This window comes from Simochromis diagramma, unplaced genomic scaffold, assembly GCF_900408965.1.
Source record: "Simochromis diagramma unplaced genomic scaffold, fSimDia1.1 OVJJ01000325.1, whole genome shotgun sequence".
Classification (NCBI taxonomy): domain Eukaryota; kingdom Metazoa; phylum Chordata; class Actinopteri; order Cichliformes; family Cichlidae; genus Simochromis; species Simochromis diagramma.
Window position 1 is genome coordinate 1,841,573 of NW_024387291.1, and position 143,097 is coordinate 1,984,669.

At 40.3% G+C, this 143,097-nt stretch overlaps 7 protein-coding genes and 1 non-coding gene across 12 annotated transcripts in view; 1 reads left to right on the forward strand and 7 right to left on the reverse strand.

Annotated features, from left to right (window-relative positions):
• Positions 1 to 7,255: 7,255 nt before the first annotated feature.
• Positions 7,256 to 43,878, reverse strand: ncf4 (neutrophil cytosolic factor 4). Its single transcript, XM_040003929.1, has 10 exons — positions 43,175 to 43,878; positions 42,780 to 42,864; positions 42,508 to 42,667; positions 34,657 to 34,727; positions 33,861 to 33,988; positions 27,843 to 27,894; positions 17,688 to 17,786; positions 11,428 to 11,579; positions 10,585 to 10,650; positions 7,256 to 7,644 (listed from the first exon to the last, which is right to left on the reverse strand). Exons 1-10 carry the CDS (start codon positions 43,450 to 43,452, stop codon positions 7,437 to 7,439), a joined length of 1,299 nt encoding a protein of 432 aa, XP_039859863.1. The 5' UTR covers positions 43,453 to 43,878; the 3' UTR covers positions 7,256 to 7,436.
• On the forward strand, positions 17,827 to 64,670 carry pvalb7 (parvalbumin 7). Of its 3 annotated transcripts, XM_040003932.1 has the most exons (6): positions 58,960 to 59,108; positions 61,701 to 61,797; positions 62,557 to 62,625; positions 62,790 to 62,919; positions 63,063 to 63,172; positions 64,016 to 64,670. In XM_040003932.1, exons 3-6 carry the CDS (start codon positions 62,565 to 62,567, stop codon positions 64,039 to 64,041), a joined length of 327 nt encoding a protein of 108 aa, XP_039859866.1. In that variant the 5' UTR covers positions 58,960 to 59,108; positions 61,701 to 61,797; positions 62,557 to 62,564; the 3' UTR covers positions 64,042 to 64,670. The 3 variants fall into 3 exon arrangements, with proteins under 3 accessions (XP_039859865.1, XP_039859866.1, XP_039859864.1); XM_040003931.1 differs by lacking the exons at positions 58,960 to 59,108; positions 61,701 to 61,797 and adding an exon at positions 17,827 to 17,922; XM_040003930.1 differs by lacking the exon at positions 61,701 to 61,797 and having other exon boundaries at positions 58,962 to 59,108.
• A 3,321-nt stretch (positions 64,671 to 67,991) lies between these two features.
• baiap2l2b (BAR/IMD domain containing adaptor protein 2 like 2b) lies at positions 67,992 to 77,884 on the reverse strand. Its single transcript, XM_040003975.1, has 14 exons — positions 76,612 to 77,884; positions 76,322 to 76,397; positions 75,482 to 75,568; positions 74,743 to 74,804; positions 74,095 to 74,166; positions 73,355 to 73,444; positions 73,041 to 73,172; positions 71,074 to 71,178; positions 70,354 to 70,456; positions 69,945 to 70,152; positions 69,250 to 69,315; positions 68,672 to 69,008; positions 68,513 to 68,556; positions 67,992 to 68,100 (listed from the first exon to the last, which is right to left on the reverse strand). Exons 1-14 carry the CDS (start codon positions 76,663 to 76,665, stop codon positions 68,025 to 68,027), a joined length of 1,512 nt encoding a protein of 503 aa, XP_039859909.1. The 5' UTR covers positions 76,666 to 77,884; the 3' UTR covers positions 67,992 to 68,024.
• A 167-nt stretch (positions 77,885 to 78,051) lies between these two features.
• On the reverse strand, positions 78,052 to 114,403 carry LOC120716428 (extracellular serine/threonine protein kinase FAM20C-like). Of its 3 annotated transcripts, none has more exons than XM_040003973.1 (11): positions 113,474 to 114,403; positions 112,739 to 113,188; positions 110,831 to 111,006; positions 107,204 to 107,282; positions 106,856 to 106,948; positions 106,519 to 106,634; positions 106,160 to 106,340; positions 104,553 to 104,662; positions 79,442 to 79,523; positions 79,280 to 79,339; positions 78,052 to 78,790 (listed from the first exon to the last, which is right to left on the reverse strand). In XM_040003973.1, exons 2-11 carry the CDS (start codon positions 113,185 to 113,187, stop codon positions 78,517 to 78,519), a joined length of 1,620 nt encoding a protein of 539 aa, XP_039859907.1. In that variant the 5' UTR covers position 113,188; positions 113,474 to 114,403; the 3' UTR covers positions 78,052 to 78,516. The 3 variants fall into 3 exon arrangements, with proteins under 3 accessions (XP_039859907.1, XP_039859906.1, XP_039859908.1); XM_040003972.1 differs by having other exon boundaries at positions 112,739 to 113,191; positions 113,474 to 114,401; XM_040003974.1 differs by lacking the exons at positions 78,052 to 78,790; positions 79,280 to 79,339; positions 79,442 to 79,523 and adding exons at positions 103,161 to 103,269; positions 103,987 to 104,063 and having other exon boundaries at positions 112,739 to 113,191; positions 113,474 to 114,401.
• Positions 79,817 to 103,213, reverse strand: LOC120716427 (dynein heavy chain domain-containing protein 1). Its single transcript, XM_040003971.1, has 43 exons — positions 102,818 to 103,213; positions 102,421 to 102,618; positions 102,111 to 102,314; positions 101,895 to 102,005; positions 101,658 to 101,814; positions 101,309 to 101,560; positions 100,904 to 101,047; positions 99,218 to 99,323; positions 98,864 to 99,072; positions 98,507 to 98,750; positions 98,104 to 98,261; positions 97,488 to 97,613; positions 97,080 to 97,356; positions 96,835 to 96,962; positions 95,996 to 96,194; positions 95,815 to 95,906; positions 95,463 to 95,670; positions 95,211 to 95,336; positions 94,995 to 95,092; positions 91,798 to 94,891; positions 91,602 to 91,707; positions 91,311 to 91,470; positions 90,933 to 91,215; positions 89,429 to 90,827; positions 89,028 to 89,133; positions 88,750 to 88,864; positions 88,467 to 88,653; positions 88,041 to 88,143; positions 87,614 to 87,742; positions 87,235 to 87,426; positions 86,609 to 87,028; positions 86,081 to 86,504; positions 84,930 to 85,028; positions 84,672 to 84,848; positions 84,298 to 84,476; positions 82,924 to 83,916; positions 82,671 to 82,845; positions 82,492 to 82,566; positions 81,772 to 81,988; positions 81,561 to 81,652; positions 81,335 to 81,484; positions 80,478 to 81,100; positions 79,817 to 80,379 (listed from the first exon to the last, which is right to left on the reverse strand). The coding sequence occupies exons 1-43, from the start codon at positions 103,186 to 103,188 to the stop codon at positions 79,951 to 79,953; spliced, it is 13,335 nt and encodes a 4,444-aa protein (XP_039859905.1). The 5' UTR covers positions 103,189 to 103,213; the 3' UTR covers positions 79,817 to 79,950.
• A 14,080-nt stretch (positions 114,404 to 128,483) lies between the features above and the next one.
• LOC120716440 (dynein light chain 4, axonemal) lies at positions 128,484 to 131,698 on the reverse strand. Its single transcript, XM_040003985.1, has 4 exons — positions 131,523 to 131,698; positions 131,071 to 131,150; positions 129,695 to 129,778; positions 128,484 to 129,561 (listed from the first exon to the last, which is right to left on the reverse strand). Exons 2-4 carry the CDS (start codon positions 131,140 to 131,142, stop codon positions 129,397 to 129,399), a joined length of 321 nt encoding a protein of 106 aa, XP_039859919.1. The 5' UTR covers positions 131,143 to 131,150; positions 131,523 to 131,698; the 3' UTR covers positions 128,484 to 129,396.
• Positions 131,699 to 136,806: 5,108 nt separating this feature from the next.
• Positions 136,807 to 136,878, reverse strand: trnap-cgg. The gene has a single exon. It is a non-coding gene; the product is annotated as a tRNA-Pro (tRNA).
• Positions 136,879 to 139,019: 2,141 nt separating this feature from the next.
• nptxrb (neuronal pentraxin receptor b) overlaps positions 139,020 to 143,097 on the reverse strand; it is a 10,016-nt gene continuing 5,938 nt past the window's right edge. The window contains exons 4-6 of the mRNA XM_040003939.1: positions 142,618 to 142,859; positions 141,501 to 141,680; positions 139,020 to 140,758 (exon numbers count right to left, since the gene is read on the reverse strand). Coding sequence (XP_039859873.1) covers positions 140,513 to 140,758; positions 141,501 to 141,680; positions 142,618 to 142,859 — 668 coding nt within the window. The 3' untranslated portion in view covers positions 139,020 to 140,512. The remainder of the gene's footprint in view (positions 140,759 to 141,500; positions 141,681 to 142,617; positions 142,860 to 143,097) is intronic.

The following is a 143,097-nucleotide window of genomic DNA, read 5'->3' on the forward strand; positions in this document are numbered from 1 at the left end:
GTCAGGGTGAAGACATTTTATGTGTCACAATGTTAATCTCTTGTTTCAATTTGACAAGGCTTCAATAAATAAATATTAAACCTTGAGCATCAGTGCAGCTCATCACCTTTCAGCTGATGTCCACATGTCCACCCTATCTGCTGAGAAACCTTGTTGTGTTTCTGTACACCTCACCACATGAACCCCACATTGCATTGACTGTTTATGGCTAATTTGCAGGCTGACAGGCCCAAAAGACATTAATTACGAGCTTAATTAGATGTACCACAGACTAGCATGACATTATAAAAGAGAGCTGATAATTAAATTCTAGGCTAAGGTTGGATGGAGATCATATTACTTAGCTGCTGTCACCCACTTTCTGGCAAAACTACATTATGATATGCTGTGACAGGGTACGCCCTTTCTGTCGTACAAACAAAAGGCTCACGTTGACATAAAGAGATCTTGAATGTAAATGTTTTCCAACTGGTAGTGGAGCTCCCCAGCTAGCACTTTTAGTCTGAAAACACTCAACTGTGAAAGTTTCACTCAAACAAGAAAGTCTTTTCTACTTCAGAGAAAATAACAACTCTGATTGTCTGTCCTTGGACAAGCTCTTTCTCCACACCCACCCACTCTGTGTCAAGTTGCCCAGGATGAGAGCAGCAGCCGAAGCTGAAGACCACAGTGGCATCAGAGGGCTTGTCACTTTAACACTTAAAACACTAAAAACATGGCACTGACTGAAAGTAGTCACCAAGGATGCAGTGCAAAGGGTTTTTGCTCCTGACGCTATTGCTCCCTTTTGAATTGCGTTACTCAGTAGTAACAAGTTTATTTCAGTCCAGCTTTGTCAAGGTCAAATTGTTCTTCTAAGTCACTGAAAAGGAGGTAAACGTTCTATCACTTTAGAAATGAAAAAACAGATTTTTGTAGCAGAGGGGCCGATGGCGCGATATGGCAGCCTCGCTTCTGTCAGTCTGCCCCAGGGCAGCTGTGGCTACAACTGTAGCTGCCTCCACCAGTGTGTGAATGTGAGAGTGAATGAATAGTGGAATTGTAAAGCGCTTTGAGGGCCCCGAAAAGCGCTATATAAATGCAATCCATTATCAATGCAATCCATTATAATCCAAAAAGAGCCTGATGCACACAGCACAAAACAAACAAACAGATAAACTTCAATATCAACGACATGTTCTGTACTTTGATTTCAACTCAAAAAACCCAGAAACATTCAAGAGATTTTTTTTTTTCAAGAGGGTTTGCTCGTGTCTCTCTCAGTTTGTTTTGCATGGTCAGTTTTAAATGCTTTCAGCACAGTAACATTAATAGAAGCACACACATCTTCTTTTTTTTGCACACAACTCATCAACATAAGAGAGTGAATTAGAGCCCTATGCATTTATATCAGAGCTTTGCAGGTCAGTGTACTGTGCCTCAGTGGAACATATCCTCACAAAAACACCCATTAACACTTGAACAGTCACAATTTACACTTCCATGTGTCCAGAGATCACAACTGTATTTTTGGATAGAGAGTTAACAGCATTTTAGAAGTAAAAAAAAATAACAAGACCTAGTTTTTTATAGTAGTATATAAAAAAATAATCCATTCATCCACCCATTTTCTAATACTTATGCTGGTCCTGGGTGTGAGAGCAGCAGTCCTAAGCATCTCTGCTTAGGAGTATCCATCCATTAGCCCAACCTCAGATTTAGGGGGTGCAGTGTGATTTTCAACCTGGCCGTGGAACAGTGGACAAAGTCAAGTGGTTAAAATGTGATAAATAAAATAGTAATAAAGGAGTATAAAACTGAAAAGGCAGTTTTAAAAAAGAGTAGATATATAAATAAAATAAATCAAAAGTGAAAATGGCCAAAAAAGGAGTGGTAGAGCACATTTACTGTGCACTTGCCCAAACTATGAGGCAACTAAGATCTGATTAAAAGCATTGAGAATTGGTATGTCTGAGTTTTTCAGTCAGGAGGGCACGCTGAGGAAAGTTCTTGAGACCATGACATCAGTGACCTGGAAGCAAAATACATGGTTAAAAGATCGGCCATATATTGTGAAACTGATCAATGAAGGCCTTAAAAATAAGCAATAACATTTTAAAATCAATTTTAAATTCCACAGGCAGCCAGTATAGCTATAACAAGAATGATATACTGTCTTTAGTGTTGGGGTCTTACTCAAAAAGAGCAGCGCATTATTCATTATTCATTATTCATTACTTTGTTTAGAAGTAATGTAGTATGTTATTTAATTACGTGCCAGAGAAAGTAATTCATTACACTCCATAAAGTGACAAAGTTAAAAACCAGCCCAAAGAAAGTTCAAAGCGACCACCACAGTGATTCTCTGTAGAAATACAAACAGGTACTAACCCTCATAACCACCTTTTTTAAACTTCTCTTGAAGTTTGGGGTCTAGCTAAGGTCAGCAAACACTCAGTTTTCTTATCACTTAATGTAAGCTGAGGATGACAAACAGTTTCTTATATGGACAGCTTCTATATTTCAGACATGAAGAACAGGTGCAAAACTAGACCGTGGCTCAGGGGGTTGGGAATCGCATCTGTAACCGGAAGGTCGCCGGTTTGATCCCTGGGCTCTCTGTTCTGGTCGTTGTGTCCTTGGGCAAGACACTTTACCCTACTTGCCTGCTGGTGTTGGCCAGAGGGGCCGATGGCGCGATATGGCAGCCTCGCTTCTGTCAGTCTGCCCCAGGGCAGCTGTGGCTACAACTGTAGCTGCCTCCACCAGTGTATGAATGTGAGAGTGAATGAATAGTGGTATTGTAAAAGCGCTTTGGGTGCCTTGAAAAGCGCTATATAAATCCAATCCATTATTATTATTATAGACCCAGCAGTCCAACTTTATGCTCTATAGCAGCGGTCCCCAACCTTTTTTGCGCCATGGACCGGTTTATGCCCGACAATATTTTCACGGACCAGCCTTTAAGGTGTAGCGGATAAATACAACAAAATAAAACTAGTACCAAAAACAAGATTTATTCATAACACACGTGAAAAGACCCAGGAAAACCGAGTTAACGATAAAAATGATAACAAAATAACGCTGAAAACTGATAGAAACCCTGAATTTCACACCTGACCCTCAACTCTCGCGGCCTGGTACCAAACGACTCACGGACCGGTACCAGTCCGAGGCCCGGGGGTTGGGGACCGCTGCTCTATAGGACAAAACCAGGAACTGTTCAGAAATCTTGGAGTGGTAAGGTAATTTGGGGTGTATCATTAATAAGGACATTAGACTCAAGGTTATGTTTCTTTAGGAGCGGCTGCGTGACCGTATTTATAACACATGAAGAAATGACTCCATTTGCTAAACAGTGATTATAGACAGAAGACCTGGGGAACACAAAGTTGTTATGGACTGAATTTTTTAGCTGCAACCAAAGGGGCTCTCAGACAGTCTTGTTCCAGCTCTTCTGGCCACACTGAGCAGCAGCCTGATATGAGAATTAGAATCTAGTCCATTGTTATTAGAAAGAAGCAGTGCCCACTCGGCATTTGGGATCATTTTCTCCACAAGGAGTTTAAGTGTATTGTGGTGCTGTTCATGAGTGATGGAAAAGTGAAGTGGGAGACTGATAGACAGATTGCTAGAACATTTACAGCAATGTTGTAAAGCTCTGTTAAAAAGCCATGTTGTTACCCTTACTGTACCAATGGTCACAAGCAGAAATGAGCTTCCTCCAAAGAGTGTCTAGGCTCAGCCTTAGAGGTAGGATGAGGAACTTGGTCATCTGAGCGAGCCTCAGAGGAGACTTGCTGTTTCTCCACACTGAAAGATGTTTATGTCCCACATCCAGCTTGAGAGTCTTGCCTCTCCACAAGAGCTAGAGAAAGCAACTGAGGAGATCTGGTAAGGAGGATTTATTGCCCTGAAAAATCTTTTCTAAGTATTAAAAAAGAAGAGAAAGTCAAATTTACTATCATAGAATTGAACTGCACGCATGTTTCCCTATAAATTGATTATTTTCCTAATGATGCTAATGAGTTTCTTGCAGAAAAACAAACAAAGAAACTAAATAACAATGTATACTACTGAATAGTTAAAAGGGTGTTTATGCTTAAATATGGGAAAGTGTCAGTGGCCTCCAGTGTGATAAGCAACTTTTAAAGATGAATAATTTCAACAGTGCCTGAAAGAGGTTGTTAAAAAGAATATGATGGGAATAACTTTGCATTCAAGATGAGGTAAAAGTGCCTCTGCCAGCAAAGGCAATATCTGGATTTCCTGAGGCGAGTATGAATGAAATGCAGACACATGAGCGAAATATGAATGCTGGGTGTGAATGAAATAAAGCCGTGGAAGATACAGTTGTGCCTTTTGAAGCAAACATAAACAAAAGTGAAAACCTGAAATCCTTCATTACCACGTAAAGGTGCAGCTAAAACTTCAAAATAAAGAGTTTTGATTTTAAAGTTTTAAATGCAGTGAATAGCCAAGTCTTTGCAAAGATTCAGAACATGGATACATGTTATGAAACATGCATGTAGACCAGGGGTAGGCAACGCCAGGCCTCGAGTGCCGGTGTCCTGCAGGTTTTAGATCGCACCCTGTGTCAACACACCTGAATCAAATGATTTGTTCATTACCAGCCCCCTGGAAAACTTCAAGACATGTTGAGGAGGTCATTTAGCCATTTGAATCAGCTGTGTTTGATCAAGGACACATCTAAAACCTGCAGGACACCGGCACTCAAGGCCTGGAGTTGCCTACCCCTGATGTAGACAAAATAATCAGAAAGACAGCATGTCTTGGGTTTGAATGCAGATGACTGTGTGCGTAATCCTCATGAAGATTTAATCATATAGATTTAATAAGAACACAATAAGGAACACAATGTTTTTATAAAAGATGTTATTTAAACTCTAGTTAAAGATGAGGAGAAGCTTTTGGGTTTCACAAGATTAAAAGTTTGAGTAACAGTATTGATCCGTAACCCTGGGGGCAGATATGTTTGGGATTTGTATTAAACTCAATATAAATTTAAAGTTATTTCAACAGCTTTCAAACTTTTTCCCACAGCTTTCTCCTAAAGGTTGATAACCTTTACTACTGAGGGGAAAAAAATCCCTGTGGAGCTTTATAATGAATTGCTATTTGGTACTTTGCATTACAATAACACAAAGTTTTTGTTGCAATTTTGAAATTAGCTCAAAACAAGCTCAGGTCCTCTGCCAGAGGCCTGTGAGTTTGAGGGTTCTTCCCAGTATCTTAGCTGTTCCTGGAGTCCTCTCTACCTGGAATCTTCAGGTTTTGGGGTTATAGCTCCTAATTCTCCTATTACCAGTGTAAACAAATTTGAAATTTATCTTCTACATGTGCTCCAGTTGTTCCTTCAGCCCCTGGTCTTTCTCTCCGTGCTCCTCCTTCCCTATGTTGCTGTCCACTGAGATCGACACATCTATCACGCCTGCAGTCTTCTGCGCTTGTCAACCACCACTATGTCTGGTTGGTTGAACAACAAATGTCTGGAACTTGAAGTCCCAGAGGATCATAGCTCCGTTATTTCCAACCACCTTTCATGCTTGAAAATAACGACTTATTGTTATCGATGTACAAGAGGCGGCTGATAGTCTCACCACTCCTGAATTCATATATGCTCTTAGTAATAAGCTGCCTTAGGTGGTTAAGCCCCATACAGAATAGTAGTGGGGACACCTTGGTCTATTCCGCACTTTGGCGTTGTCCTCCATTGTTGTCTTCCACAGGACCATTGAGTTTCTCATGAATGTTATTAATGTGCTGCTGGCCTTCTACAGTGCCAAGCACTCAAGTGTTGTAGGCAGTGTCGGGAAGGTTACTTTTAAAATGTGTTCCACTACAGATTACAGACTACATGCCTCCAAAATGTATTTTGTAACGTATTCCATTACGTTACTCAATGAGAGTAACGTATTCTGAATACTTTGGATTACTTAATATATTATCATGCTTTTTTACAACTACACGAATGTGCTATTGCTGTGTGATTTATTACTGTTACTGAAGGTTTCTTGCTTTACCAACACCAACTAGATTTTAAAATCTTAATATAATTGAGTAACAGTAGGTGGACATTAGGTAAGGCTGCACTTTTTGCAGCAGTCTCGTATATAAAACAGGTCCGCGGCTCCGAACCGTAGTAAAGGGACCTGTGGCTAATACCTCGGGTTCTTGTTGGGCTCGTAGCCAAAAACTAGCTTTACTTTGTTGTCTGGGTCAACTTTGCTAGCGAGAGACAGAGAGAGGAGTTGAAAGGCTGCTCCAACAGAACTTATTGTTTCGGAGGTAAAGACAAACACAGTGTACAGTCAAGTCTTAATAGCTTACTTACAACTGGGCTACACTGCCCGTGAGGCTACATTCTTTAGGGCTATGCTTGTCACACTCTGCCTATTGCCATCATATTAAATAATTATTTGAACAATAATTTTTAAAAATATTTTGTCACGTCATTATGTGGGCCACAAGTAGATGTGACATGGGCCGTGAGATTGAGACGCAGGCATTAGAGCCTCTCAGTGTGTGTTTTGTTCCAGCGTGGAATTACAAAAAATAGAGAGGGAACAGCCTAACATATGAAACAGGAAGACTGCTGTGTAATCCCTTCATTTCAACAAAGTAACTGTATTCTGAATACCACCTTTTTAAACGGTAACTGTAACAGAATACAGTTACTCATATTTTGTATTTTAAATACCAGTGTTACTGCCCAACACTGGTTGTAGGCTTTCTTGTAGTGCAGGCGGTTTCTCTGGTCGTAAGAGTCCTGGTGTGCTGCTTTGTCAGCCAGGAGCTTGAGTTTGGCCTTTGGTGTTTCCAAAACATTTATTGGCAGTGGTCATGTACTGAACCCACTTAGCTTTGCTACTATGATGGCTGACCAAGCGTCCATGGAGTGCTGTTGCGTCTTTAGCCATTAAGCATGGCTCACGTTGGGTCCTGTTGCTGTCCAGCTCTTGATTCTGTCGACATACTGATGGATGAACAACAACAACACCCTACTTTCTAGCATTAAAAAAAAAGCTTGAGGAAATGCCCTGCCCTAATTCCCATCACTGCTGGGACTTCATTCTGCTGTGATGGGGGACCAGAGTCTAATTGTCAAATAACAGAACTGAATTCTGTATATCAACAACTCCTGTTCAATTCCTTCTAATCTCTCCTTACTGAACTACTAACTAGACTGTAGCACATCTAACGGTTGAAAAGCCTCTAAGCAAGCAGAAAAAAATTTAAGCACGCAAAATGTAAATATGGTATTAAGTTATTTTATTAAGTGAAATGACTGGAACATTTATTGAAACAGACTTAGAATGAATGTAAAAGGCAAACTACACAGAGTTCAAATCAGCAACTATACACTTGGTTAAATTCATTTTCTTATATGACACAACTAAATATTTTATATTTATTTTTCTTCTCTTCAACTTCTCTCAAGCCTCTGTATTGTAAACAGAAAGGTCAGAGGTCGTGGTCACATGCAGTTCCCATGGAAACTGATTAACAGGTCTCTTGACTTTGTCCTGTTGACGTCTGCCCTCCTTGATCATCAGCTGGACATCTTCATCGTCCAGGATACGAATAAGGTCGCCATCAGGGTCGCGGTAGTTCAGGGCAATATCATCCACCTTGAAAACATTCCTGGAAGAGACGAGAAAACACTTCAATAATCAGTGTGTTTTTTTAGAGTATAAAAAATATTAAGCATATTCTACAGAAATAGAAAAACTATTTGTGGGTGTTGTTAGTTCTTGTTGGCAGAAATTCTGAGAGATCAGCGATTGAGATTGTCTCAAAGCCAGTTAATTGCCTGCCTCATAACCTGTTATACATTCAACTGGCAAATCTCATAAGGACCACCCTATTCAAGCTGCAGCTGCACCCTGTATTGTCATCACTCATCTGCAAGCTACTTTGCAACCCACTACCACCCTAGCTCCTCCCAGCTATACTCCATATTCCAAGTATATGGATGGAAGTGTGAAAAAATCCCAGAACAGAGCCATATCACCAAATATAAATGACTGCAGTTGGACTAACAACCACATTTTGTTATGATTCAGTGTTATCAGTGTTTGTGTTTTATGTGTGTGACTCCTCCCACCAGAGGATGGCTGTGGGTTTTTCCTTTTCTCTCTTAGGGGGTGGACACCTGGGAGTGGCTGCTGAGTTGTTGGGTGGAGTTTGTTCCTGTCCTAGGATTGGATAATTGGATGATCACCCCCCCAGTAATTAACCACCAGATGACAGCCCCCTGGCCCCCTCCCTCCTAGCCTCCACCATCCTCCACCACCAGCCTGTGTTTTCCAGTTGTTGATACTTAGAGTGCCTTTGCAAACTGATTCGCAAGTTTAACCTCATTTGTGTGTCTGGCGTTAGAGCCTTGATCTTGTAAATCGTTGTAAATAGATTTGTATATATTGTATATTGTGTATATATTGTTCCCTGCAGCAGCCTGGTAGGTGTGAGAAGCCATTTTTGCTGACTCAGTTTTCTCCTGGTTTTCTTTTAGAATGTTAGGTAAGTGAACTGTCTTTTGGTTGGATTTCTTTTGTATAGGGAAGCATAGGGACCTTTTTAGGGAGTTTTGTTTATTATTTTGGCATTGCTCACTGCTGAAGCAAATAAATGGCTGCTTAGCACTTTAAAAGGTACTATTGTTTTTGCGCTTTCTTGGGTGGTGCATGAGTGGGGGCCAATTTCTTGCTGTGTTCAATGTAGTCTTGAGATACCTTAGGAGGCCCATTTTCTGAGCTTCCTTGTTGTACAGCGCTGGCATCTGTCTTTTCTTTTCCTACTTCCTGTCTTCTCGTATGTAACCAACACCCTTTCCTCCCTATCCTTATTCTCCCCCTCCCTTTTATCAGTGCTAAGCCATATTAAAACTCAAGACCAGGGTCTCATCCATCCTACTCCAGGGCACAATAGGCCTGAACACAGAAAAACAATAATGAGCAGATAAGAGGCGGAAATGAACTGATTATGAATGGGGAGGGCTAATAATCATAGCGTTCACATATCTAAATTACCAGATAATGAGAAATAGAGGGAGAGGGAGAATGAAAGAGAAAAAGACAGATAGCGTAATGAGCACATGCATCCGGTGATGTTGCTGAGGGAAAGATTGCAAGAGGGGGGACTTGGAGGTCCCACAGGAACTAATTTGATGAGTGGTGAGGATTGGCAACTGGCAATTTGCAGGTTTGCAGTGCACAATGACTAAATATGTTCCTCCTCAGGGCAGGTCGGTGAATTAATGGATTCATACCCATTGCTGTTTGTTGTGGAATTTCATTTTAACTCACAAAAAATGAAATGCTGAAAACGTGCTCACAAAGGTCAGCAATCAGCATAGTTCATCAGTACACGCTGGAAGAAACATCAGATATGGAAATCTGCTCAATTTTGCGTGGACAAAAGCTTAGATTTGTAATGTAAATTTAACATCTAATTGCTCATGTAGAAATAACCAAAACAAGTGGTGTTTTTTTTAATTCAGAAAAGAATTTGGAAGAATATTTGATATAAGAATATTTATGTGAATGCATGTACAGTATGGTTCATGTTTCTGTGCAAAGAGAGTTTACTGAAACTGTTTATGAATAAAAGCAGTCCAGAATTTTAATGGAATAAAAAGCAGTTGGATCTGGGATCACATTCATACAATCTTTAGTAAACATCATGAAAACATTTAATAAACTGCAACATATAAACTATGACTATGTGAGAGAGAACCAGAAGTAAATTGCTGTTAGATCCTAATCAATCATTTTCTAATGTCTGTCATAGTTAATGAAGTCCGTGCTGTTGTGCCACGTGTGTAAAGGAGTGCAATCCTCCTGCTGTGGATAGTTTCTGTTGCAATTTCTTGCCGCTGGTATGCAATAAACTCAGAAGAAAAACAGAATCAGATTATAGTCATTGATGCTGAATCCCTTTAATTTCATCTTTCACAATTTTCACTGGAGTAATAGTAAAGCTGAATTAAATTTCCCAGTTCAATTCAATTTTATATATGTGCGTGTGTGTGTGTGTGCGTGTGTGTGTGTCTGTGTGTGTGTGTATTACATTGTAAAGTAAAGCTCCTAAAAATCTGTTTAGACTTTTCTCTAACAATCAGATCTTGTTAGAGATCCTTGGCCAGCACTTGGTGATACTGGAGAAGAAGAACTCCCTTTTAACAGGAAGAGACGTCCACCAGAACCAAACTTAGCTTCTGTAATATTCCAGACCAACATTGAATATAAATATATAGACGTATTTAGGAGTTATAAGATGCGCACATGATGCACCAATAGACCAGTAAGACCTCAGTGCAAATGTAAACAGCTGAAAACAGCATGAATGTCTCCTTTAACAGTATTCACAAGCTTTAACCAAGTAAATCATTATCACATTTTAGATGGTGTGGTAATTTGCTTACATGTGTGAAGTCGCTCACAGTAATTTCTCCCTCAGCGCCGATGCTAATCTTTCCCATATAGGTGTAAATGCAATAAGAGTGTGGCTTTTTTATAACCTAAAATCCAGCGCTACTACAAGACTGAGAGCAGATGACTGAGGAACTGAGGATAGTTTTACCTCATGCGAGACAGCAGGTCCTTGTATGATGGCTGGATGCTGAGGTCCTCTTGTACACACACATCTCTGTTAAAGAAGGAACACACAATTCTCTGATTAAAGCATTTAGAAAACTGAAGGCCTAAAAATCAATATACACAATGCTAATAGGAGAGATTCACTTTTACATTATGTCACCTGCAACAATAAATTCAACAAATTCACAGTAACAAATTCAATCCAAGGTTTTTTGTTGGATTTTGTTACATCTGAAATCTGACTGAAGGGGATTCAAATCCCTCCACAAAGCTGAAGTGAGAAATGCAGTATTCATTTTCTTTAAACTTCAAGAACAAATGTGCAGGATTTAAGGGATGTAATTGTACAAATAGAAGATAGTGCTATATATTAGTGTACGATCACCTGTAATGACTAACTGTAATGTTTTCATTACCTGATGGCTGAGGCTAACATTTGATGTTAGTCATCTGAAGCCATTAAAGCCTCAAAGTATAAAATTAAAGGGGACCTATTAATGTTTTTAATTTTTTTTTTTTTAAAGGATTATACTCAAGCAGCTTTGCATGATTCACAGTTTGAAATAATCCTTATTTATCTTATCCTGAGCCTCGGTGTATCCCTCAGTTCATCCACTGTCTGAAACAAGCTGCTTATCTACCTTTAAGCCAATATTCTTGTGATTCATTTGAACCGTAATTTGCATATATCTGTGGTGATCATATGAAGGATCTCTTCTCACTGGCATGATACTGTTTCAAGAGTAACATATAAATAAACAATGCGTTTAAAACCTGAAATCTAATCGCACACGATATCGTCTTAGCTCACTAAAGTCAGACAGACCTGGTGTCGACTCCAGAAGGGGTGAGCAGGAAGCAGCGGAGACAGCTGTATGTGTGGCCTCCACTTTCACCTTCAGAGTCACTCTCAGGGAGGGGTTTAATAATCTTCACAAAGGTTTCTGGGAAGATACCGGTCTGATTGTTTACCGTACCCTGAAGGAGAAAAAAAAAGAAGAAGAGGAAGAAGCGCATAAAGAAGAGGAAGCAAATGATCAAAAGATGAGCGAACAAATGAATTATGTCTCAGAGGATGGAGTGATAGGGGACTGATGATTAGACAAGGTGATGATTTAAAGGAGAGAAAGAGAAGAAAGCAGCATGGAAGTGTATCTGGAGAGACGTTTTCCCGACTAATTAGCGTGTTCATAATATGCTGCTGATGTTGGAAGCACTAAACACAATCATACAGCCTTTTTACTACACCCCTGGTGTCTCACTGTGTTACTCTGCAGAAACACATACAGAAGCTGTTTCAAAAAGCATCCAGCACTTTCACACATTTATTGTAGAACAAGGAAGCAGTATTATGTGAAAAAAAAGCCTTTCATTGTAACGCGCCGAAATCACAACTTTGGATCAAGTACAATGATGATAACACCCAGTCTGTCCTGAAAAGTTGTATATTCAAACCTCTTTAGTCAGCTGACTTGTATGTTATCTAATGGGTGTGAATTTAATAAAAATGGAGCATTTGTAGTATCTTGTGTTGCAACTTTAAAGCAATTGATAAAAGTTAAGTTAAAAAAAATTAGGATCTGAAGACAGCACATCCAGATAATCATTTTGTTTCTATCACAACTTCACGTGCTTCTGAGGTCCGTGGAAAAGGGCAAAAGTCTAGAGAGCTTGAAAGAGGTTGTAGTTGTAGAACTTTGCTGCTTGATCATTGTGGTTCATCCTGCAGCCTGCACCTGGATTACCAAATCATTACTTTGGAGGAGGCTGTAAAACTTTATGCCCTGGCTTCATTTCAGGAAATTACATAATAATCAACGAACATTTATGGGCAGAACATTTTTTCCAAGACACCCCAAATACTGACTGTACCTTTAATTTGATCTTTATACTATGGGTGTGGATGGAGCTTCAGCCTCTTCCAATTCAGAGCAATGAATCTATGTAATCATTAGCCATTGTTTTTTTTATGAGGATTAAAAGAGGCTAGAAAGGAAAACGGCATGTGCTTTATTTCTACATTCAGTAAAAACAGAACACCATTCAAGAAATACATATATCCTTATATACTCACTTGATAATCTTATTGCAAGTTAATGTGCTTAAATAGTTGAGCTTAGTCTTTCTTAAATTGTAGTAACAGTACTCTAAGTACTATGAAGTACTACAAGAGGTACTTTTACTTTATTGTGACCTTTTGAAGTCTTTATTGAAAAAAATGACAGAACTGGTTGGTTACTTGGCTGGTTGGTTAGTTGGTTAGCAGGAATAAGGTTAAAAAACATGGACAAAAAGTCACTGATATGAAATCATGTGAAAAGAAAGTTCACACAGAAGTTGTTTGGCACTTTACTGCTGCTGAGCAGTCAGATGTGTGTTTACTCAATGTGAAGAAGGAAAAACATCATATCTTTAGGCAGGAAATTATGGGACCCATCAGTCTGAGAAGAATTACTGTATGAGGCCATTTACAAATTATTTGAGGTTTATAAATTTACAGGGAGAAAGATCTTTCACAAATTAAAAATATTCAGGACAGCTGCCAATCTGCCCAAGGGTGGACAACCCCCAAAGATTTGCTCTTTTTTTATTTTAGCAAAAATATTCTTCAATTTTGAGGGATTCTTGGCTCTTCAATACATTGAAAGTGGTAAGATTAATCAAAAAAATCTGATTACCACTAATTGGATTACAAACCCATCTAAGATGATATTGTCCCTAGAATAGATCATGTTGAAACAAACCTGGATCCTGCTTTGTGTCATTTTCTACAGACTCTGTAGACGTACTCTCTGTTGTAAGTCACTCGATAGAAGTCACTGGTCACTGCAGTCATGGGCTGAGTATGTTCTACTACCAGCGTACTTCCAGTTCTCCTTAAAGTCAAAGCTGACGACCAGTCCAAGCCTGCAGGCTTCTTTCTCTGCATCAACACTTCACAGCTGCTCGCTTCTATCACTCTCCTTTCATTTGGCCGCTGAGCAGCACTGTCGCAGCAGCTAGTGATGAAGTCTGTTTCTCATTGGCAGCTTTGCATCCGCTGGATTTGTCGGTTTCCAAAACTGTGGTTTCACTCTGGTGTGTTTGAAATGTTTACCTTGACGCACCAGTATGCCAGTTGGATTTGTCACGTTTTCCACCCACATCCACTCTGTCCACTGACTAACTCTACGCACTCAGTCAACTTTTCACAAGTTGTAAGTGTTGCATTAACCTCACCCCCATCAAAAAAAACCCAAAAAACAAAAGACATACTACTAGTGTGGATAACAGCGTTGCCAAAAAAGAACAAAGCCTCAGAATTTTGCAGTGTTGCATAAGGACAAATAGATTATGTTTTCTGTTACTTTTTTTCTATCTCTTTAGAAAGCCGGGGGCAGGTTAAGTTCATCCTCCTCCTCCTCTGTGGTGATTCTCTTCCCTCTCCCATCAGGGCAGCTTCCACCTCCTTTCTCTCTCCCACTCACCCAGCGTCGTTCTCACATCTCGACACCTCACACAGTTTTATCAAGCATGTTTCTTTACCATTTTTTTCTTGACCTTTTTTTAAGTACTCACAAAGTGAGTGATGAAGAAGAATTACTATGACATCTATTTGCCAGCAGCCATATTCCAGCATTGCATTTTTTATAAAAAATGCAGAGTATTAGATAAAAATATCCACTTGTGCACGACTCATACATACAAACAGTGAAAACTAGAGCAGAGCTTCTCCAATCACACCAGGGAAGGCACTCTGTGGTCACCGTAGTAGGCTGATTCTGAGTAGGTTGTTGTCAATCTTTTTTTTAAATGATTGTTTTCATTATAGTTTAACTGACTGGACTACTCGACTCTGATTTGCCACAGAGTTGGCTCTTTATCCTCTGCAGTTAAAAAAGGCCTAGTGAAAACATTTTAAAAATATGTAAAAGACAAATAAATCAAACCAAATCAAAAGATTATTGTAAAGCAGCAGGTCCGTTGCTCATAGTTGTTATTCTAGATCTCAGATTGGGCTGAACTCTTTGTGGATACTAGTGGATACATATTACAAACCTGGCACATCATTTCTTTATCATTTCAGATTTCGACATACTCAGACCAAATAATAAAGGAATAAATAAATCGACAAATAGGCAGATGTGCATGTCTTTCAATCATGACAGTCTGCAAACATGGACACTGTCATGGCTTGCCATGTTCGCAGTTTTTCTCTGTTTTCTGTTTTTTGTTTACATTTACACATCTCCTGTCACACATGTCTAGAGACCAGTGGCAATCCTCAAAACTGTGTACACGCTGGAAGCTATTTGAAGCGACGGGGCAACAAGAGACAAGAGAAAGTGAGTGACATTTGATCATTTAAGTGACTGCAGGTGGAAAAAGTGCCGGTGAGGAGAAGTTGGTGGGACCCACGATAAACTCTTCGCAACTTCCAGGTGAATAACTGAAGCAACTACCAATGACAATGAAGAATAATTGACATATGAAAGGCTGATGTCCTGCAGGTTTTAGATTTCACCCTGAAACCACACATGAATCAAATGATTAGTTCATTACCAGGCTTCTGGAGAACTTCAAGACATGTTGAGGAGGAGGTCATTTAATCATTTAAATCAGCTGTGTTGGATCAGGGACACATCTAAAACTTGAGACCTGGAGTTCCCCCACCCCTGTGTTAAAGGGTCACCTATGAAACAAAAACCCAGAATAGCTGCAAGCAAACAGCTGTTAGCTTCAAAGCAATGTGTTACCAGCAAATCACTTCCAAAGTGTACGAGGGTCTAACAGTATCTGTACGACAGAAGAACATGTGAATCCCGTGACGGTTTCACGATTGCTTCCTAGAGCAGGGGTGGGCAACTCCAGGCTTCGAGGGCCGGTGGCCTGCAGGCTTTTGATATCACCCTGGGTCAACACATCTGAATCACATAATTAGTTCATTACCAAGCCTCTGGAGAACTTCAGGACATGTTGAGGAGGTCATTTAGCCATTTGAATCAGCTGTGTTGGATCAAGGAAACATCTAAGACCTGCAGGACACCGGCCCTCAAGGCCTGGAGTTGCCCACCCCTGTCCTAGAGCTTACTGGCTGTCGTTAGGTGAAATCCACTGCAAGGAGTCTTTTGCACCAAAAACATCCACACGACTGCTTTGGTCACAAGCGGATGGCAGGGATTGCCTATCGTTTACAAGGAAAACACAGAGCTGTCTGCAAACACTGTTTACTATTCGAGTGTGTTTCCTTGTGTCACTCATACTGCAGGATTTATCTTACTTTGTCTATGGACTTCAATGTTGTACTTTTATTACCAATAAAGTTGTGCTTTTTGTTTATTCCACCTGCCTCCTGAGTTTGCATTTGGGTCCTCAACCTGCAAACTGTAACAGCCTTTAAAGTAAAAGTTGTGCCTTCCTCCTTAAACCAATAAGTTTCAAAGGACACTTTTACTTTTACACTGAAGGTGAATGTTGAGGTTTCAGCGACACTCCTCACAGCTGCATCTTCCATAAAAACTACAGGTGACCGCAGCGATCAGTTACTGAAGTGTTTGTAAGGAGGTACAGTGGTTTGAAAACAAGTTTGCCCCGTTCCTGTTTTTTTGTATGTTTGTTACACTTAAATGTTTCAGATCATCAAACAAGTTTAAATATTAGACAAAGATAACACAAGTCAAACTAAATCCAGTTCATAAATGAAAGTGCTTGTAATTATATAACGGGGAAAAAATCCAAACCTACGTGACCCTTCGTTAAAAAGTGATTGCCCCCTAAACCTAATAACTGGGCCATCCATAGCAATGAAGTATTTGCAATAACTGGCAATGAATCTTTTACAGTGCTGTGGAGGAATTTTGGCCCACTCATGTTTGCAGAATTGTTGTAATTAAGCCAAAGTTGAGGGTTTTCGAGCATGAACCACCTTTTTAAGGTCATGCCACATCATCTCAATCAGATTCTGGTCAGGACTTTGACAAAGCACTCCAAAATCATTGTCCTGCTGCAGAATCCTCCAGTACACTTCAGCTTGAGGTCACAAACAGATGACTGTTTGTAAACAGCAGAATTCATGGTTCAGTTATTACAAGTCTTCCAGGTCTTGAGGGAACAAAACAGCCCCAGACCATCACAGCACCATATTTTACTGTTGGTATGATGCTCCTTTTTGTTGTTTAAGGGTCTTTTGTGACCTCTTGGATGACATCATTGCATAACCTGTTTACCAATTACATTAGGGCAATTACATTACCAATTACATTCCTTTTTGCCCTCAAAACAAATCAAGCTGACTCTCAGTCAGCTTGATTTGAGTGAATTCAGCTTTGAGAGCAGAGCTGCCTGTAAGCGCATGATTCTACTGCAACGCTCGCCAAGCAGGCACTCGCATCTACAATGGCTTCTTTGTGCATCTAGCTGCTGAGTTCTACGCGCGGGTTATTGATTTTGAGGAATTTGACTGCACAAGTGCCAAAATATAATTCCATATAAATATACATGTTCGGATATTTACTGGAATATATCCGTGCACACAGTCCGGGCAAACATTAGAACAGTCTGCGGGACTCAGATGTGTGTAAAACTAAAATATCTCAGTCTTTTGTCCATCAGTTTTGTCCATCTTTTGGAAGAGGTGCTGGACAACTGGAAAGTGGATGTGTGTGCATTTATTTAGGCTGCAGTCTCTCTCTGTTCTCCTTACTTTCTTATCCTGCCTATTTTTTATCTACTAAGCTAAAAGCAGACAACCATCACATAACCATTACTTTTTTTCTCTTCTTCACTCTTCTTCATTTCCCTAATTCCATCTCTCTTCATTGCTCCACTCTGATCTTTAGCTCTTCTATTTTTATTCCTCACTTTTCCCAATATACTCCCAATGAAGACACCACCTCTTTCAACGTAAAAAAAAAATCTCCTCTTCTTTTCTTCCATCTCATCTCCACCTCCACCTCTTCTTTATTTTCCCACCCCTCCCTCTCACTCTCCATCCAGCTTTCTCAGGCTTCCACTCTCCCACTCTTTCGCTGCCTCTCTCCTTCTCCACCTTTCTCTCTTTCTCTCGTCCCTCTCATATTCTCGCCCTCTTTCTCTCTCCGTTCTTACCTCCAGCCAGTCGACATTGACTCGTCGCAGCAGGAAGATCACCTCTCCCTTCTTCAGGTTCAACTCCGCCTTGCCGTTGCCGCGAAAGTCAAACATCGCCTGAGAAACACACACACGCACACATACACACCACAAAAGAGAGAGTACACACGCACGCACACAGAAAGTCAGTGAGAGAAAAGAGGAGCGATTTAAAAGAGCATACGGATTCAACACAAAGAAGGAACAATGACGGGTAAGACACTTTTTGCATGTGTATAATTAAGAGAGGAGAGAGCGAGAGAAAGAAGGGACGCTAGAACAAAAATTAGCCTGAAGATGATAATATTTTTGAGCAGAAAAGATATGTGATAGAAAGAAAGTGAAGTTGTGAGTCTAAAAAGAGTTTTAAGGTATGTTTGTGTAAGAGAGAAATAAAGCACAGGAATGAGGAAAGGAGGGCTGCTAAAGTAGCAGTGTTTTTGCTGATACTGGTAAATATGTGTAAGCCTGTCAAACTCTACATGTGTGTGTGCGTGAGCTAACGCTGCAGCTGAGGATCAGTTCCAGTAACAACTATTATATATTTATGGAATTTTGAGAATCAGAAATAAAAGTGTGACAAACGCTTGCATCCAAGGTTAACCATTTTTATAGATGCCTATTTTTTCTAATCTAGAAAACATTTATGTACTATAGCTGCATGTGGCTTTACATAACATATGATATACAGTGTCTGTAGTCACTTCTACAAGCGTGAGTGTGTGTAGGATGAAGTCAAAAGCTGGTACGAGGACATTGGAAAACTCAAAAGTTATACAGCCTGAGGAGGCGCCACACTGCAATGTAAAGGTGTGTGTGTGTGTGTGTGTGTGTGCATGTGTGTGTATGAAGGGGTGGCTAGATACTCGACTGTCCTAGTCTGCATCAGTGCGTATGGAATAAAAGCCTCCCAAAGTTGAATTTGCATTTTAAGTAGAACTCAGTAGAGTCATTACCGGGGCTCTACACCTATTCCCATCCTTTTGCTAAGAGACTCCTCAAACACACAGATGACAAACAGCCTATTACACACACGCACATTGTGTAATACACAACGACAAACATGCACACACTCAAACTACAATAATCTTTTACTAATACTTGTTCTGTATTAATCTGGAGTGCGCATTCAAATACACAACATTCTTGTTGGTGTACCGCGCACTCCCATTAGCATTCACGCCCCACACGAGCGTGAATGCTAATGGGGAAGGGGATGAGGGAGCTAGTGTGGTGGTGGGGTTAGAGTGAGAGACAATGGGAGGAAAGCCATTACATGAGGGAGTGAAAAATAACAAATACAATTTGGAGAATCAGAGAGGTTGGGAGCGAATGAAAAAAGAATGCAGAGCGGTTACATCAGTGGGAGGGAGGTGAAGATGAGGAGGAGGAAGAGGTGGAAAAAGAGGAGGAGATAAGAAAAGTTAAAGTTAAGCAGAGGCACGGTGCTGGGGGAGGCAGTGAGTGAGTGATGGAGTGAGACAGCGAGTGAGCAGGGAATCTCTGTTTTTTCATACTTCATGATTTGACAGGACGTGAGAACTAGGCTGCTGAGGGATGTAAGATTGAGCACATGTGTGGACAACAGAGGTAACGCTCTTGTAAATTCACAGTGATGTGTCACATGTGCTGCCTCCTGCACACCATCCGTGCAGCTCTCTGACATAAGGAAATGGAGGATTTCCAGTTATGTGTTCAACCTGATCCTCCTCACACACTGAGAGAGGTTCATGTCTGTCATGTTTGGTTTTTAAATTTGGTGCTTTGCAAGTAACATCACCAATTCCAGCTAATCTGTGATCTTTTTCTAGGCATTTTGGCCGTTTCTCCACACGTAAACTATGATTTAGGTCATTGAAAATGGAGATGTTATGAATCCCTTTCATGTAGTGGAAACAGAAACTTTTGTCTTGCAACATCAAAGGTGCCTTTATGTTCTTTTTGACACCAGTTCATTATGTTTCGAAGCATATGATTGGCCAAGATTTCTGTTCAGTTAGATTTATATTTGTTGGCCTGCTCTTAATATTGTTTGTTTGTTTTTGGATTTTTGCATTTTCATGAGGCCATTTTTTCCAAACGAAAGCTGAAAATCCCCGTTTTAAAAAATACCTGAGTGAATGGAGCTTTAATCAAGAATCACAATAAATGCTAACGCTATGTTGTCTACTGGATGTGTAAAAGCAGCTGTTTACCAACATGCTAGCTTTGACATGTTCGCATGGCGTGCGCGACACTCCTGCCAGAGACACAAACCCCCTTTGGGGCCATCCTGGTCAAAAAGCTGTGTTGAACCCTTGTGACAAGGGAGCAGCTGAAATGAGCTTCTTCTTTATGGTCTGTATGGAGTATGCATGTTGTTGCACTCCCCCAAGTGGCCAAAAATATTACTGCAGGTTCAAGACGTTTTGAACTGGTTCCTGTGGTAAGTACATAGTATACTTGAATATTCCAGTATTCCTTTTTAAACAGCAAGAAACCAATCAACTTGAGTTAACCACATACAGAGATGGTAATATGAATAGTGACTGTAAATAAATACATGCTGTAAGCTGTAATCAAAAACAACAGAAAGTGCAGAATGCACCACCTAAATTTAAATTCAGGTGGTGTTTTTGTAATTTCCTTCATGGATGTCACTCCTGCGATGTTTGGAAATCCCATTTTGACCACTTGCAGGCACATCTGCAGAGCAAAGTGGATCTCCTTAAACCACATTAAAAGTGAGCGTTTAACTCAAATTGCACTGAACGTACTAGCTCACGACCTCAGGGAGTAAGAGTACAGCACGCTCGTAGCAGTCTGACCTGGCAGGGCAAGTTCTGTTTCACAACGCAGCAAGCATATCCGTGCATGCTTTTGGTCACGCTGCTGACCTGATGCACCACCTTCTGGTTTGGGTGATGTGGGTGTGAAAATAATAGCCACAGATCTAACTTTTGTCACCATTCAATCCTGTCTGTGCAAATCCATAGAGAAACAGAACAAAACAGGAGTGATCTAAAAACCAGTGCGAGCACCAGAAGCTATGAGCTATCCACAAGTAGACTACACTGAAGTGTTAACAGACACAATCACTCAGCCTTTTGGTCGCACCTGATATAGCCTGCATTAGAAACTTGGTGTGTAAATCCTGAATTTTACTTTCTGTGTCTGTGTCCAAATCTGAGTGTGAGTGTGAGTGAGTGCACGTGTGTGCTGCATGTGTGTCCACAGAAAATGAGACGCAGACTGGTGGCAGATTAATGAAGCTGGGGAGAGAGGGAGCTGGCTGGATTAACAATCCAGATGAGATTACCCTGACCCTGAGGACACGTGCGCTTTGAATTTGGGGCTGCTATTTTTAATGCATTATTCCAGACGCTGTTTTTATTACAGCGTTGACCTGCCGCTGCCTGTAATTTATAGATGATGGGACAATGTGTTGGAGATGATAAGCTGGTATCTGTAGCACAAACACAAAATATGATGTGACAAAGCAATTCCCCATCTTTCTGCACCTCTTTTCTCTCTCTCCAATGCAGCGCCAGCTTTATTCCGCCTCTTTCTCCTTTTACTTCTACTTGTCATTTTCCCTTTATCTCTGTTTCAGCCTGTTTCATCCAGAGACTCCTTTCTGTTTTTAAACTATGTCCCTCTGCGTCTCCATTAATAATTTAGCCTTCTAATCAAGTCGTTAGCTTGATGAGTGTAAACTACGAGTTCTCATTGTTGGTAAGATTGGGCTGTGCATAGACATATGACTAAGTGTTAGATGCAATAAACGTTATGATGGTGATGTTGGTCGTTGTTAACATTTATGGGAGCTGGGTGGGAAGAATTTGTCCTCAATGTTATCCTGAGAGGCACACAGGAGGAAATCAAAAGGGGTTCAGTTCAAGCCCCCAGCAATCATTAGCAGAGCTGAGCTTTGAGGTGATTTTAGTGATGACACTATGATCATGTGATGCCAAATGACCCAAAAAGATTGTCTGCCATACAACACTGTAACAAAATGACCACCGGACTCTTTATCTGGCCAGTACAGTGAATTTTAGAAAGACTGTAAGCCTTAAGGAAGTAAGCTTTCATACATTTATAAACATGTAGTTTTTTCTTCTATTAGCCCATTGTCTTATTCCAGCATTCATTTAAGATGAAATTCCTCACAAAAAGAAAAGGAATCAGCTCCTCCCCCCAGCAGTGACATCAATAGAGGCAAAACTGAAAGCATCTGTCCCTTAAAATCTGTCTTTCCTAATGTATCACAAGACACATTAGTGGTGAAAAAAAGACTTCCTGATGTCCTTCTCTGTGTCATTTCTTGTTGTTCAACAGCCGTGCAAAGCAAACTATACGACCGTAGAGTCTCGTGTTTGTCTACACACACGCTACTTTCATTATCATACGCCGATGGTTGGTGTTGGTACACTGCACAGCGAAAAGCCGGTCTCTAATAGTAGTCACACAGCCCTTGGGTTCAGAAAGCCACAGGGGCAATCATCCAGTACAATTAGTCTTTCACTGACCCCGCCTTAATGAGCTTGTTAAACCCTCAGCTCGTTAGTGTGGCAATAGGGAGGATGATGCTTAATGGAAGTGTCTTTTTTAAATGGATGCCCCATTTCCTAGAAGGCCTGGGGTGAAGGATTATAGTAGAAAACATGTCTTTTTATACATATAAGAATGGACACAGGTTGCAGAGGTTGAGTGTGTGTATAGTACTGTGAAAAAGTTGACACCCCTCATTTCTTTATATTTTGCTTCCAATGAGACAGACTCTGTTTTTGGTGTTGAGCGATAGTTCTCGAGGGTCTCTAACGGTCTTTCAAAGTGTCTCTTTGGACATTGGCTGCTTTTTCATCCATGTTTCAGTCCAGTCATTGTACCTAACTATTCTCAGAGGAAAGTTCTCTTTTTTATTAATTTGTTAAGTATAACAAAACACTGCAACTCAACAGAAGAACCAGTGTTCACAGCAAACTTAGCAAAGAACTAGTTAGAAATTGATTCTTTAGGTACTTTGTTATTAGCAACAAGTCACAAATATTTTTTTCCCCCATTTCTGAAGTTGATTCTATGGAAAATGCCAAAGACAGCACAGTCTGACTGGCATAAAATAATGTATTTGAACTAATAAGGTGGAAGCTATACTTAAACTTGGCATTTCTAAAGGAAGGAGCGAGACAACACTCTTATGGAGTGATAAATCCATATTTGAAATGCTCTGGAGAACTATTCTTGAAGCCTATTTGGACAAATTATAAAAACATTTGCTGAGGAGAGTTCAGGCTGCATTAAAGAATAAAGGAGGTCACACCAAAAATTGACCTTTAAGCTTGTTAGTAATGCACAAACTCCCATTTTAGTCATTTTTTTCTCTGTTTCTCAAATAATCAACACATTCATAAGTTAAAGACAATGTTTTCACTTGCTAGAGAGCAAGACCTTGAATCTCAAAGCGTAGATTGTTTTTTGACTTTCAACAGATTTCCTCTGATGCAAAACTAGATTGATGCGAGTGATGGTGACAATGAGCGAGGTAATGGTTTCTGAACTGCTAGAACTTTGATTTTCATACTGTGACTCACCGTTAACATGTGGCTCACAGTCAACTAACTGTTCAACGTATTGTTTACAGTATCTAATATGGCCAACATCTAACAGGCAGAAACACAATGTTGCTGACACATACTGTATCTGTACATAAACATTTGTGCACAGGCACACTGATAAAACCTGCTCTATGACACTAGTGTCTGGAACCAAGTCTCATAAATTCTTGGTTACTTTAACACATTTGTCACATTTTTGCCAGTGAAGATAAGCACTAACACTTCCTAATCAGTTTTTCATCTAAAATTGTAATTTCTGCCTTAACCGCCTTATCCCTCGATAAGTACCTCTTTGATTATTCATTTTTTTTGGTTTTATTGATATTTTTCCCACCCTTTGTGATTCTTTAATATATCTTTTTGCCTTTTTTATATCGTTTATCTATCTTTATTTCTTTCCCTAACTCAATTTTCAGATCAGCCAAATCATGCCACCAGCGTCTGCCTCGTTAAAGTCCTCCTAACCACGAGCAGCCTGTCCCGTTGACCTTGTCTGAAGCTCATAGTACTACAGCTGACAATTACTCATAGCAGTGTTTGGGGGCTAAGCCTGAGCTAATACTAAGTGGAGTGGAAAGAAGTGCTGCAGCGTAAACGCTAACACTTGTACCGGCTCTGCTGTGACAAATGCTGCGCTCTGCTCTTATCCATCAGGCTCAGGCTGGCCATTGATCATTGTTTGGACAGCCACTTTGGTGTGCTGGGAAACACACAGCAGGACACACACCAACACACACTAACGCACAGAGGAAGGATAAGCTTTTCAGCTAGAAAAGGAGAGAAAGCTAAAATAAATGTTGAGTAGGCTGGCAGCTTCATGAGTAGAGTACACCAGTGTTTTACTTTTGTGTGGGAGAGAGGGGAGAGAGAGAGAAGAGGAGAGAGTAAAATGGAGCTGCTTCTTTTAGTTTGGAAATAAAAGACCACTGGAGTGTGCAGAGAGAAATGCAATGTGTGTGCCTGCATCCTTTTTTCTGTGTCGAGCATGGTTAGTAAAGTTAAATGCTTTTGAAAGGCGATATAGCACACAGAGTTCAAGAACTGAAACACACTTTGCCTGAGGACATGTACTCACATTACAGACTCCATACTGTGCAGACATAGCCGCTTACACAACCGAGCAAAGGTGTCTCTCTCTACAAAGTATTACAAATGATTGCTTCATCAAATTAGCTGACAGTGGATCGATTCAGCTATTAGTCAGTGCTGCTATTGTGTCAGCTGTGAATATTTCAATCTATCCCTAAACAACTTTAACTTGCTTCAACAGCTTCAGAGAAATTAATGGAACAATGGTGCGATATAGCCAAAGGGAGACACTTCAGGTGGACACAGGTAAAAATAAATAAATAAAGCCGCACATGATCTGTTTTCTTAACTGCTTATCCAGTCCTATAGGTGTGGTACACTCTGGACAGGTGACCAGTGATTTTCACAAAATATTGACGCAAGATGGAAAAAGGAAACGGTCATTCTATGGCGATGATTTTAGAAAAGAATCTGCTCTGTAAATTAGACAGTAAATGAAATGTGAACAAACACAGAAATAATGTTTTTGATTATCTTTCATTTTGCTGTAAATGCTGCTGCTGAGTATGAGATGAAACTGATTTGAAGAAAAAAGCCTTTAACAATATTTGCTGAAAAAAAAAAATGTTTTTAAACATTATTTTTTGACTTTTTAACTAACTTGCAACATCACCATTTGATTTCCTACATTATTACATTATACTGACATTTATTTTGTGCTGAAAGTTGGAGGTACTTCAATAAAAATATACTTCAATATCGCAGTAATCTCCTTAAAAATGCACTACTTGGCATACATATCCAAAGCACAAAGTTTAAAAAAACAGATATATACATGTGTTTTACATGTGTAATACATGTGTATTCTGGACAACAACTCTTCCATCCATCCATTCTCTTCTGCTTGTACTTATCAAGGTCACAGTGGGGGGGCTGGAGCCTATCCCGTAGGGTGAGAGGCGGGGTACACCCTGGAGAGGTCACCAGTCTATCGCAGGGCTACAAACTGATGTAACTGATGTGTTATAGTCTTATTACTATTTTTTCATGAAGCTCCACTTCAGTGTGTGGCCACCATTTTCTGAAAATGCTTATTTCCATTGTTTTTCTTGGACGCTACTAAAGTAAATCAACCTTATTAACAGTTCAACAGTTCTGAAACAAACGGCTTTAAAGCTCATTTCCCTTTCAGGCAACTTTTTTTCCCGATTGTTTGCCCCTCAGAAGTAAAAAAGCAGGAGATTGATGCTTCTGTGCAAAATGGGGTTGTCACTATTTTCAAACCCGATACCAAAATCGAGGAAAATATGTGAGTCTCTCAAGATCCTTTCAATAGTGTGGAGCAAAAAGGAAAAATTATGAGGCTGATAAAAAATGTAAACAATACTGATGAGATACTGCGATAATGCAAACGTATTCAGCCACACCCCCTTTTATTTCCTGTTTTCCTGCTCCTAGTGACTTGACTCCATATTTTTGTTCCTGATCAGTTGTTAAGATGCTGCTGTTTCTGTATAGCTTCTGATAGACTTTTCCCAGCTTCAATTTGTGACTGTAAGAAAACTATAGCATGTTTTAAACACAAATAATTGTATTATCCTGTTATACTAACACTGAGGTTATAGACAGGAAGGACTGATACCATTTGCTTTCTAGCTCTAATCTAAACATTGTCACTTATTAATCAGTCACTAGCCACTAACATGGCTAACATTAACGTGTGCAGTCAGGTTCACATTTATAATAACTCTTTAAAACTTTAATGTTGTTGAAACCAGTGTTTTAATGACTTTGTGAAATTCCTCATAAAAACTAGGTTGACATTATTTTAGATACTTCTCCAAGTTTGATCTGCAGCTGTTCACGTGTTCAGCTGGTAGTGAGGGGAGGGGCTGTGTACCTGCCTGTCTGCAGCATGCTGTGTGAAGTTGTGTGCTAGCTGTAGGACGCAAAGATGGAATTTTATCAATACTGTTGCAAATCACTACCTAATCCATTAATCAATTTTAGTACTGATTAGTATTTGACTATACATTTTTTGACAAAATCTACTGCCTGTGGTAGGCTTCAAACTGCACTAATAAAGGAGTACTTGTGCATTTTTACTAATAGTAGAATTTTGTTATTTAGAGGTATTATAACTATTGGTTCTGGTCTCCTTTAACATGCTGGTAAATTAAGTAACTTTTAGGATTAGATGACAAACAAAAATTACCTCATGAGAATAACATTTCTGCTGTGCAAATTTGCACAAACCAACAATACACATACAAGAGATGAGATATTTTTACACAATGTAATGCAACCAGATGACAGAAGGGCTGTCCTCCATCAGTCTGACTGTACTATCAACATTTCTATTCCCACGCAAACAATATTAAGGCTCAACTGATTAACTGATTTTTTAAAATAGCCATTTAGACTCGCTGCTAAGCATTGGCATATCTGTGTCCCGCTACATTTTTGTGAGGATCATTCTGAATTGTAAGTCTTGAAAGTGAGGCCTCTCGTCACTTTTTGAAGGTTTTAATGGTTTGGAGGGATAAATATTATTTAAAAAAAACACAGTAGGAGTAAGATTAGATTTGGGATCTGGTGATCTTGGTTAAAGGGAATGAGTCAAACCAATATGAGCTCTCTTAGCGTAGAAGCCTGCATGTGCGTTCAAAATTCAGCCCAAGATTGTGCTGACCGTATAAAGAATAAAAGCTCTTTTTTTTTACCCTCATGGAGAGTTTAATTGGCAGGTCATAACTGCTTCATCCTCTGACCTGACCTCATGCCCAAATCTGCACACCAGCACCTGAACCACAAGCGCTCCACAACCTCCAAATCACACAGCTCCTAGAAAAACGACTTTAGAATATAAATGGGTTTCTCTTTCCATCATCAGCATCAGGGAGGAAGGTGTGAACAGAATGGAAATGAGAGGATGTGAAAGAGAGAAGGGGGGAGAGAGGGACGAGAGATGGTTGCAACCTTGGAAAGAGAAAGACAAAGGGAGGGGTGAGGAAAAGGACAAAAGTTAAGGGATGCTTAAGGGGAGAGGTGTGGAAGGGAGGAGAAGAGAGTGTGGGAACGGGAGGTTAATACGAAAAGAGAAACGGATACAGAAATTAAAAAAGGAAGTGAAGCGAAGCAGGAACTTTTGATGAGGTCAACAGCGTCAAGGGAGAATGGAAGGACAAAAGGCGCAGCACATTTGACAAAAGACGCCGTAATTATTGATTTGTCACATCAGATGGCACACTTATGTATGGGATCTGTTTTTTAGGGTTTATTTATGCACTTAGTTTGTGACTTTCACCAAATACTGGTTTCTGTGGCCACGGCTGTATAAAGTCATGTGTGTTTGTGTGTGTGTGTGCCATGAAAAGCAGTCATGCTGATGGTGCTTATAGGATCACATTGTGCTTCTCGGGGTGATGCGGTGCATTCTGCGTGGTTGTTTGACTACAAAGGTCGTTACTCCGTGGGTTGCAACAGCACAAAAAATAGTAATTACACCAACCTCAGCCCTGGGGGAGGAGAAGAGGTCCATCTTTTGTGACTTCACTTGTTTCCTAGAAGACACAGATGGATAGAGACAAGCCATATAAGGGAACACTGTCTGCATACAAGTAATTCCTCGAAGTGACCTCAAAGTTTAACGCTCTGATGAATCCGCAAGAGATATTTCAGCAGTCATATTTCAGAGATATTTCCTGTAACATCAAGAAACTGGGAAGCTGTTTCCCTTTTCGAAAGCTCAGTCTGCTCTCTCTGGTCAGCTCCACAAGGCCTGAATGATAAAGCACAGTAAGCTTTAGAGTAAGCTTAAATGTAATTGACAAGACAGAGAAAAGCCTGCTGCAGTTATGATAACTGTTTTTCTATCTAACGTGATTAATTTGAACCCATAACCATTTTAAAGAAAATGAGAAATAATTAAATTTGACTCTTCATCTTACTGGAGCGACTACATGTTTAAAACACTCACTCTGGGAAACAATGTGTCAATAAATGCTGGAAAACACTTATGTCATTTTCAGGGCCATAAACCCTTTCACATTATTTAAGCACACAGATGTATTGATTCCACATAAAAGGTTAATATGTGGTCAACAGACACTATTATTATTATTATTATTATTATTATTATTAATAATAATAATAATAATAATAATAATAATAATAATAATAATAATGTATTAATATTAGACATTATTAAACAAATATACATTTTAACTCACGCAGCCCTTAAACTTTTCATTCAGCACTTTCAAAATTTCAATTTGTCCAACACTTGTTGGACAAATTGGTTTCCTTGATTACATTTGCCATGCTATCATGCTAAACTAAGAATGCTAAGGATATTAAAATTGTCACTATGAGCGTGGTGGGTATGGTCACATTTAGGTCAAAGCACTGTTATGCTGCACTGCTTCACAGAGTTACAATGCACAAGCACAAAGAAAGTCTTTTGTATTAAACATGTCTGAAAATAAAATACCTGAAACACCTAGCATTTTTTTCTTTTGGATATAGTGGCAGAGATTCATTGAAATATTCAAACAAACAGAAATGCCTTATAAAAATTCTAATGAGTCTAATAGTCAATATTTGGTTTGACCGCTTTTATTCGTCAACAGATCCTGAACTCTGTCTCTTTCTTGTCATTTCAGGAATAGTTCTCCAGGCTTCTGTACGGATATGCTTTTACTGCACTGATAGTATGTTTGGGATCATTACAATGTATAAAAATGAGGGAGTTGTCAGTAATATGCTTTCCAGGTCGTACTGCACGCTGGATCAAAATCTGATGGTATTTTTCTGCGTTCAGTATTGCATCAATTTTGACAAGATTTCCATCACCACCGAGTGACATGCAGCCCAAACCATGACTGAGCCTCCACCGTGTTTCACAGATGGCTGTAAATAACTACTGTGCCTCTCTCCTGACCTCTTATGTACACATTAATGATGATTTAAACCAATCACCAATCACTCCATAAGGCCTGTTATTTTCAGTGCAGTTTTTGAGGCCTGCCACTTCTTCTTTCTACTTCCTCAATATTGTTAAGGACACACTGCACACTAAAGCTCATAACTCTTTGAGAGTGCAAAAGTACAATTTCTATGTCGGACAAACTGTATTACCTGTGACATTTCTTATAGATTAAACTAAAGAAATGAAAACGAATTTTGGGCTCCTAATAGCAAAGCGCTGAAGTTTTCTGTTATTTGTAGACACAACACTGATTCATACTTTGAGTTAGGCTTCTTTTTTACACTTGAATGACTCATAGGCTACTGTTTTGTCAAGTGGCTAAAGAACCAAAAGCAAAAATCAAAGATTATTTTAAAAATGGTCATGTACAAGGACTTGACTGGAAGTAAAAAGCAAGAAGTCCAAAAAAAACCCAACAACTTTGAAACCCTACTGGTTAAAAACCCTTTACAAAATTACAAGAAAATGTCAATCTTTGGAAGCAAAATCAAAATAAACGAGAAAGCTTGCTTGAGACTGTTGCACAGTACCATCCTTTCAGAAAGGTACTGTATTTACTGCAGAATACTGAAGCAACATAGGTACTGGCAGTGAAAGACCATGTAAAAATCACATATGTAGCAATTCTTCAGGAAGGAAGTAACAGTTTCTTCAAATGTTCCAACAGACAAATCAACCAAAAGGCCATACAAACCGAGACAGGCGATCTAAGAGCAGAAGAAGCAATGAAAGTCTGCTTTTGCATAAGGTTCCTGTTGAGAGATTCTGCTTTTACCACATCTTCTGTTGATGTAATCCAGCCACAGGGAAAGGGACCAATCAAAAGTCTAAAAGGCCATTATAAATGACGAAGTAGAACATGAAAAGGATAAAAAGCCTTTATAGATAGAGATATCCTCCTAGGTCTGGCGTCCACATATGTGGACATCACATTTTGGGTTGTCTAGACCAAAATACTAAATTTTGCTCTACAAGGGCCTGATATGCACTTACGGGGACATTATACTCCCACTGTTCTATCAAAATTTAAAGCAACTGTCCTCTTATGTGGATCTCTTTTTTCTCCGAAACAAAAATCAAGTCAAAAAAAAAAAAAAAAATCAGGTCATTCTTTGTTTTTACATTCATCAGTTCCCAATCAGTCTAAATAGCAAAGAAAAACTGAAAATGCATGCCATGAAAGAGTTCAGGTCTCAGGAGGTTAATGCCAAATTAAGGTGCCCTTGCCTCAGCTGAGACGTCATCAGGTCACCCTTCTTTGATTTGACATCAAATATTTATGTTTTTTTTTGAGCGACAGCACCTGTCCTCTGATTAACAATATCAATACACTGCTGTTTCTTACACTCAAACTCATCCATAACAAACTGACCCCTACTTTTTAAGGACTCCTTGAGTCTTTGAATAATAAAAAACAATACTGTATTTTACAAATCTTCAGTAAATCAATACAGATTTATTGAACAGATCAAGTTTTTACTACGTCTACATGATCAGTCATATCAGCCTGTCTCTCAGCCACTGATGCTGTCATTTCTCACATGTGTACAGTAGTTTTAAGAATCATATACTATAAATATATCTAAACTATAAAAGCAAAAGCACATTGTGTGCGATAAAAGACTCACGTTGCGTTGGGGGAAATAGTTCAGGCAGGGAGCTGAAGTTGTTCTTGCAATAAATGACTGAAGTTAGAAGGACACGAGTGAATCACTCATCAGCTGTTTGGCTACCAGCTGACTCCTAGGTATCCAATTATATTCATGCAAAGCTGCATGGTGGCCATCACAAGTGAACTCTCTAAGCTTATTGCTCAACTGATTTACTTCATACCTGCAGTTTTTTGCAGAAGCGCTCGCCATCATCCTGACCTTAGCCATGTTATTTATGACAATATAATTTGCAGTTATGAGAAGAAATTCATTTTAAAAGCAGACTGCTTGCAGCTGGGAGCCAAGCCTTTTAATTCCACATCTAAATGGACAGCCATTATCATATCATAAAGTATTAAGTTAATTCATCCTCTGGAAGGCTTTTTGCTTCATATTTCCTGATAAGAACATAGTAAAGCCATAAATACAAAGGATTTTGAATGCTGTCTTAGTCATGACCTGAAAAAAAAGGTCCATTATGCATTAAGATGATGCAGACCTTCCCTATATGACCAACCCAAGACTAAGCCTCATGTGGAAGCTTGAAGAGTTTCCATGTGATTTATGATGACCAAGACAACTGGGTGTTGAATGCAGCAGCATTTCAGTTTTTCTCCGTATGCTCAGTGAGATCTAAGCTGTTATTCAACCCTCAGTGAATTCATTTTGAATTTGTGTGTGGGCTAAACGCCTATTAATGTATTGTTATGGAGGAAGTAAAAGCTTATATAAGCAAAACACATGTTGTGGGTATATGTGGTCAACTGACCCTGAATTCATAGATGCACAAAATGTTTATACCTTTAAATTAAAAGTGGAGCGCTTAAGCCAAGTTTCAGGTGAAGAGCAGCATCACATGTTTTTAGCACTGATTCACTGCCAGCATTGTTATCTCCTTGTGTACATCACCAAAAGCCAAACTGCAAGACTTAAATTGAAATACAAAGTTTCATCTCTCTCTGCTTTCATTTCTGTGCAATTAAATTTGCAGTCTAAATGACCTTCAGTATTGACTGAGTACTCAAAGTTAACAGCAGCTATCGAATTAAAAAAGTTTTGTGATGAACATTCATGAAAATGTTTTCCCTTTCATCCTCCACGAGGAGTTACATAAGTCAAGTCTAAGGACCATGAGACATTCAAAGATTGCAGGAGTTACTCATAAAGTAGAACACAAGTTTATGAGATTAGCTGTATCATAAAATGAACCTAGGTTTGCCTGAACCTGTGCATCTCATCTGGGGGGAATTGACACTGAAGTGCTAATAGCTTCAAGCAAGAAAAACCAGTTTAAATATTTATGGAAATCTGCACTCCTGGGTTTACGCTTTTGGGGGAAATGTATTCTCTTCTCTCTCCATCTTCAGAGAGGTAAATGATGTTGCTGGAGCTTCATCTTGCCTGCTCATATAATTCATACAAGACCTGCATCCAGTCTGCTGTAATTATTTTAATTTCAAAGCACAGTTATTTGAGATGAGGAAACATGTTCCTTAAGAGAACAAATTGCACTAGATTGATCTTAATTATATTCATCTAAAAAGATTTTTTTCAAAGCTAAATGAGGCATTTTTCTTTTCGAAGAGTCAAAATGCTTCTGAAATTTCACAGATTAAAGCCACATTTTAACCTTCCAGTTTTTTCAGAGGTATTTATGCCTTGAAAGCAACCCCTTCAAAGCCAGCAATTACCCTCCTTTGTCATTATTTGCAGATGCATCAACTTTAAACCTGATTCACTCTGGCTACACCTTTTGCACAGTTAAATACTTTGTACTTAGAGAAATGTTCAAAAGTCTCAGGCTGCCCCACATTTCTTTATATTTTGACAGGAGAACACTTGAGTGAGACAGCAAGGCCTTAACGTTCTTCGAAATTATTATTTTTTTGGTCAATCAAGTCCATGTACCGGACCATTTATCTGAAAGTCAAATCAAGCAATGACCCATCTTGATCACCCAGTTGATCAGTTGCTGTTCCCCAAAGCCTCATCAGAAATGATCTCAGTGGACGAGAGGCCGTCAAGAATTAAATTTCTAAGAAAGGGAAATGGGAAGGAAAGACCAAAGTAGTCCAAATTACACAAGAAGTGGATTGAAAATCGATGGTCAAGAAGTCTTATGGAGTCATGAATCCAGATTTGAAAATTGTTGTTCAAATTGCTGTCAATATGAATGTAAAAGGTCCAGACAGGGGTATAACAGTGAGTGTCAAACAGCCATCTCTAAAACAGGATGAAGGCTCTCTCATGGTTTGGGGCTGCATTTCACGGAGTAGTGTTGGGGATCCCATCAAAACTAATAGATTTATGAATGCAGAAAAGCTTGATCCACCATGCAATACCATCGGGAAAGCATTTGATTGGCAGCAGCTTCATTTCTTAGTGTTATCCCAAACACAATGCCTGTGCAGTAAAAGCATACCTGGAAAACTCACACTGGAACACCATCAGTCATATGCTGGCCTCCCCAGAGCCAGGACCTCAACATTACTGAAGCAGTGTGGGATCAGAAACACGAAAAAAAAAGCACACAGAAACACAAAAGAAAGAAAAAGAAAAAGGCAGCCAAAATCCAAAGGAGAGCTTTGAATGTTCTTTAAGAAGCCCGGAGAACTATTCCTGAAGATTGCTTAAAGAAATGACGAGAAAGGTTGCCTAAGAGAGCTCAGGCTGTGTTGAAGAATAAAGTTGGTCGAACAAAGTACTGACTTTGTGTGTTTAAGTCGCTGAACTTCTTTCCCATTTACCTAGCAAAATACTAGTAAAAACGTTTGTAACTGGTGTCTCCTTTGATATAAAACTAATTTCTTTATAGTGACGTCTGACTTGGTGTTAAAGGAGTCAATCTGTGTTTTGGCTTGTTACCATGGGGAACTGTGGGACTTACACTTTGCGGGTATTCGGGCGGAGACGCCTCAGGGCTCGCGGCTGATGCTCAGAGTCCTGTTCCGTCTGGTAGAAAAACATCCTGAGAGCCTCGTCTAGCAACACCCATGTTGGCAAACCCAGCAACCTCTTGATATAAGAGAGAGAGAGAGACGTGGAATGAGGGAAGAGTGAAGTAAAAAAAAAAATGGATGAACGATAAGGACATGCAAGAAAGATGGAGATGAGGACTGGTGTAAAAAGAGGAAAATCAGGGTGGATGAATTGAGACGTCAACAGAGACAAAAGGGGTGTAAAGAGAGTGGGAGTTTGATGGAAGAGGAGAAGGAGATGCAGGGTGGTGGGAGAGAAGGAGTGGAGATGAAACGAGAAGTGTAAGGCGAGTGAAGGCGAGAGAGTGTGGCAAAGAGGGAGCGATGTAGGTTGCGGGAAAAAAGAGAGTAGAGCAGAAAAGAGAAGTGAGTGAGTAGGAGAAAGAGAACCTGATCGTGTTTTTAGCGATGGTGCAACACTGAAACATGTCAAAAGTCCCACAACTACAGTCAGTCAGACGTGATGTGGGCACAGGGCAGAGCAAAGAGAAGAGAGCAGCAACGCCTACATGTTGAGCTCGATCTGCAAACTACAGCTGAAATATCCGAGTCAGTGCTTATCCACCTACAGCATCGTTCAGCCCACTGCGTTGTAGGCTACCGCACTGCACGCTGCAGAAGATGGCAAACATGCCAACAATTCTTTCCTCTGTTGGAAATTTTTAAAAAGGCACCACATCGTGCATAAAAATGAAATGTGATTACCTTCATGTACGTGTTGAGTTCAGGGATTCTGCTCTCTGCAATCTCCTTTTTGTTTCCGAGGAAGATTTTTCCTAAAGAAAGCACATTTAAAAAGTGATTGCACATGTGAGATTACACTCTAGAACAGGGCCATTAAAATGCATTCACATAGAGGACATGCATACGTATGTTTACAATACAGCTGTTTTTTGTAAACAAAGCAAGCATGTAAACATGCTCCAATACTGTTGATGCTCTAGTACACTTAAACACCAAGAGCCTGTAAATGTCAATTATTAATTTTAGCTTGATGATTGTGTTCAGTTTTTAACACCAAAAACCAGGGAAATGCGTGCAGGTACTATATGAAACCCAGGTACGTATAATCTAGGTAATTTATATTTACTAGCATATATTGTTGTGCCTTACTGCTTATGTCCTTAGCAGTGAGTGCAAACACTCAAAAAACACAAAAAAGGATTGGGATTCAAAATAAGTCAAACATATACGGTTTATAAATGCTGATTGTGTGACAATGTTTGTGCAAAGTTTCATTCAGATAGGTCAACCGACTGACAAGGTGATAAGGTACATATATGAAGATTATGTGGTAACATTAGCTCCTTACTTGCTCGAACTCACACAGACTGAAAGTGTTTAGATGCACGTGTGTCGCAAGTATAAGTTTTAAGTTCAGGGTTTTTTTTATGTTACACAACTTGGTTTAGCATGTTAGCATGCTAGCAATGGTAAATTTTTGCAATCACAAACACAACTTCAAGTTAAGTTAAGCTAATGTATTTGGGAGAAAATGTCCCAAATACACAGTTTTAAAGTAGCGTGTTAGCAAATTGCTAGTAAAACTCGCTCTGTAACTTTAGGTGACCTGCCGCTTCATTGCCGAGTTGCCGTGATTCCCAAACTCATTCATTTAGCAATAACACTACGTACAGCTGGGCAAATGTTCATGCAGGCAGACTGCATCGCTAGGCGCTTGATTTTATACTTATTTTATCTGTGGGACTGAAAATACCTTAATTCAACGATTAAGGGTGTAGCCCAACTCATATGTCAATGTGTTAGACAGCTAACACATTTATCGTGTCCTAAACAAGGCAAATACTCCTTACTTCAAAAGATTGTGAAAATAGCATATTATTCTTCCTAATATCACATTACGTCCAGTCAAAAAAATTATGAGGCACAGCACAGACTCCTAACAGTCTAAATCGGGCCCCACCAATTCATCCAAGGCCATCTAACCCTGCTGTTAAATCAAATTTAGCACAGTCTTAATGACCCTCAGCCCTCTCTCTTCACTCAATTTCCCTTGTCTCATTCACTGTGGAGCACGATAACTCACTCAATCACTCGCAGACACAAGTTCATTCATTTACTCACTCACTGATGAATCAGTCACCCATCCACTCACCTAAATGCTCCTTTGACCTTGAATTTATAGCTGTCACGTATGACTCAGAAATCAACATTTAAGATAGAAAAGCATAACATAGCACCAAGCTCACAAGAAAGAAACAAAGAAACGCACACATGATACTGAAACATTATTTGCGTCTCCTTAATGAGAATAGCTTCATTTGAAAAGACAGACCTCGATCCTTTTCTGCTGTCTTTTTTTTTTTCTGCCCTCAAAATCATCACCCATCCTCGCCTGTCTCCCTTCACTCTCTCCCCTGTCTTTCTTATTCCCTTCCCATCCTGATGAGATCTGGCACTGCAATTAAACCCATCAGATCTAATATTATCCAACAGACTCCTCAGTGGCAGACGTTAAATCAGAGTTTGTAGAAAAGTAGAACTTTCCCGATATAGCAGCTGGCATTGCGAGATATGGCCGTACATGTTACAACAAATTGTAAAATCATAAAATCTTTACTATAGAGTGTTTTTAGTAAAAGCCTTCTTGCTTTTTAATAAGAAATCAAACATATGACTTAAGCAGCTGTAATTTGGTAGGTTGATCATAGTGATTTATAATGATTTATAATGACCTTGACATTAGCTGAGGGAACAGGAAAGCATTCTGAACGATGCCCAAAAAGGTTAAGAAAGAAAGAACAAGAAAGAAACCCTTTAAGCAGGACACACAGGAGAATTAAGAAATCAGAGAGTAAGAGCCTGGTTTTAATGGATTGCATAGGATTTGGCTCTAGTTATAAGACAGCACCTCTAAAATACACAAGATCAGTAAAAGTTTCCACTGGTTCCTAATGTGTAGCTAATGAAGGCTTTTTTCCCCTAATATTTAAAAGCCAGTAAAGTTACACTTTAAAAATATTTGTAAATAATAATTGAAATAATAATAATTTTACAAACCAGCTAAAATACTGCAGTAGACACAGCTTATACCCCTTTTAAAGATGGCTTGTGTTGGAGGAAAAAAAATATTTTTTTCCTCACATCATGAGGGGTCAAGCTCAGTAAACGTTTACGTGGTTTATTTAGATTTGACCGTAGGCTCTAGATAGGCAGTTTTTTTATGTTCCAGTAAATACTGAAAGTGTAGTTATGGCTCCTTCAGCCCTCTTTCTTTGTCCTGTTAAATAATTGTCTGGGGCATTTGAGTGGTGAATCTGGCCTATAAAGGATATGATGCAGTTTCAGTGATACTTCAGTAGTTTATGGGGACATTTTAGAAACATTAATGGCATCCCCATCAACATGAAATATGCTTTCAGTTTTGTAGTAATCAGCAAAGCTAGCAAAATAACACAAAAATAGCTAAAATGATAATGATGGAAAACACTGCACCCGCTGAACATGAGCATTTTAGCATTGCAACTATGAGTATGTTAGCATGCTAGCATGGCAACATTAGCGCTTTGTACATAGCTAAACACAGAATCAAAGAAGAGCTGAAGTGACAGTAGGGGTGACCAAATTCATAGGCTGCATCCTCCTGAGGGCCCGTCCTTCGCGGTCTGACAATGATTTGCTGGGAGTTTCCCGGCTAGCTATCGAGCTGGTGGGTAACGGACGTCTCCGAAAACGTCGGAGCACTTTTGCAAATATGTGATATCTTGATAAACTGAGCAGATATTTGAAGTTTACACATGTTTTTATGTTAAAAGTGTATTTTGGGACCCAGAAAGAGTAATAAGAGTAATATTAAAACTTAGTAGCTGCTGCTATTGTTGAAAACCGGAATTGGCTGGGCTGCGCTATGAATTCTGGGATATGGTAGGCCACGAAGGATACACCTGACCCATCCTTCAAATTTGGGGAAAAGGAGGATGCATTTGTCGGCTGCATTCGGAGGAGTCTACGAATTTGGACAGCCTTCGTCACTTCGCTGTGACGTAATCAGCCTACAAATGCGGCCTCAAGAGGATGCAGCCCATGAATTTGGACACCCCCACTATGTCTCAACCTGAGGCAAATGGTCACCAAAGTGTATTTGATCAACTTTTTCCCCTGACTTTAATTTACTGTAGTGTCCCACTTCAATACCAACAACATCCCACCACCATGTACGGTATTCATTTTGGGTTGTTTTTTTTTTAAGTGCCATTAACCAGTTGTCCAGTACCCATCTCAACTTGTGTTTCCCTACATGCAGACTTTTTAGTTTTTGTGCAGGTCCTCAATGGCTCACTTTTATAGGCTAGTTTAAATGCATTTTTACTTTCGTTTTGTATTTTAAATTGAATCAAATGAAAACTGCAACTATAATGTGACTAGTAGTTCTAATGATGAGACAGAGCCATTTTGCCAAGTAAATATAATGTTTAATAATGACAATGACAAGTTAATAACCAAGCTAAAGCCTGTGAATCCACAGAAATAAATCTGTAATCTATTTGTAATCTACACACAAAACAATCACCTCTGTCTGTCCTCATCCTTCTTAAATCAATGCTCCGAGCCGCCCATTCAAAGCCCTCAGGCTTTTATTGGTGCACATGTTGGTTTCCAGCCACTGATAATCAATACAGACACTGACGCCGCCTCCCAGACAGACAGACTTATGGGGAAACAATGAGCTGAATAAAGCCAAAGCCACAGAGCAGATGAGGACAGACACAGCCACACAGCAGCACAAACAGTGACTGAGACCTGAATATACTTTGGCTTTCACATTACAATATTTTATCTCAATTCTCTGTGCTTTTGATTATTTTATCTTACATCCATCATCAAGGTGAATAGCAGTGCAGAGTGTGATTGCTTTGGCATGTTTGTCTGTCTCTTAGCAGGACTACAGAAAAACTACCGAGCCAGCTTTTCAATGAAATTTGTTAGGTGGGATTGGAAAGAAGAACCTATTAATTCTAATTTTGGTGTAGATCCTGATAAAGGGCTGGATTGTGGATATTTCTTTATGACACAGTCACACCAGATTGAACAAGATGGGCTCCCAGCTCTTAAAGATCTCAGAGACAATTTGAAATTACATCTGCTGGGCTGCAGTCCCCATGTCAGCTAGTCTTTTGATTGGTCAGTATGCTTTCATCTGATCAAATTCTCCCTAAAGTGCAACATTTATAACCTTTCTGGACTAATCCATTAATATTGGCAATTTTGGAAGACTACTTGTTCAAAATGGGTGTTTTAAAGTTACCAAAGAATCACCAGATCTCCTGTCACGGGCCTTGATGCATGCTCAATCATCTAGGTAAGTAAATCCCAAAAGTGGGAGAAACGTTTCGTCGCTCATCCAAGTGGCTTCTTCAGTCACGAAGGCTGAGTGACGAAACGTGACGAAACATGACGAAACGTGACGAAACGTTTCTCTCAATGAACATTTGGCTGTGAGATCAATGAACTGATCTCACAGCCCAATGTTCATTCAGTGGGCTAGTTCCAGTCATTGGTTGGGGAAACCTGCAGTCAGCTGATACGGAGGAAATCACTTGGATGAGTGACGAAACACTCCTCCCACTGAAAACACTACATCCAGATAAACAGATCAACCTTTTGGGACTACTGTAACGAGGTTAGCTAGGTCTAACTAAATGTTTTTGTTGACTAAATGTTAACTTGGAGCTGGCAGCAGTGTAACTGACACTATGCTAAAGAACGATCTGTGTTGCTGCATTTTGGACCAAAGAGTCAAATGTAAACTTGGCAGCTAACAGATATCATCCAAAAATGGCAGGCTTACTTGGTGTTAGAATGATCAAACAGTGCTTGTGATAAAGGCTTGAGGCCCTGGATTCCAGCCACAGCTACAGCCAGCTCCAGCACCTGCCAGCAGCAGCAGCTACATGAGTTGGAGGCGATGGGTGTGCTCTCATGTAAAGAAGAAAATTACACCACAGTGGGAACTCTGAAGCCTGTTAGCTTACTGCTCAATAATTCTTGTGTTCGGACCACTAGATGATGTATTTACGGAATTATATGAATATGGGCAGGTGAACGCTAGAGTAGGAACTTAATTAACCAATCTTTTACATTATTTTTTAACAAATGACTATCAGACTGTTGGGTTTTAGTAGAGATCTGAGTGCCCTGCTAGTATAACGCTGTCTTTTCATCAATGCTGTCAAAATTGATCAAATTAAAACCTTCATTAACTACTGTATATTAAAAACTAGGTGGGTTAGAAACGGGATTCACATACCTCCGTCTTCTCTGCCTGTCACTGAGCTCTAAAAAGCACTTCAGTGGTTGACTCATTATCACACTTACCGACTTTATCTAATTTAAAGTTTTTGTTTCATTGTGGCCAGTACACGCATTTCAGCGTGTACTGGCTTAATCTTCTTCGACAGCAGCTCATTTGCAGTGGAAAGTGACTTTTCTTCCAGATTGTTAACTGTCTAGATGCACTCTGTTGGTTGAACTTCTTTCTTATTTCTACTTATATGATTAAGCCTCCCTTCAAAAGTAAAGTTCTGTTCACAGACACTTAAGTACCCAGCAAGAAGCGACTCAATATAAAACTCTAGGCATAAGGTATGGATGTTTCAAAATACTTTTACAGTTGTAGTCTTTATAAGGTCTCTTTAAGATAGTAGTTTTCATTTTGACAGCATTTAAGAAGTGAAGTAACAGTGATAATACTCCAGTTAAGTGAAGCCATGATAGGAGTTTTCAAGAACTTCAGTGATAACATAAGAAATGCACCATCTTAGCCATCATAGCAAAGAGCCCATTAACCTTGAGTACAAACTAGCATGTATAGTTTAAGCACAAGCTAGCAGAATGTTTGGCTGTACTTTTAATTTCAGTAATGGTAGGGATGCAATGCTTGTTTAAAATGGCTGTTTTAAAGTCACCAAATCATGATGAAATCAGTCAAGTCAGTATATTCCATCAGTAAGAAAAACCTCGGTGTCAACCTGCAGCTAACTAGCATGCTAAAGTGAGTCGATGTCCTGCTCTGCTGAGTTTAGATTTGTTCCCGGCACGATTTACACAGATAATCCAGGGACAAAAGTGGTCACGATGGAGCAATTGTATCCCCCAGCTGGTGCTTCAGCATACAAGTCACTGATTACTACAAAAAGGGTGCTTGGGTTTCTCTGCTCTGTCGGCTGCTACATACCTGAAGCCCCTGGAAATGGATGAATGAATAAATCACCCTCTTCCTACTGCCTCTCAAAATCTTCCCCTTCAATTTTGCTCTTCTTTCCCTTCTCTCTTCAAGTTAGTCTCTGTATTTTGCCCGTGGCATTCATCTGCCCTTCTTTCCATATGCTCTTTCGTGACTAATCTGAATGTCAATCGTTGTGGATTAAAGGAATTACTGTCCTCTGATGTATGGTTTGGTTTAAACTGACCTTGTAGGGGCACTATGATACCTGCTGGCTTGTAATGCTGGATTTTTGACATTTAGCCACATAACATGACAGTAAATGCTTCAAGTGTGTCTAAAGATGCGAGCGTGAATAAAAGAAAAAGCACAATAAGGTTCACTGGGTTTGGTAGAATATAAACTTCATTCTAAACCCATTTTACTTCAGCTGAACAAAAGTAGATCTCAATCTTCTTTCTGCGGATGTCTCGGTGGAGAAAGAGGATTGTAAATGCAGCATTTGGAGCACTCATGCTTCACATTATTATGCAGCAATGGGTGCCTAAAGTGTGCTATAACTAAGCTCTTGTGGCTTAAATAGAATCGGATTTGAATAGAAGTGAGCTCCCACCAAACTTAATCAAATCTTTAAGGGACGCAACAGTTTTTATTCTTTATAATATCAATATTAATTCACTAAAGGCATCCAATTATGTCTCAATCTCCCCCTGAATACATGAGAAAAACCAAATCAAAACAACAAAATTTAAGCACAGCAACAAACACAGCAGCCATATGCTTATGAAAGAGTATTCAGAGGGGTTTCAGTTCTTCCAGCGACAGAGAGGAAATTCAGTCAGGTGTCTCTGTGAACCTGCTCTCCTATGCATGGAGGAGAATAAGCATGCAAGCATGTAAGGTTATGGAGCGACAATACAGGAAGGATCCAGTAGGAGTTCCCTTTGTGTAACTTTGACACAGCTAAACTGTGAAACTAACCATTACAGTAGATACCATTTTCCCACACTCATTACAATATTTCACACTAGACCAAACAATTGTTTGACTTTTAGGGAACATATTCAAATTCAGTCTGTTTGCCTTGAGTTAGGTGAACCCACCAGCTCTTATGTGGGCCATTTCTGCCATGCTGGAAATCACAGCACATACCATGCAATTCAGAAAAGCAATTTAGCAAGACTGAAAATCAGAAGCTGTGACTGTTGACATAGTCCGAGTACGAGGCATGCCTGAAAAGATTTAGATAAGCTTCAGAGGGCATAACAACCAATCTGCCAGCAGCCGGACACTAACAAGCGCATATTTGAGCGACATGAAATCTTGCACCGTGCATGCCACTGACGATCAACAGTGCACACCCACACACACACCTGGAAGAGGAGGCAAGATGCAGGTGTTTGGGCCCAGTTTGGCCAGGTTTTCTGAAGAGTACCTGGCCTCGAGGATCTGGTGGAGGTTGAAAAATTCCCGGTACCTCCTGTAGATTAGGTACTTACTCTCTCCTTTAGTCTTCACCTCAATCACGAACCTCTGAGAGAGAAACGGAGGCATGAATGAAAGAGAAAAAGAAACAGCTGAGCCTGGTATTCTGAGCCGGTCTCAGTGAAAAACATCTCAGCCCTTTAGTTTTTTTAATGCTTACAAAGTAGTCGATGAAGCCTTTAATCTCCTCGATATCAGCAATGGTGGCGCTGATTGGGATGTTGAGAGGGAGCTGATCAAAGTCACTAAAGCAACAAGACCAGATCATTTAAGACAAAAATGACACAAAGAAAAACTTACACACACACACACACACAAGCAAACAATGAAAAACATAATCTACAATTAAAAAGGTTTTGTTTTTAACATGATGACAGCTGTGCTGTATGAGTAAAACAACCATAAAACATGCTGATCTTGATTTAGTTTGGTCTTTTTAGATCAAATTAGATATGTTAAAATTATTCACCAGCAATCAGAAATGAACTTCGCAGCCAGTCTGTGAGCAAAACATCGGCTCACCGACTCTAACCTGTCACCTGTAGACAGACTCACCTTTGGTCGCGTAACTGCTGCGGCAGAGACATGATGATGAACGCAGAAGAAACTTTAAAGCTGCTAGTGAACAAAGCACTTTTCACACACACCACAGGCTGACTGACTTTCAAACTGACAAGCGCAATAGTGCGGAGAAAAGCAACAGGAAGCGAAAGTTCCTTAAAAAAAAGATCAGCAGACGGGTGCGCGCGTTTGGCCACACAGATGTGTGGGGAAGTCTCACTGCACACACACAGACAACACGCACAGGCGCGCGTCATCAGCTGACAATCCATGTGGTAAAAGCGTAAATTTCACTGGAAACAAAAACGCATAAGGATAAAAACTCAAACACTCAAGCAGAAAATAACCGTATGCGGACTTAGATGTGATTTAGTGAGCGTTTAGATATCTGTGGTGTACAGCCTTTTGTACTGGATTTTTCGGTCCTTCAAAGCCATCGTAAATGTGCTCCATCTGTTTGATCGCACTGTGCGTGTGTTTACATACTTTACAAGCAAGTACTCCATGAACCCAGCATGTGTGACACACTTCACGCTTCTTTGCACTGGCAGGGCATCGCGCACGTTGCGAGAGCTGATCTCGGTTTCTTTTTTACTTTCTTTCTTTTTCAATATAAGTTGTAAATTGGAAGCCGAATTATTAATCAGCAGGTTTCGAATTTCTATAGTTTCTGAATGTGCGCCAGGGGCGATTCTAGGATCCAATCCTTTGGGGGGGGGGGGGGGGGGGGTATAAACAGTATATAGTGCAATATACTGTTTGCAAATGTTTTTTGCTTCATGGCTCAAACCTCAAGAAAACTGTTTTTCTTTCAAAAGGATAAGGTGGAGGTTAAGGACAACGACTAAAATAACAAAGGACATCAGATCCTTGGCTGGCAGCTGGCAATGTGTCGGCACTACCAATTTATGTTTTTGATGCTATGTAATGTGTGTGTGTGTGTGTGTGTGTGTGTGTGTGCACTGTAACATCCTGGAGGCAGTTGAAGCTTTCTTGATGTTGTGACGTTACAATGCTCAGAAAATCATACTAAAATGCAATATGATTGCTACTAGCTGAACGAATTTTGTGTCCTTGAGCACCCCTCAAAAGACTCTCACCAGTAACCAGTGTTGGTCAAGTTACTTGAAAAAAGTAATCAGAAACTAATTACTGATTACTTCCCCAAAAAAGTAATCCCGTTACTTTACTGATTACTTATTTCAAAAGTAATTAATTACTTAGTTACTTAGTTACTTTTTAAAAACATGATTTACAACCTGAAGAGGTGATAAAGCGATAGATCTTTCAGCCCAATTCTACTTTTTCTACATAATCCATCATACAAAATGTAATCAAATGGAAAAGTCTCTTTTTAAAACTTGTTTTATTAGTTTTAATCTTTTAACTTTATGCATCAAGCAAAAATTTTATTATATGCAACATTCTCTGACTTGAATAAATTAGTTTAACATTTAAACCTATTTTCTGCACATTCCAGCACATAAAATAAAATATTTTTTTGTGTTTACACTCACTCTTTCAAATAGATGCAAGTAAAACACAGCAGAAAATAAATAAAGTCAAAGACTCAGCGGTCCTGTTGCTCTATTTTCACCTGTAAAGCAGGACTGTAGTAGGCGGAGGTTTACCCTGGTGCAGGTGTGCCGCGGTCAGTTGAAGAATCCGTTGTGAGTTTCCCATTATGTCGTTGCGCACTCGGTGCTTGCTTGGAAGTTTAGGGGTTTTTTTCGCTGTAAAAAGAAGTTTTCTTCCCACGCACGATGGACAGTAATGTTTTTGTCACTTTTTATGGAATCAAACTCAAAGTAAGGTCAGTACTTCCACGCTTTAAACGCTGCATGCTCATACTCTCTCCCACAATCGATATGTGATCCATTGTTGATCTGCACACAGCTGTTGTCACTAACGGCGCACTCGCTTACGTCACTGTCATGAGACATTCTCGCAAAAAAACCACGGTTTTAGTAACACAGTAACGCAGCGTTCCTACGGGAAAGTAACGGTAATCTAATTACCGTTTTTGCAATAGTAATCCCTTACTTTACTCGTTACTTGAAAAAAGTAATCAGATTACAGTAACGCGTTACGCGTTACTGCCCATCTCTGCCAGTAACATGCACTGAATAATATACATTATATATATGTTATGTATATATATTTTCAGCTATAAATAAGTTTCATTTTGTGTGTGTGTTTGAGTTTTAAGGTGCCGCTCCCCTTCTGTAAACCAGTTTCGGTGGCAGATTTTAAAATAGAACTGTGTGGTTTACATGAAGCACTGGGACTCCCCAAGCATTTCTCAGGATTTTGTCCCTTTCATGGTTTATTTTTGAAACACTTCCTCAGAGTGTATGTACAACCAGCCACATCCACCACCAGGAAGTTAAAATTACAATAAATAAGTTGAACTGATTAGCAAGATTCCTGTGACCAAGTAAGAGGCCTCTTCAGTAGTGATAGCCTTGTTGGACACACTGCACCGCATCTGTGCAAACTAAATAGGTCCGATTTCCGCTGCCATCCTGTATGTCTATAGTTAACTGCAAATGCTGACCACTGAATACAATTTTCAGTTGTGTATAACCATGAAACATCGAGTAAACTTATTTTTGACCTAATATAATGGATAAAGGATTTGTTTACAAATATTCCTGTAGTTCAACACTCTTTAAATCAGTGTTGAAATAGAAATAAACAGCACACATCTCTATATAACCTAAGCTGAATAAGACATCTGAAAACGTGTGACTGTACTCTGATACTCAGTGAACATGCCATAAGTTTACCTGCCCTGTCAGGTCTGCTCCACCAGACCTTTGCATCTGCTATATCTCAGTTTAAGCCCAGAGTCACAGTTAAGTACAAGTGATCAATAATCATTGAACTGCCAGCATGTTTAACTGTAACCACACGTATTATTTTCTCTGTTATTTAAAATTAAAAAAACAGGAAGTTTTGAGGCAAAGGCCAAACATGGGTTAACATTTAATACCCGAGGTACACAGAAGGCAGATTACAGGGTACACAGATGGTCTCCGAGCAGGACCCCCCTCACTTTTGTCATTTAGCTCAGAATAATATAATACCTGCAGTACAGAGGCACAAGGAGGAAATTACAACTGCCACTGGTGTCAGTGTGTATTAGATGGCATTTTTATGCTTGATGGTTCTGTAGAACAATCTGTAAACCCAGCACTGGCATATTATAATTCCATAAAGCTGTCATAATGTGGTAATTAGCTATTTTCAAATGGAACAGACTCAATAAAGCTGAATATCCATTCTCATTTTACCTCGGAGAGAAATATCTGGCTCTTTAGCTACTAAAAGAACTACATCATAATGGCGTCTCACAGATATGCAGAAGATATCTTTAGATGTGCAATGATCTCACTTCCAACTTGTCATCATTATTATTATTATACAAATGCAAGTAAAGGACTTTTTTAAGATAAAGTGTTTTCTTAAACCTAGCCAGTGAATCCAAAGTTTAAAAAAGCAAGTGAAAATAAAACTACGTAATGACTGAAAACGTGAAATAAAAACCTGAGAAATCTCCATCCATCCAACCATTTATTCATTTTCTTCTGCCGCTTCAGTTCAGGGTGCCGGAAAGGAGAGCTGGCTGCTGTCAGAGGACGAGAGGTGGGATAAACCCCGAGCAGGTCGTCAGTCTATCAACGAGCTAACACAGAGAGACGGACAACCATTCATGCTCACATGCACACCTCATTTATACTCCAACAGGTTAACCAGGGATGTTGGACTGTAGGAGAAAGCTGAAGTAGCATGTCTCTGTGTTTCATCAATTACTGTTGTAACCATTGCATTATGGCGTCAAAACAAAAGGAGAAAAACCAAAACAACGACCTGAAAAATGCCAAATTCCTCCAACTTTTCTCAGAGCAGCACCTTTCAAATAACAGTGTCATTTATCCGGCCTTTCATACTGTGTAAAACCCTGATACAGGGAACTTTGATTTTTGAGAGACACCGTTTAAATTTAGCTGACATAAATTAGACAGAAAAAAAAGAAAAATTAAAAAATCTTTAAGTGACGTGCATGACTGGTCATTTTTGCTGACCGCATTTTGCCATCAGATAATAAATTAGGATGTCAAACAGAGATTTTTACATGTACAGTAAAGTGTTTTAACTGAGAACAAATGCCTACCAGAATGAGCTATTTACAGTAATAACGACTGCATGTGTACACAGTGCATGTGTACACAGTGCATGTGTACACAGTGCATGTGTACAAAGCCTCTTACGAAGGCTCTTATTGGCTTTTGACTGAGAAGCATAATGGTGAGATCAGAACAGTCATTGTTGTTTAAGGCGTGTTCAGGACACAAGCTTTCTCCACCACCTATTTAGTCAGTTTTTCTTTCACATCTTATCTCATGCACACACACTTTGACACTAGCCTGCCTTCATTCAGCGCTCACCTGTCGGGTGTCTCTCGTTACTGACATTCATAAGTCAATAAAGGCAGCAGCTAGTGACGCTGACATTCCAATGAAGGGACATAATTGTGCAATAAAATGTTTTGAACAGTTCAAACATTAATAATGGGGTTATTAAAGCTTCAAACACTAGATGTCAGTGCAGTTGTTAATGTGTGGGAGTTGGATAGAAACAAAAAACGAACTGATTTACCGTCCAGTCTAAAATGGTTTTCTAAGTGCTCAAGATGCCACGAAAGTTATTGACTAACTGATGACTTTCACATACTCGTTACTTTTTTTACAGTTATATCCAAGCTCAGCACTTGTCTATAGCTGGACAGCTGCACACAAAGAAACAACATCTGCTTTAAGCCAGCACAGTCAATCACAAGAATTGTAACTAAATCAGCAGATTAGTGGCAAATCTACATGCTCAGATTGACAAAAGAGATTGGAGCAGTTGCAGTCATGTGATTCAGTTACACTCAGATTATTAGTGTGCAAACAGCAAAATACTCAACTACAAGAAAGAACAATCGGGAGAGTGAGAGAAAATGGAAAAAAATGATGATTTGTTCAAGAAATTGAGTGTAATACAGTGACCTTGCGCGCATGAGAGAAAAAGATGGTGCACAGATGGATGTGTGTGTGCATGTGTGTGTGTGTGAGTGCAACACATATTGACTCCATATCTATTTTCACGCAGCCCGAGATGGATCCTTTGAAACGCTGCTCGTATAACACACCACCGCCAGCCATGAATTGCAGAAGCATTTTTCAAGGGTGTATTTATCTTCAAGGTCAGGCCAGCTGCTGGAGTCTGTTCTGCGCATTTGAGTGTACGTGTGTCCGGGTGAATTTGCTGTTGGGAATGCTTATACATGTCAGTGGAGGAGTTTCCCTATGTGTGTGTGCGCTTGTAAAAGAGGGTACTGTAACAGTGTTTGTATATAGTTTATTTCATGCTGGCCTTGGACTATATCTTTGAAACACAAGCACGCTGTAAAAAAGTGTCGATGAAATCTAATAAGCCATTAAGTTGACAGGTACCAGTGCACACATATACACACAGAGAAACAGAAGAAGGGGGACTGACAGAAAGTCTCAGCACCCAGATTGTGTTTGACATGTCGACAGCTGGTTGCCGTGGTAACATCATTAGGAAAGCAGAAAGAGGAAGAGGTGAAGCTGGGCAGTAACCTAAATGCTGAGTCTTTGTTTTGTGTGATGAAAACTCTGAGCCGAAATCTAAAATCTACCTCTGGAATGCCACACAAGCACGATGATGGCACGCTATAAACCTCAGATGGTTGTGTTGGGAAAATACCAGTGCACCAGCAATTTCTCAAATACTCAGACAACAACCACACCAAGTTTCAAATCACTCAAATCACCTTTCTTCCCCATTCTGATGCTAGGTGTACATTCAAAATATTGGATATCCACACCATCACCAGCAACACTGAAACCACCTTCCTAATAATCTGCAGATCTCCACCACGTTGTCAGAACAGACCTGTCGGTGCATGAACACAAGACCTCTGGTGGCACCAGTATGTAGACCAGTACAGCCTCAGTGGAGCAGGCTTGTGTATGCTTATGTATGTTGCTCATGTTGTATGTGGGGACTTCAGTCAAGACGACATCATAGGCTCATGTTTGTTTTGTGTTTTTGAGGCAGCTCTGAGCAGGTTCTGCGACATTGCAGGGGTCATTGTCTGCTTGGGGAGGCTGCTACTGTTGGTGAGTGCCGGTGCCACAGGGAGTGCAAATGGTCTGCAGAAGCTGGAAAAGAAGGCGACTGGACTTCTCTAAGTTTCATGAAGATGTTTTATCTCTCATCCAAGAGGCTTCTTCAGATTTAACCCTTGTGTGGTGTTCATATTTTTGTTACTCAGCCAGTGTTCATGGGTCTGGTGGACCCGCTAGAGTTTTGGCTTTCCAAATTAACACTATCAAATAATTTTATATTAAATTACTCAACAGATGTTTACTTCATCCCAATTACAAGCCATATGAACAGCAAACATGGTTAATTTTTTCCCTTTACCTTTGTTAGATCACATTTATGAATTAATGTGCTTCTTGTTTTTTGGGTTTTTTTTATAAAATGTTATAAAAAATCAGTTCTAATCAAGTGGAGTGAGTGGAAAGACAACACATTTACACGTGAAGCAATATGTTTCCCAACTAAATGGGATCAGCTGCTCATCAATAGTGACATTAGTCCCAGGGTTGTAAAACAGGGGAAGGTGGTGCACACACTTATCCCACACTGTCCTGATGGCAGCTAGCTTGTCTCTCTGCCGTCGAGCTGGTCTGTCGTCTCGGTTATCAAAACGGATAATCCTGGAAATTTTGTGGAAGTTTTCCAGAGACATTGATGCACGGAAAGGTTCTTGCCGGTTTCTGCATCCCACAGGGATTCTGTGGATTCCCCTTTGGACCTGAAAAGTCCTGCAAGGATAAGAACCCCAAAGTAGGCCTTTGGGGTTCTTAGATAAATTTGGTCCATCTCCTTCCACCTCTCTCCAAAAAAAACACCTTCCTTCTAGATTACTGCAATCCAGAATAATTTTCTGGATGGAATCTGGGATGAAAAGCTCAAATGAAGACTTGATGTCCTGCACATGAGTAACTGTCAGCCGTGTTGGCCCTGGCTTATCACAGTAGCAGCTCTGCAGGGTGGCTCATTTCTTGGCAAGAAGACCATTCAATTTCACCAGTTATTGACATCCATATTTCTTCACTTGCTGTCTGGTGGGCTTGTTCTGGTCCTGGAGCTGGCTGCTGATGGGGTACTCGTCTTTGTTTTGTTACTAATTGGTGCTCAATCGCATCCTCTTCTTCAAAGTCACTGTCAGACTCAGAAATGTGAAATATTCTGAAACCTCTTTGTCAACATCATCATCCGAAGCCCCTCTCTCTTCCAAAATCAATTGGATGGCTCTCGCAGCAGATAATCTTTTGCCATCTTGATCAGTTGTGATAAAGAACCACACTGGCAAAGTCTTATTTATAGTATTATACCCCTAATTTGCAGGTGGGACAGGGTATGAGAAAATAAAATTTGGATCCCTCAAGAAAGAGGGTAAAATGTGTGGGAATGTAAGAGCAGACGGTGTTGATAGTTGAATTTTCAACAATGTTGCAACTTTGTGCGGGAGCGGGAGGGGAAGAAAACACTATCAGCAGCACCAGAAAGGAGGAAGACAGAGTGTGGGAACACAGGACCCACACTTTCAACACTTTTATTAGACCTGGGTCCAGTGGACCCGAACACCTTGTATGTAATGTAAATGCCTGGGGGGAGGTACAGTATGAGGTCATTGAAAATTAGTTCGGATTTATGTTCTTCACAGAAAATAAGCCAAAGCCAATGAATTTCAGGTTGAAAAAATAATTAATTGTTTAATTTTTCTTTTGAAAAAAACTGAAAACGGGTCTCACAGACCCGAACACCATACAAGGGTTAAAACCTAAAGGTGGAGAGTCCCAGGTATTTAAACCCTAACCGCCTAGGTCCTTAAATTAACATGACCTGGATGACTGAGAACCAACACAGACACAGGCTCTGCAGTGATGTTAGGTGGGTGGTGTGAACGCAATGTCTGCATGAATGCCAGGATCAAAGTTTTCTCAGTGGTGCACTGCATGATAACAGGATGATCAATGTTTTTCACTTCAGATCTAATTCAATGGCCACTTGTTAACACTTGTTTTGAATAACATAAAATGACGCATATTTGTAATTACTGTACTCAGCTAATGTCAGATTAGTAAGACACACAGTTTTCAGCAACAGTAAGTATTAAAAAAGGAGATGTGAGGATTAGGTTTAGCTCTTTTTTAGAGTTCCAGTGTTGTAATTATAGACACAAAGCTAGTCACCCACCGTCCCTAAACATAGCACGTAATAAGCAATGAGCATGACTAACTGGAATCTTTCAGATAATGGAAAAATTTGGTTTCTCATTATTTAACAGGTTGGCTGAGTAACAGGCTAACCTCCCAAGAACTTGGTGCATTCCTTTAAAAACTCACCATCTCCCACACACTCCCACACACGCCGGCCCTAATATTAGAACTAAATATACCACAAAAACCGGTGCCTGTGGTGCACATTTGGAAAACTGCGGGCCTTCCTTCTCCCACTCTGCTGTCCATTTTGGCCTGAGCTGAACTGACAAGGTTTCGAGCATCGCTGCAGTTAAGCACAAACAAGTGGACACGAAGATCTGCAAACCTCACAGGTCAAAAATGAGTCAGTTTCCATGTCAAGTTTTATATATTTGAGACGGAGTCTGAGAAATCTGCTTGAGCTTGAAGCAGTTTACATCACATTAAAAGCAGTTTCATATAATCAATGTTATCGACCTGATGGACACTCAGCCGGTGAAGCAGATAAGCTGTGATACCGTTATCTATACCCCAAGAGTTGCTATTCACTGGCTGGGCCCACATCCTCATTTTAGGTTTGACAGCGTTTTAGTAAGTAAAGGTGAACGCTTGGACATGAAATGAGCTGCGGTTTGGGGAGGGCCTCGAAGGCGACTGGCGACGACTCCCGGGCCTGGCAGATCCCCATGAACTAAATAGAAGTGAAGACGTTAAAGAACAGAAAAGGGGAGGGAGGATGGAGAACTGGGGGAACCTATAAAGATGAGAACCGGAAGGAGCGTGTTTGGAGGCGTGGTCCTGCTCCTGAAATTCCAATACTTAATCTCACGGAGGAACACTAACATTAACTAAACATTAGAGTTTTGCTCCTCTCAAGAAAATGTATTACAGTGCAGTACTAACCAACTCCTGGCAAAATCGATTGTTCAGTAAGTTCATTGGTTAGTCACTTATTTTGCCAGCAATATTCTTGTGAAAGCAGTGTAGCAGTTCACTAAAACTACTGGTGCTGCTTAATGAGAGTGATGAGAGAGAAGAAACAGATTCAATGGTGCTCTTTTCTGCTGAGAGGAACTGCAGAGTCAGGTATTCGTTATCTGTTACTTCTTGTGATTCTTACATGGATGAAATTATCTGATCCATTAATACGGAGTTACTCGGCACAGCAGCTTTAATTTTGTTGGGGTTTCATTTGTGAATCCAGGGAGTAAATGAACAAATATCACCCCCAAACGCATCTATTCTTCTAGCAGTTGTGTTAAAAGACATGCTTCCACACTCTGCAAGTGAGTAAGATGCTATTTCTTCTTGAGCGAACGAGGCCTTTGAGTCCCGACTGTACAAGTGAAACGTCCAATATTCTCCAGCTCCACCCCTGATCAGTAAGCACACCGGGTTCCCCTGTGTTTATTTTTAGGGCCAATATCTGCTAATCTTTGGTTAAGTAGACAAGGGATGCCCCACTGATATCAATACCACTCATACACACTTATTCACATAGACAGCTGTGGCTTGTAGCTACCCCTGCCACGATGTCATAGGCCACCTGTTGCTGAATAGCAAGTTGGTGATTAAAAACAAATTTAATTCCTCTTACTCCCTGTGTCTGTCTGTCACTGTCTTTCTCACATTCTCTCTATTTTCAGTTTGATGTGTGTCTACATCATTTATCTATTTCTGAATCTACTTTCTTGTATAGCAGTCACCCTGTTTTTTTTCCATTGCCTATTTTCACTTCAGTGTTAAGCTGTCTTGGCCAATTAAATAGTTTATAATCACGAGTGTCTCTTCAGCCTACACTGTATTTATGTAACTCTCTCTGGCAGTAATCACACTCCATTATAACCCCAATTTGTGCCTTCAAACTCTTGGTCTTCATTTCTTGCACTTTCATTTAATTTGGGGATAATCTAAAATCCCAAACACAATAAAGAAGCCATCAGTTAGCGTACATATAACACATAATTACACATAAATAAATAAATAAAATAAATAGCATTTTATTTATATAGCACCTTTCTAGACAGAGTCACAAAGTGCTGTACATAAGATTAAAAAGCCACAAAAAGGTAAAACAGACAATATAAAACAGGCAAAAATTAACCAGAAGCAGTTTAAAAAGGTGAGTTTTTAGTTGTTTTTGAAACAACTACTGAGTCCACAGTCTTACGGTTTGGGGGAAAGAGTTCCACAGTCTCGGGGCCACAGTGGCAAAAGCTCTATCACCAGTTCTCATCTTAGTCTGTTTTATAATAAGTAAGCCCTGATCAGATGACCTCAGGGACCTGCTAGGGACATAGGGCTGTAGCATATCAGAGATGTAGGCTGGTGCCAGTCCATGCAAAGCTCTATTAGTCAAGACCAGGATCTTAAAATGGACTCTGAATTCAACAGGAAGCCAGTGTAGCCCAGATAGCAACGGTGTCACATGTGAATACTTAGAGGATTTTGTCAAAAGCCTAGCTGCAGCGTTTTGCACATCCTGCAGACGATCCAGAGAACCTTTTGCTTAGACACATAACCAGTGAGTTACAATAGTCCAAGCATGAGGAAATAAATGCATGTATAGCAATCTCCAGTTCAGAGCGAGACATGGACATCACAAATGAAAAATATGGTGCATATTTGGGATCATTGGCCTGTTGAAACATCCAATTGTGTCCACGTTTCAACCGTCTAACTGCCGATTTGAGGTGAAGTTGAAACATTTGGAGATACTTCTCCTTCTTCATTACTCCATCCACTTTATGCAATGTACCAGTACTGGCAGCAAAACAGTCCTAGAGCATGACGCTACTACCAGCATGCTTGACAGCTAGTACAATGTTATTATTATTTATATTATATCTTTTGTCATCATGACAGAATAGTTCAGTCTCTCTTTCAACCTTTCTCTAGAAGGCATTTGACTTGTCCGATGGGTCAGCCTCAAATTTCAGTCGAGCGTGAAACTATCAATTTTGGAGCCGGGGCTTTTTTCTTGGTGGGCAACCTTTCAGTCTATGCTGATGTGAAACTTACTTTAATGTCAACAGTAATGCTGGTGTGGCAGCAGTTTCTAGTGCATGACAGGCCTGAGCCTTAGTGGTTAAAGGGTTGTTCCTGAATCTGAATCAACTTGTACTTAAAGTACAATTGTTTGAACTGATGAACTGATGATCCAGGAATCTGGAGTTGTAAAGAAACGGTTCCAAGAGACTTCGCCAACATGTGAAAATCTACAGTTCTGCTTCTTGGATCTTAGATCCTTGGACTTTCCCATTGTTCTGTGTACTGGTCAATCCAATGAGTGCTCTCAAACAAATCATTTTTATGCTGACAAAGAGAAAGTACCAGTTGTATTCAATCATCATCACTAATGAGATGTTACTAAGCCTTTGTCTGGCCCAGTTTAAAGACATTGTAGAATCTTTTGACCCTGTGTATTACAGAAAACCCAAAATAAATTCAAACTTGTGCACCTAGTTCATGTTTTTTTAAGTCATTACAGAGTCAACATTCATGCCCATACTGTATGTAAATTTCTGACCACAACTGTAAATAAAACTGAATTGAACTAATTGGGAAAGTGGGTCCATAAAGAGACTACCTACTGAGGAAAGTCAGCCAAATTCAAATTAGGTATGGATGTGAAATAAAAAGCCGTATCAGCAATAAATAAATGAATAAATAAAAAGCATATTTTTGCAGACCCCTGTAGGCCATTCAAAGAGAGCAGTAGAAGTAGTTGGACTCATGTACAGCGGTCACTCGCTATAACGTAGCTCAACTTTCGCAGCTTGTCTGTTTCACTGGTTTTTTTTGTGCAATTTTGCATGGTTTTTTGTTTGTTTGTTTGGGGTTTTGTTGTCTTTTACAGCGCATTGTGTTCTGCATCCTGACTGGCTGTAGACCATTGTCAATCGATCTCGTGCCGTGTCTCCTGTACAGTACAGAATTCGTTCAGCTTTTCAAATTTACATGAATCTTCAATTGCTAGCAGTGTGACTCCGAAGTGCTGTACTGTATGTTTGTAGGTTTCCCCCCAACAAAACACAACAATTTTGACGAAACATTTTACACCGTCAAAAGCAACCGCGGGTGCCTTTGGTTTCATTCTATAATACTGTACCTATTTTTCTATGAAGGTTTGAACTTGTTTAAACAAGAAAGAAAAGTGTGGAAATGTTCATGCCTGTCTGAGAAAAGTGTGTAAAGTGTGTAGTGAGGGGTTTTACAGCCTTAAAACATCTATACTAATTGTAAAAAATTAAGTTGGCTACTTCGTGGATTTCACCTATCGTGAGTTATTTTTAGAATGTAACTCCCGCGATAAACAAGGGACCACTGTAGTCCAAAAAGTAGGTTAATTCTATCTTAATCATCTTTGTTATTAGCTACAGACTTTTCTTTACTAAGTTGTAAACACTGTGAAGCCATATTTCTATCAAGGATGTTTTGGTTGACACTGTCAAAAACCTTTGACAAGTCTAATAATAAACCAAGACTGTAGAGATCTCATGAACAAGCTGCAAATTCTTCTTTGTGTATCTCAGTGTCTTTCTCTATCCTCCCTTCCTGACCGTTCTCCACCCCCACCAACTACAAATCCTTCCAGCATGTTGTCCTCACCAACTCACTCCTCCCTTTCCCATTCTTCTACAATGCTGGAAAGTGCTGACGAGAGGGTAACTCAATAGAGAGGCGAAATCTAAGAGTGTCTCAGGACAGAACAGAGGGTCAGCGCAGGACATGAAGGAACAGAGAGTCGCATTTTATTTTCCCTTTTTATGCTTGGTAGTCTTTTAAATTTAAAATGTTTACATTTTTTGTTGCTATTTTTTGTTCTTTAATTAGTAACGGGTTTTTTAACAATACTATTAGTCACAGTGTCAGCTGCAGTTGAATATGTCATAACATTACTACATTTTGTGCCTGAATTTTACACTGGAAACCATGGCAGACATTACTATCACTAACAGCCAACAGTAAAATCTAACCATGGAGGTGTTCGATTATTAAAACCTGTAATTAGCAAGTCATTATTAAGGCTTAAAATGTGCTGTAATTTCCAGCTTTCTCTTCCACACAAAATTTGCAGAGAATGAATATTTGATGTTGAAAGCCTAATACCTTGGCAGTGTGGTATAATCAACCATGAACTCCCAGGGATGAAATCTCATTTAATGCTCATAATGAAAATCTCTGCAGTAAAAAACAAACAAAAAAACCCTTCGTATCTTTAACTGGCTGCCGTTTTATTACAACTAAAGTATCTTACTGACTTTTATTTTCTTTCATAGATGCACTACTACAAATAAATTTCTCTGTTGGCCTTGACTAACTGGGTGCAAGGTGGTACTAAATCACTCAGCAAAAGATAAGCGAACCAAAGGGAGAAAAAGGGAGAACAAAAAAGGCACAAAGTTAACAACCTATACAGACAGAGACTGATAAGCACAGATGTATGGTGTAGGAAGATATGGACAGAGAAATTAGATATAAAAATAGGAAGATGTTAAGATGAAAGGACAGATAGGGAGAGAAAAAGTTGAGGGGAAAGTTTCTCTTGGATAAAAGATGGAAAGAAGAACAGACTTCTTCAGCATAACTTTGCCTTGGATGAGTTAGAAATCCTAGCAAATAAAAAAAAAATTAAATGCATTTCTTTGGCACAATTCATACAGTGGAATTCATTTGAATGCATTCATAAAATGCAAGAATAAGTTATGAATCCAATATAAAGCAATTTAGGAAGATGTTGGGACACCTCGTGCTGCCAGCACAGCCATAGTGTTCCTTGGTGTTGATCATTATTTTAAGCAGCTTTTACTTATAAAAACTGAATTTTAGTGTCTGCTCTTAATCACTCTGAATTACATTAGGCAGTGAGTACTGCAAAGCTCTGTATAACAAAGGTATCTTGTACACTGAACTTATACTGTGCTATTTAAAAATCTTGAGCCACCAATCTATCCTTTATATTTTCCTTCCAAAGAGCCAGACTCAGAGTTGCATCTACAGATAACAGAGAACTTAGCAAAAGACAGTTAAAGAAAGTGTATCTTAAGGCAGCAGTCCCCAACCTTTTTTGCGCCACGGACTGTTTTATGTCTGACAATATTTTCACAGACAAAGGATAAATACAACAAAATAAAACCTGACCGGTACCAAAAAAAGAAGATTTATTCATAACACACAGGAAAAGACCCAGGGAAACTGAGTTAACGATAAAAAACGATGCAAAATAACGATAAAAACCAATAAAAACCCTGAAAACTATAAATGTCATGCCCGAGCCTCAACTCTCGTGGCCCGGTACCAAACGACTCACGGACCAGTCCAGGGGTTGGGGACTGCTGTCTTAAGGCTCTCTGTTATTGGTAGCATGTTCCAAAAGTACATAATTTGCTCTCAAATTATGCTCTCTTCTGTTTTTTTCTGAATATACCAAATAGCCAAGAATTGAACAAGTGATGGACAAAGAAGACGTGGCAGTCTTAAAAAATAATCTACAGCAGATAAACACCATCTGAAAGCCATGTCCTTAAGAAAAAGGTAAAAATCCAATCCAAAAATCTGGCTTTTAAGCAGATCCATCTGTGGTTCACTGAAACGTAATCAAAAATTGTCTCAATCAAAGAGTCAAGAAGTCGTTCTCAAGAAAGGGAACGGGGAGAAAGGGCTGAGGTATGCCAAACTGAAAATCAGTGCCAACAGGTCTGATGGACCACTGCATCTGAATTTGACCTTTCTGGTTCAAATCTTTATTAATATGCATATGAAGATGTGAGGTAAGAAGTGAAGTACAACAGAGACCATGTGCAGCTATCTGTAAAACACGGTGGTTTTGGTTTTGGGTTGAGCGTTGGACATCTTGTCAACACTGTGTGTAATGATGAACACAGAAAAGTATCAGAGTTGGATCCCCCATGAAATACATCTGTCTGATTGGTTGTAGCATCATTTATTTGCCTGACATACTGTATTCCCATATATGTTTCCTTGATTTTCAACAAACAGCTACACCTACTCCCCATTTTCCTAACAAAATATAAAGAAACTGGACTTCACACAGTGCTACATGTGCAACTCCTTGATGGCATTTTCTAAAAGTAGTTGTAACTACAGCCTCTCATAACATGGCCAAGCCAGCGCTATTAGTTATACTGAGTGTGAGAGACAGGACCAAATGTATTGACAGACGCACAGATCAAGACAGAAGATGTGGGTAAGGTCCAAAGAAGACAGATAAAGTGGTATTATTACCAGTCCCGTGTGTGATATGGTAGTGCTGCACAGAAAACAGAAAACGATCACACTCTCAGGCCAACAGTGCTTGCGTCATATCTTGACACCCCCCCCTCCTCCTCCCCTCTGAAAATAGAGTATAATGAGAGGTGGGCATGTTGGGTGTATGGGGTAAGTGTGTATGTGTTTGGAAGCAGCTATAAAAGTCATATTGTGTCGTCCCCCCCTTCATCTTGCTCATCTTACCTCCATCTCCTGCCCTTCTGTCTTCTCTCTGCTCCAATTCCTCTCCATCACCTTTTGTTTTGCCTTATTTCTCAGCTGCAATCATCCACCCCTTTATTCAGGTAAGACAGAAAATAAATAAACACACACACAAACATTTACAGGTGCAAGAGGCCACACATAGGACACTGGAAGCTGAAGATTTAACTGCAATTTTTTTCGGGGATTATCTGTGACAAGCAGAGAGACTTCAGCTAAGTGAAATAGTTGTAAATTACCAAGATATGAATGACACATGGGGATAAACTGTTTGTAGCTGCAGGATGTGCATCGGGGGTGTGTTTGTGTAAGCCTGAGGGCGAACGCTCCGCTAGAAACTCGACTAAGAAAATCAATCAGGAGCACCATTGATTCAGGATTTGCGAGGCCTATGAAAGACAACTTGATAAAGTGAAAAGGTCCAGTCAATAAAGTCATACAGTATTAGAAGAATAACAAGCTATGTAAATATATCTTTTTGAAATCAATTCACAAATTGTTAAATATGGGGATGTTTGGTGGTTTCAGTTTGGTTTTCGCTCCTCTGCAGTAGCTTGTTTGAAATAAAAGGTAATGTTAGCAGCAGGTGTTGGTCTCGTGGGTGTTTCCTTGCTCAGGTTTCACCAAGAACAGGTGTCAGTGGCACAGCAGCTGTGTGCTTAAGTAACTTTAAGTACAGTAGCTAATGTCTGCTGTAGATGATTTTAGGTGTTGTTGGTATTCTGAAAAGAGGACTTAAATAAGACACGCTTCACTGAACAATACACTTTTCTGTGCCATGACTCAGAACTTTAACTGGCAGATATTTATATGTGCTTTAGGGTATTATGCTGATTTGCTTTTCAAATCATTAACGCCACCAGAAAAACATAAAAATAAAAAAGTTAAGTTGCTGGTTAGAACTGTATCCACTTTTCTAAAGAAACACGACTTATTTATAGCACACTCGCAGGCAAGAGTGGCTTTCAATCCTCAGTGAAGGTCTGTTATGTTATGATACTAAAATATAACCCTGCATATCCATCACAGCATGCACATCCTTCACTGCAAGTTAAATAAAGTCACCGAGTGTAATTCATAATATGTGAGCAGAAACGTTGTCACTCTGCGCACTGAAATAAGTGGGCGCGCACAATTACCCACCCCATAAGGAAACCCAGTTACCTCGGGCTCTGTATGTGTACTTTTTTGTATCACCGTTCAGCCTATCAGAATGTTATCCAATATATTATACAACTATTATAACTCAGCTAAAATCCTTCATGTTATTTTGAGCATTTTTGTTCTTGTTCTTTTAGAGACATACACATAATATCTGAAATGAAATTATTATGATTATCACAACTACTACAACTATTATTATTGATGAAAAATGTGTGTTTAAACTTTAAAAGATAGCCAGGCCTTCTTCGTTTGTCTCTTTGTGTCGGATTTGAGAGTGAAACAGTTCATACATGTGGTTTAAACACAGATTTATGCGACTGAGGCCCAGTTTGTCTGCATTACAAGTGACATTACATTTGAGGGCACAGTCATGGAAAAAGAAAGCGCACATGCTCGTGAACACTTGTTGCAAAGTTCATGAACAGTGGGACAAAACCTGTGAATTTTACGATGGGCTGAAAGAACGTCAGTTATGTCATCTGAATGTTTAGTTTTGTGTTTTACAAAATACAAAACACAAAATCTGACAAGATCCACAACAACTAACTGGAACCGTATGACTGCTGATATAGGTAATAAAAACAACTGTAGCACGTTCCCAAAAGCAAAAATGTTATCCCTGAGATGGCTTCATTTCATCAACGCTTTCTATTCGCATCATCTTACTGACAGGAAAAAAAATCTGCACATCTCAAGACATTTCACAAACCACAAACAGATGCTCACTAATTGGTTTTTGCTGCCAAAAACAGACACATAACAGGTGTGGTGACAGTTGAGAAGCTGATTGGACGGAAAGCAAGAGGATGACAATGAATTTTTACTTTTATCATTCTGTCCTTTGGACAGGAAGGCCTGGGATTTTCCAGGGGTCAGGATAGTGCAATCTGCACAGGGACTACTGACATGACCCCGGTGGGGCTTTGCAAGTCTCTCAGCACATGTATCCTGACTGTGAGACATATACTCTTACATACTCAGGAGCTTGCATCTCTTAAAGACACAAAACCCACTCATCAAACATCTATCTTGACAACTCAGCACTTGATCCCAGAGCTCTGAAATGACAGGACTCTGGGATCAGCTCAGGTGTGACACCTACAGGCTAAAGTGATGTACTGCAACTAAGAGCACACTGATCACAAAATAGAACCGAGCAAGCGGATGAGACATGAAACACAACAGGTTACACATTTGTACTGAGCACACGCAGCTCTACAGCACACTTTGTGTTATTCAGCTATAAAGTGGTGTGTATTTCACAATGACTGGACAGGTTTCTTAGGTTTAATAAAGTTATTTTACAAACTAATGGAATTTTCTTTATATGTCAAAGCAAGGAATCAAAATCATTTCACACTGTGGGCCACATATCGGATCTTAAACTCCCCTTTTAGTCAGTATAAAGAATTTTAACTACATATAAATAAGTGCAATTTCATGATAAGCTGCTGGGCTTAAAATGTAAGAACTAAATGTTTTAAAATTATCGACTGTCATGTGATTATAAGACAGAGATTGGAGTCACTGGCAGGCCACTTCTGGTCCCTGGGCCTTGTGTTTGACACTGCTGGATTAAAGTGTGGAAAACATCTGCATCAACTGAGGGTAACTAGTTGCACTGTGACTCTGTGACACATGACACAGAGAACAGAAGACATTTCAATTAATAACATACAATTTAATGCCTAATTCTGAATTAAAAAAGGCTCTTCTCACACCATAAATTCCATCAGAGTTTATCCTGCAATGACTACTTTAACTGTAAAATATACCATGTACTTTAACTGATGTCAAAGTACTGTTTGACAAACTCAGCTTCGCTGTTTCACACGTTCTATTTGTCAAAATTGTAGTCAAAGGAAAAAATTGCAGGAAAGTCTCTCCTCAGAAGTGCTTAAATCCCTCCGACAGAGTGATACTTTTAAGATAACGGAGAATCCAGAGCAATTCTGGGTGCTTATTTCAGTGTACAAAGCTTGTCTCTCTCCATGGGCGTTTGCCGGATTGTATTTATGTCTCTGTCTTAAATTCTAACGTATGTCCTTCAATTAACCTCTTGTTGTGCCAAGTTCCACAGAGGCCATCTCTCGAATGCCTTAAAGATATTCCTACCAGGCCAGTCAGGGTTGAAATTCTCCTTGGGTTTGTTGGCATGGATCATCTTCTCTTAATTTACTGTTCTGTAAAATGCAACATCTGTCTAACTAAAAATACATTTCCAAACACATGTGCACATAACGAGTTAGATTTTACTTTCAGCTTTCGTATCACATCAGCTCAGCTGCAGAGCTGCTGCTCACTCACCTCTTTGAAATGCAATATCAAACTTTGTGCCTTTCATGTCCTCTCTGTCTCTCTCTCCAGGAAACAAAATGGTTATGACAGATCTGCTAAAACCTGAGGAGATCAAGAAAGCTCTTGATGCCTTCGCAGGTCAGTAACTGTTGTAGAGGCTCTGTGTTATTCTCAGCAGCGCTGCAAAGTGCCAAAAGTTGGCCTTAAATTTTTTGCTGACCCATAAAAAATCTATTTAAAAAAAATCTGTGCACATGGAGTTGATGTAATAAAATCTTTTATCTTTGCCTTGTCTTTTGTAGCAGAAACATTTGACCCTAAAAAGTTCTTTGAAATGGTGGGAATGAAGGCCATGTCGGCTGAAAACGTCAAGAAGGTCTTTCAGGTTCTGGATGTGGATGGTAGCGGATTTATAGAAGAAGAAGAGCTAAAGTAAGAAACCCAAACAGATGCAAAAACACGCTAAAAGCAGACATGATGAAAGATACAGCTCTGCAATATAACGCTGATGTCACATGTTCCTTAAAGCTGCCCTACAGTGACCCACTTTCTGCATCAACCTGCACTTTTCTCAGGTTTGTACTGAAGGGCTTTTCCAAGGATGGCAGAGATCTGACTGACGCTGAGACTAAAGCATTTCTCACAGCTGCAGACAAAGATGGAGATGGCAAGATCGGCATTGATGGTAAGAGAAAGGTGTCAAAATGTTTTCAGTTTATTCTTCAAAAAGATACAAAGAGGCGATGAGAGTAGGATGAGGACGGGGTGGGAGGAGAGCTAGCAAGTAGGCTTTCTGCACTTCCACAAATGCTGTATGTTGTGTGGGATTTTTCAGATTTTACCAAAATGTTTCTAATACTTGATTCTTATGGTTCACATCTAGTGAAAAACTGAATATGACCGAAGCAAATTTGCAAGTTTGCAAGAAAAGATACACTTAGAAAAAAATGTAATGTCACCTTTGCGAGCTAACACCAACTTTTAAATATCTAATTTGTTTACTGGAATAAACATGCCATAAACTAAATCTGCCAATTAATCTTTGGTTTTTTTTAACATAATCATAAAAACACAATATCTGAAATGTTAGCTATGGTAACACCATTCAGCGACTTCAAGGGATGACAGGTGGAATGAATGCTTGTGCTTGGTGTATAAGGAATCCCATAAAATACACCAAAGTGTGGCTGGGCCAGATAGTGAACCTCCTGATGTGTACATTAGCGTGTGAATGTTAAATAGAAAGCAACTGGGCATAAAAAAGTGCAAGAATGAATGGGTGAGTGAGAAATGTTGGATAACTTGCTTTGCAGAAAACCGGAGCAACAGTGTGGCCTGTTGATGTATTAAAGGTGAAAGATTTGTTTTATGATATAGAAGCTTTGGTCCAGAGGAAAAACGCAGTTCAAGTTTCCAGACACCATGAAATACTTGGATCAGTTTCTTGTTGGTGTTTAACTGAATATGGTGACAATGTTTCACTCATTTGTGCGCATTTACATTTTTGTTTTGCTCTCTTTTTTTCCAGAGTTTGAAGCCTTAGTGCATGAGTAGGGGAAAGCTGAACTCCCCTCTTGTTCTTCCTGCTCCTCTTTGTCCCTGCATCCACATTTTGTAACTGCGACCTTCAAACTCTTCCTCCCTTTCCTCGCTCTGGACCCCTCACACGGAGTCAGACCAGGCCTGCTCTCTGCAAAACACTACCAAAAACAGGCCAACAGGGAGTCCACCTGAGGAGGAACATACAGGCATAACAGGCACCAGTTTCACTTTTCATTTTTCTTTTTATATATATAGATAGATATATATATATTTAACCACACATGCTGTATGGATTTCAGAAGCATTCTTAATGATTTCGCGAGGATAGTCTGTGGTCAAAAAAGGTGGTACTAGTGTTGTAGATGGTGTAGATGTTCTCAAGACTCCTTAAATCTTAATTTCCTTCCTGCATTGTGTCTTGACTGGTTTTATTTCTAGATGTTCACATGTCAGTGCACTTTCCTCCCACTCCTCCTCTTTATCCACCTTCATTCACCTCCCTCACCTCAACCACCTCCTCCTTCTACACCTCCTCCACCCCCTGCCTCTGATCAGATCATGTAGTAAATAAAATCATATAAGGAGAGCTGTGAAGAGAGAAAAGATCTCAGTATGAAATGATAATAAAAAAGAAAACTTGACGTGAGGTGTCTCTTTACTTATTGTTACTCGCAGTGAACACACAACATTGAACTCACACAAATACAACACACTGAACATCGCAAAACAGGTCAATCACTGGGACGGTGGAGAGCTTAAGCTTAACATTTTGGGAAACATGCCTTCTTTCTCAGGTTGCTTGCTCACACACACATATAAATATTTTACCAACAGCCAGGTTTCATAGTAAAGAGACTGAAAACGAAGTGCTGACACATGAATAAGATGCTGTAGAAAACAGCGCAGCGTCAGTGTTTTCTTCAAATTTCTGGCAACAAGCATACTTCCAAAAATGTTTAAATATTCTCTGAATATTTTTACCAACAGACTCAAACAAATATTAACATACAAACTCAAATTGCTGTACAAAGGTTTGTTAAAATAACCATTTTAGTTTAGTTCAGTCAGGGAGGATGGCTGATTTGGACATTGTAGCAATTTATATTTGGCGTCACATCACTATGGAGCAACAGGATCCTGGTACAGAACAGAGTGAACATTAATAACAAGAGATACAGACAGAAAGAAGGCCATGGGGTGGAGGCGGGTTGCAAAGTGGCTTGCAAGCCTGCAGCAAAACTCTTCTGGTCCTTTGTAGGTTTTAACATAAAATAAGTACAGTTCGTCATGTGTAACAAAACATGACATATTACACCTTTCTATTATTTATGTAACAAAAACTAAACCAAAATACTGAAGCAGTGTCTGAAAACCAAGCACATCACATGATTCCATAGAACCACCTTTAGCAGCGTGAAGTAATTGTGTGACATTATCAGCCAACATTGTTGTGGAGGAACTTTGATCCACTCTTCTTTGTAACGCTGCCTGAGTTTATTGAGATTTGTGAGCTTTAATTTATGCATAGTTCTCTGAAGGTCCGATCGCAGAATTTCGGGTTGAGGTCTGTGCTTTGACTGAGGAGTTCAAGGTTGACTTTAAGGTTTCCAGGTCCTGTGGCTGCAAAACAAGCCCAAAGCATCACTCCGTCACCACTGTGCCGTTGGTAGGAGGGTTTTGTGTCGATATGCTGTTTGGTTTTCTCCAAACATACTGCTGTGCATTATGGTCAACCACCTCCACTCGTTGTTCCCAAAGTCTTGAGTCTTGTGCAGATGTAACTTTGCATATCTAAGTTCTGCTGCAATATTTTATTTTTAGAGAGAAGAGGCTTTCTTCTGGCAACCCTTCTATATAAGCCATATCTGTCCAGTCTTTTTCTAATTGTACTGTCAAGAACTTTACAATTTAGCATGCTAACTGAGGCTTGTAGATGTAGCTCTGTGCTTTTTGGTAATTGTGTGAGCTCTGCAAAGTCTGACTTTGGGGTGACTTTCCTGCACTGAAAAAAAGGCCATGTTGGATTTACTTGATTCAATAGTGGACATTGGTTGCACACAAATGTTTTGCTTTGGCAGAAACTTAAACAATTGAGTTAAATCAACACAACTTTTTCATATGTAATAAACATGTGCATTTTGTGTTCATAAAACACGATTGAAACATGTTTAGATGAAGTATGTTGAGCTCTTGGAATATTTTAATCCTTCACAATTTTGTAATTTTATTTCAACACTATTCAATAACTTTTACCCCAGCACTACTTGGTCACTTAAATACTACATGCTGTCTTCATATTACATAATGTTCAAAGTCTAGAGTCTGGTTACCATAACGATTGAATGGATCTACAATAGCTACCATCCTCCTAACCTTAATTCTGGTGCAGGGAAATAACCCTGAAGTGATAGGTTACAAGGCAGGACAACTCACAAGTCTATCACAAACCACCATTTGCACTTACATTCACAGGTAATTTAGAATCACCAATTAACCTAACTCTAACAACTGCTTGACTTTTAACTGTGGGAAGAAACCAGAATACCCAGAGAGAACCCAGTGCAAACTAGCCAGATTGTGGATTTGAACCCAGGACCTTCTTAATGTGAAGCAATGGCGCTAACCACCATGCCACCAATCCAGACTTAACAAAAGCAGGAAAACTATGATTTCAAGGCTTGATGCAGAATTCTTTTGTACATTTTTGTCCTTGACAGGTTAAACCACAATAAATAGCAATAGCATACATGTCGTGTGTGTGTAGTTGTCTGCCTCTTATAACTCCAGTGATTTTCCTGCAGTTTGACATCTCGTGCGATCTTGTGAATTTCATGAGTTCAGCAACTAACCACTCTTACTAGATTGTATCAGGTCGTCTCAACAAGAACAAATTAAGTTGTTGAATTTCGTACAGATTCTTCATGATTTAATTACATTCATAGAAACATGAAATTATTGTGTTTAAATTACAAGTTAGACTTTTTTAATGCAACAACCACCCAATTTACTTAGAGGCAGTTGCTTGATTTGACTGAGATGGATGCCTTCCTGAAACCACGATCCAAAGCGTGCGAGACTGAAATCCCGTGCGGTGTCGCAGTAAATTATTGACTTACTTCACTCGAACATGATATGAACAATTTAATCTAGCCTCTCTGCATATCATGTAGTTTCTACACTATATAGTTACACTTAACTTTAAAGCATGAGGCACTTACGTTAAATACACGCAAGATGCTTACGTAAATCCAAGAGTTGGCTAATCCCCTTTTTTCAGTGTGGGGCATCCCCTCCTAAGAGGTTTGTAGCATTGTGTTCTGCTTATATAGTGGTGGTAACACCAGCTGATGATTAGTTAATCAAGTCAATCTGACCAGCAGCGACTAGCTGCTACATACTCTCTTAATTAAAGTACCTGTGTGCTTAGTTTTTCACATTTTTCTGTAGCTTTGCTTAATTTTTGTTAAAGAAATTATGACACAGAGTAATATGTCATGTTTTGTAGTTCAACTGGCCTGCATTTAGCTAGTTTTAAAACCTAGAAAGGTCCAGATTAGTTTTACTCTGTCCTGATATATAAAACCTTACAATTTACCATAACTGTGGATTGATAAGTTCATAGTAGGAAGTTTTTACAACTAAAAATTAGTCACTCAAAGGTTAATCAGTGTTCCTTATATAAAATTATGAAAGGGATGTCGATGAGCTAATGTGGGCTGAGACTGCTCAGCTCAGCTTGTCTTTGTGGCCTGTCTGAATTAATGCTATGATCAACTCAATGGTTTTAATATTTGATTAATCGATGTGTATTACAGTATCTTCTTTGGTATGGGAGATACGTTATCTTAAAACGGTACAAACCTTCTGGCCATTTCACTCAGAGCATTCACATTTCAGACATGTCACGTCATTCACTAACAAAAATGTATGTCCTGCCTCCACAACCTGATCTCACAGCATCAGTAACAAACCCTGCATGCACGAGTGCCGATGGATTAATGGATCTGAGGAGCAGATCTGTCATTGGTCGTCGTGGGACGAAGCTTTACCGTGGCGAATGGGTTTGTGCCTCTGAAATGAGAGGATGATGGAAAATGATATACAACACCACATGCACTCAACTGCTTTCTGCCAATACCAATAAACCACTCAGACAGAGGTGCACACACTCTAGGTTTAGACACTAACATCACACCACAGCCTGAGGGTGGTACATTTTGACAGTGTGCAATGAGCACTCTGTGGAGGTCTTTGTTTCAAGTAAACTTTGATCGGGGTTTATTGTTTGCAGTGGGAATTGGGATTCAAAAAGATGTTCCTTGCAGATTCTCAAGTGTAATCTAGTTTTCTGGGAAGACAATTCATAGGATTCATACATATTGGATCATGGTATATTGGCAAAGCAGTGCTGCACTGGCATTTTTTTCCCAGAACAATACATAACAATAATCCATAAATGCATACATAATCCATGTCTAATTACCTGGGAAACAGTGGGTTTTCAGGGGGTCCATGTGGTGATAATGCCTACAAAAAATACAAATAAATAAATAAATGAATACAAATCCACACTTAGCACTGAAGTGTTGCGTATTTTTCTGTGTTAAAGAGACAATTTTCATTAAAGTTAAACATGTAGCACCTGGACGTCAGATGCTGATCCACCCTTTCTGTCAGGTAGGGGAGAAATGGGCCGAAAATCTCCTGAACTCCTCCTTGCACTCTGAATTGGTGGAGGGGGAGGCGGTGGGGGAGGAAGTGGATGTTCATTGTAGCTCCTTGTTTGACTCGGCTTTGTCTCCAACGCCTCTTCTCCCTTCTTCTCAGGGAGTGGAGAGATAGGCCTGAAGTCCACGGAGGCTCTACGATTGGGTGTGGCCGGGGGTGGGACGTCTCCGTAACTCTTGCTCTCTGACTGGTCGGCGTAGGTGTCACTGTCATTCAGATTGTTCATACTGTGACTTCTTAGAGAACTGCCACTGTTGGGGCAAAAGGAGCAGAATCTTTTAAGTGATTCATAGTGGGACAAATATCTGGAATATTTTACTAAAGGATAATAAAATAATAACATCTTCTCCCAGAGCAGCAACCTAAATATTCACATATCATACAGATTAGATCCTGTGGTTTGCCCCAATATCTTTTTTTCTTGGTGTCCAGTGTCATGCCAGAGAAAGAACATTTTGGCATACAGATTTGAGATTAGTATCTGTCTCCTACCTTGTTGCTAAATTATTGGAGAAATCCTCAATAGGGGCCACGTACGCAGCAGGGAACCAGCCCTGACTGGAGGAGAAAAGACAGAAAGTTAAACATCATGTGTCTTCCTGTCTTTACATAAAGCAAAAAGCTAATTCCAGCAACAGACTCTGTAATTCTCAGTCTTGTGTTTTTTTCAGCGCTCGTGTAGTCTGTCAACCAAACACAAGAGCAATCCTTTAAATCACAGGTTCTCAACCTTTTCCCACATAATAATCTTTTCCCTCATAATCCTAACACTGATGGTTAGATGGTTCGGGCTTAGCATCGCACGATGATGCGAACTAACCCAAAGCTGATAATCTGGGGAACCCTGAGGGAGATTTCATGAGAGACGGATGTGATGTGCCACAATCACATCAGAGTTTCTGTTTGTTTTACTGGTTTCTGGTCTTTTGAGTTACTATTATTTAGTTTTACAGTAATAATTGTATTTTTTTTTTAAATAGTATCATGAGCAAAACAAATTTGTGACTTGATCTAGGAGCTCAAAGTGGTAAAAGGTTGACATCTTTACCCCTTTACTGGAAAAACTCTGTGAGAGACTTTTTTTTTATAAGGCCATCAATTTTAAGATTGGGTGCAGATGATAACTGAACACTGTAAAGATGGAGCATTTCAAAAATGGTGCATGCACGTAAATGTGTATTTCCCACCGCAGGCTGCTGTCAGTGCGCCCATACAGCCACCCGTTGCGTGGCTCCTGGACCAGGACGATGACAGTCTCGCCCCTGTTGAAAGGCAGGAGCTTTGGGTTGGATGAGGAGGGATGAGAAACCAGCGCTCTCATGACTCTCCCTCCTCCCAGGCCTAAAGATTCCCCCACTGAACTGGAGCGAGAGCGGCTGGGGAGGGGAGACGGTGCTGGAGGGAGAGGAAAGATGAAGGAGAAACAGAGAGGGGAAAAAGATTAAAAGAATATTAATAGGAATATTTTAGGCATGCATGAATGAATGCATATAAACAAGCAAAAATTAATACTTCTAATCTTCTCTGGCATCAAAGGTTATCAAATAATCACATATTAATATACAGCTCTTATAATTAGAACAGCACACCTCCCACCTCTAGAAGGGACTCTGCCCAGTGCCTGCTGCTCCCGCCTGGCCCAGGACATATCCTCATCTCTGGCTACCGTCTGCAGCAGGGAGCTCACTGAACCTCGCAGCTGAGCAGACACAGAATACAGATCCCACTGATCGGATTTTTTTATTTGAAGTCTGGCATAGCAAGGTTTGCTTTCAGCAGGAATATTACGATTATAAATAAATAATCTGGTGCTGGTGCTCGATTTAGTGTCAAGATTTCTAAAGAACCACAGAGACTAATGCTGGAAAAACTAAACACCATGTTGTACAAATAAACCAAGCAAATATGTGTTTACACTCGCTGTGAAGCACTTCAGCTGTAGATGATGGATTAAGCAACCTTTACAGCACAAATAGTACATTATTAGCAGAGAACAGACACATGAGAATACAAATACAGCTGCTGAACTACACTGGGGATGCTAGTAAACATAACAGATGCCACTTATTAAGTGAATTTAACATAAATTATTTTAAATAGACTTTGGTTTATTTATTGAACTATAAGAAAAATAAGACGGTGAGACTTGACTTGGTTTCTGTTCCTATGTTTCCACAAATTCAAACGCAGCAGAGTGTGCAGTGTTTCGCTGAGAAACCACAGCCACTGTACCTTGTTTTATAGTGCGTTGCATACTCATGTGTAATGTTCCTACTGGCTAAAAAAAAATGAGTAAACCTGATAAAGTGCTGGTACCTGTGCCTCTTGGTCTGAATGGGTGGGTGTTCGAGATCTGGAGACTCTGGTGTCATTCACTTTCTCCTTCCATCCGTCTGCCTTCTGCTGAAGAGATGCACCAGTCTGAAAATGGATTAGAGGTGAGCGCCTCATTCCATCTCAGTTTGATCATTCAGCAACATGACTAGGCAAGGCAAGTTTATTTGTGTAGCACAATTCAACAACAAGGTGATTCAAAGTGCTTTACAGAGACATTAGAAACAAAAACAAATAAAAAGCATGATTTAAAATTGATTAAAAACAAACTAACTAACAAACAAACAAACAAACAAACAAAACAGTATATAAGATCAAAAATCAAAACAGATAAAATCAGAACAGTAGATAAAATCAGTAGTTAAAATGTAAGTTTTGAAATTTAAGCTTAAAAGTGTGGATTTGGTGCTTTATTCAAATGCAGCTGAGAACAGGTGAGTCTTCAACCTGGATTTAAATAAACTGAGTGTTTCAGCTGATCTGAGGCTTTCTGGGAGTTTGTTCCAGATATAAGGAGCATAAAAGCTGAATGCAGCTTCTCCGTGTCTGGTTCTGACTCTGGGAACTGATAAAAGACCGGATCCAGATGACCTGAGGGATCTGGAAGGTTCATACTGGGTCAGGAGGTCACTGATGTATTTTGGTCCTAAACCATTCAGAGCTTTATAGACCAGCATCAGGACTTTAAAGTCTATCCTCTGACGGACAGGCAGCCAGTGTAAAGACCTCAGAGCTGGACTGATGTGGTCCACTTTTTTGGTCTTAGTGAGGACTCGAGCAGCAGAGTTCTGAATGAGCTGTAGTTGTCTGACTGATTTTTTTAGGTAGACCTGTAAAGATGCTGTTACAGTAATCAAGCCTGCTAAAGATGAATGCATGGACTAGTTTTTCCAGGTCCTGTTGAGACATCAGATCTTTTATCCTTGAAATATTCTTGAGGTGATAGTAAGCTGATTTTGTTATTGTCTTAATGTGTTTTTCTAAGTTTAGACCTAAGACATATTGCTTCAGTAAATAAGACACATGACACTGAGAAGTGAGTTTCATCAGATGAACAAGATATTGGCAAGGTCCCACATGACTGGGATAAAAAGGCTGGGCAGTTCAGTGTCTTGGTGGAAAAAGCACTCCAAGCTCATGGCTGATGGCTGCAGTCGGCCTTCCCTTCACAACATGATGGATTGCAGCTGATGTAGCTGATACACAGAATACTAAGCTCCATCTACTACCATGAAGTGGGAAATGCAGCTTATCAGTCAGGACAGTAATTATATATTCATAATGTTACAAAAACTAGTTATTGTTCAGTGTACCGGCTATATTGAAGGCTGCAAAAGTTTTCTTTCAAAGGAAACTTGTATTACATAATAATACATTCATCAGCTTTTTTCTGATGAATGTAAAAGAAAATATAAATTAAGCAAAATTTTGTATTTCTGTATTATATCTAACATGTTTTTTGTTCCTTGTTTTGCAGGGCAGATTGTAGTGAGTATTTCTTTTAAAAGTATGTAATGTGCCTTTCAGCAGGTTACAAGGTTACTGGTGACTAAACTGACCCATCATCATGTCACCTAAAAATAAAAGATTTAAGGCCTTTACATACTGAACACGTAAAATTTGTGAAAATATTTCATATGTTAAACATTTTTTTGGGGACCCACCTATTAATGGAGCTTTTCACACCGACACACACTCCCAGGACAGATTTACAACATTTATTTTTCCTGCTTAAACTTGATTTTTCTGATTTCATTGCATTTGAATCAACAGATCTGACCAGTTACACCATTACATTTAGCAACAAGTGCACTTGTAGCTCAAAGAGCGCACTAGTACTGAATAAATTATGGCAAAAGTAAAATAATACCATTTTACCTCAATCTCACACAGATGCTGCTCAGGGTTAATCAACTCTACTGTGTAGGTTGGCCAGTGTGTATGAATACCTTGTTAATTAGGAACAGCAGTGACTGAGTGAGGCCACAGTGTTTCTCTGCCAAGAAGCGATACCTCCTCTCCTCCTCCTTTAAGATCTCCTGATGGCTCTGCCGCAGGTAAAGCATGTACTCACTGTTCTCCTAAAACCGCACACACAGGGAACAATGAACATGAGGGCATGCACCTACAATGATACACTCACAAGGTGTATTACTGGACTGTGTGTGTGTGTGTGTGTGTGTGTGTGTGTTTGTGTGTGCATTAATATGAATGTGCATAATGTCAACACATAATATTTTTCTGTGTATGTTTGTGTAACTACCAGAGAGTCTCTGTAGGTTCCCCGTCTGAGCTGCTTCTCCAAAGCCTCCGCTTGGTTTCTTACTTCCAGCTCGTACACTCTGCGACTGCCCTGCGGCACAAAGAAAGTTTATTTGCAAACTATACAAAAATTGTAAGAGGCTTAGCAGGTCATGTTTATCCTAGTGCTGGTCAACCGCTCTCCATCTTTGTCCTCTCACCTGCTTGTGCTGCTGGCGATGCAGCACCCCTCTGTTTCTTATTCTAATTAAGTCCAAAGACGAAATTGCTGACAAAAGAACCAGAAGCTCCATTTTCACTCAAAGAATTACGTGGAGTGATTTTTAAAGATAAGATAAGAGAACCTTATTAGTCCCACACATAGGAAATTTGTTAAAAGTAAATCTTGAGAAGAATATGGCCTGTTCCTGTCACAGATTACAGGGTTTGTTTAAAACTTTATTCATCTGTGTTTTTAACCCGTTCCAACTTTAAGACAGTTTTAGGGTAACTACTAATTATTGATGATTTCAAGCTGATCTGACTTGAAACAAAGCTTGGAAGCTTAAAATGTACTTTGTTAATTAAAAAATAAAAAATAAATGAACGATTCCAATAGTATTTTGAAAATAATACAGCCGCACTGTGGGATTGTTAAAGTTTGGTTTATTTACCATAAACCAAAAAACCTAAAATAGTCCAGTAAGTTTTCTTAATTTCACAGGCAGAAAAACGTAAGCTTTCCCAATGCATTACACTCACATCAATATACTCCTCGTCCAACTTGATATTCTTCTCCATTGCTTGCAACACTTCTATCTGGAACCATCGAAACTGCAGCAGAAAGAAAGAAATCAACTGGAACAGTGATGAACCATCTGTCCTCTTGTTTAAACACAGGCTTTAATTATCAGGTTCATTGTGCTGTTTGACTAAATCTAAATGCAAATGTGCTCCTTCCTCAGGCCAGCTTTGTAATCAGAGGCCATGCTTTGATTATTCATACCACAATTAGGCACAGGGGTTTTAGTGTCAAAAGAAAAATAACATACAGGGACAAACTAGTGTCCTCGAGGCTTTATGTAGCTAACTTCGATGAAGCAGTTTGTAAGAAGTGAAATCTGTTTTTACCATCCTATAAATGCTGAACTCACAAATTCAAAGATCTGGGGACAAACTGGGGAAATTACATTGAAGTAAAATACTAATTGTAGCTGTTTTTACTCATCATTTGACAAATAATGTATAGCGGTTATTATTCTGTCAAATATAGCTTAATACCCACCAAGCATTATTTTCAGTTTGGTAAAAACTTTCAAGCAAACAAAATTAAATTCACAGAAGTAGAACTGCTGTATGTAGTATTTTAAAGACTGCAGGGATCAGCATTTACTGAGGAAATGTACCAACCACTCCCTCCATCTCTGCAGTGAGCCTCCTCTGTGTTTCTGAAATCTGGATCAGGACATCCCCTGTTCAAAGCAAAAAAAAACAATTCTGTACGGAAAAATATTTGAAGAAAGCGAAATCTTATTGGGAATGTCAGTAATTTGATCTAAAACTTTAACACAGTGTAAAACCACTTGAGCCATGAACGAGTCCGATTGCTACGATGGTGGAAAGTTAGCCAAGCCTATATACTGTGGGCGCCTCCGGCCTCGTCTATTGTCATGGATTGCGGTTGAGCTAATAAACTGAGTGGAGCTGAAAGACTGCCCTCATCTATAATTCAGTGGCTGCCACTCAATAGGGCTCCTGGTCACGCTGTGGTTCCCTGACCTTCACAGTTAGCCAACCTACCAAAACCACATGTATGCTAGCCAACACTGTCTTAATAGTAGCATAAAGCTAATTACCGCTGAAGAATGATAACACACATCTCTAATGACAAAGGGAAAGCTTCCATAAAATATAGTGAACACACACTAGCTAAAAAAAACAGTAAATACACACACACACGTATATGTATATGTATGAAAAGAAGGAGAGCACAATTGAAATTTACTTTGTGTGGTTTAAAATCTAGACTGTGTTTGTGCAAGTGCAGTGTCTCAGTAGAGCACTCTTGATAACGATGCTTCTCTAATGAAAGCAATAAATCAAGGGTGAAACCTGTTTAGTAATGAGTCACAAATACACACACTCGTACCAAGGGAGCGAGATGAAAGTGTGTGAAGTGCCTGGTCGCCCATCTTAGCCACAGCGCTGAAATAGGCCTCACTGCAAACGCCTAAGGCTGCAACATACAGACATCGAGAGACAAATGTAGCTTTTCACATTTAGACAAATCAAACTGACAAATCTATAAACTCTACAGTAACATCACAACCACTTAAACTGCTTCTTATTGTGTCGAACAGTTCTGCTTTTATTCATTACTTTTAAAAGACTGGCAGTGTTATTTGATATGTGATTCTGGTCTAAGAATAGCCTCGTGCCACTTGGTATAGTTTTACGGCACAGCCCCACTGCCCTGTGGCTGATAGCCTGAATTGTTTTATCAGGCACAGAGATGCATGAATGATGCATGCTGCTTGCACTATTAACAATGTGACACACGTGATTAAGATTGGAAAAATGTACAATGGAAAAGTCGGACAACTCAGACAAGCAAATAAAAGGTGATGCACACAAAAAAAATTTCATCTCTGGAGAAAAAAAGGTTTAAATTCTGCTTAATGTCAGCAATCAAATAGAGATTATTTTTATCAAATCATATTTTCATATTCACATGTACAAATCTCTTTATTTCTTTTCCTAACCAAATAACTTCTACAAATGAGTAGGTCCTTGATAGACATTTACAATCCTGTGACATTTTTTGGATTTTAATTGCAGCTTGTGGCCTCCTTCTTAGGGTCTCCATGGGCAGACTTTACTTCAATCATCTCTGTACAATCCTGATCCAACATCTACACTAGTGCTAACAACAAAATCCACATTCTCCACAGTGTAACTGCTCCTTTCAGTCATTCACAACCTCGCTCACCTTGAAAGGCCTTGATGTAGCTGTTTCCAAGAGCAACGAGCTTCTGAAGGCCTGGGTTGAAGTGCTCCATCAAGTTCTGCAGAAACACACGAAATACAAACTGAGCACCACACCAGGTGAACTCAGCAGTGACTTGAAGCGTAACGCTAAAATGTATTTTTATACTCACCTCCAAATGCGCCCCGGCCTAGTTTAAATATACAAAATCCTTCTTTAAATAATGAATACTATACCGGTCCCCAGGTTTCAACACAATGAACAAAAACAAAAGAAACATGATGTAAACTCACCGAATAGACAGATAAAGTTGATTTGTGCAGCTGATCACTACTGACTCCAGACATATTGATCGATTTCAGGTTTAACGATAAAATGAGAAAAAGCTGGTCAGAAAAAAACTAAACTTCTGTAAATAGTCTGTATTCCCAGAAGTTTACTCAGGCCTCTCTCTCTCTGTCCCGTGTATATCAGCGTCTTAAGGCGGAGAAAGTCACCTTCACCTATCCTCCCACTGCTTCTGCTGTTTTCCCAAAGACCAATAACACCTATCTGACAGTTCCTTCTCCTTTTTTTTCAGTCATTCGTTAATGAGCTCTTTTACCCTTATGTCATCAGCAGTTTTTCTGGAAAGAGCAAGTGAGCAAGGGTAAGAGAAGAGGTAAGGGAGTAGCAGACATTGATACGGCTGAGCAAGGTAAATTATTGATTGAAGCCCTGAAAGGAAAGGAGAAGGAGGACAGCCAGCTGCCTAACCATCTGTGACGTATCCTCACACCTGAGGGAAAATCCTGCCACAGTTTGTTTGACTGACGAGAAACAAACTTCCGTGTTAAAAAGGTACAAATTACTTAAATATAGTTAGCTCACAAAATGAAGTCAAAGTTTTAATGCAAACATTTTTCGTGCTATGGGGACATTTATGTGTGGAAGTAGAAGAGTAGAAGAGAGTGAGCAGCAACGAACTGTTCCAGCTTCTGAAATCAGGCAGAAGGTTTCGCACCATCCGAACAAGAACAGAGAGGCTCAAGAGGAGTTTTTATCCTCAGGCCATTCGTGTGTTGAATCACTCCCATCATCCTTAAGTGGCTGAGACAGGACTCATTATCGCTATAGCACAAGACACTTTAACACCCTCCTCACGCAATGTACACAAGCTGTAAATTTCCGGATTGTTTTATCTTATTTTATTTCTATTTATATAATGTACATAACTCACCCACTTGCTGCATATAATGTCCTCATTGTATATACTTATTCACTGTATATAAAGTTCTGTCTGTCTCTCTTTTTTTTCTTTGCACAGTCGAGGAGCGTATCAGGTCACATTTCACTGCCTGTATAACCATGCACGTGACAAATAAAGAATCTTGAATCTTGAGAGAGAAAAAAGTATTCCACTTTAGACTTTGTTTTAAGTTTCTTCTCTTCTTTCCAAGTATTCTGTCCTGGTTTCTGTTTGCTGTTTACGTCTGCTATGTTTTCCGGTCGCTCCCCTCTACTCTTCACAGCCCCACGTGACTTTTTACTTCATGAAATGACCTTTACATTCTTCTGTTGTGTATTTTGTCTGCATTTGGATGCAATCTGATAAGCTGAACTTTTCCAGGAAACGTGTTAGTTCCCTTTCAAAAAACTAAACTAAATCATCACTGAATCTTCAGCCAGTGCATGTGAGTTCTTTATATAAAGCTGAAACAGTTTCAAGTGGAATTATTAGCAATCATTTTATTAACACAAACCAAGTTAAGAACCAGAAAAACAGAAAAAACATTAAATGTAGACGAAAACTTGAATTAAAGCTCAGATTCACTCAGAGTCACTGTTTGGTGTACTTAATGCTATAGCTGCACTAAACCAAATACACGAAAGTCTTTTCATTAGGTGTTTTGTACCAAAAGTGTTGAAAACACACATACAAAAAGAGCCAGTACCAGGCAGGCCCACAGAGCAGAAGGACACATAATATTGCAGGGAACTGACTAGCTAGCCCCCGAAAAATGTTATCCTATTTATGACAATACTACTGCATTACATTGTGTTAATGATTTATCATCATGTGTCTGACAGTTACTAATCAAAGTGAGTTTTAAAATTATATAGCTCCTATAAATGATATTTTATAACTCTGAATTCCTGCATCATGTTGCAGAAGTATGAAATAAACAGATATAATGTGACAGGTAAGTGAGACTGCTCTAACCAGAGGGAGTGGCCACGTCTTTCAGAGAGGCCGTGTCCTCATAGAAGACGTCTTCACCGTTGTCATTTCTTTTCTGCTCCTTTTGACAGCGACTTACAGTTCCTAGGACAGTTTTCAAACGTCGATCTAAAGCCGTAAGGTGGGGCTCTGCCAGAAGTGGGGCCACCTTGTGAAGGGGATCACGAGAAAGTGACGCTCTCATAACATCGCTTAATCGATACTGAGGCAAAGTCAGGAGACGCAGGCGTAGCCAAGTGGAGTGACGGATTCTGGAGAGACAGCAAAGTTTTTAAAAAAGAAGATAAATGGAAAAAGGAAGTTACTTTGGGATGTTTCAAAATTGCCAAATGACAGGGTAAGAGAATAGGATGAAGAAAGAGAAAGAGGAAAGGCATCTTATGGTTAAGGTGCAATGTGATTGCTCTCTCACACTTTCTGAACTAAGCCAAGGAACTTTGTTCTGTCTCCCTCCATTCAACCCCAACCATCCACGACAGCTGGCTGCCCATCCCTGAGCCTGGTTCTGCTGGAGGTTTCTTCCTGTTAAAGGGGAGTTTTTCCTCCCTACTGTTGCCAATGCTTGCTCATAAAGGGTCATCTTGATTGTAAATCTATTACTGTAGAGTCTTTATCCTTACAATATAAAGCACCATGAGGTGAATGCTGGCGTGATTTGGTGCTATATAGATAAAACTGAACTGAATATTTACCTGATGTATAAGTAATTCACTACATGTATGTGATGGTCTGGTTTGTACCTGCAGCACTGTTTTAAGGGAGTTAAGATCGAAGGCTCATCTTTGGAGTGACGCCCAAATCTGCAAAAGAGGACAGATCCAGAGTCAGCTATGTCAAAGTTACAGTCTGACCAGCACCTCTGCCCAGCATATGAGCAACACATACAGAACAGAAATACTCACGCCCTCCCATTGTCAAGGTGTAGCAGAAAAGTATTATTGACAAATTTCTCAAATGTTTCATAGTGGTGCCTGTCCATGTTACCTAAAGAGAGAAAGTAAAAGAAAGGATTTGCTTAGTAATCTGTAACCAAACCTGAAACATTTTACATGTTGCATAAATATAAATATTCTGGCATAAACATTTTTATGCTTACGGCTACTGTGTGTACTTTTGTGCGTCTGCCATCTACAGATTGAGTCACATTTTATTCAGAAAAGTACTTTCAACTATTTTCGGGAATGTCATCCAAAAAGACAGTGTGGAGCTGAAATAATCACTTTATAGAAGTTTGTTAAATTCTTTCTTTTTTTTTTCAGAACAAGAATGAAGAGACATGAAAGTGGATTTATAAATTTATTTGAAGGTTCACATAAAATCACAGGAGCATCAGTCCTCATGACATACTGTATACTACAATCTTTGCATCATTTCATTTAACAATCACAGCAGATAAGGCAGCTGAGTACAGTCAGAGTCTACTCACTAGTCTCACCCTTCTCAAACTACACAGAAGAGGATCTAGCTTGGTATGAAGGGGGACTTTTGTGATAATGTTAACATCAGCCAGTCCTGAGTTTCCACTCTCCAACCCTTCGTCCAGATAGAGTGGGCAGTGGTAGATTGGTACCTGAGGGGTAGTTAAGGGAACGACGGCTGCACAGTGAACATTCCTGTTATCCATTGAATATGAACTTTTACAGGGGGCTGTATCATGGGAACTGTTCGTGCTCCTGACTTGAGCTTTAACACAAAGAAGTGGTACTGAGCAAGACTGAGGAGAGACAGTGTCCTGTAGGACTTGCAGTTGTGTATCCCATGATGCCCCTTTAAGTTCCAGGCCACACAAATACACAGAATCCAGAGGAAGTGAGACAGGGTATGTGCTGTAAGACAGAACCTGTGTGGACAAGAACATCAGAGCTTATTATCCTTACTAACATGTTTAGTGGTAAGGAAATAAGTGTTTACTATAATTTTTTTATTTGAATGCTTTACCTGGAACTGTAGAATTATATCAGTGATATATTTACGATTTACTTGAGCAGCCTCTCTCATCATTGCCACCAGCAGGCCTCTGGCATTTTTAAAAGCAGATAGTCGATAAGCACCAGGTGGATCTGAAGCATCATGGTGCCACAGATATGCACTGAGCAACTCTGCCCTCTTCTCCAAGCCAGACAAGTCAGTGAGCTTGAGGAGGGACGCGAAGGTCAGCGAATACTGAACAGGCTGCTGCAGCTGTGAGAGGACCAAGGACACCGAGTCAATGAGATCATCCCACTCAGCCTGGAGGAAGTCACGCACAGGACCACGAGGAAGAGCTCCTGCATTTGTTACGGCACTTTCATTCTTGCTTGTGAGGTAGCGCTTCAGACCCTCCAGTCTGACTCTGGCATCACTGAACGCTGGCAGCGTAGCAAGCTGCTTTTCTTTGGTGCTAAAACGCCTTACTGATCGAAGGGGAGTTTGCGAGGTCCGCAGTAACATGGTCATGTTGTAGCTGGTGATCTTGATTATCTCAGTCGTTATGTCGGCATTAAAGCCCAGCACCACAGGCTCGCTGATGTTTGCTGATTCCCAGAGACCCTGCTCCACGACCTGCAGCTGTCCAGACAAATCTGAGGGCATAAAACATCCCAAATCTATTTTACACAGAGCAGCCACCAGAAAAGCATTCTCACACACACACACACACACAAAAACACACACACACACCAGCTCTAAGTCCGGAATTCAGTCTCATTTTGGTGCAGTATTGATGCACCAGTGCTCTGAGAGCTTTAAAGAAAAAATTGAACCATTTCTCGTCAACAGTGAATGTTAGTTAAATTGGTAGAAAAATGTCCAGTTACCAGAGTGACCAGAACTTCTGACAAGTTTCGAAAGGATGTGCGGTCCGCTGTTCAAGTGACGAGAAGCTGTAGTGAAGCAGGTCTTGGCAATGTCCTCCAACACCTCCAAATCTGCAGAGTCTGTCACATGGCCACCATACACTAGACTGACTACGAATGGAAAGCAAAAGTTAATTAATCGAGCAGTAACTGAATTAGGGTGTTTTATATTTTCATATTGCTTCACCTGCTAAATATTGCAAAACCTTAGTCTTGTCATGGCACAGATGGGCAACATGAATATATGCATCCACTAAAGCATGAAGGTCCTCCTGACTCCTTCAAAAAAACAAGAAGAAAATGTATACATTTATTTAGATTATAAATCTTTAAACATCATACAACACCTCTACCTCTCCATCATAAACAATTTATACAATGCATATTTACTTCCTTACCAGTGATAGATTCTTCCCTGGCCTAAATACTTGTAGGTCTGTCGCTGCACCAAGACAGAGTGAAAGATAGCGCAGCAGAGGAGTGACTTGTTGTCAGCCATGACACCCAACTGTGGCTGACTGATGGATGCCACCTGTCGCAAAGAACAGCTCAGCTCCTCCTTCAGATCCCAGGAAGAGTCACAGACCAGATGCAGAGCACACATTCGCACTGACGCTGTTTAAAAATAAAGACAGTCATTTCAATCATTATGATTATTACAACAAGAGCAAAACTGGAGTAGCTGTTTTTCTGAAAGCACATTTATAACACACATTTCCAGCACGCCAGCCAATATTACTCACAGGAGCATAGGAGAAACAAAATGTGTAAGTGCCCTTTTGGTCACTGCTGACCTACATAAAGCACTCTGTCACTAAAAACAAACCATGACATGGTCTGTGCAAAAGCTTCACTTTAGGAATCTTTCACATATACCTGTGAAAAATAGCTCTCCTTACACTGTAAAAGGTTGGAAGTGTACTAAAGTACAGAGTTACATGTTAATCTTCAAGCTGAATGGACCAACAGTGATGCTACTTTTAACAGTTGTTCGCTGTCATGACAAAAGTATGCTTCAGTACAACAAGATCTTCATTTCATAAATTAGGGTCGCATTTAGAGTAAAATAGAACAGATGGAAATGAATATTTGAAAAAGCAGCAACATAATAGATCTACCTGGTATGAGGTGTGATGTGTTTTCTTGAGTTATAAACCACAATCGGAAGCTGGGGTGAATCAGACAAGGCTTCTCTGTATAATAGGATGAGGCACATAAGTAGGCAGAAGAATCCACAAACATAAAGACTGGACAAGTTCTATAAATACATTTAAACTGATTTTGATTTACCCCCTACCTTTGACTGAGGAGATTAAATGACTGAGTTTAGCCACTACGTCATCATCCAGTTGTTCGAACAGATGACTGTTGTTAAACACCAACCAGTGGCCGTCATTAGCAGCTTTGTCCAGCATTGAAAGGAAGAGATTTCTGTCACAGAGAGCCCAAAAGGAAAGGACTTTCACCTGAACCTAAAGCATAGGAAGAAATGCATCAAGCACTGTATTACAGGCGTAACTCTATAATGGCAGAAAAAACTGTGCTATCACCTCTTTTTTTCCTGGTACACATTTGGCCAACTGGTTTATTAAACAAAGAGGCTCAATGCTTATCTGCATATCTCTATTTGGATTGGGCAATGTAAGAATGATGGGCTCCTTATGTTTGACCAAATATAGTGAGCATGCCTCTGGGTTCTCAACGAGAGGGGCTTCAGTCTCTGTTTTCTTTTGAGGCAGGCAGAGTTGACAGGCATTTATGGCATCTGCTAGTCCCTCCAGACAGTCGGGGATCATGGTCTTCCAGAGGAGAGCCCGCTGCAGCAAAGAGAGATGGCAGTGAGAACGACAGGGAACGGGCCCTAATACTGTAGAGGAAGGAAAGTGAAGGTACTCCTGCCATTGCTTCGGGGAAGCACAGAGTGAGCCAATTAGGCCTCTGAATGAAGGAATCTTTTCCAAGCGAAGTAGCTCTGAGTGGATAAGTGGGGAAATCCAGCTGGGAAGATCAGCGATGGAGGATGGTGAATCAGTCCCAGGATGCTGTGTGTCTCCAAGGCCTATGAGGAAGGCCAACCTCTCACCCTCAGAGCACAGCTGGTTGTGCTGGAGCAGGGCCAAAGACACAAGCAGCTTCAGAACAGAAGCATGGGTCTTGAAAAGACAAGGCCTGTATTGTACCAGCACTTTGACTACCATCGTGTTTATCAACTCTTGTATTATGCTCCCTGGAACTTTCCCTATTATCCTGTCCTTCCCAGTGAAAGCTTCTTGCATCACAGTCATGAAGCCATGTAGGGAGAAATAATAGGCAGGGGAAAGACTGGACACAGCCTGCAGGGTCTGGTAGAGAGCGGCACCCAGCCTCACGAAGTGGCGAGGCACTGCCAGCAGGGACTCATGGTGCTCCAGCTGCTCCCTCAGCTGCTTCATCTCATCCTGCAGCTTCTTCGTCACTTCTTGACAAACTTTTACACGGGGAAGAAAATCCGGGTCTTGCAGCAGGACAGTGTTAGACTGCAGGATGTAACCCATTAGAGCGTCCTAAGATGAGAATCAGAAATAACTATTAAAATTTAACATAAAACTTTTTGGTAAGACTTAAAGCTGACACTGCAGTTTGACTGAAAAAAAAAATACAACCAACCCTAAAAAATTCAGGACACAACTGGTACAAAGTACAATACCATTGATAAAATGGACAATAAAAGTCAGGTCAAAATATTCTGCATGAATGTGTTCAGCTTATAACATGAACATGACATGATATAAAATGCACAATTTTCAGAAGAACTACAGCATAAGCAAGCTCCTTATATGACCATGATGGATTGGGTTTTAAACTACTTTACATTCAGTGTTGTTTTGTTTAACACAAGGTAAGTCACTTGACATCAGTATGATGCAAAAGGCTGGTCTAGTCACCTCCTCTGTGGCCAGTTTCTCCCGCAGCTCCTGTTTGTAATTCTGGAATTGCAAGTGTTGAATCAGCAGCTCTTTACACTCAGCCTGCAGCAGCTGTGTCAGCATCAGCTCTGGGATGTCTTCTGAGCTCAGAGAAAGGTCAACCACACGTACCTGAGCCAAGATAGATGGATGGATCCCTACAGAACAAGAACAAGACAACTACTAACTAAACGTTTTCCAGAGAATTTCCAGAAGAGGATCTAGTTTACCTAGTCTCTACATTAACATTTGGTGTTAACCAAGACAAATGTCATTTATTTTACTTGCTCTACAAATAAAATCAGGAATGAAATCTGGTGCAAAGTTAAATTGTCGCCACTAATCAAACTAACCACTGTTAAGTAGTCTAATCGGCAGACATGTGCTGAGGAAGAGGCAAAACTCAGGATGGACCATCTGAATAGGTTGATTTAATCCTGGAAAGTAACATCCAGCAGGACGTGACAACTTGGCCAGGAACTGAAGATTGGGGATTGCACGCTCCACATGAGTAACCAGTACTCTCAAACCTACAAAACAAAAGATTAAAAATGATTATTATGGTGAAAAAAACAGACTATCAACCTTTACTTGTATTTTTCTTATGTCACCTCTCTCAGCAGCCTGGTCCAGCTTGTGCACCAGTTCCACGTCATCTCCACAAATTACCATCCCAAAATCTATTTCTTCCTCAAGTTTTTTTTTCTTTCCTGTTGAGTAGATATTTATCATACACTGGTCCAATACAATTCAGTCTTACATGGAGTTGTGTGATTTAAAAATCATAAAAACGGTCTTTGTATAGAAATAAAAAGGGTAACAAGCATGCAGTGGATAAAAAAATCAGCCACAGCAATCAAACCACTAACAGGTGAAGTGAGTAACTTTGCTTATCTTGTGTCACCTATGAAGGGTGCATATTAGGCAGAAAGTAAACAGTCAATTCTTAAAACTGATGTGTCAGAAGTATAAAAACATGCATGTGTTACATTGTAACAAACAAACTGTGATGGCTAGATAAAAGTCTCCAGAAAAGCAAGTCTTGTGGGATGTTCACTCTACACACAACTTCCTGTTTGCTATTTCATATCAATGTATCCATGTTGATCCTTGTAGACAAGCATCTACACTAAACATGATTGTTGGAACTAAACAATAGAACATGAGCAGAAGGGCTGGTCTGATGAATACCATTTACCATCTGTGGATGAGATGGCAGCATATTGAAATAAAAGAAGGTAGCAGGCCAGTAGAGTCTCTGCCTTCTCTGTGCAGTGCTGGAAGAGCTGATATTGCATTCATGCAGATACTACTTTTGCACATTCTACCTACATAAACACTGTTTACACCATGTACACCCTTTCATGGCGACAGTCTTTCCTATTGCCTCTTTCAGCGTACACATACAAAATGCTACACTTCAACAACTTCAACTTTGATGAATGTCCCAAAAGTGTTCAAGGTCTTGACTCATCCAATCTGATTAAACATCTGTGGGATTTGTTAGAACAGCAAGTGCAATTCATGGAGGTCATATCTCACACGTTACACAATCTAATGGTCTTCTGCAAAGAAGCTAACGGATAATAGCACAGCACAACTTCAGAGGTTTTGTGGTGTTCATGCCTACATGAATCAGTCCTGTTTTAACTGACAAAGGGGAACCTACAAAATAATAGTTGGTTTTAATGGTTTCATGTTGTGGCTGGTCCAAGTAAATGCTACATGTGTAATTAATCATTTTGAAAATGTAGGCACATACCTGGGATGAGACTATTTGGAAAATTCATCTCCAGATGTTGCTGGCTGTCTACTAGTAGAGGCCAATGCTGGATGTAGGTACTTCTGTATCCACACAGCAACAGCTTAACCACCAGCCTGGCAGAGAGAGTGTCTTCAGTTTGCCACTCATTCATCCCTAATGCCTGACCCAAAGGCAACTGCAATCTCTCAGTTACAGGGATGGGAAAACCAGGAGATAAGGAACCAGGTACAGTGTCTAACTGTGTAAACAGAGAGGTTCTGGGGTCGTTGGGGTTTATGTCGATGCTTCCTGTCTGGCACAGAGTCTGCCACTTGCGCAGCAGTTCTGTGCGTGTATCAGGTCCAAAAGGGCCTAAATACGAGACGGTTGCAGCCAAGAGGAGGGCGTCTCCTGGCACATTTTGATTACGTACCTCTGTATCCTGGGCAGAAAACAGAGAAAAAATAATTTTCAATAAAGAAACATTCAAAAGTAAGTATGTTAAATGTGATATGTTAAAAGTGATGTACAATGTTTGTGAATTACCTGAGCAACAGCCCTCCAAACTTTGCCATATGTCTCACTCTGCCCAGCACATGCAGAAGCTTCTTGCTCTGCACTTTCAGCTTTGTGTAGCAGCATCAGTTGTTCCATTAGGTCATTTTGAACACACTGCAGATGAAGCTCAGTGGCCTCCAGTGAGCTGTATACCTCCTGCTTGCGCTGCTCGGCTCGATTCAACCGACTTCTCGTCTCTGCAGCCTGAACCTCCAACTGCTGCTTTAGGAACACTCGCTGCTGAACACAGCAGTACTCATACACAGCCTGGACCCATCGACAGAGGGATTCGCAGGCCTTACTGACCTCTCGCACAGCCTCAGGCACAAACTGGGGACTGTGAACTATCTGCCCAAGCTGTTGCAGCTGTTCATTTGTCAGGTTGTAGCGGTCAAAATATTCCAGTTCCTGCACAAGGAGACGTTAGTAAGACAGTAAGATTAAAGCCTCAAAGCTACATTGACAAAGAAACTGGAACATAACTACACAAACTGATAAATGATGGCACAACTTCAGTTTTATCTTTATCCACTTATGATACTCTATTTAATTTACTGACCACTGCAATCAATGAAATCTGTAACAAATTTGCTGCAAGACATTTTTTTTCCCACCTGGAAAAAGTCTGCTTGGGAAAGAAGTTGTTTAGCACTTTCCCAGCCCGGTGGATGACTAAACAGCAAACAAATAGCATCCATGACTTGCACAACTCCCACAGGTGGGTCTCTGTAGTGGCGCACCTCCTCTACATCCGATGGATGCAAACACTTAAGAATCTGAAGGCCTGACAAGAATGCAGGTTTTATCTGGGGAAAAAAATTACATGTGAACCTAAAGCTCATTTTTGTGTAACAATACTATTAAATGTTCCCAGTTTTTTCTGTCAAACTAGCTCGAATGAATAAAAAAGTATTTTATAATGGGCGAAGAAATGCTTTCAGTTATTTCAAGGATTTAGAGCTACTTATTGTAACAAAAAGAAAACAAGTTGACCTGTTTTTGAGCCTGATTAATCTGCTCTTCCAGGTAACACAGTTGCTGGTCCTCTGCAGCGCACTTCTCACAGGCTTCCTCAAACAGTTTCTTATGATCTTCTACTGCTTGAAGGAGCTCTTTCTCACGCTGCAGGACAGAGAGGAGGGAGGCGTGGCGTGTATGTAGTTAAACAAATCATTTTTTGCTGCAGACGTGCTATAAACCGAATGCTGCTTATTTAAACTGAAATATTAGCTGAGGCTACTTTAGCATAACGTGTTCTTTAAAACTACATTTTTCCCTGATGTGTAGTATGTTCTACATAAGCATTTGAAGTGTGATGAACACACATATCTTTTAAATAACTTTTCAATGTGAATAACCTTGGGTAGTAGACAGGCAGACCAACAACTAAAACAGTACATGCTAAAGTTCTCCACTTTACCTGGTCTGTTTCAGAAACCATCCTCTGCACACTTATTAAGTGCTCTTTACGCTGCATGGATATGTTGTTCACTGCATCCAAACGAGACACAGCAGCAGCAATTCTAAAAAAAAAAATATATATATATATATATAAATATTATTGTGGACAAACATGGTCATTTCTGTTTAAAACATAATAGGATGTTAGCCTGCTGGTTTTGGTTACTGTGATTAATGTAGCTGTGTGACATTTTGTAGAGGATGTAGTCTGTGGTACAGTTGTGCTATAAATTTGTGCTTTTTGTACCAACTATAATTTGGCTTTAACAGGAAAAAAGGTGCTCACAGAAATATTTTCACAAATGTGTTGTTATATGTGCTGCAGGATATCAAACAATGGAGATAAAGGAAGGAAAAGAGGGAAACCTCCTGGTCTCAGAGGTACCTGTTGGCTTTGTCCTGGCACCGCTTGTGCAGGAGGCTGCAGAGGTAACCAAAGTGGGCAATGAATTCCATATAAGTCCGAGGACTGAAAGGCTGATTTCTTAGAAGGACAGAAGCATACTGGAATGCAGACAGATGGATCCCTGCCATAGCCACAGACAGGCTGGCCTCTGAGCTTCCTCGAACCACTTAATAAAAAGAAAAGGACAAAGGTAATGTCTCGCTACAGTCGAGAGAAAAACAAAAAACAAGGGGTTTAAATTAATCCTGATGTTGTGTCTCACTTTTACAAGGGCTTGTTTTGAGGCACTGAACAGCAACTTCCACCAAAGACTGGTGAGACCACGGCTGGTACACCTCAACACAACAGCTGTGCCTGAGGGCCTTGGCCATTTGTCCCTGTACAACAAATAATGTGCAAATTAAATTAGGAATAAACCCTGAGCCAATTTGTAAAGTTGTTAGCTCTTTTGGCCACACTGCAAACTTTCAAAAGTAGTTTAGTATTTGAGTTGTTTTTTTGGTATGAAATAAATGCATAGGTTTTAATAAAAATACTTACAACCCAGCTTTGTGCTTCATTTTTGGAAGGTATGTCAGTGCTTTCTGACATGCTGTATGGCATTAGCAGGAATATGTGGATATTTCTGTGGACTTGACTCAAACGCCTTTGTTAAAAAAGAAAAACAGTATATCTGGTTTAAATGTTTTCACACATTGGCTTTAAAACTGACTGCAAAATATTTTTTCCAATATATCCCCTTCTTATAAATGTTTTTTCCAAATCTACAGTATAACTGAATGTTACATAAACATATACCATCACTTTACATACTGTATTTAAGTACGTTTAAATTGACACTGACTATACCAAATGTATTTAGGTCTGTTTTGGGAGAGTTATGTGGTGATAATCTATCTCTTAACATGATGAGCATTAGATCAGCTACTTTTTCCTCTTACTTCTCAAACATCCAGTTGTCCATAAGATATCTTCGTGAGTATTTTGCTGCAGTCATTCTGGAAACAAGGTCCCTCAGCTCTTCGTCAGTGAAGAGTGCTGGACAGGCACCATGAGCCATCAGTACCAGTAATTCTTCTCTGACAGACTGGCTGATTTCCTCATGGACCAGTATGATGACACTGATTCCATCCGACCTAGTCTTATTCCCAGCTTCTTTCAGGATTTCATGAAGATTATTTTGATTACCAGCATGTATCTCCAATAACTCATAGCCTGTAAGGTGGCCAGCTAAACAGACAGTGGTTTTGCGGCCTGTGCCCCTATCTGAGCCAATCAGCACTCCATGACCTCGAGGTAGCAGCAAAGCCCTGATAATGTGTAACAACTGACTCACCCTCTGTCTGTGTAAAATGTATTTGGTTGTGATGCTGCAGTCAGGTCCTTCACCTTCTTCTTTTCCGTCCGTAAGTACACACAGCTGTTGCACTAGCGTATCAAGGTCTTGCTCCTGATAAGAAGGGCTAAATTTAAAATATTGTTGCTGTTTTATCGACTTTAGGGCCTCAGAGAGATCAGGACCAAACGCAAGTTGTGCCATCGTGTCTTCCAAATACTGAAGAATCTGTGGTTGCTGAAGGATGTTTTCAGGCTTAGTTAATGTGCTGTGCAATTGGCTTTGCTGGTTTAGATCTTTAGGCAGATCTACAGGGTCTGTATTTTCACCTGCTGGCTGACTGTCCCCATCAATTTCATTAGCCAGTTTCATTCCATAGTGTGTTGCTGCTGTCTTGGCTATGAGTGACACAACAGTTTTCCTATCATCCTCTGAGCACAACCTGTCACTGAAAGTACGCATGCACTCGTGCATCCACACCTGTACTATGTTGAGAACCGATGCTGGAGGAAAGCCTGGTTGTGAAACCTCCTTGGTCTCCTTGTTTGAGATTACAGACCTCCATAGGTACATCCCCTGAAACACCTTCTGAAGATCACGATGGGAAAATATGAAATGAGGCCTCTGCACAGAGGGCTGAAATCTGTCACTTACTGCATGATACAGCTCATTAGTAGCACTGACAATGGAAGATGACATATCCTCACCAATGTGCCTATTAAGTGGCATTTCACTGAGCCAGATTTTTAGCCAGGGAGAATAGATAGACATTAAAATGTCTGGGGATACGCCATCAAGCACAAAGATAGAAAACAGGCGTGAGAGCCGTGGGGATATAACACCGCTGTGGGAATGATCCAATCCAGAAATACAGCATGCAGCCAGGTAGCTGATAGTTCCCGACTCTAACAACTCGGAGCTGTAGGTGTCAAATGTTAGAATCTCTCCTTTTGAAATACTCTGTCTTAGTGTCTCTAGAGCCATTGCAGACCTTCCAAAGACGTCTATGAACAAAAATGACAGGCATAATGACAACATAAAGATTCACACTGTACTAAATCTGGTTCAAACTGAATCACATAAATTCTGTTATAAATTGTGTTACTCACCACAGGGGGCTTCATGTAAATCATCAACAAACAAAAACAAGCGTAGCTGGTTTGCCATGAAGCCAGTAGTCTCTTTACAGTTCTTCTGGCATCTGATGCTTTTCAGTATAGTGTGCAAGTCTCTGGAGCTCAGAAGTGGACTGGCTGGTAGGTTAATGTGTGGCTTGTCAAAAGTCAGCACAGTTTGGCACAGTGTGGTTTTTCCAGAGCCAGGCTCTCCAGAAACCAAAACTGGCTGCTTTGCCTCCAGCATGAGGTTCAGGAGATATGTGTATTTCCTGTACTATGAAAAACATTTGAGACACCTGTAAATATTCAGAAACAGCGACAAATACTGTATGTATTCTAAGTATAGTAGGTGCAATGTTAAGTACAAACCATTGGAATGACAGAGCCTGTCGACAGCGTATTCGTGGGGCACATCTTAGTGTCGATACTAAAGAAGTGTTCATACACACTGACTTCATCAGGGACCACAATTTTGTATCTGCAAGTTAGGAGCACTTGGCGGGCTAATAAATCAAACTGTGGCCAGTGGCTAAATAAAAACAGAAATATATGAAGAACACTGGTTACAGAGAGAAATATCGACAGGCGGTAGTAGAACTCAGTATGTGTAAATATATAATGTGTGACCAAGTAAAAAAGTTTAATAAAAAAAAATCTTACCGAGAATGGAGGCGACCACCAAATCCCCAGATATAAGCCAGGAGAAAAATGTTTCTGCTGAGCTGCTCCTGCTTACTTTGGGCACCTGTGGCTGCTGGAGGAATATCTGGTAGAGGGGAAGGACATGACGTTTTTGTAAGGGTAACATAATTATGCCATGCTTACGGGGTTTTACATTTGTTACAAGTTATTTTACCTGTTGTGTCGATATGTGCCACTGACTCAGGTTTTTCTACTTCCTTTCCAAAATGTTGTAGGAGGGCATGCAGGATCCTGACAAATGACATGACTTCTTGCAGTCCGTGTGTGGGGGCTTTGCAAGATTTTCTTTCAGTGTGGATTGCAGAGGTTAAACTCCTTTGCCCAAGCAAATGAAGGGTGCTAGAGAAAAGATCTTCAGCCAAGTGATTCCACATTTTCACAATTCTGTGATCTAGTTTGTATTTAAAGGAGAGAGCATCTATTTCACTCTTCCACACAGACTTCCACAGATCATCTCCTGTGACATAAACAAGGCTGCAGCGGGTCACTGCAGAGGGGCTTGCATTGCATAGGTCAGTGACTTCCATAAGCAGCTTTAGTTTTGACTGAGACAACAATGTCTCACCTGACGACAGACCCAGAAAGGCATCCTGAGAACTGCACAGTGTGGTTAGGTAATCTAACCAGCCGGGCTGCCCCACAGGCTCCCCATCCATTACCAGCCACTTCACTACTACTGTCTCATCAGTTTTCTTCTCATTGTTACAGAGTTTAAAGCTTGCATGCTCACGCCTTCCTGCATCTCGCAGCACCTTTGCCAGAGCTCCATCTATCCATCCTCTCTTTTCACAGAAGCAGCCAAATATCTCATCATGGGACATAGCGTTAGGAAATAAGACTAAAGTTTCAACAAAGCTCCAGTTTGAAAGAGATATCTTTTGATCTGCCTGGGGAGAGCCTGCATCAATCGTATTGTCCTTGTCAAAAACCAACTCCACTGTCTTAGTAGCCAGGCTATTCAGTGCTCCAGTCAGAGCAGTGTAACAGGTGCTCTTTCCGCTCCCGGGGGGCCCTATAAGCAAAACTGCCTGAGACAATTTCATGGTCTGGTAGAGTGTAAGAGCATTGCAAATGATGTCTGTGTCACAACAGAAGTGTTTTTGTTGTATTTCTTCTCTAAGTGCATCTTCAAGTTGGTTCTTTTCAGCTTCTTCAATAAATTGTTGGACAAGCGGAAACTGGCATGCTATAGGAAAAACGTCTTTGAAAAGCATGTAGAACTGTGAGATGGCCTTCTTCTCGGGCAGCAGTACAGAAAGAATGGCTCTGACAATCGCTTCCTCTTCCATTAAACTTTGTACAACCATCAAATAACAACGGTGTGACTTTGGAGGCTTTTCAGTTTTCCTTCCGTCCTCCTCAAAAGGTTTGATAGGCTCATTTTGTGACGACATAAGATCAGTGTCGAGTGAATCTTTGGACTTTGAATTTTCTCGTCCCCTTACAACCTGCTGCAAATGTCTTTCAGAAGCTGAGATGATCTTTTGCAGGATAACAAGAAAGCAGCTGTCATTGTCAGAGAAAAGATCAGGTAGACAATGGGACTCTTGAGCCAGGCTAATGAGGGACACCAGACGTTGACTTAACGACATGGCGTCTGAAAAACCAATGGAAGTTAGCATTACTTCTGCAATTATTCTGTAATCTGGACGTGTTAATGCAACTGATCTTGTAGCAAATCGCAGACTTTCAGGAACTCTAGATATATTTTCTTTTGATGAGATGGCAACACATCCATAGCTGAGGCTGGCAGAAATGTGTTTTCCTGCAAGTGTCATGTGACATTCTGACTCAGCAGCATTTGTGAATCCCGCGACCCCATCAGAAATTTTCATCTCTGTCTCACAATTTAGCCTCTCCTTTTTATCTCTTCTTAACATGTTGAAGGACTGGTGTATGTCAACTAGATGCTGTCCTAGTATCGACAGATCACTGTGTGTTAGCAAGTCCACAGAGTTCAACACAAGCCATGCCCCTGCCTGAAGGGCCCCAACCAACATCCGCTGAATAACACGAGGCATCATGCTTGGATAACACTGTTTTAGGACAACCTGTCGCCCCAGCGCTTTTCCTAACTGGATCACAGTATTTTTCTTTCCAGACATGGAAGGGCCACCCACAGAACAACATCTGTAGGTTGTCAGAGCAATAAGAATCCCTAGTATTGCCCGGTCTGTGCAAGGTGTATGCACCATCTCCCACTCTCCTGGGCCAGAGTATTCAAAGCTGTACTGGACTTGATGGCCCAAAATATCCACAAAACATGTTGGATCATTATTCTCCTCTGAGTTAATATAATATTTCATACAACTCAGCCATTCAAAAGATGACTCCCGCGCACACGGAACATCCATGAGTCGATGTAGTTGCTCTGCATGATTCATTGTAAGCTGCAGTAAAGCTCGCAGACACATCATTGTGTACTTGGAAACTTGAGTTCCAGTTTTAGATCCTGTGACTCCGTCTCTTATATAATGGCTAAGGTCTTTCAGCTTTGCGGCGATATGTGCCTTTATGGTGCTGAACTTCACTGAGCTCGATTCTTGGAAAGCTTGTAGAACAACACTGCACCACATTGCCTTCTCCACCACCAGAAGACACTCAAGAGGATATTCAGAAAGCAGGCCCAGCACAGCTACCGCACTGGGGAGCTGGTTGTCTCTAGCTTTTGTGTCACTTGCTAAATTTTGACTGGATGGTTCGAGCTGTTTTCTCACAACAGCACACTGTGTCAGAAGCTGTACCATGGTCAACTTTAATTTTTTGTCAAAGTTACAAAACCACTTCAAAGCGTCTGCATTTGGTTCTAAAGGAGACTGAAAGGCAACGTGTTCTTGGAAGCTGCCAAAAATACCCAGCACCTTCATCTGCCTTTGGCACTCAGATATAGAATCACCATCTCTTTGTATTTCACAGTCAACTTCAAGCAAATGAACCCCTTTAAAGCTTTTTTGAACAAAGGGTTGAAATTCAAAAGGTGTTGGGTCCAAAGAGAGTATCTGCATCACTTCCCTTTCACTCAAAAACCAGAATCTGGGACACTCTTCACAGAGGTCATCAAGAAGATCTGACATTTGTTTTGAAATTACTTCCATTGCAGACAAACCATTAAGAAGAACCTGGCAAAGGCTATCACCACGAAATCTGTCATTTGTTTCAGTGGAAACTAAGTTCAACACACGGGGTTCGTTTGATATGGAGGCCATCATTTCCTCGAATGTCTCATCAACTGGTTGAAAATGCTTCAGCTATAAAAAAAGATTAAAAAAAAGATTTAAAAAAAACATCATTAATCAAACACACTGACTTCATCAACTGTCATTCATGACAGTTTAAGGCACAAGAACCTACCAGGTCCATTCTTTGAGTACGGAAAAATGTCCCACCAAGCACGTTGGTTAAGAAGGCCCACATTTGCTGATATCTTTCAAGTAAAGCAAGCAGCTTCTCTACAAATATTTGAAGGGAAAATAATTCTTACAAGTCTGTTTGAACTTTTTATGGACATTAAGATAAATTCTCTCTTAGTCTTTCAATTTTTAAAGATAAAATTAGTTGCCGCTTTACCAAGTTCTTGTAGTGTTTGAATCCAGTCCTCCAGCGGCAGCCTGAACTCAACACTGTATGGGGACTTTAACATTGTGGACAGCATCATCAAACTGGTCTCAATCTCAGCAAAGTGTACTCCCAGATCTGTGTGAGGAAACACAAAGCAAATGTAAGCAACATGTAAGCTGAATATACCAAATACACATTTCCTCCAAGCAGGGCAGCTAGAAGGTAATTCAAAAATGATGCTTACAGTGACTTGAGCCTCACCTATAGTAAATCTAGGATCACTGGGGTGTTTCCTGTCAGTTGGCACATTGAGAAGGGCGCCTTCTGTGGTCTTCCCAGTGTGTTTGCACCGTGTTTCCACGCAAAGGGGAGCAAATACATCCAACTGAAAGAGTTTGCCTTCCCATCTGTGACAAAGCTTTTGGAAAGTTTGCTTCATGTCACACTCCCTTTGTGCACATCTGCAAATCTGACAAAATAAAAACACAGCGTCTTATGTCAGATTCGTATTGCGTGTTTTCAAAAGCAACTATTTCAGCAGACTGTTTGCCTGTTATTTCCCTTTAGCAGAACTGCCAAAGCTGCTCTAGTTAAAACCTCTCTCGTGTTCTACCTTGTCAATCAGATTCTGATGACTTTCAAGTTGTTGAGACATGAGATCAGCAACAGTCACATTCTTCTCTGATTTATATTTTAGGCCCAGGTCTGCACAAGAGAACATATATTTCAGTTCTATTACATTTACTGTGATTTCAGAAGTATGGAAGTGCTATAGCATAGGCACACTCTCTGACCTTCTAAAATGGCTCTCCAGTGTTTTCCTTTCAGTGTGGGGCTCTGTAGCTTGGCCAGGACTAAAACCTGATGGCTTATGTTTTCCAGAGATCCTAAAATCTCCTGCAGCACTGCATCACTGGCAGGTATGGTGGTTGTTAAAGATTGAGCCTGCTCCTTCCACTCTGTAATTTTATCCTGGGCTTCAGAGACCACAACCTGACAGAAAAATGCATGTGTTATTTGTCTGTTGGCAATATTTATACCTCAGGGTTTGCTATAATAACAAAACATTATTTATACATCTATACAGTTTAAATATCAGTAGATATAATTTATATAAGTACAATGCTTTATTTAATGACCTATTATAAAAACAGAAAAACATGTCTTTTAGAAATGTGGCACCACACTGGAATTTTTTAATTAATTAAGAAATTAATCAAGCATAAAATTCAACCACTAATTCTTCTGTTCAGGAATGCTAGCAAATAAGCGTAATTTGGCGTCTTGATCAAAAATAATAATTTGATTTACTATTTTTTACAGTTTTTTTGTAAAACAGCAGATTAAAAAATTCACATATAACATTAATTATATTTTAGCAGTAAAAGTATCATTTTGATTAATGGGCTTGCACATACTGGTGGATTAACCAGTACAGAAGCATCAAAAATGATTTTAACCATTATGTACATTTAGCATAGCCTTACATGACTGTATCATGGGGTAACCTGTGATTGACATACCCCATTGCAATTTTTTTGTCCAAAGAAATAAATATGTCATCTCATTAACATGAGAGGCGGTTCTTGACTCTGAATATGTTTAACAGAGAAAAGGGTTGATTTCATGTTACCTCACTAAAAACCATTGGCTTCCATTCTTCCAGCCATGTAGTATAGACTGCTATCAGTTCCCACAAGTCTTTGCGGGCTATGACCTTCTGAACATCTGTGGTCAATACGGTGAGATCTATTGTATGTTCTAATAGGAAGCAGAATAGAGAGAATAAACGTGCTTTTTGTAAGCACCTGTTTGTTTAATCTTTACCAAACCAAACCTTTCAATCCTTCAAATATTCAAAATACAGCATCATCTCACCTCCCATCTGTTGACTGCTCCTACTAAGCAGGTCCAGCTTTGCACTGAGAGTGTTTACATGCATGCACATGTAGTTCAGTTTGGACATCATCTCTTTGGCATTTTGGCCAGGATCAAGGAAGGGTCCAGATGTAGAGTCAGAGACGATATTTTTAAGGTCACAGAACAGAAATGAGAACATCATGTCCAGTGCTTTAGCCATTGAAGGATGATGGTGGCAAACAAGGTCATCTGCTTCCTTCAACAGGGGAATAAAGCAATTCCACAAGTTCAGCATCTAAATATAAAACACAAACAGAAGCACGAGGCGTTACCTGAGCACACTCACATCCCATGTAAAGCCATGATACGCTTAATATTGTGGTTATTTATAGCGTATTTGCCATTTCTTTGCATTTGCTTTCAGACCTTTTCTTCCACATTCAGCTCCGCCTCTGTCATATTCCTATAGTTCATGCAAATCGTGTTTTGAAGAGACTGAATGTACTCCAGATGTTTCTGTTTGTCAGGCAAGACCTTCACAAATTCCCTCACCTGTCAAATGAAAAATTTTGATTTATAATTTTGCTTAGATTGCTTAGAATTTAACTACATACATACACACACATATAGATAGACAGACAGATAGATAGATAGATAGATAGATAGATAGAGAGAGAGAGAGAGAGAGAGAGAGAGACTAGGGTTCTTCACTACTGTGTCTTCAAACAACAGCATGTACATCTTAATGCAGTAAGCATCACCTGGATAAAGGAATCTAAATTCAGAACACATTTACCCTGACAAAGCAGTCTTTGATGTAAATAATTTAGCTGAAGTCAAGAGACAAGACAAGAGGTGCCTCCAGAGGATGTGAATGTTCTGACCACCCTCCTTCTTTGGGTACATCACAAAAAAGTAGCCTAAAGTCTTTACCGAGGACTTTTTTTTCTCCTCCCTTAAAATACTATCTATCTGTTTTTCCTATATTTTATCACATTCTACACTTTTTTGCAAATAAGTAATTTTTAAAAAGTTTCTGTACCCTAAGAGCATATTTTGAGAAGTCACGCAAGTCTTGAGGTGCTGTCTTGAGTTCAGCAGTAGCTCCCTCCAAATATGATATGAGGCTCTCTGACTCCTTCCTTATCTGCTCAACTAGTTGCTCTTGCACTTCCTCTTCGATGAACCTCAGCCGTTGCCCTGGAGAAACACAGGGAGAGACGAGGAGGGCATTTATCATGAAGAACAAAGTGTAAGTAATGAATTTATCTACCAAGGGCCAGGACATTAAAGCACTTCACGATTTTAAAAAGTCACTGAACAATTAGTTCCTCCTTCTTGAAGCTATGCTGAATTGACCAAAGAAAGGTCCTTGTATATGAAAGTATTTGAATCTTCAAGCTATACTCAAGATACAATTTCCATTTCATTCGATAAAGACATACCTAGAGCTTCCTTTGTGTGGGTGCAGTGGATGACGAACAGCTGATTGGAGGAAGAAAATGACGAGTCAGCTGCACTGATTCTTTCAGCCCAGTTGCGCACCTTCCTAATGTTCTCCTCGTACACTGACGCAGGCCGACCCCTCATGGATTCCAATGAGGCTCGACTCCACTGACAAATAAACAAATGGATCTGCACCATCCATGCGTAGCTCTCATACAGCTGTTGGATCTCTAGTTCGGCTTCCTGTCCAGAGAACAACAAAACACCTGTATAAATCTGATTGTTTGATTAATGCATTTAATTTAATTAAATGCATTTAATACGGCTATTAATGGACTTGAAAGTGACAGTCTTGCCTGCATGATCTCAGACTGCTCCTTCTCAACTTCTTTTGTGATGTCATTGATGCTGATGTGCCACTCTAGCTGGCTTTTGGAGAGAGGAGAGTAGCAGCCATGCACCATGTTGCCTTGCAACACTGGAAAAGCAACTTTAGGCAATGTCTGCCAGCAAGCTGACATGTCTCTCAGAAACTGACTAGTGTTCCCATCAGTGTTTTTGTCCACTGGGAATGAAAAAAAGAAAAAAAAATCTGTGACACATTTAGACCAGGCCCAGGCACACTTTCACATCAGTACTGAGGGTTTATATCAGAAGGAGCTCATATACAGGAAACAGGAGCCGTAACACTCCAATACAAAAGGTCATACCTGTATTTACAGAAGGGTTAATACAGCTGAAGTCATGGTCTAAATCCTGAGCAGAGATTAACACATCTTTGCTGACCTCTAGGAAAAACCCGCAGTCATCACATTTCTACAAGTAATGAAAGCTGATGTGAGACAAACTCATGGCTGCTGCTTGACTAAACATAAAGAAAACACTGATGTGATTATACTATGCATAATTGTTTGATGTGAAGTAAACACAAGCAGACAGTCTCAAAGGCCAAATTTAAATCAGGCTTATTCACAGAACATAGAGTGAGAGAAACAATTATTTGACCCCCTGCTGACATTGAAGTTTGCTTATTCACAAAGAAATGAACAGTATGTAATTTTTATGGTAGTTTTATTTTAATGGAGAGAGACAGAATATCAACCTCAAAAAAATCCAGAAAAAAACAAATTCTATAAATGTTAAAGTAATCTGTATGTTATTGAGCTAAATAACTATTTTCTGCCTTAAAACGCAGCCCTCATGGCACAAAGATTACAACCAATCAATCAAAGCACACCACTTACATTCCTGTCATGGTCCTCCAGTCCTCCTGTGCTGGCTCATTCATTTCGTCTTGCTCCTCTCTGCAATTTCTATCTCTCCTTTCTCTGTGTGTGAGTGCATGTGTGTGTCTGTGTGAATGACTAACCACACCTTGTATTTCAGTGGCAAGATTCTCCCCTGCTGCCTGCCCTTCAGGTCAGCGCAACTGAGTTGATTAATTCCCATGTTGGTAATCGTCTGATCAGTATTGATCAGCAGCCTTCATTTGTCGCCTGATCATTAGACTGGAAACAGAGAAGTTGGCTCACCTGCTCGTTCTTCTCTGCGTAATTTCAGAGTGAGTTACTGCGAGAGACAGAATTCCTGTGGAGAAATATTCTGCGGACTTGTCTGAACCAGAGCTTAGGAATCAGTAACTGGAAATCCTTCTGTTGTCACATTCTGTTGTTGTCTCACTTTAATTCCTCCGAGTCTGCATCTTGAATCTAATCAGTCCATTAGTTATGACAAATCCAACTTCCCTACCACAACGGTTCATTGCATAGAACGGATTGGGCTATGTACTGTAAGATCTTGATTGAGAACCTCTTTTCTACAGTCAAAACACTGAAGATGGGTCATTTCAACATAACAATGACTCGAAAACATACCACCAAGGCAACACTGAAGTGGCTAGCAAAAAGTACATTAAGATGATGGAGGGGCCTTGCCAGTCTCCAGACCCAATTTTGTAGAAAATCTGTTGGAGGAGCTGAATATTTGAGTTACCAAGCAGGTTTAAAAACCTAGAGGATTTAAAGAGTTTCTAAAATGAGGAATGGGCCAAAAGCCCTCCTGGTGACCAAGTAGAAGAAACGTGTTATCGCTGTTCTTCTTCACCAAGTACTAAGTTGCGTTTTACGTGAGGATCGAATGTTTATTTTATTCAGTGACATGCAAATCAATTTATAACTTTTCTGTAATGTTTTTTGTCTCGATTTTGTATTAATATTCTGTCTCTCTCCATTAAAATGAAACAACCATAAAAATTAGAAACTGTTCATTTCTTTGGAAGTGACCCAACTTACAAATTCAGCAGAGCATCCAATAATTATTTCCCCTCTGTACATGATGATTGCCTTGCAGAAATTAAACTGCTCCTGTGTTTGCATCTGCTGAAACGTGTAAATTACCTGAATAATAGAGTCACCTACAGTGAGAAGTGCTTGGCTCACTGCTTCTTTGAACAGATGTATTGGGGGCTCCACCGTCAGCTGATTATCAGCACTGAAACGCAGCTCGGTGTGGAAGAGAGAGCGCTTTGGCAGTTCCTTGCTCTAACGAATGACAATATACATAAAGTTAATTTCATTAAATATAACTTCATTGTCATTTTACTTCATCTAACACATCATCTATTACTTCATGCAGCAGTGGTGCTCCACAGTTATTGTAGGTTTATATCAGTGATTCTTCTGGTTATTGTTTGAGAACAGTAAACAATAAAAATATTGGGTGAAAGAGAAAAATAAAGACTTGTACAGCTAAAATCAACATTTTTTCCAACCACAAACAGTTAATAAGAGTTCATTTTTAACCTTTAAAAGATCGAGAAATGAAATAGCATCTTCTAGTATGACTGTCACGAGACTCTGCACAATCATCTGATGCACAAGAGCTGCAAAATTTCCCAATTTCTTCAAGGTGCTTTCAGACTGGGCCAACTCTTTCTTCAGCTTGCGCTGATGAGCCATGAGCAAATGTATGGGTTGTTGGAAGCTCTTTGGATCGTTAGCAAGTTTTAAGTGTAGCTGCAGCTCCTGGTGTTTCTTATAGCTGTCTTCTTTCACCTGAGGATATTAAATTGTCTTTAGAGATCATTTGATTAAAAAAAAGGCTTTGTTGTCTCTTATGATGAAACCATAAAAGTTGATTGTGGCGTAGTACCATATTTAGGGTGAGAGTGTGATACTGTGATAACTTCTCCAATATCTGCAGACACTCCTGATTCTTGCTTATCAGTATGTTCTTAAATTCCGTCAATGTGTGGCATTCACAGACATCCAGAGGCATCCAGTGTGTCTCTTTTAGTTCTTCAATTACTCTGTCAAAGATATTTTATTGTTGAAAATCTGAACCTGTCTCAAAGTTGAAAACTTTAGACTGTTGCTGGCTTTAACTCACTCTTTTAATAGATGCAGGGCATTCCTGAACTGAGGTACAGCTATGAGCAGCATGTCCTCCAGATTCTTTCTCCGGCGCTGAAAAATTCTCTTGCGCATGTTTTGATGCCACCTGGGAAAAAAAACATACAATTCAAAGGAAACAATAAATGTAAAGAAAAAAGGAAATAGTTTATACACTGAGTTATGCAAAAGGTATAACATTAACATTTATTACCAGAAAAAAGCTTTCTGCAGTCTAAAGTCCCTGAAAAATGCAATTTTCTGCAAATCTGTCCACAGCACATACTGTCTATACCACTCTGCCAGACTGACAGTTCCACCAATACCCGTCTGGGTAACATGCAGGACAGTTTTAGAGGTGAAGACATAGTGCTCAGGACCAGCTTCACTGGGATGGACAACTCGCAGGTCATAGGGTCTAAAAACAAAGAGGACATGCGTCAGTGGATTTATGGTTTGACAAGGGAAGATTTACCAAACCATGAAACTCAACTCAAGTGTTAAATAATCTTTCTCATCTTTACCTGTAAGCATCCCCATCTACTGTTTTGAGGTAATAAATCTCATATTCTCCCAGGTCTCTTTTCTGAACCAAAATTTGAACAACTTCTGCACCAGTGAGGGGAGATATACTTGGTTTGGTAGCCCTCCCATGTTTCAAGGTTGCTATCTTTTTATACTTGCAAGTTTTGGCTGTTTTTGATTCACCTTTTTCCTGAATACTGAAAAAATGAAACACAAGAAATTCATTTAGGAGTTTCTCTCATTTACAGGAAGTGTGACAACAATTTTATTTGTTGATGCTATAAATTATATCTTTAACATAAATGCTATCTGGAATGACACTTACACCCAACAAATACTGCATTGAAAAGTATCACAAAAGCCAAAGTCTAATTATCTGTAAGTATTATTATGTACCTCTCTGTTGTCGACTGAGTAATTCTAACAGGGATTTCTGTCCCTAGTGTTGAAGCCATTAATTGAGGTCCTTCTTTCCATTTTGTGTTGCCTATGGCTATCCCAGGTCCTACTTTAGCAATAATATGAGGCAAGTCTGCCAATGACAAATGTCCATCAGAGTGGACATTTTTGAGGAGAGAGGAACAACTGAACAGGGGCTTGGCTGCAGAAGCTGATAAGACACGAAACGGCTCCGGGCACAGAGGTGGTAAAGTCACTTTAGGAGAGTGAGTCTTTTTCTTCGCCTTGTGACCAGGCCTAGCAACATCTTTACCACGGCTCTGAGACGATCCATCACGGGATCTTTCCTGTGAGGCGGCATCAAACATGCTGATCTCCAGGGAATACCATCAGCAGCTCTTGTGTCACAAACCGGTGTTAATCATGCAATAGGACTTACTCTGGAATTTCTGAGGAGAGGGACAAATAGGTAAATTTAGCCTGAATCACAAACTATACTGGCACAATATATAAACCCTGCATTTTTAACTAAGCTTTAAAACTGTAGACAGATGTACTGCATATGAAATTGTATGCCGATTGTAAGCAGCAAACACAATTTAAGGTAGTGAATAGCTTTAAAGTACTACTACTTATACTTCTTTCTTAAACCAGTTCCACGTTCACACAGATGTTCATTCAAAGCTTTTCATTGAATAAATAAAAAAGAATGCTGCACACAATAGCAGGGGAATGATTGAGACGACACTACAATACGTTTAAAAAGTCGGACTTTCTAATAAAATTGAGGAAGTCTCTCAAATTTAAATCGAGTAAAATTACTGTCTAGTGCAAGTACATCCAACACAAACAAACAACACACAAAGAGACGCTTGGCTACAGTATATATTTCGCTGCCTTAGTCAAATCGTGCAGTTGAAAATGACATTTTATCCTTTTAAATAAGCATAAGGAGACGAGCCTCAAATAAGCTAGCAAGTTGCTAAACTTGTTATAAAAAGTTAACACATACTTTAGTAGTCCTTACCCAAGTTTAACGGACTTACAGTGAAGCTCGGCGTTTACACAACTAGAAAGCAGCGGGCGTTAGCTCCGAAGCTCAAAAAACTACTTTTAATAAACCAAATATTAAACTAAGAACTAACAAATACTTCGGCGAGTCTTACCTGTGATGTTGTTACTACGAAGGCTCGTTGCCACGGTAACGCCCAGACGCTTACGCCGGTCTGCAGAGTTAGTGGGTCTGATTGAGAAAGTCAAGCACGCCGAGTTTAAAGTGTTCGTGGTGACCTTTAACCTCGCTGCTTTTCGGAATAATAACGTAGCAGCACGAAACAAAGTCAGACATTTTTTGGATGTTTTTAGGTGGCAGAGCGCTTATTAAGTGTATTATAAAAGTTGTATTTAATGTAATATAATCAATGTTATAAACAGCATCTTTTCATACTCAGAAAATAGGCCTAAACCCCAATCTCTAATAGATATTTTTATTATACTTGGGAAAATAAAATCACAGGTGGAATATAGCGTATTTTAAATATTACTGATGACTTCACTTTTCCACCACATGGCAAGAAGTTTTTTTTTTTCCTCTCCTATTAGATGTCAAATTGCCTGCTCAGGGAACCTTTAGGGAACATTCCCTGAAGGCTCCCTTGTTTGCTGGGTCATCTGTAACAGAAATTCATCCTTTAAAAATCCAATCTGGACAATGCAACAGACAAAAACGTACTCATCAAGAAGTCCAGTATGACCATGTCTATGAAGTCCACCAGTCGTGTGCCCTTGTCGTATGGCGGTGTCTTTTTCACCGTGGAGCAGTACTCGGGTTCTGTCTCCCACCTGAAAACCACGTTCTTTGTAAGATAAAATAGAGCAGGAACATCCAGCTTTTTATTAGCATTCAAATGAGCCACAGCTCATTATTCAAATGGATTGAATGATCACCTCCAGCAGAAAACTAAATCATGTTAACTACAACCCATGATGTACAGCGTAATTAATCAAAGTTTTATGAGTTTCTGTTAAAGAAATGAACATTAAGTTCACAGCCTACTTATACAGAAGGGTCAAGTGTAGGAAATATGAGGACAGCTATCTGGGAACTGCAGGTAGTTTCTAAATGTAGGATTTCTATTCTGTTTTTACAGGATACATAAGACTAAACAGCAGTTAGATATTTGCGAGGAACTTTAAAGTTAGCAGTTCTGTTTCAGGAGACAGTATGACAAGAACAGCAGACTACATGGGGTGGGAGTTTAGAAGATGTTGGGATACTAAATCCTGCATCACTTGGTAAACATTGCAGTAATGGGGTATGATTGTAGCTCAGCTGCAGGGGGAGAGGTGGAGCAGAGGTTTCAGGGGGCAGTGCCAGGAGAGGCTGGCTGGCACAGCTGTTTCACAGCCTCTGATTTTGCCTCTCTTATTTATACAGTAGTGGTGGGACCGGAGGGTGGGAAGATGAGTATGAAGAGCAGCTGGCAAAGAAGCAGTCCAGAGATCAGTGTGCAGTTGTACGTGTTGGCCAGGAGGTGCTAAAAGCACGCTATGATATGTATTGTGAATTTTACAAACTGAATACAAATAGTTACTCATGGGCTTCTCGTATTTTTCAACGACTTTGATTGGCGAATAAACCAAATGAATGCAAATAGTCAGCAATCAGCCAACGAACCGTCACCAGCTTCACGCACACAGCAACATCTCCCCTGTTAAATTAACACTAGAGAGTGTCTATATGTGTCCACTCATCTGAGTGTTAAATGAACACTTTTGACAGTGTTATATTTTTAAAAGTAACCTAGTCAGTTCTGAAGATTTACAATGACTAACACCAAGCAGTGCTAAATTTTCTAACACTGGAATATTTCTAACATTTTGAGTTATTTTCCAGTGTTAGAAAATCAGCACTGCTCGGTGTTAGTATAGTACTAGTGTTAATTTAACACTGGAGATTTTGCTGTGCACAGATCAGGCAGGAATGAAATCACCAAGGAAACAGGATTTGGTTCACGAGCTAATATCCAGCCTGCCACGGGGAACTGCAGTAGTTATGAAGCACAAGTGTCGACACTTTAATGCTGACTCTTTGCATATCTTTGATTTATTTGCCAGTTATGACAGTTAGAGTTATGACATGCTTATGTTTGCTATTTGCTAAACCATAGAAACAAAACAAATTAGGTGGCAAAGTGTATCAAATTTATGCCACTGCTAAAACTTTTGTAAACACTATATTAATAACTTTGTACTGATATAGTGCAGGGTGTAAGCTTTCCTTTATCACTGAGCACATTTGTTTTCTGTATGGCTGGACAGCCCAGGGCGTCCACTAACTTTGCCAGCTTGCTTCGGCTGTAGGAACGTCTCCACGGAGATCTCCAGGTCTTGCGCCTTGCCAGGGAGAGATCTGGTAGCATGACAGCCAAGGAGCCCTCCAGGTCCCTGGGGCGGCCACACACAGCGTGCTCTGTTGAGCAGTAGTAGGAGCACTGGCCGTAGAAGCACTCATTTCCCACTAGGGGGAGCCAGAGGTGCACAGAGAAGGAGAAAAGCAAGCAAGTGAACAGGAAAAAATGACAGAAAAATGTTTTTGGTGATGTGAAAATATGAAAAATAAAATGAATTTATAATAGGTTGACATATGAGGGCGTTTAAAGCCTGCTGAATTAATAAAGGGTGTACTGGAGTGTTACCAGGGGAGGCAAAAAAGGTTCGTGCCAGCTTGCGGTCAGTAGTGACGTCTTTGATCTCCTTGACCACATCCACCAGCCTCCCAGCCACAGGGGGGATTCTCCTGTAACCCAAAATCCTGCAGAGAGTGTGAAACAAAGTGTGAGATGAGGACAGGATTAAGTGCAGAGATAAAAGACCCCCAAAAAAAGGCTGAGAAGAGAAGAGATAAGAAACTATAATAGTGTTACATAACTTGCATTTTTTTATGTGGCTATTTTGTCCACCGTTTCCCTTGTGGTTTTCTCTGTAACAGTGTGTTGCTGTGCCCTTTTGGATAAGAGAAATTTGACTTGATACCTATCCAGATGAAAAGCTGCAATTTCTGCATTGTGCCGCTCAAAGTCGGAGAAATAGTACAGGTTGTAGTTGGTTTCTTCATCTCTCTCCTGCCTGTCAGTAAAGATAAAAATGCACTTCAGAAAGAGTCTATTTATTGACTCACTAGATTTGAACAAGCGCACACAGACAGTAGGAGTTTGAGACACCTTTTTTCTACTATTCACTCAAACAACACAGCTGTCTGACGACTTAGACATCCATGTTTCCCATCTCCACTTATTGTTCTTGTTTCAAGAGGCCATAAAGGAGTCTTATACACACTGAGAGCTATGATGACTGTGTAGAGGTTTGCCATTAGCAGCTTACTTCATGGGCTTGAACATGGCTTGTCCATAGCTGGGAAATGACATCACCAGCTTCAACTGAGTACCCCCAGATTTCTGCACTGGAATACAATACAGAGGGTGTTACCATAGCAACAAAGTGCATACACACTCACAAACACACAAATAATACACCACGCTGTGACAATACACTGGCCATTGTTCAGGAAAAAAGCACATACACACATGCACGCGCACAGACACACACACACACACACACACATAAATTGTGATAGCAGAGACTTTATTTCCTAGAAAGACTTTGGAAAAAGAGCAAATGTGTGTCATCATGCAAATAGCACATTTCTATCAATCTGAGGATAAACACCTAAATGTCCACACAACGTGTTTCTCACACATATTGACACTTCACAAAGACAATGTATATCTACCACAAACAGCATTATAAGGTCATGTGTCTATGCAGTGCTGTAAAAACCTAAGCACACTATTACTGCTTCCACAGTCAAGAGGGTAAGTAGCAGCCAGGCACTGATAATTAAATGCACAGCATTAATGCGACCACCTCTGTTAAAGCAGAGGTTTTCAGGTGTGTGTTAACACAATTGTCTCAGGAATGGACGTCCCAGAAAATTCAACCCAGGTCAGGTGAGACCCTGTAATGCTCAGAAAAACTGCAAAAAACCCAAGAGCTACATCTCAGACTCTACAAGCCTCTACAACCTGCTAACTGTAACAGTTAGCAGGTTAAATGCTTACAGTTCGGAGCACCAGATCATTGTGTTGATCGCGAACTAACAATAGATAACAATTATTTTAGGGTCAAATGTGTGTTCTGACAGCTAAAACTGGGTCACGCAACAGGATCTTGATCCCAAGCACAGCAGCAAATCTAGAACAGAGTGACTGAAAAAGAGGTGCTGCGATGACCCAGTCAATGTGCAGGCCTTCACCTGACTGACTAAATTCAGTTATTCAAGTTATTGCTGCTAAAGGTGGTTCTACAAGCTACTGAATCATTCTTAGTTTTTCACAAGACTGCATTTTATAGAAACAGACAGGCAACTTGTCTAGGAAGTCGCCTGACTCTCACCGTGTAACAACTGGGAGAGGCTCCATCACCCACAACCCTAAACTGGATAAATGGAAGAAAATGGATGGATGGATGGATAAAATCGTATTCTCATTTTTCCACAGTTAATGCAGTAACATTTTAACAGGAACATCTGTCCTTTACTTACATTTTTTCTGGAAGGCTACTCTGGAAAAACTTTATAAAGCAATCCTAAGAACTTGGAAAAATCTAAATTTAGGTGATCCTGAACTGAATTTACAAATGTACTTTTCACAGTTATGCTTGCAACTGTGCTACGATACAAACAACGGTAGTTTTAGTGAATCTCTGTGAATCTCTACAATTATTTACACACATGGAGCGTGCGGCCTTGTGCTTTTCAACAACGGTTTCTTTTAACAAGGTTGTATGAAGTTTCATTCACATGCCATGCCAAACAAGGTAACAAAAAACCCATCTCAGCCTGTGTTTATGGCCTTGCTTGTTCAGCCAAGGCTATATTGTCTTTCAAAGCTGAAATAACATTTTGTTCCTACTACAAATTAATTGCTGAATCCAATCAGTGAAACACATCTTACGTCAACACTCAGAGTTTTTCTACCTGCGCTATATCTGTTTGGTATGACCTCTAGCTTTGGGTGGGTAATGTTAGGAAATGTTAGAGAGATATTGCTGCTGAATGTACTGGAGCAGCTCTGATAATATAGTTTTCTTGGAGATGGTCAAGTCTGCACTTCACTATCTTTGAGCACCGTTGAATATGTTAACATGTTAGTATTACAATATATTTTGCCATGTACTGCACGTGTGATTCAGTTCACTGCTATTGGTGAGTTTCTTCTTGTTAAGTGTCCTTCAGTTTATTTTGGTAAAAGGAGTCATCAAGGCCTGACTGGTGAATAAGGTTACACAGGGATCTATTTACAGCAAGAGCATTTTTCAAGAAAAATATTAATATTTGACACCATCACTGACACCACCGTTACCTATCATAACAGGAAGCTATAGAATATATTTTGATATGACATTTTATCCCAACTTCATGGCACCAATGGACAGATGGTGCTGTGAAAAAGTATTTTCTCTTTCTTAGTCTTTTGCACATTGTCACACTTTTCAGATCATCAAAAAAATGTTTAATATTATGCAGAGACAAACCAAATAAATAGAAAATGCATTTTTCAAATGATGGTTTAATTTATTAAGGGACAAAAGCTATCCAAACCCTTTGCTTGCCCTGTGGGAAAAACTAATTGCCCCTAAACCCAAAAACTGACTGTGCCACCACTGGCAGAAAGAACAGCAATTAAGTGTTTCTGATCATTGACAATGAGTCTTTCACATCACTGTGGAGGAATTCTGACTCTTCTTTGCAGAATTATTGTAATTCAGCCAAACTGGATGGCTTTCAAGCATGCATAGCCCCTAAGGTCAAAGCATCTCCACCAGATTTGAGTCTGGACTTTGACTGGGCCACTCCAAAACCTTCATTTTGTTTTTTAACCATTCAGAAGTAGACGTGCTGGTGTGTTTCAGATCAGGGCATGAACTGACAGTCGGGCATTCACTATCAGGATTTTCTGGCAGAGAGCAGAATTCATGTTTCCATCAATTACAGCAAATAGTCCTTGTTTTGAGGGAGCAAAGCAGCCACAAACCATCACTCTACCACTGCTGACTGTTGGTATGATGTTCTTTTCATGAATTGCTGTGTTACTTTTACAGGAGATGCTACGAGGCCCAAACCTTCTAAAAGGTTAATCTTTTGTCTCTTCAGACTATTTTCCCAAAGTCCAGAGGATCATCTGCGTTTTATATTTAATCGGTTATCTTTGTCTAACACTCAAATGCGCAAAAACCTAGGAAATCAGGAAGGGGCAAACACTTTCACGGCACTGCACATAATGACTGATAGTATATACTGTTACACTTTTTGACAAGTAAGTCGTGTTTGTGGATCATCCAGACAGTCCCCTCCCACCCAAACTTTATTATCAGTGTAGAAGTTCAAACATAAAGAAACGTGTATTTTTAAGTTTGCTACATGGTCAGTAGTTCAAGTATTCCTGCTCATCCTCTGCTGGGCCCCCAAGGTCCCTCACAGTGGCTTTCATTTCACTGAAACTTCACAGTGAATCTAAAATTGAAAGACAGGCCCTAAACCTCAGGTGTCACACACTCACAACAAGCCTGCTCTTTATTCTGCTCTTACCCTCCCTGTAGCCCACAAACCTTTACAGGTTGAGCGTAATTTTAATGTTGGTTGTCCTGGAGCTACTTCTTTTCAAGTCATTTCATGAGCAGGCTGCAGTCTTTAACACACCAATTTATTTATCTCAACTAAAAACTGACTCAGATGCTTCAGTTTACTACTCTGAAAACACCCAGCGCATGGTTGTCTGACACCTCAGCTGTGGCGCATCATCATTAGCATGTGGTTGGAGTAATAGCATCAGGCTCTGCTGTAACCATACATTGATACTGTTGAATAACAGCAAAAGGAAAGCATTATAAAGAGGCGTTTACTAGATCGCCCAAAAGAAAAACATAAAACTCGGAATCTGAATATCACACCTGTGCTGACGATGCGATGGGTGGCGAGCTGCTGCATCAGGGGCTCCATGTTGGGGTCATGATGGGGGTAGAGCTGCCAGCGGGAGATGCCCAGGTGAAAGCGCAGCCACGGAGGGTGGCTGCTACTGCTGCTGTTCCAGTGAACATCCTCATAGCCGTCCTGGCTCGCACTCACCCTGAATAATGATTGCATTTGGTGAATGAAATGCACCTACAAAGCACTCTTCTACTTTAGCCAAGCATTTTAAAATTAGACACACATTCATCCAGTCATGACCATTCATGACTAGAGAACTGCAATCCATACCACTGTTCACAAAGAGGCTGAGAGAGCGACCTCCCACACTACATTACAAGTGGAGGGACAAGTGGAGCACGGAGCATTCAGTCAGTGTTATTTACCAAACTGATGAGCACTTTTTAAGGTTTTAGTTTTAATCTAGCTGAGAGCCTCGGCTGTGTCACTGCTCTCCTCTGCTCGCTGTTTCACTGTCTGTGTGTGTGGGTGTGTCTGCTCACTGTTAGACAGATGCACAGGAAAAGACAACCGAAGGGGAGAGGAATTACTTGAAGATTAACTGCTGTTAGACACGTTGGTTGCTTTACTATAGTTGCAATGAACGCTTAAAGACGTCAACAGAGCATGCAGAAGCGAGGCCAAATGTAAAAGGAGCCAGCTGGGAACGCTTTGATCAGCAGCAACCGCAGCATATTCAGTGTATTTCACAAAGCCAGCACAGCATCTTCACATTTCTTGTTGTGCCTGTGAAAACTGTAGCCCATATGTTTAGTTTTGCTTAGGCTACATCAATATGGGCCACAGTAGCTGAATACATGGAGCAACACTGTCAGCAGCAACAAGATACTGTGTGTGCTCCCTGCAGTCTCACCCATCTGGTGAAAATCTTGACCGACCATGTTTTCAGAGAAATATACAAAGAGGTGCAATAAAACCAGAATTACTGTGGAATACTGTGAAATTAGAAATACTGTGATTAGGTTATAGCTTTTTATTGCTTCATCTAATGTCTTGTAGTTACTGTGGAAACAGTTTGTACAGTTTACAGTGTTGCACTTACAGTTAGGCTCATAATTTTTAGGACATAGATACATTTTTTGTACTTCTGCTTCCATACACCCCAGTGGATTTTCAATTAAACAGTTAGTATTTGACTGAACTGCACACTCTCTGCTTTAATTCTTTTTTTCTATCTTTTGTTTTTTTAAAACTGTGCATGAACTCTTTAGGAATTACGGACAGATTTTTATACAAAGGCCATTTTTATGCATATGATTGACTGAAAAGCAATATATGGCCAGATGAGGCCTGTTCTCTTATTATTTCATGACAAATGGAGTAGAATTAACATCTGATTCAATTCATAGCTTTTTGGAGTTCAAATATGAGGCCCAAGGAGGAGTACATCATTATGCTGAAACAATAGATACATCTATCAAAGAATTAAGGGGTCAGTCAACAATCTGGCACATTCTTAAAAAGAAAAGAATCCCTTGGTTAGTTCATTGTGACCAAAAGACCTGCACAATGACAGAATTATTCCCATGCAACTCGAGGAAGGAAACACAGCTGAAATTCTGCCCTTCAATCATGTATTAGTTTGACTTAAACTCCGCTGGGATGGTGTGCAGACCAAGAACTACAAAAACTGCATCTTTATCCAGCAAATTATGAATTTAACTGTATGAGACGTTTCAGTAACAAAGCAAAACTGAGCTGAATATGAACTGAAAGGTGCTAAAGCAAAATATCCAAAGCAAAGATTGGTGAAGGAAAGTGGTTTTAGAAAGCTAAAGTACTTTTTGACTGTGGTGTTGAGGAGTGATGCTGTCAAAGGAAGCATGAGTCACAAGCATACGGTCTTTGCATATTAACTGCATCATACTGACCACCTCTGGGAGCTCCTCTCACTCGCTTTGACTTTTGGTTTCACCCTCAGCAGCCAGTCCTCTTCAGGGACAGGAGGGCTGGGCATGTTGTAAAGTGGGTGACCAAACAACGCCTCCAGCTTTAGCAAGTCTGACTCAATTGAGGCATTTTTGCCTCCTTTGTCAGAAAGTGGTCGTACATGACTCTTAACCATCTTCTTTCCATCTTTATGGGAAGAATCTGTTTGTATATTATCAGTTGGTAGCTCAGCTGGACCTCTGATCACCACAGAGGTGTAGTTGGTGTATGCCAGGTCTCTTGGAATGTGTGTCCTGGGTGGCAGTGGGGTGTCACAAGGCTGGTGGTAAATGGAAAATGAAACAAGAGCCAGGAGGAGGTGAATGAAAATGGTGACGAAGGCCAAGGACAGACAGATTGTCCTGGAGCGCCGGCGTATACGCCACATCATCCTACTGAAAAGAGAGTGATAAAGAATGAGGAGAGGTGAATGCATGAGGGGGAGAAAAGAAAATGGAAGAAGATTTTTAATGAAACATTAGCAAAGTGTTAAATTTAAAGCAAAAACATACCAAAAAAGCAAGATACCAGTATTAAGTAGAACATAGCCTTGATAAAGGCTCATATTCCTTCACCTGCTCTTCTTCTAATTTGACCTTGTAATGCATTCATGAATCACAGGAGTCTCCATCTGGCATATGAAGAGAAAATGTGAGTAAAGAGTGACGTATACAAACCTTTTAATGTTGCCTGACACCTCTCAGCTGTTGTTAGTGTGTTTCCCAGAGGAATAATAAAGAGATTCAGTATCCAGTCAGCCTTGGCTTCTTTATCTACATGCGACCGGGAGTGGTGCCAGGTTAAAGTGATCTGGATATAAATCAGTGTGTTTACTCATCTCTTTCAACCCAAGTGATTGGGGGAGAGGGGGTTGGGGGGTAAAGCATTTGCCCTGTATAATGTCATCCTTCTCTGACAAGAGTAAAAGCAAAAAATGTAGCGTATGGCAAAAAAACACCTAATAAATACACCTAAATCTACTAAATCTTTACACAGTTTAAATACGTTTTCAGTTTTAAAGCCTGATTTTGTCTGTTCTTACAATAAGCACGGCTATATTGCTACTGCTGCAGAAAGACTTCTGTCCTTCATTTCAGGACTTTCCAAGACAAGTTTTGCTCTTCTGTCTGTTTGCAGGAAACTTCTAGCTTTCAGCTGAAAGCTTCGGGCCTGTCTCAGATCCAATGACAATGTAGAGATGAAAACTCTTTGAAGAACACCTTATTCACACTTTCAGATAACAAGATGAACTTTATTCCATGGGGAACATTCAGTTCACACACAGTTACTCATGAGAAAGACACATCTTTCTAAACCATACAAACGCACAAAATGCTAGAGCAGAGCAGAGTCAAGTGACAGAATATATTAGCTTGCAGAACCCTTTACTAAAGAGTATTAGATTAGCTGTTATTTGTGCATCTTATTGAAATTTTGTAACCTATTCAGGGGGCTAGGCTCAAGGTGTTTTCAGTGTTTTCAGAGTCAGACTGATTCAAAATGTTACTTAAATTACTTAAATGTTCATTATTTTGGGAAGCTTGCAAAAGAAAAAGGCCAGAAAGCGAGAATTAAACTCTCCATTCATCCATTATCTTAACTGCTTATCCAATTTAATGTGACACAACACAGACAAACCTTTCACACTACTGCACCACTGTGCTGTCTTTGCAAATCATGTAAACACAATATTTTCTGTGAAAAGTACTATGAGAAAATATTAATGTTGATACAGAGAAAAAACATGTTTTCATTCTGAGCTTGATAGCAGTGACATGATTTTTTTAAATCCCTGGGACAAGAGCGTGTTTACCACTACGTTGCATCACCTCTTCTTTTCACCACACTCTGTAGGAATGTGCTTTGGCACTGGCCTGTTGAAATAAGCAAAGTTTTTTCTGTCGTCTGAACTGCACTATATGTTGTTCCAACACCTGCATTTTGATAGGAAAATGGGAAATAAATGCAGCAATGCACTGAAACATGCAAACATACTCATATACAATATTTAAGGTTAAAAATAGTTTATATAATTCTAATGAGTTTGAAAGTCAATATTTGGTATGACCATCTTTATTCTTCAACATAGCCTGAACTCCCTAAGGTAAGCTTTCTTCTGATTTCCTTAAGAAATCTTCAGGAATAGTTCTCCAGGCTTCTAGAAAGACATTCTTCTTTGGATGTTGGCTGCCTTTTGTGCTGATCTGTCAAGATGGTCCCACACTGCTTCAAAAACGCTGAGATGTTGAGATTCTGTTGAGACCTGTGCATGATTGATAATGTTCTATTGTGTCTTTTTCTATCCATGTTCACTTGTATTGCTTTGACAATGTGCTTGGGATCATTGTCATGCTAAAAAATGAGTGTGTAGCCAATCAGATGCTTTCCAGGTGGTATTGCATGGTAGATTCAAATCTGATGGTACTTTTCTGCGTGCACAATTCCATCAGTTTAGACAAGATATCCAATGGCACTGGCTGAAATGCAGACGAAACCATGGCAGAGCCTCCATCGTGTTTTATGTGGCTTCCTTCATATATCTTCTTGTTGAAATGATCGTAGTGTATGTATGCATGTCTGTTTCTTAACTGTTCATTTCTCCTGAAATGAAGGACAGAAGTCTTTCTGCAGCAGGCTGGATCTTCTTGGTATTTCTTTGCATGGTAGAGTTAATTTTTGGAAGTGTTCTTAAATTCATGCAGTGATTCCCACTGTTTGTTTTTTTTAATGCAATATCACTAATATTCAGTACTGTTTTCTGTAGATGTCTTTATAATGAAATCTGATTACACAGAGGGATGCCTGCAGGCTTTAAGTTATTAGAAATCATCGAATTTACATTTTACACAGTGTCCTAAATTTTGTGGAAATGTGCCAGATACATATCAGTTTATCAGTCTGTTGGAAGCATCACCGCAGCAGACTTCTTAATCAGGCAGTGGGCGAGACAGATGTTTCATATTCTGCATGTGCGTTTCTGCTGAGACTTTGATTCAAGTACCTCAGGACTCGTTCAAAGTCCCACAGGATACGTCGTTTCTGTGAAGCATGACTTTTTAAAGTCTGTGTGTGTATGCGTGCGATCGTGTAGAGAGATCCACGTGAACGATATGGGAGCACTCCCCAAAATCCACGTGTCGCACCCACCTATATGGTATGTGCTGACATCGTGACTCATCTATATAAGCTTAATAGAATAATTAAAATAGATTTACTTTGAGGATTTTCCTCTATTCTCAGAGGTGATTGTTTTCTTTTAATTATTTATCATCATTTATAAAACATCGACATTTTGGATAACAACATGAACTAAATGCAAATGAAGAAACAGAAGTACACATTATAAAACCCACAGTGGGGCTGAAAGCTGGAGGAGACTGGAGGAATTCAAAAATATTTTTGCATGTGTCTCTGAAAAATGAATACCCAAAGGTAAAGGATTATTTTAAGTTTCATTTTCATTACTGGATGGACGAGAAAAAAGGAGACAATGTCCAAACAGTGAAAAGGTAGGGGTGAACGTTTATCACCCTTTATTACAGAACTCTTGTGCAATCAAGGAAAAGGGAGCTTTTGTTAGTAAATGCAACAACTGTGCTGAAATGAGGAATTTAACGTAGGCGTTATTATTATGCTATTAGCTAATCAGTGGTAAAGAGGTAGCCCATAGCTGAGGCTAACTGGAAAGTCTCACAGAGTTTACAGGCATTTGTGTGTAAGTCAAAGAACCAGGTCATCTTGGTGTAAACTACATTTTTTTTGCCTTAACCCTCCTGTTATGTTGCGGGACAGATTGACCCAGAACAGAACAGATGTCACATGTCATCTGCATCACTACAGAAAACGAAAAAAATCAAAATTATACAAGAAAACTGTAAAATAATCAATGCCAGTGTTTCTGACACTTTTGGATGAGTAAACATGCCCCAGGTCAAACTGACCCAGGAACGTTGTTCAACAACATAACAGGAGGGTTTAGTTGAATTCACCCCTGGACAGCCAAAGTGAGGCTAGCACTAGGCTTAAACTCAGAGAGTTTAGATGCTAGCTGTATGTTAGCTTACAGTGGATTGTGTGTGCAGTGGTGCTCTTCTGCAAATTTTATTCATCCATTGTGAGTAGAATAAACCAACTATTAGAATAGACTGTGCTTAGGTTTGCTTAGATAATAGAGAGTGGCTGGAGATCAGAAGAACAGGAAAGGATTTCTAAGAGTGTGTTTTGTTAGGATGACGTTGTCAACCCCTGTTTAAAGGACAATTGTGGACATTTATTCTCAAAGCATTTCATGTGGCCTTAAAGTTCTCAAGAATGAAATTCAGTTGCTGAACCTATCCTCTGAAGTGCCAAATGAGTTGGCTTAGCTATAAACTTTGGTATGTAACTGTATAGGGTGAGGAATCTATTAAAAGTGGGTGTCTGCCTGTCATAAAATGAGGAGTAAGAGCTGCCTTAGCCACAGTTACGAGTCTGGGGAGGACAGAACAATAGAATTAGTGGAAAACTACTGAAGAGGGATGACACAGGGCAGCCCATCTCACTAGTATCATATCGATACCAATAGCATCATTGGTATCGATACTTGAATGTCGGGCCACTTCTGCTGTTTTTGTTTGCCTGTGTTTATCTTTTGCTCAGCCACTGACTCATTTCAGTCCACCTGGAGTTCTAGTTATTTCTGTTATTTTCCTAAAGTCTCTCCTTTTTTACCCCTTCTCTCTCCAGTTAAAGCTCAAGTCATGAATAAATGTTGGCTCGACTTGACATTTATGACTCATTTCCACTCACATCCACTGAAGCAGAAGCTTAAGTTCAGCTTAAATTGTGTGGTGTGGATTCCATGCACCAAATTTTATAGCTGTCCATTCAATATTGAAATATTTTTTTTAATATCCTTTTTATGTGGAACTATGCGTGTGTTTAATAAAGTCACAAGTGTCTTAGTTGATGATGACCGTCACAGTATTCAAGAGCTACTTTAATGGTGCTTTGCATACCATCCAGGTCTCCGACACTTAAGAGCTGAAAAGCCGTCTTTCAAAATATGTTTCCTGAATGGTTGTTTTTTTTTATCGTGGAGGAGGACACTCTAAACCAGGGGTGAGCAACTCCAGGCCTCGAGGGCCGGTGTCCTGCAGGTTTTAGATGTGTCCTTGATCCAACACAGCTGATTTAAATGGCTAAATTACCTCCTCAACATTTCTTGAAGTTCTCCAGAGGCCTGGTAATTAATTTGATTCAGGTGTGTTGACCCAGGATGAAATCTAAAACCTGCAGGACACCGGCCCTCTAGGCCTGGAGTTGCCCACCCCTGCTCTAAGCCATTAGGTAGGTCTTGAGTTGGATTGCAATGAGGTGACTTTAAAGGCTGCTAACAAAAAAGGTAAAATAAGTACAACATGTCTGTTTTGATGCTTTGTGTCCTCTTAATTACACTAAACTAATTAAGGTAAACACTTTTTTACCGGGCAACAGGATTATGTGGTGGTTAAGACTGTCACCTCAAAAAAAGAAGTTCCTAGGTTTGAATCTGCTGGCTGCCTAGGACTTCCCTATATGGAGCTTGCATGTTCTCCCTGTACGTGTTTGTCCAAAGATATCAGTGCTCTAAATTGGCTGTAGGTGTGAGTGTCTGTGTGTGAGAGAGGCTTTTTTGCCTCTCTGTTAGCCCTGAAATAGACTGGCCACCTGGCTGTGGTGTATCCCCGTCTTTTGTCCTATGACAGCTAGGATAAGCTTCAAACCCACCATGACTCAGAATTAGATTACAGCAAGAAAATGGATGGATGGAACTTTTAAAAATGTATGCATGAATGTATGTATGTTATGCAACTCTTCCTATCATGGTAAAAAATGGAACAAAAACAAGAACCCTCCAGCTTAAACGTTGCTTTGAGGAAAAGGAACCAGAGGCAAGAAGACAATGACCGGGGTAGGTCACGTGTATCAAATATTCTTTGTGTACAATGGCACTTCAGTGGGGCACTCTAAAAGTAGCAGATACCATGCAGAGGTACACATGGTGACAACCTTGAAAGAAGGCTTGCGCTCATTGAAATCAGATATGGGTTACTGATGACTGGATCGTATACAGAGTTCTCTTTTCTTATCACTCCAGTGTAACAAACCTTTTCAACCACTATTTCAAAGGTATGTTCCCGTCCATGTGAACACAAACTATAAACTCTCTGTGAGCCAGTATAACGTAATAATAAAAAAAAAAAAAGAAACCCAACAATGATTTATATATCAATTTTTAAAAATCCACCATGTTGCTGAGGATGATAATTCAGTAACTGGATCTATGGCCACTTTGAATTAAATTTAGAGAGCGCTTGAACTCTTTTGCCCCCCTGCTTATTTAATTGAAGCGGCATCTTTGTTTAGCCTTGCAGCTAGTGAATATGGTTTGTATTTCATGTGGTTTTCAAAGTTTCTAGCACCGTCCTCAGTGCAGATCATATTTCAACAACACGCCCCCTCTCCAAGCCACTAACAAGATGTAATTTGTATTCGGCCTCTTAGTTTAACTCACAAATTTTGCAGGTGTAACAAAAGATTTTCAAGATAATGAAAGAAATAAATCATAAGCTCAGACTCAAGCAGCAATCCAACTGCTACTTGGTTGTCTTTCTTTCCAACCTTTTATTTGCTTCTCTTCTGTGACTTACTTTTCTCTGTTTCTCTTATAATCAAGCCCTTTTAGGTTTTATCCTCACGTACACTGAAACATCTCTTCTTTTTTTTTAAAAATCCCCTCCATGTTTTTACTCTCATTTGATTTCACTGGCCTCTCTATTTTCCAAAAACTCATGACTCCCTTTTATGTCAGTCTGAAGAAGAGCTAATGAAAGCACAGCCACATCTAGTGCTGGTCAGAGCTGGGACTGACTCACGCACACATTTGCAAAAAGACCCACATGCGCACGCTCATATTAATATTGGATTGTGTTTCCTATTTCTCATAAAAAAGAAAGCCGCTAGCAATGTTCAGATGAAAGATTTATCCCTCCTGCTCTCTTCTGTCATCCTCTGTCACCACCCACCCCCCATCTCTAAATGCTGTCTCCTGACACTCTCCTCTCACTCTTCTGCCCTCCACCTCTCTGCACCTTTGTGAATCTGTGGAATTTTCGAACCTCTAAAAGGCCACATTCTCTCTTTTCCCTTATCCTCATTTTTCAGTACTAGCTACTGAATTTTGAGAGTTGTCACTCACTATATTTTCAAGCACCAAAGGGTTTCTTTTGTGTTTTACCTCCTGTGTCATTCACTAACACACACACACACCCAGGGACGCTGCAACCTTCCGCTCACCATCACAGGTGGTAAGGAGGTTGCTAAGAGACAGCACTGAGCTTTTCCAACACAGAGAGATGCTTCAAACGAGGACACGGCGTGATGACAAAAAGAAAAAAAAACTGATTGAAGTTCGGCATCAACAGTTAGAGGACTAATGTTTGGTGTAGTTTCGTGGATAATAAAACCCCATTTCACGTGCGGTTTGCCCGCTGACTGTTGCCATGATAATAAAAGGCTCACCACTGCTATGCTTTCAGGGACATCTAAGAAAAACAAAGGACACTGCTGTAATGCTCTTTAATCATTCCCTAGATGATGGTTAAAGAGCTTTCTTCACAAATTTACTGAATTATTCTTCCTTCTTTGTTTTTACTTCGAGGAGGGCTGGAAAAGATCAACTTTAATATATGATCTCTGTAGCTCCCTTTATGTATTTCACGCAACTAATATGACTAGAAGAAGAGAACATAAAGATTCAATAAGTAATATTTTCTAGTTTAATTACATAAATAAGATAACTATGCATTTTCCTTCAGGTCTTTAGTATTAGTCCATCTGTAAGCAGCCTATAGACGTCTTCAGTCTTGAACTCTTTCAGGATGTTGCAAAAAGAAGATACAGATCTCTACCTGTGTCTCTTTTCCATTATCACCTGCTCAGCTTGACTCAACTCTGCTCGGTTTTGGTCATTTTCCATTAAAACTAAGTAAAAGCTCAATGCGGGTGGGGTCATTATAGCAAGGCGGCCTGAAGATGAAAACAAAACACAAAAATAGAGGATATTAAGGTGACAGTATACATGCTGCTTGGTCTGTGGCTTTTTCTCAGACTCAGGGTAAAAGAAGAATGCCAGAGAAGGCAGCAGCGATTTCCTCCATAGCCGGGTCTCAAAAAATGGCAGGTTTGATTTTTGTAAAGGACTCATTCTTATGCCATATCCAGGGACATCGTTCCCAAGGCAAACGTTGGCATGCAATCTGCTGACATTTTCATCACATTTTCAACTTGACTCTGCTTACTTGGAACCCCAACTAAGAACAATGCCAACTTCCTGTCACCAGATGATGGCTCCAAGACTACACGTTAGTATTAAAATCAATACATAGCGGTAAGGTCTTGCTACCAGGTGTTGCAATTTAGCACTGGAACGGTCTCTAAATTATGGGGCTCCTGAGCCTGAGTAATCCCGTGTAGATTAATACTCCTGAAGGAATTCACAAAAGTAAAACCATTTTTAAACAAAATCACAAAAAAAGTGTGATCACCATGGACAAGACCAAAGAGTTGTCAAAGGACATCAAGGACAAGATTGTAGACCTTTATAAAACTCAGATGGAGCACGAGACCATGTAAACAGCTGGCCAGGCAACAGAAACCAGCAAGAAGCTTGTTGAGATGGTGACAACTGTTGGTGTGACTATTCAGAAATAGAAGAAATATAAAATGGCCCAAAATCCATGCAACATCTTGACTCATGGGGTGAGGATGATCATGAGAAGGTGCCAAAACAACCCAAAACTGCACGAAAAGAGCTTATTAATGATCTGGAGACAGTTGGGACCTCAGTCACCAAGGAAACCATTGGTGACACACTATGCTGTAATGGCCTGAAATCTTGCAGCATCCAGAAGGTCTCCATCCTCCACAAGGCACATGTGCAGGCCCGTCTTAGGGTTGCCAGTAAACATGATTCAGAGAAGGCTTTGGAGAAAGTGCTGTGGTTGGTGGAAAACAATATCGAACTCTTTGGCATCAGCTCAGCTTGCTGAGAAGGGCTGAGTATGAACCAAAGAACACGATCCCTACAGCCAAGCACGGAGGTGGAAACATTATGTTTTTGGCTCTTCAATGCCAACACATTGAGGAACCAAAGGACGGGGGCATGTATGGTAAAATCTTATTTATCTTACATTCTCCAACTGTAAAAATTGTTAACCGAAGTAAATCTGTATCACTGACTGCATCTTCCTGACACGTTATCCTCTTTTGATGAACCTTAAATGAGTAGTCATGAGTCACCTGAGCTATAGAGCTAAAGTCAGAGAGGGATGAATGTAACCTTTCCAAAGCTCCTGGCTCATCAATATGCGTGACCTGAGACTTCAAAATGTTATTGAAAGTATTCATCCATTCATTTTTTTCCATTTATCCAATTTAGGGTCATAGCCTATCCCAGCTGTCCTGCGTATTTATTTATTTATTGCATTTTAATATTCTTGAAACTATTAGGCTGTTATTTTTTTAATCAAAATAGGCTACTTTTAGGGGTAGCACGGTGGCACGGTGGTTAGCACTGTTGCCGCACAGCAAGAAGGTCCTGAGTTCAATTCCACCATCAGGCCGGGGTCTTTCTGTGTGGAGTTTGCATGTTCTCCCCGTATCTGCGTGGGTTCTCTCCGGGTACTCCGGCTTCCTCCCACCGTCCAAAGACATGCAGCTTGTTGGGATAGGTTAATTGGATAATCCAAATTGTCACTATGTGCGAATGAATGTGAGTGTGAATGGTTGTCTGTCCCTGTGTGTTAGCCCTGCGACAGACTGGCGACCTGTCCAGGGTGTACCCCGCCTTTCGCCCTATGACAGCTGGGATAGGCTCCAGCGCCCCCCGTGACCCTGAAAAGGATAAGCGAATGGATGGATGGATAGAGGCTACTTTTCATTTCATTCATTTTCACAAACACAGATGGGACTCACTCCGCCCTGCAGAGCTTTATTGCCAGTCTGTTTCATAAATGCTCCGCTTTGTTGGTAATAAAAAAGTAATAAGTAAACAAAGGTTGTGATTTTAGTCCTATAATTTTATGAATGCAACAGAACTTGGTATTAATGTAATGAAAACGCAAAGTTAAAATACCAAATAATGGCAAATGCAGAGTAGTCAGTGAGAGAGGGATAGGATAAAGAATGAGTACATCAGAGGGACACCTCAGGCTGAAGGGTTTGGAGACATTGTTAGAGAAGCAAGAGTGAGATGGTTTGGACATGTGCACAGGAGGAATAGTGGATATATTGCCAGGAAAAACAGGAAGACGTCAGAGAGGGTTGGTGTGACAGAATGTTAGGGATAGGGTGAGAAGGAGGCAGATGATCTGCTGCGGCAAACCCTAAAGGGAGCAGCGGCAGAAGAAGAGTAGTCACATGTGGTGAAAAAATGTCAATTATTTACATGTTAGAAATGTTGGTAGACTCATCTTTATTATAAGGAACAAATATGTCGGGGCTGTTCAAATGTTTTGGGTCATAAATTGCTCACAAATGGCTATTTTAAGAGTAAAGACATCAAAGAGTGTCAAATATAGAACAAGAGAGTCTGTTCAGTTATTCATCAACTCGCACTTGCGAACTGCTAAATTTGGCATTGTGGATAAGTATGCAATATTTAAAAAGAGACTGTTCTAATCAGCAGGAAACACAGCACCACGCGCATTGGTTGTGTTGTATTTTAGAGATGTGTACAAGCTATTTAACACTGTCCCCAGGTGATAATGTGCCTGTAAATTCAATGACAGCTCCAAAGAGCCTCTTGCTGGATAATAACCCTTTTCTCGCAGCACTGACACCAAGCAAACCAGCAGCGTGACTCCGTGGTTCACTGTATAAATATTTAACAATGCAAGGAGACACAAGGAGAAGGAGGAGATTTATAAAGACTGTCTGAGGTGAATAATGAATGAGGTGCATCACAGGGTGGAATAAATGTTTACTGTCACAGGACTCACGGGATTAATCTGAGCGTTGTTACAGTAATTGCACAGCAAACAGGCTCCTTCGCATAAAAATGGACCGGGCGAATCTGGGTGAACCTGTCATTGTATTACGCTGGCTTCAGCCCAAGCAAATCCACGCGTATCCCTGTCAAATCCATGTCAGCCATTAAGCTGAGGTGTTTACAATGGTTGTCGCGCTGATGGAGAATCGCAGAAGAAGGCGTCTTACTGTAGTGATTCTAAAATTGGAACAGTCTATATAAACTGCATAAAACAGAGGCTTTTTTCACCAGAAGGGAAACATTTTAGTGTTACATCTCTGCAAAAACTGGTTTTCAAAGAGAATTTGAGGAATTTTTCACATCGGTTATTACTTGTATTATAGACTGCTACACAACAAATCAGTTTACAGAGAACAGCAGGGCTGTGGCCTGCTATATTGTATTACTGAGTGTAGCTGTTGACCAGGGGTTAAGAAGGAGGCCAGCTGCAAGCCTGACCTCCTCCTGTGGGGAGCAGGGTCAAGCACGAGTGTGTGGGATTGATGTGTGCAGTCTGAGACATCACAACGTATTCAGCTCAGTGGAGGGATCTGCAGGCTTCAGAGGTCGGTGTGTTTAGAAGAGGAGGTGGGCGACTACGGAGGCAGGCTGTAGGCTGTGCACCTAATCAGAAGTTAGAAATGCTGCTGGAATTATTGACTGAATAGTCTACTGCATATATTTTTTGTTACGTTTTTATTGAGTGGGGAAGATGCACGTTTAGTTTAGTTGGACTCGCACTGGACGGGCAGTGGGGATAGAGGTGTTTCTGATTAGGTGGCAAGAGTAAAGGTCAAAAGAGCAGAACTGTGAGTGGCCAGAGACATCAGAGCACGGAGCACAAAGAATCCTGAACAGAGAAGATGACAACTGTGCTACCTCTGCCCTCACCGAGCCAAGCAACAGCCAAACTCACAAGCACACAGAGCTGCTGCACCAACTCAGTATGCAACAGCTCAGGGCATCTAATCATTATTGTGGCAAAGATATAGCAAAGTGTACTTGTCATTTTTATGGGCTCACTGTAGCACAGCTATTATTACCATTGTAATTACAGTTATGGCTCCCGCCACATTCATTATCTATCCATTCATCAATCCATTTTCTGGAGCCGGGTCACAATTCTGAGATTGATGTCAGAAATCTGACTTTTCTGTTCCTTTTTTTATCCCTTTTTTTCAGTGTCCATAATCCTCTTCCATAGAATCGGCTTCTCTAGCTGTAGTGGAATAGAAGTAAAAGGCAGCTAATTTCCACTAATGCTGTCTACCCTAAAGAGTGGTCCCCCATGCATAGATTTTAGAGGCCAGTCGATGAATCTTCTCTATGGTCTTCCTCTGTTCCTCCTTCAGGGCATCTCCACATTCAACATGTTTTAGCTAATATACCCACCATCCCTTCTCTGTACATGTCTATATACGCCATAGCTGATCACCTCTGGATAAATGGGTTGTGTCAAGAACGGTGTTCAGCATAAAATCTCTGTAAAATCTAATGTGCAGATCATCAAGAATACATACTGCAACTGATCCAGTATGATTAGACAGGGAGCGATGAGATTAGCGATATTTTAAACTGTTAGAGCTGTGCCAGCTGACTTCTTGGCTCATACTTTGAGGAATGCTTAATGATTTCTGGCATTTCAACAAAAAATTTCAAATAAAAATCAGATTTGATGAAATATATTCACCTCTTAAAGGAGAAAACTGAGTCTGAGGCATGCGGACAAAAACACCAAAGCCTCCAGAGAGACATTAGAGGCATACCCAAAATAACTGTGTGTTTTATTACCATTTATGTGTGCTAGTTTTAGAGCTAATATATAAACGGGCCTGTACTTCTGTTTTGAAGGAGACAGCGTTTTGTTGAGTTTTTTGCTGAACTAGTAGGGAACAGCCAGAAAAATAGACATATTTGTCACCATTACCTTCATAAGATGGAAATATGGTGACACTGCAGACAACAGTGTGGACATAAAAGCGAAGGTAAGAGGACAGCTTGGCAAGCATTGTAGTATTTGTGAGTGCAGACTGACCCAGTGTGGGGTCATGGTGCTTTGGGTGCACAAAAACTGTGGCAGAAGCTGCAAGATACTGCTAATCTGTCAATAAAGGCGGTTTCTCTCCCTCCAATGCTGAGCCAAAAAAAGCCCTCTGCACACTTTGAAAGCAAACAGACACTTGATTGAGTCAGAACAGAGTTCTTCTCATTTGGCAGACAAGCTTCACATCTTTGAGTTTTTAAAACCACTGGTCAAAAAACTGAATGGAACACTTTTAAATCAGAGTAAGGAATCAAGCCAGTTAAACCTCTGGGATATTGATCTGCTCAGTTAAGTAGCAGAGAGGGTTGTTCATTAACATCAAGGCAGTTTCATCTGCTTTGGTGTTAATGAAATGAACAGCAGGTGACAATGAGACAAACCCCAAAACAGGAATGGTTTTACAGCTGCAGGGCAATGACATTTTTCCCTCCTCATCCCTCCTGGCTGTTTTTTCATTAGTTTTGCATTTGGCTAGAGTCAGTGTCACTACTGATGGTACAGATAGTTCATCTACTCCATGATGCCACATGTATTTGTATCATTGCCAGATGGTTTGTTATGTCTCCCAGCACAGTCTCGGGAGCACAGAGGAAATCCACAATTTTATTGTACATGTACACTGACAATAAATTTTATTCTATTCCATTCCCACAGACAAGCAGTTCATTTAGGAGAACTGGACAGGACCGCAAAAGGTCCTTAGCCAATAAAAAGGACTTGTATCTGCTCCTTTGTGCAAGGAGGAACAGGAACAGGATGCGCACTGCCAGAGCTACAAAATGACCTCCAGCAGGATACTGGAGTGAATTTCTCTGACCAAACAATCAGAAACAGACTTCATGAGGGTGGCAGACGTCCTCCATTGAGCCCTGCGCTCACTGCCCGGAACTGTGGAGCCCAAATGGCATTTCTCATAAAATACCAGAACTGGCAGGTCTAACATTGGCACCCTGTGCTTTTCACAGATGAGAGCAAGTTCACCCTGAGCACAGGGTCTGGAGAAGCCATGGAGAACGTTATAGTGTCTGCAACATAGTTCAGCATAACCAGCTTGATGTGGGTCAGTGATGGTCTGGGCAGGCATATCTATGGAGAGGGACACAGACCTCTACAGGCTAGGTAACGGTACCCTGACTGCCATTAGGTATCAGGATGAAATCCTTGAACACACTGTGAGAACCTACGTTGGTGCAGTAGGTCCAAGGTCCGATTTTAACAAAAGGACTCTGCATAATTTTTCCACTTTGATTTTCTTTTAATTCAGCCCCCTGTAGGTTGACCATTTTCATTTTGTGCCATGCTTTCAAACTGAACACATTACCCAGGTCATATCAGTATAAATATCCAACATCTTTTTTTCCCATTGAGATCTGATGTGTTTTCAAAGTGTACATTTTTTCTGAGCAGTGTATTATTTGTACACATTTACCACAAAACTGAGCAAATTGGCTCACTTTTGTGAGGCCACAGTTAGTAATCATCTGCAGCTGGTGCTTTCCAGCTCACAGAAATTTGTCTCAAATATGTAAGTAGCTGCGTTTTACATCTAAAAATAGCTTTAAGATAATACTTTGGAGGCCAAGTCAACACCTAAGAGTGTTTGTTGTGGTTCTTGAGTCCAGTGAGGGACTGCAGTGGGCTTAGTCAGGCTTGTGCCAAGTGTAACACTAACACCCATATAAATGTCAGGACCTGTGGTCTCCTAGGAAATCATTGAAACAAGGTTATTAATGTTGTAAACATCACCTTTAATCTTGTGGCTGATGGGTTTAGAGCACCGGACCTTTCACTTCAGGGCTGAGTTTAACACTAGCATGAGAGCAGTGTTTATATTCAACATGCTATTACGTGTTGAATATAAACACGTCGTTTTCGGGCAAGAGCAAATATTCTTTAAACCTTATCTCTCTGTGCTCACAAGCTTGAATTTTTAAGCCATTTTCAGCTTTCATGTAGCGCCTGAGAAATGTTTCATGTAAGTGCTGTGTGTGTGTGTGTGTGTGTGTGTATAGTGGGTGTAGTATTGACAGTTTAACTTTGTGTCATCTCACTTTTGTCTGACCAAACACATCCTTTGCCTTTAGTGGAAAATAATATTTAAACTGTAAACCAGACTAATGCTTCAACAAAAACCAAGTCAGGCTTCATCATCCCTCATGACAAGTCCCCATCACTCCAACATTGATGTTTTCCTTTTTCCATATGAACATAAAGCCTTGGCATCTTGTTTTTTTAAAGCTTTTTTCCTCCTTTTTGTATTTCTCTATTCTTAGAAAGCCAAGCAGAAGCAGCTGGCACCATTTTATTCCTCTGTGTGAAGCATATATTTCCTTTATTCATTCATATTCACTTGTACTGATACATGAGAGAAATGACATTTCCTGTGCTGGATGCAATCACTCATGTCAGTATAATTGCTTGACTACATTTCAAGGACAAACGGTTCCAATTTGCTCTCAATCTGTCACAAAAACCTCCTTTTCATGAATTGCATTTAATCAGAAACGTGAGCCCGGAGTTTGCAGCATGCTGTGTGGCAACTGTAACGAAGCTCGCAGAAACAGCAAAGAACAAAACAGAGGCAGATGTCGGCTCTGTTTTACACATTTCAGTTTATTATACAATCAGGTCACTTCACGCGTAATGATCCAGCAAAGGATCATTAAAACTGGCATCAACATGAAAACAATCACACTGCTGTTATCACCCAGTGGGGTGATGATATTATTAGGGATAATAACAAACACCTTAACGAGGAGAAAAGGTGAGGTCGGGTTCCGTGTTCAGCTCAGAAGACTCCGAGCCTTTTTAAATCGTAAGAAGATGAACTGGTCCTTAAAAAGAAGTGTTTTCAAGTTGCATCAAAATATGTACACATAAAAAAATCTTACAAATTTTATTGAAACACTAGTGCAGTTGGATAGAGAAAGACACATGTAAAGTTACAGGCGGCGTGGACGGCTTAGTGTTGCGCAGTCTTGTCAAACTGCTGAGCACGGCGATGACGTGGTGCTACTTAAAAAGAAGGAAAAAAACAAAAACGTGTGTGTCCAGCACACACCAACATAAAACACTCACACATACACACACTCCCTGCAGAGGAATGAGGGTAAAGGACTTTGGAGACCCTGGCTGGCTGTAATTGTTGGAGAAGTTGAACTTGCTTGCACATGCATGCTCACAAATGTTCTCGCCTCTTTCCTTTTTTTTTTTTTTTTTTTTTTTTTTTTTAAATGTACTGAATGGAGAGATGGATGGTTAACAACAGAGAGGAACAGACCGGTGACAGACAAGGCGAGACGCTATTTTTAGGCCCACCAGCCAAAGTCGCAATCAAAACCCCCTTTCTTCTATTCTCGCTGCATTTTTAAAATCAACGAGCGCGTCGCGGTTCCTGCCTCAGTGGCTGGTAGCGACCTGACCTAACCTGCCGAAACAAGTATAACCAGCATCTGGATGGTAGCTGGTGGTTCATTTCCAGCCCGGCGAGAACGTCAGAGAAGGTGCTACGAGCACTTCCACACGCAGACGGCCAGGCTTCCTCCGAAGAACATGTAAAGAAGGTTCTTCACCTCGTGTGTGACCTCAAAGCCGAAGCCTTCACCAATGACCACGTGCCACGAGCTGCCAAATTTCTTATCCATGGACTCCTTGATCATCTTTGCAGCACTCTATGGAAGACGGCAAGAAAAAAAAAAAAAAAAAAAGAAAAACAGAAGCCCTGGCCATCAGCACAACACACGAGAGAAATTTGAAAAGGCATCCTCAATATTTTACTCAAGACTGAGAGCAAAATATACACACCTCATTGTTGGTGGCATACTTTTCACAGGCTGTAACACACAGCTCCATGGTCTCAACCCTCATTTCCTCTGGCATGTCTGTGTGCTGAGGACAAACACAGAGCTATGACATGAATATAAACAAGTCAGCTAGAAACAACACTGCATTGCCTTCATCCTTTCTGACCGTCCCCCAATGTGGTCAGACAACTTGCCATGCGAGCTACTTCTTCCCTAGCGCTGTCTGTCACTGTGATGCTTGGTTTAGTCAGCGTGCTCTGACTGATCAAATGTGTGAAGACACAATAGCTGCAGACTTGATTTTGCAGTTGGTGCTTAGGAGCTGTTTGCTAATCTTAGAGAATACGACACCTTGTGTGAGCCACACCTGAGCCTGCTGTGTTGCCTAGCGTGCACGTATTTAACGACCAAACAAATATTGTGAAGTTTGGTGTGCGCTCTTTTGTTTTCTCACAGAAAGAGAAAAAGAAGGTTCCCGGTAATAACTAAACTAACTCCTACATGAGTGTTACAGTTTCTGTGTCCTTGAGATGCAAATGTCACCATCAGATAATGGACTTCTTCATGACACTGCACCGGCTACACAGGCGTCCTTAAGTGACAGTGCAGCACAACTTTTTAAGAGATGTTTCTAAATTTCCAACTAAACTTTTAGAAGTTTAGTTTACACAGCAGAGCATGTTCTGTGCCACCTTTACACTCATCCCTGCATGCTGCATGTATGGCAGTGGGCTGCTGTCAGCCTGCAGCAAACTTTATCAGACACTTCCCACTGGCAAACTAAACAGGCAGCTTTGTGCGTGGGCGTGAGATGACTTTTTCACACTAATGGCTGCTGAATAGGTGGTTTGATAGGGCTTTTAAATCAGTTTATCAAGTTCTTAGTGATTACATAACAGGTATCTTCATCTAAATTATTATTTTTGAGTGTAGGCATATTGATTTTTAGTCCCAAAGATGAGTGAAACTATGAGTGCATACCACCACTTTCCTACTCATTTTTAGCCTCTTTCTTTCAGAGTCGTTAAGGCAGACCTAATCAGCTTTAAAAAAAAAACTGGTGGTGCATTAGTCATGTTTAACCCTACAACTTTTAACTACGAATTAGTCCTTACAGTACTTACTGTGATCTGTCACAACACTAATTTGCATCTGAGCCATCTTAGTCTGCAGTAGTTGTTTTAAACTTAACATTAAATAAAGTTGACTGTGTCCTTCACTCATTTACAGTCTGCTTATGCATCACAACTACATCTACTAAACCTGAGCAGCCTCACACCTGCAAAATTTTTTAATTTCGCAGTATCACAAAAGTCTCATCCACACTCAGGACCTCCTTGTCCTGGTCCTAGGTGAACAATATCACTTCATTCCTACCCTGATGAGAGGGAAGCTGTGCAGTCTCTTGTAGTCGGCCTCTTCTTTCTTTCCCTCGCCAGTCCCGGCCATTCCGACTCCTGCAAATAAAGCATGTGTGTGCACGTTAAAAATGCTGTCCCCGGAGCGTGTCACCAAGTGTCACTTCATCAGGAGTAGTGGCTATCCTGCACAGCAAGCTCACATCTGTGGCTAACATGACCTGTGTTGGGGACGAAGTTAGCTAACATCGCTTAGCCCTATACTGGCTAACGACAAGAAGTCTCACATCGTAGTTCACACCAGAATAATAAGCGGTTCCACACTTAAACAGTGTCCACAGGTATCGCGTCACGGCAGGTTTGTTAACGGGACAGCGCCTTATCAGGTTAGCAGCCCTAACAGGCTAATTAGCTTAGCATGTTTTCATAGCAAACATTTGATGCACTGGTTGTTTTCTAGCTAAAACTCGCCTTATTTAGATCCACCGTCGCGCCGTTATGTGTTGCCGTCCGTTATCGAGACTTGATGAATGCGCAGTGACCCGGAGATGTGTCACTTACGAAGCGTTTGCCCCACGAAAACTTCTGCTGTTTGACTTCCAGTTCGGTTGTTAAGGAGACATTTTAAACAAGCGATATCCGTGGAGTTGGGCCCCGCCTAGCTCTGCCGAGCTGAGTTCTTATTGGTTGAGAGCCCGTCGATCAAATGGAAAGCAACCCGCCCGTTTCCGAGAACGCTAACGTAACCAAATTAAGTTTTTATTCTTCTGTACTTTTTTTTAATAAATTTGAAAAAATGAAGATTAAATGCAAGGAAAATTAAAAGAAAACAAAAAAGGAAAAAAATGTAACGACAGAAATACTATGTAACTGTGTAATTACTTCTGATTCATTTATTACATATAGAAAAAAAGGAGAACTCTTAATACTGACACTGGTTAAGGTGGACCTATTATTAACAGCTTTTTGATACAAGATGTTTATAATAACATATACCTTAAGAATAATTTTATAAAGGTGTCTAATTCTGTCATTTAGTGGAAAATACACAGAAGGTGTCTTGATTTGGACCAGTATAAATGATTTTTACTGTGGTACAGAGCTTGAGCTAACACACTTATCATCACTATCTACCTGCACGCATAACTGCTTTTAAATTAGGCCACTCTCCTGTCAATCAGGCAGAGCATGGGTAAAACCTTTTTTATCCATCCTAATCAGCTCTCTGACAGTCTCTGACCCACATTCAGCTGGAAACATGAGCGAGGAATCCCCCAGGTGGATTGATTTGACCCAGAATCGTCAGTCTGCTCTACATACGTGCACCCACAAGCACACAAAACCAAACCCAAGCTCAGAAAACTCCACAGTGCTTTGAAAGATAAATAATTCCACGGTCTGTCAGTGAGAGGTGCGTTTGCTGGTTGTCCATTTAGCCTCAAACACTCTATGGTATAATCCAACCTGAAATACCAACCCGAGCATCTTAAAAAATAAATAAATAATCGACTCTGTTGTGGATTAGAGTGGATTATCAATCAATCCCAGAGAGAGAAAACAATCAGATCACTTGATAATCTTCCTCTCCTTCCACTCTCACAGTCTCCTCTGTTCTTGTCTCTATGATTAATTTCTGGAGAAAAATGCATGCTGTTAACCAATTGCTGGGACGTTTCAACCCTCACATCACCTCCTCTTTATCCGCTTCTCTGAAAAGGGAGTGCCCTGGCTCAGAGAAACACCGAGCCATTAACTAATTGCACAGCAGTGCATTATGTTATGACATGATTTGGCAGGATTTCTGATCAGCCTAATTGACCCATTTGGGTTACAGCATCGGTTTGACCACCTGATATGTGTAGTTTGACAGCACATTCTGACTCTGTTTACATTCTTTGTTTGAAGCCTTTAACCAACGCACGCAGTCTTCAAAGCCACAGAATGAATTTGGTCACTATGATTCTCAAAGATCTCAAGTTTTTCTTTTTTAAAGTTAAGGATCAGTCTTTACTTAACCACATCTCCTATCTCTATATCACATGTTGTTTCATTCATTTATTATTATTCAGGCTAAAAATAAGTTTTCATGCTTATCAGAAAAAAAGGTGCATATAAACTATGTGATCTGTACCCCACATGGCTGAAAATTGGGTGGGCAGATGGAGATAAAGCAGAGGCAACATAAATTGCAGTTCCCTCAATGGCCACTTGAGGCTGGCAGGACCATTCAGCCCCCCCACAGACACACCCATGTTATACATGTGTGTATTAAAGCTAAGCAGTTTAAGAAATTACAATACAATTTCCACTTTATAGCAAGTCTGTGAGAAGGTTTGTTTTTTTAGCTCACCTGTTTAAGTTGTCTCAAAATTTTACTAAAGTTTGCATTATTGGGGGCGTGGCCACTATTACTATTACTGACAGATATGTGCTTACCCAGGTGTAACATGTTAACATTTTTAGGATGTTTTCTGACACATAGTGTGGCTCTGTGGTACATTTCTTCCACAAATTTTGCGCTTAAGGTTCATCTGAAATTACACCATTCTATTTCCTTTTCTAGATAACATTAATTTATAGCTATCTGTGCCTAAAGAGTGCACATTTATACCCAAATGAGGATGCACATTGCTACCCAAGCATGTTAGCATCAATTGATAACTTAGCACTCAACCATCTCATCTAAATATGATACAGTTATGTAAAAAAAACTAACTTTTCACACGATTCAATTCAGCCATGTAGAAAAATAAACTCACCCTTACTTACCCTTGGAAACCAGCAGCTGCTAATCAAAAGCAGCTGATTAAGAGCTCATCAGAAAGCAGAACTTTTGGCTGTCTGTGGAACATTCCAGTGTTTGATGGCTTTATGTTAAATGGTTAATGACCTGCGCTTTACTTAGCCAAAGCACTTTACACTACATTCAGTCATCCACCCATTCATGCTACATTGTAGTCACAGCTGCCCTGGGGTGCACTATTTGTGCACTGACAGAGGGGAGGCTGCCAGATACTGGCACCACCAGGGACTTTGACCAGAAGTGTCTTGCCCAAGACAACAAAGACTGTCGGAGCCGGGGCTCGAACCGGCAACCTTCTGATTACAAGACGAACTGCCAACTCTTGAGCCATGATGACCCACAATCTTCCCAGGAGTTTAAAATTCCCCCCAATATCAGGCGACTCAATGTAGTAGAAACTGGAAGAAGCCCAAGAGCTACATCTCAGACTCTCCAGATCTCAGATAGCATGTGAAAGTTCATGACAGCATAATAAGAAAAAGACTGAACATGTTTGGCTTCTGGGAAGCGTTGCCAGGAAAAAGCCTCTTCTCTCTGAAAAGAACATGACAGCCTGACTTATGTTCGCAAATTTGCATATGAAAACAACAATAGCAAGGCTGGCCTTTACTTTTTATATGTATTTGGATTAGTTACATTCAAAATCATCAAGAACTTATTAAAATAAATGCTGAGTGGTATAAAACAAATATAGTATTTTTCTACACAACTTGAGCACTCAAAGTGCTTTCTTACTCCAAGCCTCATTCACCCACACTTTTCTTTTTCCCCTCCCCCAACTATGCCTAAGTGATCCTAACCTAACATCCACACTCCAATGGATGCTCTGGTGGCAACCTGGGGTTCAGTATCTTCCCCAAGGATACAGTACTTGACATGCCAGGGATCGAACCATGAATCTTCTGCTCCATCTCCTTAGCTACAGCTACCCTCCTCAGCTGTTTCACACTTGAATCACACGTGAAACAGCTTCTAAAAATACACTGAGCGGCAGAAAGCAAGCACTGCATACCCAGGTGAGAAAATCACAAAAAAGGTGCCAGAGGGCTGGTGGGTACGCTGAAATGAGAATGTCAAAGGAAAGGAAAGAAGGAGATGTTTTTGACAAACGGTGTGTTGAAACTATGTCAAGAGAAAAGCTGGTGATATAAAGACCTTGAGGAAATTATTTATCACAAGGGGAAAACACACTGTAAATATTTTATGGTAAGTATGAGATGAGGCCAAGAAAAAGAAAGTAAAAGTAGTTTGGATAGTGGAGCCTAGGTTTTTAAAGCAAAGCAAGTAAAGGTGAATAACTACTTAATTGTACAATTATGAGAGGATCTGTAAGAGCTGCACGACTGCAGGGCTCATGACAATGAAGCCATGAGTTGCAGTGACAATAAAATCCATCTGTAATCTTTTTTTTTTCTGTAGTCACGAGAAAGACTGGCGCTCGCCTCCCTGCCAAGTCTGTCCTGAATGAAATGAGAAAAAAAAATGTTCAGAAAGATTCTGAGAGGCTGTAAGATTAAATGTAAAAACTTGTGTTAGACTTGTCGCTGGTTGGTAGTGTGTCACATAAGGTTTTTCATAATAAAATGCCGCCCTTACACAGAGGTAATAAGGTATCTATAATTCAACAGCTGGGGAAGCAGACTGTTGGGGAGAGGAAAGGAACGCTCCATGTGACTCTGCTAACAAGCTGTGACAGAGGCGACATCAACAGAAAGATGGAGCCAAGAATCAGAAATTAACAATGAAAAACAATATTTGCTGCTTAGATGATTCATCTGAGTGATTGACTAATTATCCATCTGAGTGATTGGCTGATGACTCTCGAAATATGTCCTTAAATCTCCATGTCGAGGAGCCAGCATCAGCACAAATGTGGCAAAAAGTGTGTTCAGACAGAAAGAGAAGCAATTTTTCACTGTCTTGTTCTCACAGATTTGGCTGGTTGTGCTTGTTTGCCTCAAATGGCCATTGTTGTATACAAGCATGGTTTGATGTTGAAAACCAAACATCCCACAATAATCCATCCACAGGAAACTATTGTGCGTCTGATACGGGGGCTTTTGTCCCCATCCTCTCTTTTTCATTCTCTTCTCTATCTTCTTTTGTTTCCCCTCATGGTATATGGCACTTTTCTATTCTAACTGAGCACTTTTTTATATACAACTCACCTCATTCATTTTTTTTTTTTAATGTAAGTACTTTCTATTTAACATTGACACAAATCCATACTCTGGTGTAACTTGGGGTTAGACAAGGGTTGAACCACCAACCTTCTGGTTAGCAGGAGGCCTGCTTTCAACTCCTGAGCCACAGCCACCCAACTGTCAGGACGGACGGCTGCCTCTTTCTGATCCGAGAGTTTTTCTTGTCGAAAGGGAGTTTTTTCCTTCCCACAGTCACAAAGTTTAGTTATTAGGGTTTTCTTCAGAAGACTGTGGGGTCTTTACCTTACAATATAAATGACCTTGAGGTGACTGTTTTTGGAAATTGGTGCTATGTAAATAAATCTGAATTGAAAATGAATTGCTGGCTCCAAAAAATCAACTCAGCTTTATAGCAGAAGCAGGTTTATTCAGCCTGGTGCAAAAAATTGTGTTGTTTTTTTCATTTCCTCCTTCGCAACAGCTGTACAGGGAGTAGCCTTTTATATAACATGCTAATTTAAACTCTAATTAGGAATTATTGACATGTGGCATGTGGGTGTTGTTGAGCCTTGTTCACGTTCTTGTTCATATTCAGCTGTGGGCATACACGGTACCAAACACGGACGTAGCCTCTGTGTCTGAAAAATTAGGCCAATGCAGAAGTGCCATGAGATGGCAATAACTGCAGTTGCAAAAAGATTAGTTGTTATTAGAAACTTTAATAAAAACCACTTCTTTAACCATTTTGCCTGCTTTTTTTTTCTTTTTCCTCATTCCCTTGGAACTTTTTAGAGCAAAGCAACAAGTGGGGCTCGTCCGGGATTTGAACCCGGGACCTCTCGCACCCGAAGCGAGAATCATACCCCTAGACCAACGAGCCACTGATGAGTCCCCAATGGCATAAAAGATTGGTGTACCTACATCGCTTGTTGAACCTACAGAGACCTGTTTAGCTTCTAAGTAGCCTACCTATTAGCTTAATTTAATCATCTTTAATGATCCATTGTTAGCGTCTCCGTTAAAATCATGGAAAACAGGATGTACCTTAGTAACGAAGCTAACCAATGGTTAGTGGTTAGTTGGTCTATCCTTTTGTCCTCTAATTTCTGGCTTTGAAAAAAAAACAATATGCACAGCCAGAATAAACTCAAGGGTTGAAAACATTACTTGATGTGTTGATTTTTTACAGTCTATCCTTGAAGCCACAAAGGTCAGCTTCCTATTACCAAAGGTATCTAGCCACCATTCATTTCTGCATGAAAATCTTACTGTGACCTACACAGTTGTTGATTCTTCAGTCTAGAGTGGCAGAAGCCAGTTTATCTCTAAAGCTTTCTTTCCTGCCTCCCATAGATTATTAATATCTTCTTGGGAAACAGATCATAGATATCTTTTATTTCTTCTTCTTTGGCATCAAACACAGTGAGAACCTCGAGGGGATTCTTCTAACCAAACTCTCCCCTTTCAAAAAAAATAAATAAATTTAGACAGATAAAAGGAAACTTACCTAAATTACAGCTAAATTTGGTGTTTTAGAGATAAAAGTATAGAGAGTGTAGACATAAATTGCTGGTCACCAGACTGTAAAGGTTGGGTTTTGAGGAAGTCACAAGAAATCAGCTGAAGTGAGATTGAGAACTTTAATGAAGTGTTGTGCAGTTGGAGGTTAGACTTGAGCTCACAGCTAAGATGAACCGATCGCCAAGAAATGTGGTGTGTGGGCAGATGAGCAGTCACGAATCATCATGATCTTCGTTAAATTTATGAGTAATCTATTATGTCTACATCAGCGGTCAGGATTTCTGTGGAGTGTCTTTGCTGAGTACTGCCTCCATGTAAAAGACACACACGTGCCATCTGACAGCAAATACGCTGTTAATCCAGTCTGGCACACAACAAAAAGAGCTTAAAGCCTTTTCTTAGTGTGTGATTATGTATAAAGGCTTGCATGCTGAGTGCAATTGTTTAGTTGAAGTGTAATCCGGATGGCTTGGCAAGTCTGAAGGAATCAGCCACTCAAACCCAGCACATACATCCCACACTTTCTTCTTTTCTTTTTTTTGCTTTTGTTTTTTTGACGTCATGTTAAAAAGCTACGACTCCAGAACTGTTGTCATAACCACTTTATTAGTTTTTATCCACCTATTTCACAATACCAAAGAAGATCCATGAAGATGCAGATAAGGACAAGCGCAACACTGTCACAGCCATCAACGACCAAACAAAACCGAGAGAGAGAAACAGAAGACAGAGACGACGAAGAAGAAAACTCTAAAAAAAAACCTCTGACCATTCTGTGGGCACGAGAGCCCTGGCAGGCACTTTACAACAGGGTGTCAAATTGTTTGCGGGAATGATGGATTGAGGTAATAAGTGAACAGAAGCACTGAGTGTATCTTAACCACAGTTCATTTTGCTGCACAGTGTTGACTGGATACATTTTTTTAGCGTAGCTGGACGAAGCGAGAATTAAACCCTCGGCCCTCACAGTGCATCTGGTTTGCTCTTCCCTCCTCTATTTCCTGTGATGTCCGCCTCGCATATCCGCCTCAACTCCATGCAGGCCATTAAGCGCATCCATCTCAAGCTGACTATGAAAGATTCAAATCAAATGCCAGACATCAGAGGAATACAGCCATGTGACTTTACAGATCCGCCGCAAAAAAAAAACCAAAACAAAACACGGGGCGCACAGAGCATCACAGTTTAGTTAATTGTCTGTGAAGGTTCTCAGTCATCCAGGTCATCGTAGTCTAAGGAGCTTAGAAACAAAACGCCTGGACTTCTTTAAGGTTCTTTAAGGTTCTGAGCTCATCGTCTGGGAAGGCCCACTCACATCCTGGGCCATCAGACCTCAAATCACATGATGGGGTGGGGCTAGGTTTCACAATGAGCTCACCTGAAACCTTGGCTAATTGTGACCTACACCCATTTTCACACCTTGGCTCATGTGATTAGGTAGAGGATCATTAGGGGGTCCATTGTCCCTCTTGGGGGGACACTCCCACAGAGCTTAAATGTGGGACGCTCCACCATTTGACCCTAGAACTGAAGAAGCTTCTCAGATGAGAAGTGAAATGTCTTCAAGCAAGTTTAATTAATTATTTAAGTAAAAAAAGTCCCGTACGATCAACTTTGGAAAAAATGTGCTCAAAACCAAGCAACTTAAAACAAGGGAAATATATATATATCCTTCATTAAATGTAAAAAACGGGACTCAAATGCTTCCATGGTGCATAACTATCAATAAAAAAATGCCAACAATCTAATGTAATCTAAAGGCTTAATGATTTTACTATTTATTTGTTTGGCTTGTAGTTCTTCAGGTTACTTAAAAGGTGGCAGTAGTTTGACTTTACTGTCGCTCAGTGGAAGCACAGTCTTCCCTTCAGGTTGTGTTTTCTGCACAGAGCCAGCTGTTAAGTACAAAATGGCCATCATGGAATCAGTCCACCTCATACCCTCCCCCTCAGTCTGTGAGGATTTAATAAAAACATGTGTAGAGTGGGGCAGTGTGGAATACGTACACTATAATTTTCACCAAAAAAACAAAACAAAACATTTACATTTCATCTGATTTACATTCAGTGATACCACAGTTATATCGTAATACCAGTTCTCTTAGTGGTGCTTAGTTAGACATGACGTTTTATTTCAGGGGTCGGCTGAGAGCGCTGTTTTATCTAAGCTGCAAACAATAAGAAAAGAAAAACGCTGCAACTTCACTTTGCTGGGCTGTGAGATGCACGAGAGGCTACAGCAGGCATGGGGCTGGGAGGAGCAGACTGATACAGAGCAACATTAGCAGAAGTACATTACACATTATACATTTATAAGTCCACTGGTTTACCGAATCGTGGTATGCAATATAGAAAAACCGAAAAGCACACAGACTTTACTCGACAGGATCATATACAGTTAAAAACGGACCAAACTCAGTTTCCCCATTGAGTAATAAAAATAGATATGACCACTAGAGCATGTCAGAAATCAGCTGTAGCATCATAACACAACCAGCTGGACACGGGATGAAGAAAAGATGGAATTTTGTGTCACTGTGTTGCAAAAAAACAAAAATGGAGAAACCCTTAGATGTGGCATCGTTAAAGGTTCTTTCCATGACTGCACTGAAACCTGCAGGAATAATCTCGTATGGCTGACTGGCCCAAGAGATTATCATCTAAACCACAGATTCCACTCTATCAATGCAGAGTCTCCGTTTAAACACGTTCACGCCAGAGGTTGATTGACCCATGCAAGCCTTCACTAAGGTGATTCTGTGACTAAACTCACTGTATCTCACTGCAGAAGTAAACACATGAGCGTGGACACCAACACAAAGAACAGAACAGATACACCACGCTTGACAATTTAATAGTCCACTGGTAGTAAGCTTACCAACCCCCAACAAGCAAATTATACTGGATGCTCCAACTTGGATAAAAACTCTTTAGACTCTTCAATTCACTCCTAAATTGACCTCTCAAGCATGGCTGCCCTCTCCCAGTCATTCTTCACTGTTTGGGGCCGGAGGGGTTGGATCTCTGGGCGGCATGGCACGGGTCCAGGGACTCCTTGGTGGCGCCGCCGTAGACATCTACGTCGTGGTCGGTCCAGGGCGCGATGTTGCCCAGGGCCGAGGAGCTGCAGTCGGCCACGGCGGCCACCTCGGCTGGCTTCAACACCCGGTCCCACAGGTTAAACTGAGAGAGCTCCCCAACCAGGGCCTGGGAGGCATCAAAACGTCCACCCAGTGTGTCCTTGGGTAGAAGAGATAGCACATTCAGAACTTCAACACCAGCCATTTTAAACATTATTACATTATTATTTGTGGTGGGGGGGGGAAAGAACGATTTCCATTGGAATATCGTTTGGCAGCAGTTTGCTTGACAAAGTTTTTAATTAACACTAAGTAAATAACGATTACCCACTTCTTTGGATAAATACCAAAACTATGCTTTAAATGTCAAATCAGGTAACTGGTGAAGGCACTGAGCTAAAATAAAGTTTATTCTGCAGGAAAATATTAAATTTTTTCCTGATTTCGCACAAATACAATTAAAAGCATTCATTTCCCTCTTGTGTCCTGGGATTTTTCTCCATAAAATCAAGTCAACACATCTCAGCCAGCAGCAATCCATCAGCCATCCTCAGAGGAGATTAATGAAATACTTGCTCCCTCTCGAAACTATCCATCAAATTATGTCGTGCTCCATCAGTGTTTTTGTCTTTTATGCAAGGACAAAAGAGCTGCGGGATGAGCTTCGGGTTGTTCTTCTGACACCAGGGAGGGATAATGTCGCATTTCGTAACCGTTTTGTAATGTAGTTGTTTCGCTAATGAAGCAGCCAAGCGTGAGGATAAACACCATTAGGTTTCTGCCTCTTCATGTGTTAAAAGCTAATGGTAGTTCCTTAAAATAGCTCTCCTGGTTTCTCTGTGTATGTTTATCCATGGATCATTCACCTATGAATCATCCATCCATCCATGCATCCGTCTCACCTGCTCCTGTCCCAGAATGAGGACTCCCCCGGGTTTGATTGGGTGCCAGGCCGCCAGTCCCTCCCCTCGTCCCTTCATCTTCCCACCCTGGTAGGCCTTCCAAACCCCATCTCTGAGAGTCCAGCTGACACAGATGTGCTGCCACTCATCCTGTGGCAGGGACAGGGGCAGCTGCGCCACCTACAGGCCAGAGGAAACAGCGGCCGCAGTTAGAATTTCTCAAACTTGCAGACACTGAGCTCGCATTATAATTGGAACACCTTTCACCACGGTAAACCTCGACTACATTGCACTCTCTCACGGGAACTATACAGCAACTATATGAGCAATATTAAAGGAAAACACTGGCGTGGAACTGACTGTTCCTCAATAATGTATGTTTGCTGTGGATCCCGCCGCTACAAATGCAGAAAAACACAAACAGAGGGCAGGTTCTTCTTACTTTTAATCGATTTTAATCAAGGCATTTGTTCTGGACAAAGAACAATTTTAGGCAAAGTAATGTTGCAGTTTGCGACTGAATTCTGGCCGTGATAAATCACAAAAAAAGTCTGATTTTAATGCTCTTTTTTTCCCTCCTATCTAGTTTATACTTGTAAATTTTTAATGTGTTGTTGAAGTGCACCGTCTGTTTTAGTTTTACGTTCTCTGCATTGTGGGAATACACATATTTTTTTGGGGGGGGTGATCGATGGCTGAAGTGGGATCAACACCAGCGCACACCTGAGGCTGAGAACCAAAACCCAAACTTAATGTAGATGGTGATTCACGTACTGTTTACTCAAACGACAGCACACAGCTGTGACATTTTCAGGTTTGCTTTTTCCATCACTCTTGTAAAATTCCATAAGTCTGTGAGAATGAACATGTTTACATCGCTCACTTTAATAACAGTAAGCCATCAACTATACTCTACTGTTCTGTAAGACATCGTAATTAGTTTCCTTGCAGGCTTCTGTGCTTGAGTAATTACAAGGAAACCTTAAAGGTTATGAGATATTAATGCTTTTCCTGAAAAGAACCATTAATTTTCCCATGTAAAATGTTCTGACTTGTCCCAACATCCAGATATTAGCACAGGTACAACAGACAGGTAGGTCTGAGAAACCCTCGTTACCTTGTCGTTGATAAGCAGCTCCACGGGATTGTGGACTCCCTGTAACAGAACCAGCTCATTGGGCTGCCCCGGCACAGAGTAGGAGAAGGGGGTCCCAATGCCACCCTCTTTGGCTTTGAGCCATAGGCAGGCAGTGAAGGCATACATCTCAGTAATCTCTTTCCTGACCAGGCCGTACATGTAGTTGGTCCGCATGGGGAAAGAGATGACAAAGCCGTCAGGGAACGGTGGCTCCGTCATCGCTTTGGAGACACACATGAAGGAGATGAAGAGAAAGAAGTTAGACGATGTAAGGCAGACCCAGAGAGAAAACAGCGAGCGATGATTGCATTAATTTATACAAGGACACTGAGGCTTCCCTTCTCACTTGTCTCTGCTAGTTTGCGCTCAAGCACACACTCGGGCGCAGAGCGCTTGGCAAGAGCTCAGATGTTACAGTTAATGATCACCCTCTCTAACTCGAGGCCACACTGCAGCTCT

Bases quoted from the DNA above. Each gene is read 5' to 3' on its own strand.
- pvalb7 (XM_040003931.1), top strand. The intron at 62,626-62,789 runs GTCAGTAACTGT...TGTCTTTTGTAG, and splicing joins AGCTCTTGATGCCTTCGCAG to CAGAAACATTTGACCCTAAA. The intron at 63,173-64,015 runs GTAAGAGAAAGG...CTTTTTTTCCAG, and splicing joins TGGCAAGATCGGCATTGATG to AGTTTGAAGCCTTAGTGCAT.
- ncf4 (XM_040003929.1), bottom strand. From the start codon at position 43,452: ATGGATTGTCAGCTGATGACGCGCGCCTGTGCGTGTTGTCTGTGTGTG. The intron at 34,728-42,507 runs GTGTGTGTGTGG...TGCTTTCTTTAG, and splicing joins CATCTTGCCTCCTCTTCCAG to GAAAAATCTTCCTCGGAAAC. The intron at 33,989-34,656 runs GTAATCACATTT...TCTTATATCAAG, and splicing joins AACTCAACACGTACATGAAG to AGGTTGCTGGGTTTGCCAAC.
- baiap2l2b (XM_040003975.1), bottom strand. From the start codon at position 76,665: ATGTCTGGAGTCAGTAGTGATCAGCTGCACAAATCAACTTTATCTGTC. The intron at 74,167-74,742 runs GTTGGTACATTT...TTTCTGCTGCAG, and splicing joins CTGCAGAGATGGAGGGAGTG to TTTCGATGGTTCCAGATAGA. The intron at 73,445-74,094 runs GTGAGTGTAATG...TTTGTGCCGCAG, and splicing joins TGGACGAGGAGTATATTGAT to GGCAGTCGCAGAGTGTACGA.
- LOC120716427 (XM_040003971.1), bottom strand. From the start codon at position 103,188: ATGTTTGATGCCGCCTCACAGGAAAGATCCCGTGATGGATCGTCTCAG. The intron at 98,262-98,506 runs GTATGTCTTTAT...GTGTTTCTCCAG, and splicing joins CCACACAAAGGAAGCTCTAG to GGCAACGGCTGAGGTTCATC. The intron at 89,134-89,428 runs GTAAGAGGAAAA...TTTTTAACAAAG, and splicing joins GACAACTGGATGTTTGAGAA to GCGTTTGAGTCAAGTCCACA.
- LOC120716428 (XM_040003973.1), bottom strand. From the start codon at position 113,187: ATGATGTGGCGTATACGCCGGCGCTCCAGGACAATCTGTCTGTCCTTG. The intron at 111,007-112,738 runs GTCAGTATGATG...ATCATTATTCAG, and splicing joins GAGAGGAGCTCCCAGAGGTG to GGTGAGTGCGAGCCAGGACG. The intron at 79,340-79,441 runs GTGAGTATTTCT...CCTCTTTTGCAG, and splicing joins CACCTTGACAATGGGAGGGC to ATTTGGGCGTCACTCCAAAG.
- LOC120716440 (XM_040003985.1), bottom strand. From the start codon at position 131,142: ATGGCCGGGACTGGCGAGGGAAAGAAAGAAGAGGCCGACTACAAGAGA. The intron at 129,779-131,070 runs GTAGGAATGAAG...GTTTGTCCTCAG, and splicing joins ACAGCTTCCCTCTCATCAGG to CACACAGACATGCCAGAGGA. The intron at 129,562-129,694 runs GTGTGTATATTT...CGTCTTCCATAG, and splicing joins AGTATGCCACCAACAATGAG to AGTGCTGCAAAGATGATCAA.